Consider the following 114,407-nt stretch of genomic DNA (forward strand, 5'->3'; position numbering starts at 1 on the left):
GACAGCAAATATTCTGGTAACATAAATATCCTGAAAGCACAAGCCAAGCATGATTTCAATCCATTTTGATTTAGGAACATCACTATAGTTTCATAGAAACAGGTCACAATTAATGGAATTTAATTTGTCATTTTAAAACCTTTGTGATGCAACTTTCTTGGCTGGATATCAAAAGCTCTTTTTACTACTTCCCTGCTACAGAGAAATTAGAAAGATATTACTAATTGGGCAATTCCAAGCATATCTGGATACTTTTTCCCCTTAGACCAGCATCATAACTGCTTTATTGGTAAGTTCACAAGGAGAAACAGGTTTTATCATTAATACGAAATTATTTGGGAGATGAATAATAAAAAAGTGTAGAAGCAGTTAATTTATATTTGAATTATGATGCCAGAAATTATTGCAAGTGTAAACACCTTCAGTACGGTAAACTGAATACATCCCCCTGAATGAAAACCATATTTGCAATTAGTTGGCTTAAAGCAGGGCACAGATTAAAAAATTAAATTAACAGTGCAAACATTTAACAAAAGTATTAAAAGAGAATGTGCTTCTCACTCTATCTCTGCACAGAAAAAAGACATAGATACCGTATGTTGGGGCTGAATGAAAATGCACCATGCTTTTCAATCAGTGGGTGAGCATTTAGTCAAAATTACCTCTACTGGCACTCTAAAAATGTCCTGATGATCCATTTCCATTAAAATAGAATGATACTAATATGTGTGTGTCCTTCAGATAAAACAAACAGTATGTTTAAAAGTTCACACTGGTGTGCTAAAATGAATACTGCAGTTTTCTGTATCACTAGAATACTCATTAATCTGCCATGCCATTAGATATTTCAGACAGCTAAACAGGTTTCTGGTTACTCTTAAAAAGCACTTGATATCAGGTTTTCTAGTTTGTAAGAGCTTAGGTATTGCTCTAACACATTCTCTTCTCATTCCCAGACAAAACACAATGCTCAGAACTTCCAGTAAGGCCCAAACACACTTTTTCACAATACTTAATTTTTTCAAAATATTCACTACAGCCGCCTTTGGCATTTAAACTTCCTGAATAGGAGTGGCTCCAAAAATTGATGTCTGCAACATCATCTTTTGTATTAATAATTTCAAAACAGTAGAGCTTACAGATATCACATATTTTATTACAGAAATTTCTCAAGTATTTTATTATGTGGCACTCTCTTAGCCACTGGAAGAGTCTTACAAGCATACTATGTACTAGTAAAGTCTCGTGACAGTGAAAGCAAATTACCATAACCAATTTAGCTTTCTTGACCAGGCTCTGCTAAAAAAATTAGTTTGCAGTAAAGTGCTAACTTTAACATCCATCACAACCTTGAAAACAGAAGGCATTACTCTATGTTTAGTACTTGCTAACTGAAAGTATATCAGACTACATCTTGAAAATACAATTATCATCCCAGTTCCTTCTGAACCAGTAATGAAACTGGGGGAAAAAAGCACCTAATTTTATTGATGGTCATACTTATTAAGGAAATAGAACAAAGTCCTATAACATAAACACTGGAAGAGATTAAATCATTGATAAAAATATTATTAGTACAGACAATTTCTACTATTTATATCTTTATATATTTTTATAAAATACTGGATGAACCATTAATCTCTCAAAAGGTGATTACCAATGACTATCCAGTAAAATATCCATCTAGGATAGTAAATCAGATAAAATAAATGAATTAGTTCCTGTAAGAAAAAAAGTGAGCAGAAAGAGCATCAATTCCATCATTGCCATACAAAAACAACCTGCAGGAACCACTGGTAAGAAAATCAGCTTTGATACATGGCACAGTGTATTTGAAGAAGCAATTGTAGACATGGAATCTAGCAAAAAGGAACTGAGGGATTCTTGATGGAATGAAAGGATATGGAAAGCTGTGAAAGCAAGAGACACAAGGAAGAGGTTTGAGAGATACATACAACACAAAAAGGAGCAAAGCAGTGATAGCAGCACAAGAGGCTGCATAGGATTGCAAAAATACCTTACATTTTCAGCATGCATTGACATTTATGGTTAGATCTGTATAAGTCCACTAGAGGTAGGATGTAGATGCTTAATTTGGTGCTTAAATTCCAAATTAGATACTCAGCATCATCCCTCTTAGTTAATCCTGCATATCAGCACACTCAGCTGCTATTGCCCAAGAGAGCTGACATCTTTAGTACTATTTTAATTTTAATCAGTTTCACTTCTGTTCACATCTATGTATAGTTCCACATTCTGCTTCTTCCCTTAACTGTAGTATTCTAATCAAAAACATCCTCAGAAAACCAGGCTGAAGGGGCCTGGATGGCACTAAAACCAGGCAGGACTAACAACAAGCACTCTCTGGAGCTAAGGCTTAAAACTCATGTCTCTCTGCTCCCTGAGTGAGCTAATCTACAAACTGATCATCTTTTGCACTCCCAATTAATATTTAATTATTCCACACACAGCAAAACACCTTCAAGAGGAGACACTGCAACCATTGCACCTCAGTATTTTATAGCCAGGATACTTTCCTGGAAGATAGGAGATGCTGATTAGATCTCCCTCAGGCAGAGGAAGGAACTGAATGCAAGCCTGCTGCCTTTTAACTGCTGAGGTAGTACATAGCACATGTTGGGAGTGGCAGGCCAGCAACAGAACAGTAAGATTTTTTGAACAAAAAAGACCATATGGTTAATTTCAGGAAAGGGAGACTGTCTTGAAGGACACTGGTCCCAGGCAATGACACTGCTTAAGGTATTCCCTGTTTTCAAGATCCCTCCCAAGCAGCTCTCCATTCAGCTTGTTGGGATTTGCCATTTGATTAACTTTTCAGAGAGGCTTCCTAATCTAACATTAATGATGCAAAATCAGAACACCAAGCACCTAGGTACAGCAAAATGTGAAGCTGCAGCAACTTTTCATGCTTTTCTTTGTAAGTGTAGTGCCCAGCAGCTTAGAGAAGAGATCAAGAAGCACAGTGTCACTGCCAGAGTAGGAAAATACCTTGATCACTTGGGGTCAGCACAATTCTGGGTGCACACAAGACAACAGAGTGCACAGCCCAGACTGAGAGTATTCACTGTAATCCAACAGAAAGTTATGAGGAAATAGACTGATGACAACTTTTAGGATACACAAATAATAAAGTTCCAAGAAAAATAATTACAAAATTAATCCTACAAAACAAGTCTTCCCCACCTCCACTCCTCCATGTGCTCCCATTATGTTCCTCTCTTCCAACATTTACAGTCTTATCACCAAGCTTCCTACAATTTGTGTGCCACACCATTTCTCTTGAAAGCTACCATCTTTCCACAGCCTTTACAGATAATATTCCTTCTCTCATCACACTAATAAAATTAACGTGATTGACCATTAATCACTGAAATAAAACATTCTCTCTCCCTGAACGTACCAAAAAATAGTTTAGATTATTTGTAAAACAGATTGTTATTTCTGACATACTGGGCATACTGGGTTAGATTCTGACTTGAGATATGAATCAGTACATCACCAAGAAAGGATATGATTTACATCACATGAGTATCTTGCTTGTCTAATTAATATGCATCAGGACATTATGCAGGAATGATCTCCACATGGCATACATGTCCATGAACCGAGTGATACATCACACACATTCCTTCCAGATCTGCCATGTCAGAGAGGGTGTCCCACAGCATTGGTATATTTACACCTGCTCAGGTGGGTGAGGCTGCAGCACTACTGCAGTAAGCATATCACACACGCAGGAAGAAATTACAAAAGAGATGGCATAAGCCTTTGAGATCTCCAGAGACCTATATCATCCAACAAGAAATAGTCTTCCTTTGCATTTTTTTCCTTTTTCTTTCTTGTCAGCATGTCTCAAGGGGTCTCTCAGAAATACTTAAGATATCCTGAGTTATCATTTTTCTGAGATCACTCCCAGGATTTGACAACACATGTCATGCATGTGAAATTCAGTTTATCTATGAAAGGATGGGAAGCACACAGACACTTCATTTGCCATCCTAAAGCAAACAGTCCTAAAGTTCAATCCTTCACTACACGTTTGCAGCCTTAATCTTCTTTCTTTCTTCCTCCTCAGATCAGATGAAAGCTGCAGCCACTCTGCTTCCTGAAACCATAGTCATGTTCTTAAATAATTTCTTCAGCTGAAATTAAAAAATAATACCACCACATTAAAAATAACCCACCTGTGAAGCACTGTGGAGACACTGTAAAGCACTGAAGTTTTTGTGCTACATAACTAGGAAAGAATCAAGTAGAGCTCCTTGAAAATGTTCAGACTTCAGCAACCAGCAGCATTTCTAGAATTAATACCAGGCTCAGCAGCACTGCACAAGATATCACAAGCCTGTAAGATCACAGGTAATTACTCACACGCTGTATGATTTCAGCTTTCATCGCAATACCAAAACTGTTACAGCTGCACACAGTAGCTGGAGCAAACCAAGGTTTAGTCAAGAGTACTTACGGTATCTAAATGTCTCATGTGCACACATGTAAAATTCAGCTACAATTTGGCAGTATATGTATTGAAATTATATAGAAAAGAGAAAGGTGCCAAGGTACATAAGCTAAGGATTATCTTGTGAAGTTAAAATTCCTGTTGACATGTGGAAGTTCAGGCTGTTGCAATCAAAAGGCGTATTTGCAAGTCTAACATTTATAATTACACAAACATTCCCCCACCCTTAATGTCAAACATACTGAATGCCTTTCCGACAGTCAGAAGCTTTCCAGCTGGTGAAGAAAACAGCATCAGGAATTCAATGTGTGTATTACTTAAAACTATTATCTATCTATATTTCTAAAGAGAATGGAGTTCATTTTTGTTCCAGTCTGTAACTCTGCCATAGCCAAATGTCAGAATAAAGAAAAAGATATATAAATTTAAGAAGTACATATGAATATTCACTTACAAACATCTCAAAAATATTACTAAACTAATACATATCTTTAATAAATGGTGAACTGTTGTTATGTAGTGCAGTGGTTCAAAGTTTACTTATATTTAAAATATATTAATTTCTAGCACAGACATTCCTCATCTGTGTGACAAGCTTACAGTCTCAATTAACCAGGCATTAGTGCTTTGCAAACTTCTTACCAGTGAAACAACAAAAAGTACAAACTAAATACTTTAAATCAACTATAAATGGGTCTGTCTCCTCTAAAGTTATTTCTACTCTGAAAGGCAACAAAGTCCACGAGATTGCAAGGGACTTGCAAGTAGCAAACCTGGCACTAACACTATGTATGACTTTGGAAAAGCTGTCCTGGGTTCCTCCTCCTTCTTTTGTATGTCTAATATTTAGATAAAAGTGATCTTGGATTGGTATTCAGGTCTGGAATCATCCCATATTAGTAAAATAGCTTACCAAAGTGCCTGCACCAAGAGATTAATTGCCTAGGCTTCTTGTATAATTGGTAGACAGCACGACATATGTCTTCTCCAGATCCAAGCAAAGGTTTCTCTATACTCTTTTGATCATGTATAATATTAGTGTAAAAAATAGAAGCAAGTTAACTGGTTATACCAGTATTGCTCCAAAATAAAGAATTGAGACACATTATTCATCCCTGATATAGTTGTGGCATTTTTACCCTAGAAATAGAAAATTGTAAGTAGAAACCAAAAATGTGTCATTTCTGAAATTCAAAACTAGAAAAGGAGGGGAAGGTCTGTAACACAGAGGGATACAGCTAGATGTGAATTACAGACCTATCAGAAAGCAAGAAAGCAAGCAAGAAAGCAAGAAAGAAATATAGAAGTCCTGTGAAGCTCCCTGTGCTTCCCTGGAGCACCACAGGGAAAGCTCCAAGTGATAGTAATGTGAAGATCAAGCTAGCCATGGAAGCATGATTGTCACTGACCATATTCACAGGTTTCTTACAGGAATGCTCCTTGTATGATTTTTTTGAGAGCAAATTATACAGAAATTTAAGATTAAAATATGAGGCATAGTTTTAATCATATTACACCTCTTACTAAGATAAATGAAAAGATAAATATTAGTATATTATTTTTAGAAATCAGGCAAAAAAGGCCAATATTCATGAGGAGCTGAAACACTGCTTTGAATGGAAACAGATTCTGAGTAATAGTGTTTCATTAAAACATGTCAACTGAACAACTGCGGATCCTCACATCTCTGCTGCCTTTTCAAATATTCAGCTCTCACTCATGCTCTCATGTCAGAAGAGTTTCTGCTGCACCTCAGGACTGTGAGCCACAAAAGCTTACTTCAGGACTGCTTCCGGATGACTGATTTAAAATAAAATATCACAGAAGAGAAGACCATAGAAAGACCATCCCCCAGTCCATGCCCACTGCCAGTGAGCGGAGCAGGGAGCTGCTGCAGGTGGATACTACCACGACAAACCGCAAACATACATTCTCCTCAACAATAGCTGCTGCAGAAGTGAGTACAGTGGCAGAAAGAAAGGCTTTTAAGCAACTGTAAACAAGCCAAACACTCTTCAACTAGAGTGATTTTATGTATTTGAAATTTTAAAAATGCTTCATGTTGTATCTACTTCACTAGCTGACAAATGAAAGTGAAATAGCTCTTAAGCTGATAATGCAACTGCTCTCAGCACAAGCAAACTGCAGTAATTCTTGAAGGGCAAATGAAGCACTTGGTAGCAGGACAGAAATGGGACTACTGTTGAATTTGGCTGCCTTTTCCAGTACCAGGCTAAGAACATACCATAGCCTAACAATATGTTTTAGTATTTGTTAATCTGATGAGGTCAGTCTATTGAAGTTAATTTTTATTGCCCTATCTAAAACAAGAGGAAATGGGAATCATTAAGTTACCTTTCCCAATCATTCCTTCAACACACCTAGCTTCCTAGAGGATAAACTACCCTCTGCTGGAATAACAGAGAATTTACAGGCATGAAAACATTTCCTTGAAAACTTTTTTTGGACCTTCTTAAAAACATTCTGCTGCAAATACAGTTTGTCACTTGCTGCAGACTTACTAAAGCTGGAGCTTATTCCAGTGATTTTGCAGCCAGTGTCCTCTTAGTGAAAGATAACTGACTCACCTAATATATGAATCATTCCCACAAAATTAGCCTTTTTTTCAGGGAGCTTTAGTAGATTTTTCTAAGAAGCAAGCTGCTGAGTAACAGATAATATCCAGTAACTTGCTGATTTCTATTATTTTTCTTGGTTCTGGAATCTTTCAGAATTCAATACTTAATGTAACATAATTCACCCCACGCAAGAATCGATCACATACAGTAGTTACACAGTGTACAAACCCTTTCTGAATAATTGCAATAGCAAGTATTAAGAAAAAAATCTTTCCCAAGGAGCCCAGCCTTAGCATTTATTCAGATAATTCTTCCACCAGGTAACAGAAGAACCATTGCACTTCACTGCTAGTTGCTAGTCCATCCTGACAGCTGGATACACTTTCAAGTTCAGCCACACAATGGGCAGGATGGTTCAAGGGGAAACTTCTATTAAACTTTCAGCTGACTGTAACTCACATCTATCCTCAAATCACATGCCCAAGCCAGCCCTCACACTGCAAAGGTAGCAGAGACTCAGCCACAATCTATGAAGGATTTTGCCCTCTTTCCAAAGTGGTCCCAGTAGTTTCATGGAAGGAAATAAATTTCACCTCGAAATTACTGACTATCTTCTTGGACCACTTCACCAGGATAGACACAGAATACAATTTGTACACAGGCAATATATTTTCCAGATAAACTATAGTTTATTTTCAATGGAGGTGTTGAACAAAAAATTAAGCCAAGTATGACAACAGGGAAAGGAATGCTACAAAACCATATCATGAGTTAAGCCACTTCCATGACTGTTAAACCAGCTGCAAAAATCACAGGTCCACTGATTTAATCACAGGTGCTTTTAGTATATAGTTTTTAACACCTGATAAAAGACTTTATCAACTTTCAAGCAGAAATGCAAAGCTCTGATTCTTTCTTCAAATCCACAGAATATGGGTGTGCATCACACCCTGACATAATGCTATCACAGCACCCAAAAAACCTCCAAAAATAACCAAGAGAAAGCCTGATACTTTGTTTAAATTTCTGGCACACAGATACTGTCATACAATTACAGCCAGAATCTTTGGAAAGGGTCGTCAGTCCTATGATCTCTCATGGAAAATCTGCAGAACAGCTAGACTGCAACAGGACCTGCCACACAACTGCTTCCTGTGCAGTTCTGGGCTGTTTCTGCTTCCACCACAGCTGCCAGTTACAGTACCTCCTCACAACAAAATGAAACAGCACGCAGCATCAGCCACTGAAAGTTTAAAAAATACAAAACAATTCCAATTACTAATATTAACAAAGTATATTCTAAGACACCTGTACAACTCATCCAGCATATATCCTAAAATACTAGTTTACTTCAGCAATGGTAGCAGTTTGTGCCAAAGAGGAATTTAATTTGAAACATATTTTTCTGCATAGGATCTGGCTTAGCTGGCTTAACACATCAGGTAATGCCTGAAATAGTCAAAAGTACTTTAAGAGCTCTAAAAAAAGAAAATATGTTGGCAGCTATTTATCAGTGCTCTTCTATGAACTTCCCATTTCTGCTGTTGGCCTCTGAAAGGCAAGTAAAAACTGCCAACTTAAAAATAAATAAATAAATAAATAAGACAGTATAAGCAACAATTGAAGGATAATCTATTTTAACATACACTGTTTCAAAGAAACAGATTGAAATGCTAAATTTAAGTATTTTAAGTATTTTAACAACTAATGCAGACTTCATAACTGCTAAAATAGAATTGTGAACTAGCACAGCGACAGGCGTTATTACAGAGGAAAAACCCAGTGTACTACAAAGATTAACAGCATCGTTTACACAGTCAAAAACCCCCAGACTTCAGTAGCATGATTGACTAATATGGAACACATGACTGTGGAGTAAATTATAGAGCTGTGTTACAGTGCCCCATGGGAGTGCACCACTGGGTCCCCCAGCAGTGGCATTCTGCAGCTCTCTCCTAGACAGGCATGCAGCAAGAGGAGCGGGAATGGGACAGTACTGCTTTCACTTCACAAAAAACTACCCCACCCTGGAAAAGCCCCCACTCATCACAATGTTTAAACAAGAAGAAAGGAAAAGTGCCAGAAGTGCTAGTAATAATTCTAGTAATATTTGTAATAACTAGAACTCCTCAAAAAAACCCCAAAAAAAACAAAAAGACAAACCAAACAGTTACCATCTGTGATGATTTTATAAAAAAAGTATGAGGACAGAAAAATATTCTATGTTTTAAAGTATAAAATTTTTATCTACTTACAATGCTACATCTGTTCAAGTGACATTACAGAATTCCTTAATTCCTCTGAAATAGTTTTTCAGCATACTCCTTGCTTAATTTTTCTCTTCTAATTATTAATTAAAGACTGTTATGCAACATTTGGTTCAGTCTATCTCCATTGTCTATTAATAATGATTTTATTTTGGCATACAGACAGAGTTTACTCTAACAGTTTTTTTTTTCCTGAAAAAAACTTTGTGTCAAAAGCATGACAACAAAAATTAAGCAAAAAAAGCAGAAACACAGTTTCCCACAAACAAATTTTCCACGAAAGGAGAAAGGCTGACAAATTCTTGAGTAAGTCCAGAATGTTACTGAACTCCAAATATGCAATGGGAGTTTAACATGCAAAATGTTTTTCAGACCTGCAGCATGCTAAGAGCAGTCCAATGTTTCCAAAATTGGCTGTATATGCACTTCCACTGCCTGCTGAAGACATCACTCCTTGGAAGTGGAGCTCATAGAAGAACTGTCAGAAAATACCCATCACTTCAAATGTCTACATGGGGATTTCAGTATTAAAACCACAGTTACAAACAGCAGAAAGGCCTTTGCATAGTTTTTTTGGCTATGTTCCAGCTGCCCCTGAGCAATGCAGGTAAGGTTTGGAACCCTCAGTCAGCTAAAGGAGATACAAGGGATACCACGTGGCAGCTGAGACATGGTGAATAAATAGGTCATAGAAAAAAAGAAAATAAGCCAAATATTTTAATTAAAATCTTTCATCAAGCTAGAAATATGACCACAGTTAGTTATTCATCTCAACTCATCAAGCTACAGTAGTTGACTCACATGTGTCACAACTAACCTTCTAAAAACTGTAGCATTATAATCAGAAAAAGTTTATTCTGAGGCAATTAATAGTAAATCCTAAATATTTTGATTGTCCTAATATTTTCTAATCTAGGATTTCTGAAATTCATTGAAGGTTTTTTCCATATATGATTACCCTTTGAAGCTGTTATTTTTAGTTTGTGATACTTTGACTTTTCACGTAAGTGGTTTACGCACAAACAGAAGTTCTTTGGTGGTTACTCAATGCTACAACGCGTGACATTTCTGCTATGAGAGTAGGACAACTCGTTACAAGTGGAATTTCTTAATTTTTTCAGTTCCACTTCAGTTCCACAGTGTCTGTTTTGCTCTGAAGACTAAGGATTTCACGTGATTATGCTTTTCATCTTGACTAGGAGCTCAATATATCAAAACCATTAATACAGTGGGAAACTCAAAAGTTTAGTATTCCCAAAAGTTACCGTATTTTTCTAGTAACTCTGAAAGCTAGACAATGGGTAGACACAGTAAGCCCACATCCCCAGAAACCCATCCCACAATTGTGTGACTGGTTTCTATCCTATTCTCTAATTAAAGAACTAACACTATTTCACAAAACTGATCATACTATCCTTGCACTCAAAGCTAAACTTTTTTGTATAGTTCTCTGGGGTTTTTTTGGGTTTTGTTGATGTTGTTGTTGTTGTTTTGGTTTGTTTTTTTTTAAATGTTGTTTCCTCATTGATTTTCCTGACTTTCCTCCACTTTTTAATTAGTTCTTCAGGTGTATCCATTATAAGACAGACCTCATAGAAGAAAAGATAGCATTCACTCTTTCACACCCACACTCGTGTACCTGCACACACACAGAAGGGCCCGGGCACCCTCTGCTATAGACTGAGCCTTGTTAAGACACACTATCTGTTACGAGGTGGGCAAAATACCTCCTAAGATGGGATGTGAAGAAGAGAAAATAAGTGGAAAAAAAGGCAGCAACGAAGAAACAAAAATAATTTCCTCTGCCTATAGTCATTAAAAAATTTTGCACTGCTTCAGGGAAGCAAGGAAGTTATTTTTCCATACTGGTAAATACTGCTGCACATGTGTTAAATTAATCCCAGATAATGGTCTCTAATGCCAGAGCTCCAATGTCCTGGTGTAGGAAAAAAGGACTGTTGAGAAAGCACGTGCAATGACACCTCCTGAATCCAGAGCTTGCTCTGCACCTGGCTCAGTTTCCCTGCAACAGTTAGAAAATTGCTTAAACGCAAAAACAACCTTTGTGCTGAATTTACTTTGGAAATTCTTTTGAAGTGCTTCTAATTTGCTTCTGATAGGCAAACTGGTCGACCTCTACTCCCACGTGTACCCCTGTGCTTGTGACAGAATGACTTCCTAGTTTTGTAAAAAATAAAGAGCCACCAATAGCAGCAAAATGTAAGGAAAAAATGTTGTATGTTTTCCCTGAGCAGACCAGATCACCACTACTGCTACAGTTTTTTTAATCCTATATGACTTAAGTAAAAATCAAGTTTTTTTTCTAAAACTGCATTTTAGTTTTCAAAGCACTTAGATAACACTAAATAAAACCTGATGAAATAAAAAACAGCTTTTTTTCTTCATGTCTGCCCATATAACACTGAAAAGTGAAACTCTTAGTTGTCTTTCCCATAGTACAAACTTGTCTTCATATATTTTGTTCTGTCAGTACTTTTGTCATCAGCATATTATGATGTTATCATGACTTTACTGATAGCAAGTCCACAGGCATCATTTTCATAGACTTAAAGAAAATAAAAGAGATGGAAGATGATAAGACTGACAAATAATAGAGTTTTATAATACATTTTGCCTCTACACCAGAGGAAAGATTATTCTAAGGATACAAATGTCATGTTTTGGGACAGAGGTTTTGTGTTCTTTGTAGCAATTAATGTCACCAAGTGTACAAGGGCAATAGATCAGCAGATGTGAAATCCGGCATGACAATGTGAAGATTCATCCCTGAGCTAGAAGTGATAGCTCAGGTCACGAGCACAGAAACTCCTATGGACATATTTGTGGTTATAGGTCCTGTATGGACTTTTCTGGACTAGGGACTACATCACCACCATCACCGCTTAGGTGAAAGCTGCACACAGGCACTGCATAGTGACTGCTGTGCTTCCATCAGCCCAGAAAAGACTGACTATAATCGTAGGGCTTAGCCAGCAAGTGTAACCCCATTTCCAATTAACACACGATCGTCTCTCACAGTCAAGACCGAAAAGATTCTCGGTACAGACACATATATACATGCCTTGAACGTACACACACACTTCCTGTGCTCGGTACCCACACTAACAGAGGCCAGAAACAGGCAGTGTAGCAGATCTTCCCTCTGACAGCGGGACATGCCGCCCTGATGCCGGAGCATCGACTGCCGGCCGTCCTGTGCGGCGTCACCCCGCCGCACCCGCGCCCCTCTCTGTGATGCACGGCCCGGCAGGCGCGGGGGTGACACGGGCTCGGCCCGGCACTCGGACAGCGGGACCCCTCCCCGGGTCCTACGCTGGAGCACGGCGGGCCGGGCAAGCGACAGCCCAGCTCCGCGGCAAACGCCGTCCAGCGCCGCGGCGCTTTCGGTGCGAGCAGCCCGCGCTGCCGCTGGCCGCACCCGAGGGGCACACGGCCGCGCCGCACAGGTGCCCCCACCGCCCCCGGCCCCCGCCCGGCCCCCGCCCCGCGCAACCTGCCCTGCCCGGCGCGGCCAATGGGGCGAGAGGGCGGGGAGCGGCGGCGGAGCGGCCCGGGCCGCCCCCGCCTTCCGCGGCGAAACTCGGCGGGAGCGCCGCGGGGGCTGAGACGGTGCCTGCGCCCCGCACGGCCCGCACCGCTCCGCTCCGCACAGCGCGCAGCGCAGCGCACCGCACCGCACCGCACCGCTGGCCGGCGGCGGGGGATGAGCTGCGGCCACCGCGCTCCGGCACCTTCTCACGCCGCCCCGAGGGCACCTGGAGCCGCCGCCCCAGCGCCGCGCTGAGCCCTCCCCGGAGTCGGTGCGAGAGGCGGTGAGGCGGCTCCGCTCGGGCCGCCCCGATCCCCCTCCGGGCTGGGCGCGGAGCGCTGCGGCAGGAAGAGGCAGCCCCGGCTCTCTCGGCTGCGGTCGGTGGTTGACGGACGGCACCCCGGTTCGGCCTCATTTTAGGACTTTTTTTTTTCTTTCTTTCTTTAACTGAAACACGCCACTTTTTTCTTCTTCTTCTTCTTCTTTTTTTTTTTTTTTAATAACTTCTCGCGCATTTGAATTTTTACTTTCGCACTATACAACCCTCTCCTCTCCCGTTCTCGGCTTTTCCTTTTCGGACCCGATCTTGCCGTCTCCCAGCTGGCCAGCTGCAGCGTGTGTATCATGTCATTCGACCCCACCACCATGCCACCTGCGAACGGCTCCGCCAACGGGACTGCCAGCGGGGCCGAAGGCGGGAAGCCCCCCACTATCCCCACTGTCATGTTCATCTTCGGCGTGGTGGGCAATCTCATAGCCATCGTGGTGCTCTGCAAGTCCAGGAAGGAGCAGAAGGAGACCACTTTCTACACACTGGTCTGTGGACTGGCAGTCACAGATCTCTTGGGGACCTGCCTGGTGAGTCCGGTCACAATTGCCACTTACCTGCAGAACCAATGGCCGGGAGGAGCTGCACTGTGTGAGTACAGCTCCTTCATCCTCCTCTTCTTTGGGCTTTCTGGCCTCAGCATTATCTGTGCCATGTCTATAGAGAGGTACCTGGCCATCAACCATGCCTATTTCTACAACCATTACGTAGACAAGAAGCTGGCAGGGCTCACACTCTTTGCCATCTACGCTTCCAACGTATTGTTCTGTGCCCTCCCCAGCATGGGGCTTGGCAAATCTACTTTGCAGTACCCTTACACTTGGTGTTTCATAGACTGGCGAACAAACGTGTCCACCCATGCAGCGTATTCCTACATGTATGCGGGCTTCAGCTCCTTCCTGATCCTGGTGACTGTGATCTGCAACATCCTGGTGTGCGTGGCCCTCATTCGCATGCACCGCCAGTTCATGCGACGCACGTCCTTGGGGACAGACACCACCTCCAGCCGTTTATCTGACTTTCGCAGACGCCGGAGCTTCCGTCGGATGGCTGGAGCAGAAATCCAGATGGTTATTCTGCTCATTGCCACTTCCCTGGTAGTGGTCATCTGCTCCATTCCTCTGCTGGTGAGTAACATCATGCAACCCTTCTTCTGCTCCATCACCCTTACTGCAGATTCTTTTCTTCTCCTAGTCTGTTTGTCAAACAGGTTCCTGTTGGAATAAATGCTTATTTGTGGCACCTATAGTTAGTGTCACAAATTGTTACAACGACTCAATAGCTGTTAGCATACATGCATGATAAGAGAAAGTTGGGTAAATTTACATTTACACAAAAAGAAAGCTGCTTATCTTAAGTCCTAGAGTCCTTTATTAAAATAGAGTGCCAAAAATCTCAATAATTGTTTCACTGTTCAACTGGAATCTACATAGTAAAATCCTAAGTGCTAAAGGCACTTTAAAGTCCACCTGCAAAATTAATTTGTGTTAAGTGAGACTTGGGGCTGGCCTGCATTTCTGGCTGTTCAGTGTGTTTTTAAAATGTGCATGCTGTTGCTGTTGGGTGCAAGATTTCCTGATGTGCAAAAGGAGGACAGAGTTGTGTTCACTTGGCACTAGCAACATACAGAGTTCTTCACAACCAAAACCTGAGTTAAGCTTCCACTCCTCAGGGATTCATGCACCATCTCTGGGGTAGATCCCACATAGGCATCCTTTCAGGAGCTCCCCACATAGTGGGAGGAGTGAACTCAGTGGAACCACCTGTCGGTGTATTGCTCAGTGAAATGAGCGTTGGAGGAATCTGGCCCACATAAACCTTGAGATCACGCTGAAATGTCAAACAACATTACAACTAACTGTTTGCTCTTTTTCTGAAAAGGCTGGTACAATTAGTGTTATTAAATTGAACACACACTTTTTCTATTCCTTCACCTTATCTTCAGGAAAGACAAAAAAACCTAAATCCACCAGCTAGAGGCAGAGTTCTTGCTTGCCAACTGCCATAATAAAGCTTGTCAAAAATCTTGTACTAGTCTGGCTCAGAGACATTAAACAAATAGTTGGCTTGCCCTATTTGCTATCTTACAAAACACAGTGTAGGGACTAAATCAGTGGCTGTCAGACAGGTGTTTTTAGAAGGACTTTTTAAAGGAGGTTTCTTGTCTGTAGGGTGATCCCTGTCATAGAGAGGGGTGCCATGTATGTCAAATAAGCTGGCCAGCTGGAGATGCAAAACAATGTATATGACTGTGAGGAAGTTTGGAGAAGTGCATGTGAACAGGACTCGGGTGTCAGCGAGTCTGTCCCCCGGCTCAAGAAGCTATAATGGCAGGGTTGTTCAGAGCTGCCACATTACTGACAAACAGGAGCTAGTGAAGTGTGGCTGTGCTGCAGCACCAGGGTCCCAGCCATTACCAAAGGCCATCTCCTCTCGTTCGGCGTTGTCACTTGGTGTGGTGGCAAGGCGTGACCGAGCATAGTGCCATGTGTTCATTGCCTGACATCCAAAGGAGGTTGAGAGGTGCTGCCTGAGCTGCACACAGGGTGTCCCCGGGAGGAGCACATGCCTTAGACAGAGGAACTGTGCCAGCCTGCCCTGCAGTCCAGCTCCAGAAACGGCACGGGTAGGCTGACTCGCTGCACTGGGATGCATCAGGTGGCCAAAACCCTGATAGTACTGAGGGGCAACAGTACTTAATTTGATTAATCTAGCATCAAAACAGCTACTTCACAAGAGAAAAATACTGCATTTTCAAAAGAGGTTCTTGGTAAATGCAGAGAACGAGTTCTCTGAATTAAATACAGTGTCATGAGGTGATGGACTTAAGCAGCTTCAGAAAACAATCCAAGCCTTATCCTGTAGCAAAGCAGCTAGAGAAGTGCTGAGAAGTCTGAATGTGACATGCAAAGCGAAATAGTTTATATCCATTTGCACCTAGGCAGTCTTTTAAATAATATTTTAGAAAAAAAGGTGGGGGGGTGAGGGGCAAGAATCAAGAAGGGAGGGTTTACCAGAAAGTGAACTGGATTGTTGAGAGTTAAAATTAATGAACCTGGGTGAGGCAAAAGGTTTATTATTTAAACAGTAGCTAGTGAAAATCTAGCATGTAGCAGAAGTATGTGAAGGTGCAGGTGATAAAAGCTGTAGAGCTCTCCTAGACCTTGATTTCACTTCATACAAAGGCAGAGTGTTACCTTGGCAATGTTCACATAAGTTAGCTTTTACCTGCTAAAGCAATATGTATTTTCGCTATCTAAAATGACGTAAGAAGTTCTCATTTCATTTAGATAGATGACTAAAAATAAAAGGAAGCTTTTTCTAAAAAAACAAACCCAAATAACCACATATATACACATCATCACAGTGTCCAGCGTGGTTAAATTTCCTCATTGTTAAGTAGCTTTTTAAAGTCTCTTGCCTCCCTCTGCGGGAATAAGCCACAGCCACTTGTGCTGCTTTGTGCCATGATGAACTGCCAGGTATGCTGCTGTGTTAAGCCCTCTGGATGCACGGACACTGAGGTTAAGAATGGGGAAACTCAGAGAAGAGACACCTTTGTAGTATAAATCCCTAGAAAGGGCCACTAGGTGAAGTAGGTAGATTACTAATATAGACTAATAGACTAATATATACTGATAGACTTACATTTTCATGACTCGGAGGAGTTTTAAGGAGTCCTCAGGTCAGCCTGGCAGTCATCAAGAAGCATAAAAGTGGTGCCAGCGTGATTCAGATACACAAAGCAGGCTGAAATGGTGCTTTGTGACTTAAGTTTTCTTTTGATGAGCTGACTTCCCGCTGACGATTTCAGCTCAATAAACCATCAAGTAAGTCAAAGAAAAGCAACTTCTGAAAGAGACACATAAACCTCTAACATTTTAGACACTTTCATAAGATAGTAAGATAGCAGATGGGGTCAATCCAACAGGAGCCACTTACTGTGGTTTGATAGAAAAAAAATTAAAGACCTGAAATATTAAACAGCCCTGAAGTAACTTAGTCACAGATAACAGCAGGTTTTAATAATGAAATGCTTCAGCATATGATTTACACATAGGGTAGTTTAGAGTTTTAGTGACTATTCATAAAATCTGCAAAAGTTTAAGGTAACAAGTGCTGTAACAAAATTATGGGGGGGTTATGCAAAATGCTAAATGAACTTGAGAAGTCTGATCAAATGTATCAAGGAAAAAAGAGGAATGAAAAATGAATTTGTGAAGGAAACTTTATATAAACTGGTGTGTTCTCAATGTGCAGAAGAGGGTGTGAAAGAAATGAATCTGACAATCATTTAAATATTAAGTAAGAAAAGCACATAACTTATGTGCTGACTTCTGTCTTGACTCCACACAGCTCATGTCATCTCTTAAAATATTTTGAGCTTTTTAGAAATGAGAATTGCATAGTGTAAAATGTACGGAATAAGTTATATTAGAAGAGATTTTGTCAAGAAGAGAGCAGAAAGTTTTATCTGGCCTTTCTAAAAACACCAAACTGTTTCAAGAGTAAATAGGCACACACTACTCAAAGTCTGGAATTCACTCCAGCAGTCTGTCAGATACTCTTAAAAACTTTAAGTGTGTGATCTTTTTCTCATTCTGACCACTGAACATTGTTGTTAAATTATGGTGATATGAAAAATAAAATGTAATGTTTCAGGGTGTACATCTTGTTGATTGCATGAAATGATTAGGATTTTCTAACTTGATGTTTAATTGATCTAATTGACTTGGCTTGGCTTGTTGCAACTTTTCAGCATCAGGGACTTTCCATGACCAACTGCAAGGTGTCAGGCATGATTTTTTGGCAGTAGAGTAGTCACCAAGCAGACTTGAAGGGCAAAGGTTATGGCTTGTGGAGCTGCAAAACTCGTTTCTGCTTACTATCATATGTTTTTTTAATTTATCATATCAGCATGTGGGGAGATTTTGAGGGCAGGTGGAAGCTGTGGAAACAATTACAAGTGTGACTGTAACTATAAAATTCACTTTATAATGCCTCATAGGATTAGAAATCATTACTTTCATCTGTAGTTAGTAAAAAGGAAAAGCGCAAACAGCGCAAGGAATCTGATCTTAAAAGTGCCTGTCTGAAGCATAAACTTGACGTACCTTAGAGCTGTGTAGTTCTTAATTGCAAATAAACTGCTAGTATTCTTAAGATATGTTGTCTGAATTCTACAGCTGCAAACCTAATATACAAACCTATTTTTTAGAGATCTGAATTGTTCTAGTTTGCTTCCTTTTTTAATTAGGATTTCAAATTGCACAAATCCAAGCATCAGATTAGATAATTTATTTAGCAGCGCATTACACTTACTTGGCACTTGCTCAGAAGATGACAGGCAATAACTTTTATCATGTTACCTCCTGCTGCAGGGGACTTGTAGCCAAAAGAGGGTACATGTCTTGCTGTAATTTTAAGTGATCCTTTACTAAAGGTTGTTTCACCAGTAAGTAAAGAAGGATAGAATTTACGTTCTACCTAAATTTTTACTCTGTTGTGATTAATGTAAGACAACAATAGGTCTGAACTGATAAATGCATATGACATTCTGGGGAATTAATTTTCTATGTGTCTCTTTTGGGAAGTAGAAACAGTTTTGTACAATCAGAGTTTTCACTGACTAGGTTCACTCTGTGAATCGTTAACCTCCACATGCTGCGTAGCTGTCAAAAGGAAATACAGCATGCAGAGAACATAAAACAAACTGTCCTTTACCATTAGCAATAATCTTTTTCAGACATCCTTTTCAGCCACAAAGTGAACCCTGGTAGACATTTTTGTCTTTCCAGAAAGTCTGCCAGGTAGCAGAAAGAGGTGGAATAGGTACCTCAATTTCACGTGCTGCTTATCAAAAGAACAATCCGACTATTAAATCACTGACGTGTAACTATAGCTCTAAGTTTAAAAAAAAAAATGTAAGCTAGGTCTCCAAGTTGAATTGAACTGTGTGTTTCTTCAGCTGTCTTCAAAGTATGCCTTCTGTTTTTCATGCAGTCTGGGTGGATTTGTTATACACACTACACATATAAACACATACACATCATACATATCTACACATTATACATGTGTATATACATGTGTATTATACACACATACCTATGGACATATATATATACTCATACATATCTGCACTTCATAGACATACACACGAACATATTACACAAATACACACACCTGTGGTACGTATGCACACATGATGCACATAAACACATACGTGTTGCACATACGTACACATACACCTCGTACATGTATGTTCACATTATACTCACACACACGGCGTGCAAAGATCCACACCCGCCGCGGGGCGGCCGCGCCATCTAGCGGTGTTGCCTGGGAGCAACAGCTTATTTATTTACGAATAATTTATTTACGGATAATAATTAATACGAATTAATTACTAATAATTTATTTACAAATTCTTTATTTACAGCATAAATAGGGAAAGCTGCTTACAGAACAAATAGTCAGAATAATAAAAAAATAATAAAATTACGATCTTATAAATAAAATTATAATGGAGTTATTTATAAATAAAATTATTAATGAAAAATAAAATTATGTCTAAAATAGTTTAAAAAAAAGCCAAATATTTTAAAAATGAGGAAATATTATTAAAATTTTTTTCAAAAACCATAAAAATAAGTTCATCATGCATAGGAATACTCTTTGAAGCACCTGAATGAAGCAGATCAATAAGGCCAAGAAATTAGTAGTCAGGAAGACATCTGCAGTGTTATAAATCATTAGAAAAGTAACTGTGGATAAAACTGGCATCACTATATTGCTTTATAAATTCAACATTTTCCCATATCTGGAGTTCACTAGGTTACCCATAAATCAAGAGAAAAGTACTGAGAAAGGAAGTATACTTAGTCTTCAATTTGACAGTCCGTTTGAGAGAGACTGTAGGCACAGGGCTTTCACAGCGGGACTCTGTGTTATTCTAAACATACCACTGATAGCTTTGGACAATATTCCATCTCTGAATACTGACAAGGCTAAATGCCACCACATTGCCCTCCTGCAAGAAAATTTCTCAAGAATTGTGAAATTTTCCACCCGACTCGGATGGCTTCACACGGAGGGCATGTAAAAAAATTACTTATGAGGGCTATCCTAATTTGGCTTATTTATTTAAATGCTTGCTTGCCTCCATGACTGTAACCTCATAGCTAGGCAGGCCTTGATGCCTGCCAAGGAGCCAAGGATGAGATTCTAAAAATCTTGTAATTTTGCTACTAGATTTTTACTGTATCAGATAAAAATATAATTAAGGGATTTATTTTTACTTACCTTAAGGAATCTGAAGAAAATAGAATCTTCCATTGTTCACTTCTCAGTGGCTTTCCTAAGCCTTTCTCTAACTGGACGCTGCTTAGGTCTTGCTAAAATGGAGAAGAGCTATTTGAGACTAATCAACAAAACAGCTGATGCCATTGTGGACTGTGCCTAACAGCAATATTTACAAAAGTGGCTTCTAAACAAGGAAAGATACCAGCTGAAGAAGAAACTAGCAGAGTAAGCTGAAGAATAGATTTCTGTGTTGAAGACAGTGCCCTTCAGTTTTAAAATTTGTGCATGATAAACTAGAATCACTAATTAAATAGTCACTTCACACATCAATTTCAACATCTTAAACTCTTGACCACTTCATCAGTATTTTTGTAAGTAAAGCCAAAATGGTGGCTTGTATAGGAGAACAGAGTAGTCCAGTGCTGAAATAATCTCAGTATCTTGGTCTGTTAAAAATCTCCTAGCCGGGTGACCTGTCTTTTTGGGGTTTTTTTCCTCCTTTTCTTTTTTTTATGTTTCTGTTTTTCTAAACCATGCTGCAGCAAGCAAACACTTGCAGTTATATAAACAGTTCCAGTAAGGACAGGTGCCAGGAAAACACATTTCTAAAGTTGGGAATTGACAACTCAGGACTTGTTTACAGAGTCTCGTGTACTTGGATTATCGTGTGTGTTTCAGTTCATTTCTAAGTGATTATTGCTAGAGGAACTGGTCAGGTCTCCCCAGTCAGTTACCTCTTTGCAGGCTGCATGAGACTTGATGTGTACCAAGGAAGCAGGATACAGGTCTACATCTTTGTTCCTGGGAAATTTTAAAGACACCAGCCAAAATTTGGAGGTTCAGGGATTAAATAGGAGGTGAAAGAGAGAGAAAAAGCTAGTCTTTTTCTACATGTAACAAAGGTGTTAAAATTTTCATCTGGTTTTATTTTGCTATTTCCATAAATGAATTCATGGCTGCCAATCTGAGATACCTAACTGTGCCAGCCTGCTCTTCTGTCATAGCTTACATCTGCAAATCTAGATCTCTGCTTTGAAGTGTAAGCTTTTCTATCCTGATGCAATTATATAATTGTGTCTTCCTTTTTCCCCTTCTCCTTTGGTAGGTCCGTGTCTTTGTGAACCAGCTGTACCGGCCTGAATCAGTGGAAGATGTCAGGCAAAACCCTGACCTGCAAGCCATCCGCATTGCCTCGGTGAACCCCATTTTGGACCCGTGGATCTACATCCTCCTTCGTAAGACTGTGCTCAGCAAAGCCATTGAAAAGATCAAATGCCTCTTCTGCCGCATTGGAGGGGCTCGGAGGCAGCACTCGGGGGGCAACTTCAACTGCGGGGATGGGCGCAGGACCTCCTCTGCCGTGTCCAGCCAGTCACCCTCCTTCATCTCGCGCGAGCTGAGGGAGATCAGCAGCACCTCCCAGACGCTGCTGTACCCTCTGGAGCTGAGTGAGAGCAGCGTCGCGGGCCGCGTGCTGCTCCCGGGCCCCAGCGCTGGCTCTGCTCAGTCCGACACCACGTCCCTAAGGACACTGCGGAGCTCCGACACCTCGGACTCCTCACAGGGACATGACTCCGAGAGCGTCTTCCTGGTGAGCGAAATCAGCTCTGGTGGCGGGGCCAGCTCTGCACCCAAGAGTGGCCCTCTCCAGGTCACCTTTCCCACAGAGACATTGAATTTGTCAGAAAAGTGCATATAGATAGCCATGAAAGGCATCAACCCTGGGGATACTTCCTGGTACATTGGAAAAACTGGTGCAATAGATAGGTGTTCTGCCTATTCGTGGGAAGAGGGGTTCAGCTGTGCTTCAAAGGGCTATTTTTCTCTTGCTATGTGATGGGTACATTTCCTTTAGACTACTGAGGACTGTGTGGAACAGACATTGCACTTGGGCCCTGCATCAGAAATGGTACAAAGCAGGTCTGATGGGACTGGAAACATGAACTGCCTTGTCTTGTTGTAGGACACAGGAGAGCTACTGTGCCTCTGGAAATAGAAGGACCCCATCACTTGCTTTTTTTCTTTTTTTCTTTCCCTTTCCAAGTCTGGTAGAATTGCTCTTGCTCCTTCCCCAGAGCTGCTCAGCTATCAAGAGTTTAAGCTTCAGGTACTAGAGCTGAATATGAGGCAGCTGCTAGGAACTGGACACAGCTACTCTGAGAGCTGCCTGCAGTAGGATTTTAAAGTGTCTCACTAAAGCATGAAAATGTGAATTTTTATCATTGTATATATATCAGGATTGAAAATATTTAAAAGTGTATTCTTCTCTATGAGAAGGTTTGTTATGAATACAAGGTATATAGAAATGATTGCCAGCCTTCTCTTCCCTCAGTATTTCCTGCTGATGAGGCATTCTTAGCTTAGATTTGTTGTTCATGCTAGATTCACAGCTGATGAGATAATTCTCCAGCTGAGAATACATAAGCACTTTCTGAGTGAAATGGGAATATATGCCTTCCTAACAGAAAAAAAACCACATCCTTCCAGTTAAGAATATTAGTTCTCAGTATATGTATATACTAAAAAAATCAGATTTTATTTATGTTCTGAGAACGTTTTTCTGCATAACACACATGCGCCTCTCTGAGTACTTTGGCCCACAGTCTGCACACCTTAGGCACACACTTAACATTGCCCATCAGAGTGGTCCCTCTGCTGCCAGGGAGACTCCTTACATGTAAAGTTAAGGACATATAGAAGTGCTTTCAATATCAGGGCCTGAAACTTTCAACTCCTGGTTAATAGTCTTAATATTCACTTTAGTTAAAGCATCACTGATGTAATAAAGGTATTTTTTTCATAACATTTATCATTTTACTTTAAATAGTAAATAGAATTTTATGACTCTGTAATCTGATACTCCATCAAATAAATGTATGAAACCACGGAAGCAGAATCTTCATTTAAAGTATAGATTATATAAAACTATATCGCAGTCTTAAACACCTTGAAAAGCATTTGTTGCTAGAGTTTTGATGACAAATACATCACCAAAACCAGCTGTTAACCACTGACAAAAAGGAGTTTTGTGTTTTATGTTGTAAGGTTTAGATCTTGTTCCAGAAATACTGTGTATCAGAATAATTCTGTAGATATTTGGGGGATGTTTTGTCAAATACAAAGCATGTTATGCTGCTTAAAGTGTTGTCATGTGAATGCTACATTGTAATGAAAATCTTGAGCCTTATGTTGATATGTTTAAGCAGTTGTACCAACCAAAGCAACTTTGGGGATCACAATTAAATGGAAATGTTCTGCTTGATCTCAGATGTCTACATGAGTCTGCCATTCAGTGCCAACTCCTTGCCTTAACAAGCCTCCCATCTTGGAGTGCTTTGCACTCAGCTACTGCCGAAACATACTTTGTCCTGCAGGTTTCCAAAACACCACAGCATGATCATCATCAGCAAGAAGCCACTGTCTTCAAAACTATCCCCAAGAGCACTGACACAGAGCCACAGAAATTCTTTATTTGAACAAAGACATTTTCCTTTAACAGGGGAGTTGAGCTTGTTTGCCTTCATACATACAGATAGCGAACTTAAATCTGTACACAAATATTTGCAGCAGCAACAGCCACTTTTCACCAGTTAAGCTGGAGAATAGTATTACCCAAGCTCCTACCACAGCTACAGATAAAGATCTGCCTGAATTCCTAGGAATTAAACCACCTCACTATGGTCTGTTGCTAGTGACCAACAAATAGAACAGACTCAACATACTTCCCAAGGCAGGAAATAGCACCTGGCAGAGCAGGAAGGTGGGACTGCCACAGGCAGATAACACCACATGTACCAATATTGGACCACACCTTTGCAGCTGGCCCACAGCAGCACACCAATATTATTGGTACTTTATGCAATGACAGAATTAAGTATCTATAGTGTCTTAGTATTTAAATGAGCAGGGGTTCACTATTTTTTAAATTATTTAATTAACATGCTTTTATTACTCCTTGTTATCATTACTGATGAGAACTACACATGGTCTGAAAGAGCTTTAAGCAAGAATAGACCATCTTAAGTAGCTTCCCTAGCAAACACAATAGGCCTGAGGTCCTCCTGCCCCCAGTATTTACAACGTGTCAGTAGTGGACTAGGCTCATTATCAACATCAACTCCCTCAGAAATGAACGCCATGATTCCCAAGCAACCCATGAAGTCCTCTGAGCAATACTGGAATTGCCTGCCGCAGCTCCACGGCAGTGCACAAAAGCAAAACCGGAGCACTCCTGTTGTCTCATTGCAAACACAGATGAGTGTTCAGGAGCAGTTGTGCAGAAGGACTGGGCAAGTGTGCCTTTTTTAGGGTGACAGTAGGGACATCTCACTCACCTGCCTCACAGTCCCACTCAGGTTTAGCTCCTTCCTACAGTCCTGACCACAGACACATTCCTGAACTACATTCCTTGGCCTCTCTGAGCTTGACAAGTCTAAAATAAGGTTACAAGTTTGAAGAGTCTAATTTGCCATATGGAGGTTAAAAGGTTATTTTCTTGCTAGGTATTATGAGTAGTTTCCATATATACAAAAGGGTTTCCTTTCTCGCACATCAATATCTCCCCTATATTCCCAAACCCCAAAGGTCCATATTCCCTCAGAACGGCCTTTCACACCACCATCCACATTCCCCAGTCCTCCGTGTTTACAGAAAATGTACTGATTCAAAAATTTCTCATACCAAACTTGTATCTCTCAAACTCCATCCACCCTGCTAGTCCTGTGACCGGCAGTCCCACTTCCTCACTTCCAGCAGTGTGTCCTGCCCACACATCCCAGATCACGGCTTTGCTGAACCCTTTACAGAGACACTGCTAGCCCTCCAGCCCCTCAACCACACCCCAAACCCCAGCCCAAACTCAATTTAAGCCCCTGTCCTGTGGCAGGGCTTGGAGGATCCACCCACCACAGGCAGGATGAGAGCCAGTATCTGTACCAGACAGTGGTTTCTGTGAAGATCTGTAGATTAGTTTGAATCTCTGATCCATGGTAAGTTAGCCTTATGAATGGTTAAGGGTGTAGGGTGTACTGTCAGAGGGCTTGGGCTGTTTTAAATCAGGCTCACACATTCCTGCTGTCGGGAACACCCGTGCTGCCTGACCCGAACTGGTGCTACAGGCCCAGTGCCAATGCACAGGCTCAGTGTAATCTGCTATCTTCAAATGGCACAGCCAACATCCTAAGTCAGGAAGCTTTTGACATTTCATTTTTGCTGGCTGACACAACAGCAAACCTGGCCCACTTAAGGCAGATTTACTATTAAAGCTACCAAATACCACCAGGCCTTTGCACTCCAGGCCCTCTTGTAGGCCTGCCAGCTTTCACTGAGCTAGAAACTCAGTGAATCTCCTGCTTTGTGAAACCAAAGCTGGATTCCCTCATCTAATCTTTGCCTTTGATCATTTATCCTTTACAATCCTTACAGCTCCTAGCCTTATGGCACTTAGGAAATCAGCCCTGAAAGCCAGGCAGCACACCTGGCAGGATTCAGCTGTCACCCATGCCCATCAGCCCCTCGGCTCCAGAACCAGCCCCTCTGGACATACCACAGCCCAGGGACTCCAGCACATCTGGGAACACCATGTTAACATGACAGTGACCTACAGTAAACACACACGTCCTGCAACCTGTCAACAAACCAAGCCCACATGCCTCTGCTTACCTGTGCCCCAGTCCTAACTACAGTCATTATAGTTTTATAGCAATTCTGTGAACTCAAAATAAATTAAAGATAGCATCTCAATGCTAGTATTTTACCTCCTTTCCCTTGGTTTTAGGAGTGGGAGGGAACTTATCTTGTGTGGGCAAGCAAATTTCCAGTGCTACCTCTCTGATCTTGTTCTCTAAACCCAGAGTAAACTTCTCCATTTGCTTTTTATCTCTCTCCATGACTACTTTTAAAATCCAGTATCTTATGGTATTATCAAGAGTCACTGTTGTGTTATGCAATCCTTATTCCTTTTTTACCCTCCAGTATTGTCAGAAAGGATTTATTTCTCTCTCAGTACCATAAGGTTTTAAAAGATATTTATCTCCATCTATCAGAGTGGAAGTCACATGCCCAGTTTCAGCATTTGATATTAACTGCCAGTCAGTCAGCTTGAGCTTCCTTTGTAGTCAAGGGAAATAATTAGACTCCTTGGGAGGCTGATTCAACTCATTCTGATACTTACCTGACAAGGCATATGAGTGGCCCTGTGAGGCTGTATATTTCTTTCCACTGCATCCGAAGGGACTCAAAGGGAAAAATATATCTGAATGTTTAACTGTATTTTTTTTTTTAATCAAGCAAAATGCATCCTCTTGAGCTTTCCTCTTGAATGCAACAGTTGAGCATTTTAGTATGTGATTCATATGGAAGGCAAACACATGAGAGCTGCTGCAGTCACTGCCACTAATGATAATGACAGACAAAAATAATTTTCTAATGTGAAAGAGGGAGTGTATTTCACTAATATCCTGTTTTGGATAATATCTCCTTTTGCTCCATTTCATGTGGATATCCCTGAAAGGTTTAAAAGCTCTGAGCATCATCTTTTGTTAAATATTTTTCCCCAAGATGTCTTCTTTTCTTTTTTACTAAAACAAATTAACATGTTCACCAGAGACAAAAGTCAATTATTAAATGAGGAACATTCTGGAATGGGAAATAATACTTATTTTTGTTGTAATCCAAAGAATAAACAGGCATCACTAAGCAGCAGAAGTCAATATTTTATTCAAAGCACAAACCGATCCAGAAAATTACATACATGCAAAACATGGCAGGCTGTACAAAAATAATGTTGAAATCATCGTTATTTGAACTTCTCCCCATTTTGAAATGAGTGTCCCAGGAACTTAACTGCTCTACAAAACACTACAGTTCCAACAATACATAGAATTCATAACCTAATCTAATCAGAAGGAAAACACATTTAGTACATGAGATGGAAACCACCACCCCTCAAGCCCGGCACAGCCTGATGGTGCAGATGTACACCCCTCCAGCAGTCTGGCCCTGCAGTGCTGAAGTCAATAGGAACTTTGTGAATCATTTCAGTGGAAAAAGATTCTGTGATAACACAGGCCTCTGAGAGAAGGGCAGCAGCCCTTCCTGTATGAGTAAAGACAGAACACTGATGCAATTACAAAGTGTAAAGAAAGAAAAGAAGAGGTGGATACAACCAAGCTCCTTCAAAACGAAAACGTACCCTAGAGCATCTCACACATCTCCTATTCCAGCCAGAAAAGATCTCTTTTTGAAGAAATCTGCCCAAACCCCTCTCATGCTAACTCTTCTATGGCTGACTAGATTAAGTTGATAGGAGAAAGATTAAGAAATCCTTCAACTCTAATAATTTGAAATATCAAACCATATCTTAATCAAGTGCCTATCCAGTAAGCATTTAAAATCATTCTGAACTTAATGAAGAAATAAAAATGTAGCATAATGATGTTTTACATTTCTTAATATATTTATGCCATTGTAGTTCTAATTATTTTGAATACTCAGAAGATAGTAAAGGATGTGATTTTGTGTGAATGTGTGCTCATGCAAGCAGATATCTAAAAATTCACAAATATATAAAACATTCAGGGAGAACCTTGCAAAAATTAATTAAAACTTAGTACAACAGGGCAATTAAGTATTTTTTAAAAACAGTATGTATCTTCTTAAATATATTCTGATATCAGATAAACAGAAAGTATTATTTGAGATAGCTTTTCTGCAATGCATTTTCCACTGTAAAAACATTATACTTCTCAAGCAACATTATTTTCTTTTAAAATGCGTTATTTTGAAATTAGAAATCAGACTTGGAAAGTGCAAAGATTACTGATTTCAGAAGTTTCACTTGTATACAAAACAATATATCTATTATCATACAAAATTTTATCAAAATCAAGTACAAATTTTATGTTCCCAAACTGAATTCTTCAGGAATTCCTCAGTGGACAATTTTTTCCCAGTACTTTTAGGATGTGATCATCTCTACCATGTCTCCAAGACAATAAAATAAGAACAGTCTCAGCACAGAGCACATCAAAGAAACAGCCTGATTTCATTTCTCTGAACTGCCTGTGTGAGGAACCAATTGCCACCTTCCCCTGAAAAGAATTTCCCAGGGTACATGCCTTATTGCCCACCTCTGCATCCAAAATCCAAAAAGGATAAGAAGGAAGACTCCAGCAGTGCTGTCCTGGAAAACTGTTTTTTTCCCTAAGAGCATACTTTCAATGGCAGGTCATAAGAATTAGGAAAAGCAAATTGACTCCCTTTATCAGATTAGCCTCACTAGGAAAGAAAAGCCCCAAATATGATACAATTCAGCCATATCTCCTACTCCCACCATTCTACTTTTGGTGATGTCTCTAGCACAGCACACAAGATAAGGAAAGGCCAGTTTCAATCACAGTGTTCTTTCTTCTGGTGAATCATTTAGTTGTAACTAAGCATTCAAGGCCTTGGTTGGAAAAGTATTTCCTTTCATCTGATCAGAAAGTGTTTAACCCACTCACCAAGGAAAGCAACATAAAGGTTTCTACTTGATTTGGCTACAAATCAGATCTGTCACACACAGACATACAAAATAATAATCTATCCCTGCTTCATAGGAAACCTTCTCATAGAACAAGTAATCTTAATGAAAACAAAGACTGTCAATAACAGAAAACAGTTCATAATTTTACTGGAAGAAAAATAATGTTAATTAATAGTGATTTAAATAATTTTTAAACATTCTTTCTTTTTGTGCTGGTTTTGGCTGGGATAGATTTTATTTTCTTCAGAGTTGCAAGTAGGTGGCTACACTTTGATTTTGTGCTGGCAAGTGTTGATAACACACAGTTGTTTTTATTATTACTGAGCATTGCTTGCACCAGGTCAAGACTTTTTCCTGCTCCTCATCCCACCCCACCAGCAAGAAGACTGGGGGTGTACAAGAAGCTAGGAGGAGACAAGCCAGAACAGTTGACTCCAACTGATGACAGGGATATTAAATGTCACAGCACAATACACAGAACTGGGAAAAGAAGGAGGTAGGGGAAGGGAGGACATTCTGAGTGTCTTCCCAAGTCACACATCATGTAGCCCTGCTTTCCTGGGGATGGCTGAACACCTGCCTGCCCATGGGAACTGGTGGGTGAATCCCTTGTTTTCCCTTGCTTGCATGTGCAGCTTTTGCTTTCCCTATTAGGCTGTCTCCATCTCAGCCCACAAGCTCTTTTACTTTTACTCTTCCAATTCTCCCCCCCATTCCACCAGGAGGCAGTCAGCTGTTTGGACCTGAGTTGCCAGCTGGGGATAAACCACAGAACTTTTACAGTTTAAATAAAACTTTCCTAATTACTGGGAAAATGTACACATTAACTTGTAAAATTATGAAATACACAAAGATGAAAGCAGCTGTTAGAATGCAGTTAAGCATTTCAACATTACATTTGTTTGTAAGAATTTAGAATTTTTAGAATCAACTCTTGGCTTTCTTTTTGACAAGTACAGCTGGAACAACAACTCAGTCATTGATTTTTTAATCAAGGAAAGAAAAATAACTTCAATTTTTTAACTTTTGTAGGCTATCTTACCATTTAATAAAAATAGAACAAGCACAGAGTAAGCAAAATACAGTAAGTAACAGCAGTTCTTAGAACTATGGGTATGACAGCCCACGAGACTGCCCTACCGGGCCCTGATGAAAAGGGTTTCATCAGGAGTTGCAGGACAATTGTCCTGCCCGGTAACAGTCTCTACTGTGCCTGAAGCAGACACAATCACCATCGTTTTAGCTGCTGAAAGAGCTTTCTCCTTCTCTGCAGTGGCAGCACAGACTGCCATAATTTCATCACTTTCAAAGTCATAGTCTGGGACTGACTCTTGTACAAGCTTTTTTCCTTTTGCCAGTGCTTGCACTGACTCAGTCTTTGTGGCCTTCTGCTGTTCCTGTAGTTTTCTTGCCCAGGAAAGGTCTTCTTTCCATACTTCAGGGTTCATTGGAAAGATGTGTAAGGATACCTGGAAGCTTCGGATTGCCTATAAGCAGAACAAGGAAGAAACAAAAATGGGACACTTTAAAGCCTGCCTTTTTCATAAAAATTAACAACAACAATACAATTATATACATCATTTGAGCAAAGCCAAAAGCCATTTTATTCCCATCTTTATTTGAACAATCTTCAATCATCTTGCTTCAATAGCAGCCTCACCCCCAAACAATTGTGTCTGAAAGGACAAAAATGCGTGAATAAACTAGGTACCTGGCAACAAGGGCACAAATAAAGGGTTCAAATATGAAAAGCAATGTTGTTATTAAAAAGGTAATGGAAAAACAATTTTTTGGATGGTTTCCTGTTCCACTTTTCTCTCATAATCAGATATAAGTAAAGGCAAAAGCAGAGATATGGTTTAAAGAAATACAGAGAATTGATGACTAGAATTTGAATTATCACTGGTATTGCTGCCTTTAAATTAGAATGCAGTCATTTCACATGCAGATCTAACACTACACTATAACTAGCCACATGGTAAAGAGTTTCTGTAATAGGCATGTGGTTATAAAAACACCTAAATAAATGCACAGAAGAAGCCAAATGAACTCCAAACCTTGAGAGTTGCTCTAAGAAAGAACTTCTATAATCTTATAAACAACATAATATTAGTAGAAGTAAGTGTAGTTAGTGATGCTTCTCCTTTCTTTCAGTTCAACTGGGAAAATACTCACAAATACAAATCCTCAACAGAGAAGCTGTGAAATTAAAAACAAAGAAATGTGACCATCTAAAATAAGAGGTTGCTACAATACTAGAAAAAAGCTACACCAAGAATTAACAACTGTATTGTCTTGCAGTTATCTTAACAGTGGTCAAGGCTGAACCTACCTCCTCAAACTTAGGTACATGTAAACAAAAGCATGAGTGTATTTCACATTTGTGACTGTACAGTCAGTTACGAAAATGGGTCACCTTAGTGACCAAACTCTTTTATGACATTTACAGAAGCTTTCCTGTAAGATGGGAAAACTGTGATGATATGGATTGGTATGATATTTGGGAAGATTTCTGGCAACTTGAATATTAAAACTTTAAAGACATGGTAAACCACAGTTTACATATTCTGTTGTAGTTTATAATATATTATATATAGTTTATAATATATTATAAGTAGTTTATAATATATAATGTATTTATATTGGTTTATGCCAATTAATTTGGAAAATCACAACTTTTCTTCTGCATTGACAGAAACTGATAGTTCATCCTTCTGATGGCACAGATGAATATATGGACTCCATATGATGGGAACTCAAAAGAAATAGATACAAAATCAGATTTAAGAAATGCTGCCTATGCTGTCAGTATTACTGATGTTGTAAAAAGCAGCCTTTCGATTCCAGATAAAAAAACAAGCTTGATTATTGGTCCACAGCCAGTTCTGAAGTGCAGGAGCATGCTGAACTTTAATCAGAAGAAGAACTGAAGTTTAGTTCTTGTTAAGCAGTGTCACTTTATTCAACTTTGCTAGCTTTTAATTTTCAGGGACACATGAACAAGTAAACACTAAATGCTCATTTTTGTATTTCTGTTGAAAAAAAATATAAACAAACACCATCTGCTTTTAAGCTTTCCATGAAAGAGGTGCCCTAATTAAAACATGTCTATATAGTTATATTCATGCACAATAAATAACATTTGGTAAGCGTCAAAGCTGTTTTGATGATTCATACAATACAGCATAAAAAGATCATCTTAGTAAATCTATTAGAAAAGAGTTTTTGTGCTTGACATTTTTATAAAGAAATAACAAAATAATGAAGTAAATTTTTAAGTGCTGCAAAAGATCAGAGGGATTAATTTTAAACCAGTGAAGTAAAACTGAAAAATATACACTTGTCATCCATTTAAAATTTTATGCTGCCACTGGAACAGTGCCCAAAGCCATTAATTTATATTAGGACAAAAGAAAAGAACAGTGGTACTTTTAATTTTTCCCTTAATGGAGATGTAAATATCCTTCTCCAATTTCCTGTCACACTTAAGGAAACACAGTGACACTACATAAAATCAGTATTTCTAGCCTCATTTTAAAGAGGAGCTGTGATTTTAGAGACCCTGCATATAAGAACTACAGGACTTTTTATCAGTACAGTCATGTATCTGCTTTTGCTTCTGTAAGGAAGTGCAATGTAAAACCTTCTGTGAGACATTCTTCCTTGTGGAATTACAGTATTTGAAATATCTGTATTTTTGACGTATTTTACGTTTTGTCTCACTAAATAGTATTCTGTAGCAAACAATCTTCCATTTGTCCCATAAGTAGAGTCTCCTCTGCTGGTCTGCATAGCCTTCAAGTGTGAAGGGCAATTCTGATCAGACTACACTTTTTTTTAGAAATTTCTGTAACACATGGACTTAGTAACTATACAGAACCCCCCAAAATAGCCAGTATTTTAAGAGGTTGTATATGTTACCAAAGTATGTGGTAGACCTTTATATTACACCAGGCAGACACTTTCTGACCTGTTTTAAAGGATTTCTACTGGTAAAGTAAGTAATCATTTTCTGTGTTAAATGATCTTTAATATGGAAATTTTTTTGTTTGTGTGTTTTCACAGCACTCAGCATAGTCCTTGGGGCTGTTGATGAATGAAAAGCTGTACATGCCCTGGCTATGGCACTCACAGCCCAGAGAGCCAAATGTGTCCTGGGCTGCATCCAGAGCCCCGTGGGCAGCAGGAGAGGGAGGAGATTCTGCCCCTCTGTTCTGCTCTGCTCTGCTGAGACCCACCTGGAGCACTGCATCCAGCTCTGGCTCCCAGCACAGAGGGACAGGGACCTGCTGGAGTGAGCCCAGAGGAGGCAGTAAATAGGATCAAGAGCCTGGAGCACAACTCCTATGAGGACACTGGGAGCATTGGGGCTATTGGGCCTGGAGAGAGAAGGGTTCAGTGACACCTTACAACAGCCTCCCAGTACCTGTAAGGACCCACAAAAGAGCTGGAGAAAGACTTTTAAAAGGACATGCAGTGATAGAAAAAGGGGTAATGACTTTAAACTGAAAAAGGGTAGATTCAGGCTAGATATAAGGAAGATGCTGTTTACAGTGATTTACTGAGATGCTGTAACAGGTTGCCCAGAGAGATGGTTAATGCCTGGAAACTTTTAAGGCCAGGCTGGACAGGGCTCTGAGCAAGAGCAAGAGCAAGAACCTCTGGTCTAGCTGAAGATGTCCTGGCTGTTTGCAGGGGGTTGGACTAGGGGACTTTTACAGGTCCCTTCGAAACCAAAACTTTCTATTCCATGACAATATATTATTGGAATTTGAGTCTTATTTTTGTACTACTCACCATGAACATAAATAACTAATTTTTACAGAAGCATTTATCACAGTAATGTAGAAAATAGAGAAATAAGACATTTTAGTATATTTAAAGACTCTTCATGACATTTCTGTCCTTCAAACAAGAAAAAAAGTCCCATCCTTTCAGGTATTTTCACTCTAGTTTAATAGTTTATATGGTTAATCTGAATGGCAGATTTTTTTTTTTAATTTTTTTTTATTACTTTAAACTGTCATCTTGAACTTTTCTGTGTAATTTTCTGTTCAGATTATTTCTGCTTTTCAGTAAAAAAAAATCTCTCTGGAAATTTCATCAAAAGTAATTCTAGTGTCTTACAAAATTAGATGAACATATTATTTTGCACTTCTTACATTTCCAAAACCATTTTATTCAAAGGTTCTGGAGATCTCATGGTCTGGAGAAAGTACTTGAAATATAGTAATTTTCCAGATGTGAAAGACTATTTTTGCCTTATGCTTATTGGGATTTGGTTAAATTACAAATGCATAAAAGTCTTTATTTCCATCTGGTAGATGTGAGATATCTCCACTTCCACACCTTCCTTTTTCTCTTTTTGAAGAAGTTTGTACCCTCCTTATCCCCCTCCTGTACTTTCTTTTGCTTCGGTGACAGATTTCACAGATGTCATTTTGCAACAACTAATTTCCTCACAGTCCTCTTTCCTCACATTTACTGCCCTTCTGCCCTTCTACCTAGGTGCACACCCCTGCAAGGCTGCTGCATGTTCTGCTGAATCACTGCTTCAGGCTGCCTCTACCAGACAGACCTCTTACACTCTGCTCTACCAGACACAAGGCTATGATCCAGGAAGACCAAGGAAACAACAACCACAAAAATCAATCCCATTCTAAAAACTGACATAGTTAGCCTATGAAAATAAAGCTTAAGCATTATCAGTACTTTCACCTTGCAAATCTGGAAAACGCAAGAACACATTTACTTCTTTATTAACAATGGCCAAATAAACCTTGTTCAACATTCCTGTTTGTCTTGTCCTGTGCATCTGATTTAGCTAAAGCTTTCAATTAAAAGGTCTCACTCCTCAAAAGTCCTGAGCATCTGACAAAGGTAGGCACCAGCTAAATCAGCCACAATCACTTACAAAAACCGAGTATCCCGGCAGAAATGTAGCTGAAAAGGGCATTTAAACTTTTGGAGACTTGTCCGCCCTTCAGCTTTCTTGATGGAAAATAAAAATCACCTCTGACTATAAGATCTTTTTGTGCATTAACAATCACTATCACAAAATATATTTATGATTTCTAACAGTGGCTAAAAAAGAAAAAATATTTACTCTATAGTAGATGGAGAGGATTCACACAAAACCTTCCTGGGGAAGCTGATATTACTGACTATTATTTCAATAAATCAGTAGGACTATTTAAAGCTGTTGAAAATAATTTAACAGAACTCCACTTTAAATGAAAAAGCATAGTATTTTCTCTATTAACTTAGCATTTTCTAAATACTTTGACTTCTCAGTGGAAGGCCAACTACCAATTTCCTTTTTATTACCAAAATACTCTATGCTGCTAAATGCTAACATTTGTAACATGTTGAAAAATTATCTCAAATTCAGATTAGTTACGTTAATTAGCTTCATTCCAATAAAACACAGTCATTTCTCTCTTCCGGAGTATAAAACTCCCGCCATTTATCTAAAAGACCCAAAACTATTTCTTTCAAGAGAGATGAAAGGAAAGGGCTGGTCTGAAGATACATACCGTCAAGGCATGATTCTTTTGACGAAATGTTGTGTCACACTTACAAGACTGCTAAAGCACTAACTGCTTAGCAGGAATACAGGAAACCACATCCTTCAAAACATCTAACAAAACCCACGCACAACTGGTGCATATTTACAGATCTACCCTCTCAACTTTGTGATCCTCAGTACTCCACATTTGCCAGGGACCCAGAACGAGGTAAAGCTGAAGTCACAGAACCACAGGATGGCTGAGGGTGGCCAGGACCTTCTAAGGTCACCTGGGCCTAAGAAGCCCCTGCTCAAGCAGGGTCACCTGAGCTGGCTGCCCATGACCATGTCACAGGGCTGATGAATTTCTCCATGGTGGGAAATTCAATGCTTTCATTCAGTCCTTGATTTTTTTTTTTGCGATTAGTTTTGCTTTTTCTTTTAAATATTGCTTTTGTTTGGGTTTCCTTCCTTTTTTTCTCCTTGATTAATCAAAGCATGGGGCTCACCCTGTCTCACGGGAGGAACTGTTGTAATGAAGCTATTAGTGTGAAATTGTTCACTACTTAAGATGTTATCAGCAGTATAGGAAATTTAATTTGTAAAACCAAGTATTTGAAATGAAATAAGAGAAATACTCCAAGCCTGGCTATATTTCTACAGTTACTACATTCACATTGCAGGTTTACTCAGGTGTGCTCTGCACATTGATTTGTAGAATTTAAGGAATTTCTGCCTTTACAGAAATAAAGTTTTCCTTGCTCACATTTAAGTATTACTGTTGAATTATCCTATTTATTAAATTCAGGGGGAAAAACAGCAAACAACTTTCATAAAAGCTAAATAAAAAGGGCCTAATTTAGCTCATTCTTTTTGTCACAAGTTTGACAAAAACTAAATCCAAGCAAATCTTTATTTCTTTTATTTTTACACAGCTCACAATATACATTAGAGTTGTTTGGAAGCAGCATTTTAGATCTGGGAAACTTCAAATTAAAATACAGCAAATTGGTTTTTTCGCTAAGAAAATATCCATCATTCATTGTGAAGTAATAAAAGTATTCACAACAGACCATTTGGCAGGATGTGGGTAATGAAGACAGATGTTGGTGGGGGAGAAATGAAACAAAGAAGCAGAGGAAGCAGTTCTTGAGAAGGACAGTAATTCCTAAATCTCAAAAAAAAAAAAAAAACCTAAAAATGCCTTGATATTTGTGCTTTATTTACTTTTCTTTGTAAAAAATATGATACAGGGAAAAAATACAAAATTGTGGCAATGAGAGACTAGTGGAAAAACCATTTGGTCTAGAAGACTCCACAAGTTCAGTAACTATGAACTAATTTTTTATTTTAAAACTCCTTCAGTTTTAGCCTCTTAATATTCCTTAAAAATCACTTGGTTCAAAAACAAATAGTGAACATTATTTGCATTTTAGAAGACTTTCCCAACTTCTCTGTATGTGAAAACATATTTATCAGAAGGCAGTTCAACCTACAGACAGAAAGGCAATGAATTATGAACACGCAGTACCGCAGCACTGGGGACACCACCAGGAGCTTCCACACCTCAGGCTCCCTACTCAGAGACAATCAAAAACTAAGAGGGCAAACTAGCTGTAATAACCCCTCCTCTCTCCCTCACTCTTCACCACTGTAAGGTCAATTTAACAATTACAGGAGCACCTCGAGCAGTGTTTCAGATGAATGAAGTGCTTTGATGCAAATCTCTGATTGTTCCCACTTAAAATGCTTTGCTTTGCATCACTGAATAGTTTCAGATACATAAATTAGATCCCTTTCTGATTAAGCTCAACAATGCATTCTAAGAGGGCACCTGAAGTGCTACTCTAAAATAAGACAAAATTAATATAATGTGAACACTAAGTCCACAGCACTCAAGATATCCAGTCCCACTGGCACTTCATGACTTGTCTATGTAGAAAAATCTTACAGGATTTGATGAATCAACCTGCTGGGTGTTAACTAGTACAGGTATATTACTATTTATAACTGATATTACAGCAACTATAGCATTTTTTACAGAATAGGCAGTATCAGTTACTTAGGATGCTTGTAGGAAATAAAACTCTAATTTTCCTGAGACTAGTGCATTTAAAATTCTCAGGCATAATTTACAGTGACAGTTTCATACACTTAAAAGGAAAAGATCCAGACAGACCAGACCATCAACCCTAACCTTCTACACCACAAAAGCCATGGAATGTCACACTACTGAAATGCAGATATGCATGGATTTATATGAGATATTTCATATTACAGTAATGCACCAACAAAGGATGCACACTGCACATCAGTAACACACAGCCTTTGTCTTAGGTTTTGTCTAACAGGACTGGAGCACCTCCCCAGTGAGGATGGGGTGAGAAAGTTGGGGCTGTTCAGCCTGGAGAAGACAAGGTTGTGTGAAGACCTCATGGCAACCTGCCAGTATGTGAAGGGGGAATACAGGGAAGCTGGAGAGGGACTCTTCGTCAGGGACTGTAGAAACAAGGAGCTGTGGGAATAAACTGAAATGGGAGAAATTTAGGTGTCAGGAAGATATTCTTTACTGTGAAAGTGCTGAGAACCTCGAACAGGTTGTCCAGAGAAGCTGTGGATGCCCCATCTCCGGGAATGTTCAAGGCCAGGCTGGATGGGGTTGGAATTAGATGATCTTTAAGGTTCCCTCCAAGTCAAACCATTTTGTGACTCTAGGTGATTCACGGTTTGCATTTGTTTTGGTTGGTTTGGGGTTTTTAACACTGCCTCTTAACATTTTAAAAATTAGTTTTGTATGAATTGTTAAACTCCATAAAAAAACCCTACCATTTTTTCAATTCTTGAAAATTTTCAGACCAAACATTGTAACTTTGCAAAACCACTCTAAATTACCAACAAAATTATTTGTATCAAAACAGCACACAGCTACTTCTCTTCAAAATACAACCAGTATCTTTTTTCATTTAAGAGGTCATGATGCAATGTTTTTCTAATGGACCTCTGGGAATGTGTCTGAATTTGAAAGTTCACCTGTTGAGTTTTCACAGAAACTAGCAAAAAACTGTTATACCCCAGAAGAAAAGGATACTACTTCAGCTACTGCAGAGCATCCCTGGCTTTTTGCTCTCTTATCAAACAAAGAAGCAACCTCAGCCACCATTTGAGGTCAGGGAGCCAGAGGAAAGCAGGAATGAGCACACGTTATTTGCTGCATAAGCGGGACACAAGGAAAGCATGACACTAGAATTTTATAAGCAGGCGTGTGCAAAAACTGAGCCTGAATTATCAGCTGATCCGTGGACTTCACATTATTCTCATCTTTAAACTATGGTGAGCTGCACTGTAGCAGTACAACACACAGAATGTGCAGTTATGTCAGAATAATTGTTCTATTGCATAAAGCCACGACATAAATGTAGTATATGACACAAAAGTCTCTGAGCTACACTGGTCTTCCACAAGTCCAGCAACAAAACCACAGAGGAAGCATTTGTAAAACACAATAAAGCAGAGGGAACACTGGAAATAAATAATAACAATCTTTTTCCTTGTCTATGTTCAAGTTAGCATAAGGATATACTTATATGTAGTATATACCAGTGCTATGTCTCCTAATCCAAGCTGGGCCCGTCCCAAAGTCTGCCAGGCATCCCAGGAACGTGGGTTTTTCTGGACAGCCATTTCTGCTGCATGCACTGCTGGGAACATTTCATGTAAAGACATCAGGACCTGTATCAGAAATAGAAAAAGAAGAGGAAGAAAAATAAGCAAAACTGAAAATAAATTTAACTCTTCTGGGATTACCCATACAACTACCACTGTTTAAATAACTAAGATTCATCTTACCCAGCTTTTTTTAGTTAAAAGTTACTTGTCTGACCTCAGATAGTCACCCAGACTCATTTCAATCCCCACAGAGAGAAACAGGCATGCTAGAGGACAATTCATCCAAACTATTTAAGCAATGCTATTAGCAGTAGATTAACTGCTTCTGAAGGTGTCTCTCCTGGTCAACAAACCCCACAGCCTACAGATGCATAACAGAATAGTCAGAAGGACAAATACATGGAGAGCTAAACATAATAAATGTGTAAGTACTGTTGAAAAACTCCTGGACTGTATTTATTCTTTTTAATAGAGAGCTGTAATCTACTAGAAACAGTGCAGTGCACATGATACAACTATAGAAACAATCCCTGTAACTCAGCATGGAAACAGACCTTAACGATGACTGTTGTATTTAGAGAACAAGCATTCTGCAGAGCCTAACTTAGACATGAAGTCATCTACATTAAGTAAGGACAAAGGTGGTTTCTGAATGTGAAAATCTCTGTTACTCAGCAGTTACCACAGGATTATTCTCCTTGCATTGAGTCTCCATAACTAAGGCAATAAATCACAGTTAGCAATTCACAATGTGGCTCAAAGCTTGCCTTATGTTTCCAATACCACCATGAAACTGGCACATCACCTGAAGACCTGCATCACTCTGAGATCATGATTTCAGACACCCACATGCTATGGTGATAGATACCAGTGTAAGAAATAAATGACAACTGCATTCCTGCAGTATGATGAGAATGTCAACCACAAGGGTTAGACTCATGTGTGGGCTAACACTTTCATCCCAACTGACCACAACTATGATGAATAATATTAGAACATGTTAGGACTATTGCTGAAGCTCAAAACAGATTTATTTAACCTTACTGTTCTATGATATATTAGATAAATACGAGTGTGGAGTACAGGAGGATTCAAATGTGATGATCTTGAGTATTTACTCTAACAAATAGTATATGCACAGCATAGAGGTGAGCAGTACACTAAAAAAAAGAGGAAGAGGGAAAGGGGAAGGCAAAGATTTACTACACAAAGCAACCCTGGACTTCAAAAAACCAAGAAACATCATAAGCATAGCTTCTGAATAACCCTTTGGATTGATACTTCTGCTGTTCTAGTATGACTAAATTTTTCTAAAGACTAGTCCTATGGCTTCATTTTAATTCCATTCAATGGACTGTACCTTAGAATTCAGAAGTAGCTAAAAAATCTTTAGAAAAACAATCTACAACACTATATCATCTTCCCCCTTTTTCCTGCTCAACAGTTCTCAATGACTGCATTTTGTATCAAAGTCTATGATGAATGTTATGTGTTTTTCCAAAACTTTAAGATTAATTACATTTGTATGGGCATTTTCCCTTTTCTGCAGCAGATGTGTGAAGTGAATCAAACTGTTACTAGTGGATAGGTGTACATCCTACCAAGATGAAGGGATTCTGCATCTATCAGCTATCTTCTACATCAGTGTCTTAATGTATTTATTCTCTCTTATGAAAGAAAGCAAATCCAAGTATACATTCACAGGAACATTTTTATGCATCCCAAGTACTCTGTATTTCCTACCAGTACTTTCTACTGCAAACTAATTACAAAACATCTGTGTAAGTGCTTAAGAAATCTTTTGTAGTGTTTAATGAATTTTACTGCTTTGTTTACTGAATTATTACTTTACTAATAAAGGCAGTTATTCCACTTTCATCTATTTATGACTACTGTGTGCACCAGCATAAACAGCTGCTTTAAAAATGCTCTTCCAGATCATGTAGTAATTACTTTGCTCCTAATAATTTTGGCACTAGATTCTCAAAGTACATTCAAACAAACACACATTTGAATGTATATGCATTTTTATTCCACACAGGTAGTTTTTTTAGTTATTAATAAAATGACTCAGCTACACTTGTCAGTCAGTCAGTATAATGAATATACTTATTTGTCCACACTATTTTACTACACTTTTTTTCTCAGGTGAAGAGGTCATCAAAATGAACCTACAATGGCAGACATGAATGTGTGCAGCCTTGTCTTGGGTTACTCTACCTGTATATCATTATCACTTTAATAAAACACTCCTGTATGCCACTTGGAAACTATTCTACACCCAAAAAACCACACTGAAGAAGGAATAAAAAACATTGCTAGCACAAAGATTTCCTATGCACAGATTTGAAAAGTGGTGCTCAGTCCTGCTGGGGTACAGACACATGGGCAAGACAAAGCCAAACAGGAACCACATGTGCTGTAGGCCCCCTTGTCACACAGCGTGCCTGTCACATGCTCAACATGCAGCCACGTCAAGTATGTGTGTATACACATACATATATACACAAACACACACTCATAATATATGTATATAGTGTACATATAAAGTGATGTGTGTATATATAGTGAGATATACATATATAGAGTGATAATACTCTATTAGAAAACATTCTTAAAACTAGGAAAAGAATTTATGAAGCAGAAAAAAACATCTCAAGACTCTCACGGCGCACACACACACACACACATATGTATGTGTCAAAAGTGACTGGAGGGAAATGTCTTATAAAGATGTTCAGTAAATGTATTTTCAAGACTTGCTTTACCCAAAGAAATTTATCCTTATTACATGCTTTAAAGCAAAAACCTCCATGACCTAGAATAACTTAGTTTAACAGATCTTTAGAAAAAGTCATACAAGAGAGATTAAAAAATTAGAAGAACTCAGTGGCAAAAAAACAATTGAACATAGCAACTCTCATCAGGAGACTGACCAAGTATTAGAAATCCAGGCAGCAAAGTTCTCCCATCATGTTCTGCCCACAATATTTTGGAAGTGTTATGAATCTGAATAAGCTCTGGGTTTAAATGAGGCTGAATCACTATATATAGATACATTCCATGTCCAGTGAAACTGACCCAATTCCTTTTTCCATCCAGTAACCCATTCCAAAACACAGATGAATAAAATTCATTCTACCCATAAGTAGTTTACATTTGTCCACCCCCTAAAGCAATTACCATTGCACCACACTGAAATGCTTTATTGTAATTTAGATTTCTGGAGTTCACACTAATGTTTCGACAGTTCACTATTCTCTGTACACATCCCAATTTGAGAAAAACAAAGTTAAAATAATCAGCACTTACTAGCTGATTTGTTATAATCTAAACTTGGGATTCTAAGTCTGGTCATGTCTTAGAAACCTTGTAATTTCTTAAGCAGGAAGAGAGATGGGTAGAAGTTGATATAATTTCTTCACCAAGTTCAGCATTAAGAAAGCCTTTAGCAGAGGGGAAGTGGAATAATTTTAAGATTATGGGTTTCATATATAAAAACAAAGAAGTGACACATATCTGAAATCCTAGTCCTGTTCAATGAATGCAAATTGAGGATGCAGCATTGAAGGAAATTAGATTCTCATACAGCTCAAGAAAAAACATCCAAAAAATTACTAAAAGGAACTCCACCTGCTGGTTTACATTTTAATTTATTTGTTTCTAAAAATATATGTTAAAAAACTGTATCATCTACTTTAAAAAATCTGTCATAGTTGCACAGTTATCTGAGATCTGAGGTGCAAGTGTCACGAGATAAGCAACACGAACCAGGTGAATTCTCAGGAGTAGTACTGAATAGCAGCAAGTCTGGCTCCCAAGCCGGTTTGTTGTATAACATCACAATGTACCAAGTCCTTTGATATCCCTCTTCATCCAAAAATGTCCCACATGATCCGGTCACCAAACATTAAGATAAAAAAATCAAAGAGTACGTCAAAGTCTGCTCCTCCACCTTTGTAATTCAAAGCAGCAACAAAATAATCCAGTCAATATTTAAGAAATTCAGCCTACAAATCATTTCAAGGAGTCTTAGTGGCTGCATTAATATAGGCAATCTTTATATATTCCTTTGAATATACTTACAATCCTACTTATATTAGGCTGCTGTTGTTGGGTCTTTTTTAAAGATTTTTGCTTTTCAACAAAAATGCAGAAATAAATGGGCATAAACAATTACTTTCCAGTCATTGTTCTTGCAATGGGGAAGCAGCTTAGGCTGGTGATGAAGTATCAAGTATGTATACTGACAGATCTTGCATGCAAAGAAAAGTGCACCCCTAAACTCTCAAAAACCATAAAAATCTGGTTTTAAATGAATCAAAGAGTAGCTGAAAGCAATGGAAAAAACTCTCATCAAATTCTTGACGGTTTCTTGAAGCAATTGAGCAATTCCACAGTTCCCATGTGATTTTCTGGAAATATACTTATTTCAAGTATCTTTGACAACTAGGAACTTTAAACACTATTTCTGCTCTTCAGATGTACTGAAAGACATTTGTTTTACATCTGTTAAAATACAGATCTTTGAGAACTTACCACAAACATTAACAGATTCCTACAGTGCCATTATCACATTTATCTGAGCTGCATGTTAAACAATGCAGTATTGAAAATGTTGTTTGCTGTTGAGAAAGGAAATACTAAAGAATGGAGAAGCTGCTGTGTAACCCAACATAAGGTTATCCTAATAAATGTAAAGATATAAGACATACTCAAGCCTGTGCAAAAAACCCCCACTTCATTCTCCAATGTTAATTGTCCAACAGATTTACTTCACAAAGAGACATTTGCTCACTGATAGAAAATTAATACAGACCATAAAGAAACTCTACATATTGCACAAAGGCACTCCTTACACGAACCTCCTCCTTAGGATATGATACATATACCAAGACAGGGGGATTTTTATAGACCCATTAGTGGTCAAGGCCTTTCTGAAGCTGGTGTACAGCTCTTCCAAAACATTTTCACTGGGCTACACTGTAATAGCTGCATTATTTGTGTTGGTATGCTGGACTGGAATAACATAGTCAGCTCTAAGACAGTATCTTTTAAATACTGGCCACAATATTTTTTGAATGAATTACGTATTTCTGTTTTGGCAAAAGTGGATTTCTACAGCTCACATCAGTGCTTTTAGAAGTACAAAGGTATCAAATTACACATTCTACTAAACAGCTTCCAGTAAGCATAAGTCATACTGCAAAAAAACCATCTGCAATAATTATTTGCATGTATGAAAGAGACACTACCAATTAAAACATGACATGTTTTATTAAAAAGATTCAAGAAATAGTTTTATAAATGTGTATTTTCTACACAAGCTTTCCTTGTGTTCTTATTCACAGTGTAACAAGTGTTATGCAATACAAGAAAGTGAAATCAAAAAGAAATGGTGCAACTGCTGAGAACTGCTCTCTTTTTCCTGAAGGAAAGCAAAGGCACAGTAGAAGAGAGGCCTGGGCTCCTTCAGCTTTTTTTTTTTCAGTTTTTTCAGCTTTCATTATTCTCCACTTCTATCACTAGACAACAACAGATAATTCACAAGATTTCCCAGAGTAACACAGCTGTTTCTCAGTTCCTCTTGACCAGCAGAAAAGCTGTGTGCCCCTAACTCACATTTGCCATTTTGCTGAAATACAGGTATTGGGGAGCCAAGTACAACAACCTCAGTATTATTATCTGGAGCACAGATAGAAAAACATTGTAGTAAGCACCTCTTTGGATAATTCACTGCATCATAGCTCTGATCCAGGTAAGCTTACACACTTCACAGTTCTCCTGCTATTTTCAGTGTGAAAATACTTACTTCTGGTGCCATTTCAATTAAACAGAATGCTTTTGGGGACCTATCTTAAATTCTTGCATTCACGTAAGACTATAATAAAAAACAGTTACAAGGGAGCTGTTCACTAAATTGTCCCACTTCAAAACAGAGTTAAATCTTTAAACTGTGATAATAAAATTTACCAATACTATCTTCACATCTTAGCAGACGTAAAGACCTTCTTTATTAGTGAAGTTAAAAATTAAACTTATAAAGGAACTGCTATGTAAGTTAACACCCTTTATAGCAATCTGGATTGCTGCTAATTAAAGCAGAATAGTATTACCCTATGTCTTCCAAAATGCATAATTAGGATTTGAAATTCCTTAATACATAGCTCTGCAGATATTAGAAATTTACACGGGAACAGAAAGCATTGAAACAAATTTGTTGAATAAAAATCTTTCACACATTTCTAAACACAGAGAAGACCCAAGCCTAAGCTTGCTGAAGCCTAGGAAAAGGATTAGAAGAGTAATATTGCTACATGCCCGTGCCATTTGTGCAACTCTTTTCCAGCCATTCCACTAGGCTTGACAGATCTTTCTCTTACACTAACACTTATGGAAAGAAAACAACACACTTCTCCCAAAACAATTTAAAGAAAAACTTTTAAGCCATAAGATATCTCTCAAACCAAATGCATAACCTAGTAAGATCTAAACCTTCTGCAGCTACATAAAAGCATCCTTCAGTATTCATTGTCTTGAAATGAACTCATGATTACTGTATTGATTCTTTTGCAGAATCAGACTTTCTTCACTTCACCAGACAAGATGACTGTGGGGAGCAAATGTGGTAATATCCATTAGAAAAAGCAGCCACCACATGTTGGGAAAAAAACAGCATTAGTTCTTGGGATTTGCTGGGGTTTAGGTTTTTTTGGCTTCTTTTTTGGGGAAGTAGGGGTGTTAGAGTCTTGATTGGGGTTTTTACACAATAAAAGAATTAGAGTAACAACAAAGATTTTAAAACTAAACAGTATAGCAAACTTTTAAAAGTTACATAATAAATTAACTAAATTTGTTGAGATGCTTCCTAGGATCCGGAGGGTTCCTATGTGAGTCACAAGAAAGATGGAGTGGGACTTTTTACAAGTGATAGGATAAGGGGAAACAGCTTCCAACTGAAAGAGGGCAGGTTTAGATTGGATATTACGAAGTCTTTTACATGACTGATTTATCTATGTAACACTTAATACAAAACCAGATTGAAGGAAACTATTTGCACACAGTACCCATTTTTAGTATTAACAGTAGATACTATTAAGCCCAACCTTTAGAAAGAGCAGGCAGATTTTTAATGGTCAGATTCACTAATCTATCACACTAAGGCTCTCCTTCAGCCCTCCAATATAATTTTTTCCCAGCAATGTAGCATCCCAATTCATAACCCAACAAAGATGTTTATTGTGATTCGCTGGGATAACAGCATTATTCCAATTTCTGTTAAAAGATGCCCTGTTAGTTGGTAAAAACAAAATACCTAAATTGTGTTGTAGTTCCTGCACACAACAACTGAACAATGCACAGTATCTGTTCAGAAACACAGTGGGTTTTTTTTCTAATTTCTAAACTGGCAAAGAATTGTCATGCTTTACCTGTGATTTCATGTCATAAAGTGTAGCATCCTCTGGAGTTAGCCGAAGTGCTTCATCCCACTTGACAAGAGCCTCTCTATACCTGTAGTTAAAATAATATTAAAATGTCAACATATTTAAAGGGACTGGATATTTCTTTTTATATCCTGATATTGTCCTAAAGAAAGTGCTATGGCATATGATTAGTATTAATTATTTTTCTAATTACTTCTCCATAAAACATTTTGAACTGTTTTCAGGAACTGGGTATTTTTTGTTCTGTTGAAATGGATGATAAGTACTACTACAGAACTGACCTCAAGTGAATTTAAAAGGCAACACTGGAAACCTGAGGCAAAGCTTAATGACTTAAAACTAGAAATCTTGAACTGAGTCCAATTTCCCTAACTGTCAAAATTATCCTTAGCCAGGCATAAAAAATATATTCTGAACTCAACATGCCATGATACATTCATAGCAATTAAAAATTCCTTTTCATTCTAAAAAGCCTACATTTCTGTACTGTAAGATAATGTAATACTCTAAAGGCATATAAACAACTTTGGTATACAAATATAAGAAGGAAGTTGAAAGTAAACTATTTTCAGCTGTACTGAAAGCACTCTTTGGGAAAGCATACATCATGTTGCTCTTTCCTAGGAAAAAGAAAAAAACAGAAGAGTTGACGAAAACCAATAAAATGTAGCTTTTTTTCTTGAACAAAGAGGTAAAACTTAAACTACAATGAAGAACAATGAGATGGAACTACAGAGGTACAGTCTTTCAGCAATAAAGGTGGTCTTTCATCAACATTAATGAGTCTGTGGGGTTATCACATGTTCTCTGAAACTTCAAAATCCACATTTGTTATGGAACTGTTTGGAAATGCCTGTATTTATATTAATTACACAGCAGAGGTATGAAAACAGTTACTCTTGGGAGATACACATGCTTCATTTTTAATATAGTATAAGTAAAACTACAGCAGTTTTCACATGCCCTTCATACTAAACAGTTTTTATCTTCCCCTACTCCCCATTGTTCCTTCTCTTTCCTTTACCCAGTTTTCAGTCCTCTGGGCTGTATTACAGCTGCAGGTTTGCCAGAGCAGTCACATAAAGACTTCAGAAACTTCTGAATCAATTCAGAATAGAAAAACACACTGGAAAAGCAATGCAACTGAAGTCAAACTCTCACTATGATTCAGGTATTATTAGTTTGCAAATTATACTAACAAGTGTGATGTTTGAGTGCTAAGCAAAGGATGTTTCAATAACTTTTCTCATTTCCTCAAAGTTTAGCTGCACATTTTTCATCTCAGTTCATGCCCCATGGGCAGGTGTTCACCCTAAAGAAAACATCATGACATTTTCTACATGCCTCAGTAGAAGCTTTATGCTGCTGTTTACTTAGTGGGGACTATTTTTGCACAAGAAGATTATAGTTTAGTTCAAGACCTAGCACAGGTTTGCAAATAAAGCCTACATGAATAAGGGTCCTCAGCTCAGTTAGGTGGTGTCCTGGCCATGCAGAAGGTGCAATATTGTGAGTACAGCAAAAAAGTTTAGTTTAAAAAAAGTTTTGGAAAACAGAGAAATTACAGTAATAACATCAGTAACCAGAGAGGAAGGACCAGTACTGGCATTCAGCAAGTAAAAAGATGTAAGAAAAGAAGCTGCATTTCAGGAACCTTGATTTTTACTTTTATGAAGGGAACAAAATTGTTCAAAGCACCAATCTGAATGTGATAAAACTCAAAGCAAGAACCCGCTAACTCAGAACGAAGGATCAAATATAAGCTAATATCCCCCAAATCCTGCTGGGTTTTGCTGCTGATTTGCCAACAGTCTGCCAAGAGAGTAAAGATGGACAAGGAAGAAAAAGAAGTAAAATCACAGAAACACTATGCTACACGTGTTCTGTGTGTGAATAGTAAATTATGTAACTCTGCCTGTAAGCCTCAGAAAGTGTGATCCAAAAGAAGGAACAACAGAATGCCCAAATCACTTCCCAGAATAAGAACACAACAGCAGAGGGCTGGTGAAGGAAAGGTTCCACTTACACAGGACTGCTGACTATCACTTTACAGTCTGCAGATACCCACAGGCCTGTGAAATTGTCTTCTTTTCAGTGCGCTTATTTCCTTTAGAAGAAGGTCTGATAAAACATGTCTGTTCTATTATTTTAAATACTCAGAGAAAAAGACATTTCTATTGCTGCTCCAGGAAAAACTAAGGATATTGTCCTTACTAAGAAAAAGTGAGCCATTGTTGCTTGCTCTAGAAATGCAAATTTAGGAAAAATTCTTTATAAAAAGGTAGTCCATTAATCAAAGAATGTTCTACCTCATTCTTCTGAAGGAAAAGATTATATAAAAGATTATATTAAATATCAAACACCACAGTGAATAAGATTCCTAGGCATATAAAATAAGATTATAAACTCAGTGTTCCAGTAAATGTTTTATGAAAACTATAAACCTTGGCTGAAATAAGAAGAGTTAACACACGGATAGTGTTGCAAAATTAAAAAAAAACTTTAAAAATAGATCATTCTACTGTTTCTCAGTATCTCTTTTTGAGCTTAACTGTACAGCTTTACCACTGCACTTTACCACAGTGAGGAGATGTAGTTTTGAAAAGGAAAGCTTTGATATAAATATGACATCTGCTTAGGGCTTGGATCATCTGTCATATAAGGGGAGGCTAAGAGAAACAGGACTATGTAGCTTGGAGAAGGGGAGGCTCAAAGGAATCTTACCATGGTGCAAAACTACCCAATTTGGAAGTGGAGCAGAAAGTTCAGAAGGTGGAATCAGACTCTTCTCAGTCATGCCCAGTGACAGGACAATAAACAACAGGCACAAGCTGAAGCACAGAAAATTCTGTTTAAGCATACCTCCATCACTGGATATATCTAAAACTCAACTTGACAATGTCCTGAGCAACTTGCTGTAGTTGACCCTGCTTCAAGTAGGAGCCGGAGAAGAAAAATCTCGAGTTCACTAGGATTGTATGATACTAAGATATCAGCAAAACCAGTGATACATGATTTATGATATTATTATCTCTTGGCTAAATCAAAACCAATTTTAAGCAAAATATAAATTGACAAAAATTAGACCCATTAATTTTTAGATCTCTGGGATGGCTATAAAAAAATAACTATTGTAGTAGTAACGTCACAGAACACTAATAATGGACATAACCCATTTTTAATAGGTTATGAAAACAGTATTTCCAGAAAAATTAAAACCTTTATGCATATGTTCATTGCAACTAAGCATCTAAACATTAATACAAAGTATTAAGTTATAAGTATAATTTATAACAAAGTGTAAGTATTTTGAAATATAGAATTCTAGTTATGTGAGTACACAGATACAGTATACTCACATACCCACAGTGATTTCAGCCAATTAGTGTACTTCACTATGAAAAAATTATACAGTTACAATCAGAATTTAATTAGCATTTTCTCTTCTTTATTGCAAAGCTGTAAAAAGAAAGAAATTATTGACAACTGGATACATCTGGAATGGCTTCAGGAAAAAAGACCTGATAGATTTAGACATTTTTTATTTAACAGCTCATGAAATCCCACAGCTTCCCTAAAGTACTGCAACTGCTCTCTTCAGATTTGCTCCGGACCATCTGGGAGCTGCAGAAACTCGGCACGTTTTTCTACAGCTTGCCAAACTTTTGAAACAAACATCTCGTGCTTACACTTCACATTTTCAACACTACTCCTGGGAAAAGAGGATCTCTTTAACTCTTAAATACGATTACTAAAACAAATTTTAAAAATGTTTGAGGCTTCTTGGTAAAAAAACCTAACATTCAGATTACACAGAGATCAATTTTTGAATTGCATACACAAAATGCTAAAAGGCAGCACCACAGCTCATGCAAGATTTAGAGTTTTATATTTTTACTTTCAGGCTTGCTACAGGCTGATGATTCAGGAACAGAGTGAGACATAATCAGAATGACATTGAAAATATCTGCATATATAGTAAAAGAGAAGATGGTATCACATTCAGATAAAATGAGACATATGTGGAGGAGAGAGGCAGAGTATAGGAGTACAGTGTGGGATTTCTTTTAGACTCAGACGGATACTCCAATAACCAAATGTTACAAGATAATGAGGAAAAACACAGACAAAGCTAAAAAAGGGACAGCAAATTTTAAAAAGTATATACCTAATTGTCAAAGATTCCTATCACAGTGGAGGAACATTAATGGTCTATGGCCATCAGCAACACCATCTAGAACAATTTTAACCCAGTGCAGGGTCAAATTCTGAATTTGCTGGAAACCAGAGGAAAAGAACACTAGTCAGTAATTATACAGACTACATAAAAAGAGATGAAAATTAAAGCAGAAGTTGATTACAGGAATAAACTTCCCTTTTTAAGTTGGGAGATGATGCAGGCCTAAACTCAGGGAGAAAAGATATAAACAACAGGTGAATGAGGAAACTAAGAAGGAAAAAGGAGAATGAACATAACAAGACATTTTTGTGTTTAACAACTTCAGATTTCTCTAACACAGCTAGGTTTTCAGAGCAAAGTACTTCCTCCGCTGGGGGTGAGGAGGGAGATGTACAGCAATTAGTAGAAGCATTTCAGAAGAACAGTTCATAAATAAGCAACAAGAAGTTGTTTGCTTAAACACTCACAGAAAATTCATGCCCACAGTGCACATAGCCTGATAATAGTTGTAGAACTGGTATACCTCACTATCTTGCTTCCTGTGCTTAAAATGTTCTTTTGAAGTTTTAGCAACTTCCCAATTTTTTGTCAGATAATTCTGACAACTATTGGTGAAACATGATCACTGCAGCACAAAAAAATGGCTATTTTGTGGTAAAGGGTCAAAGGTCACTTCTGATTCTATACAAAAAAACCCAGCTGCTTTACCATCCACTAGACTTTTCAACAAAAGGTTTTAATTTAACAGTCTTAATTAGGTGTGGCTACCCAAGAGGTGCATGGCAATTCCTCAGTGGCACCTGACCATACACATGGGTCTTACCCCACAGTAAAGGAGACATAAACGAACTCACTGCAGCTACCCTTTGAGAAGACAAACTCTTCTGAATTGACAGTGGGGCAAAACAGCATGCACATACCTGAAGTACATAATTTCAAACCCTACATATTCAGAGTTACCATTCTTGCACATATTAGACTATTCAAAATCAGGACATTGACAACTGGACACTTGTAGTGCACAAAGTGAAAATAAGTCTGGTTTATAAAGTGAACACACAGCTCTGTTACAAGTGAATCAGCTGGATATACCAGAAAATTAAATATCTACACAACTATTTCAAAGACACCTCTCTCTCACAACAACTTCCACAGAAGAACAGATGGGAATTACCATTTCATCATGTGCCAAAAGTAATTACCATCTATCATCACAATGAACTACAAGACCAAATTTTTCATGTAAGCACCACTCACCAGTTTCCAAACTTTTACTCCAGCCACAAATGTAAATAGAGCTAATTTCTATTACTGTATCTATTAGGCAAATGCAGTTTTGAAACTACCTATGTCAAAGAAAAACTATGAAATACAATACTGGAGAAAGATGAACGAGTTCATATAAAAAATCAAGTACACTAAAGCAAAAGCCACAGAATCAGGATTCTGGTACCATCTCTGAAAGACACTCCCTCACACAGGAATAAAATTTAATTTCCACACATATGACATGAAAACATAATCCCAAAAAAATTACTCACTACTTTTTCACAATCACTTTTTTGAGACACGGGAATGGAGTATATTGCAGTAAATAATTAAAGCAACAAATGACAGAGGAAGCAAAACTGTCTTTCACAAATACATTTTATATTGAATTGTGAGGTGAGGGCTCTGCTGCCTTTGACTTACTTTACCCCATTCTTTACAACCTAGTGAATCACTGTTTCATGGTCCACCTCACTCAGATACTGCAGTTACCTGTAAGCAGACAAGAAAATTTGCAACACAAATGCAAAACAGCTCAGTGCTAATCAAATCTCTTGAACTTCCACAACATTTGCTTTTCCTGGGTCAAAACAAAATAAAACCACTTTCATTCCCAGGCCATCAGTGTGTGCAATTTCAGGGCTTTGTCCCCAACAGAGGCTTTGGGAAGCATGTAGATCATGTGCCTACAATTGTCTTTAGTCTTCAAAAATGACATCATCACTTAAGCTGGAAGAGAATTCTAAAGCTGGTTAACAAACAAGTTCAAAGCACATATTTTTCTTTTAAAAAGCTCTTTTTATTCAGGGAAACAGAACAAGTAAGTTGCATATTACTGAACAAAATCGTAGTTAAAAGACACCAAGCACATGCAATATTCTAGATACTGGATATTCTACAGCTTTGTTTCTGGCCCTGCTGCAAATCCTCTCATATTTTTCTCTCTAAGTATGGATTTAGTAGAAAACTTGTATAACATAGAGGAATTTACTCACCTGCAATAGATTACATCATACTGACTGTCAGAAGGGCTAAAAATACACTGCTAACCATTTGCAGTAGTCCTAAGAACTTGGTACTGTATTTTTAAAGTGGGAATGTCTAATATTTCAAGTTATTGCTACAAGCTGTTAACTCAGACACCAGAGCGTTATTCGGAGAGGAGGAAAGGAACTCCAAGAAATTACACTTCTTTCAGTAAGTAGTGGTTTTACTGGTTTAGTTTTGTCTTGAAAACCACAAGTTTTCAATCACAAGTGACTACTGTCACTGACTGCATACCTGATTAACTACAGAAATATTAACAGGCAGACTGCAGTGAGAGGTATTTAGGTTTTTACCATGTAAAAAGTTGAAGGTTTAGTATGGATAAATGTTTGACCCTCAAGAAGAGACAAAAGAAATAATCTATTTCTACCTATATTCTACTAACACTAAACTGTCAATTACAAAATAGAACACAAAGATGTGTAAAAATGCACAATGAAATATCTTAATCCACCAGATAGCATGCAACATTTGAGAACTTCTCTACTGACAGGCAAACCTTTCCCCTGTATTTCTCTGATATCTATAGCTGCAAGTTAGGTAACATACCTGTCTTCTTTTTAGAAAGGCAGTGCTAACAATAGACTTGTTGATACAGAGGAAACAACAGCTATATTCATATACTGGAAGTCATATTAGAGTGCTTAAGAACAGCAGTTGTCAAGACATTCCACACCTCTGAGAAATATTCTCACACAGAAAAACATTTAGTACATTGTATAACTAGTGTTCATTTAAAACATTAAAAAGGATAAATATGAATTACATTCATGTAGTTAAAATTCAGTTTCAAATGCTTTTATGTTCAACATTAGTATCAGATTAGACCACAACTGGTAAAAAAGACAGAACCTAAGCATCCCTCTAGAGGGTCTAAAAGGTGCTTTCCAACCATCTATGAATATGTGGGGTGCTTTGTTAAAGACCAGACTTGTAATTTAACGTAATTAATACTGGGTATTGATAATAATTTTACAAGTGAGAGCTCTGTACTAAGCTCAAATAAACAGGAAGAAACAGGAGCAGCAGAAAATTCAAGAAGGAAATAAATTTTTATTACACCACAGCCTGCTATTTTCATTATTTAAGCAGTAAGAACTGACTTTCCTAAGCTTCAAACGAGAATTAATTGTATTGTTTCAGTAAAATCAGTTCACCATTTTAGTATTCTAAACAGAAGCTGCAAATTAATATATATCAAGTACCAGACATTGCAATAGCTGTAGCATTTTAGGTATTCATAGAGAAGTAACACATTTTTATTGCTGGAATGAAATTCTAAATAGAAAGCTTTAGTTCCTCAAAATATTTTCAACAGCATTTACTCTGAAAGCAGCAGGAAGGAAAAAACTGTTATGCTGCATTTGAAGCAATATTCTGGTCTTGAGAATCACTTGTTCAGATACCCTTTAGACACACAGTAGTAGAGGCCAAAATGATAGGTGTCATCTCTTTTGCTCTTAGCTGTGAAGACATTTATTCCTTTTAACCTTTTAATTACTTGTCCACAGATAGCAGACAGCTCTCTCTTACTTAACATTATGATCCTAACAGTTCTCAGAAATCTGACACAGAAATTAAGGCTTTAAGTCAATAGACCAAAAAAAATCATTAAATGCTGAGCTTTAAATACCAGCATTCCTCTATCTTAAAATTATTTACTGCCAAATTATGATGGTCAACAGTAGGGTATTAACACGATAAAACACTTTGGGAGAGATGATTCAAGAAAAGAACAGTCTGCTCACATTATATTCGGATCAGTTCCATCTCATCTAGTTGACATGCTTTTGTTATCTATGTTAAATAATGTAATTTCAAATTATTTTTATTACTTACAGCCTCTTTACAATGTTTGCTGATGAATAATAATGACAAAATTTATAGACAAAAACAGACAGAAAGACAAAGTCAGGGGAAATGTATACTTTAATGTATTTTCATACTTGAAAAGCAACTTTATTTTTTCATTAAAGTTCCACTAAGTTAAGTTGGCAGGTACTCTATAAACTGCCCACAGCTGAAACTACTAGAAAGTAATGATTTCAAATTACTATAAAGTACTAATGCCAATACTAGTCAGCAAAAGCCATGAAGTCTCCTGAAATAAGTAAAATATAGATGTGTAATAAAGAGAACAATCTTTCTGCAAGGACATAAAATACATAGATATACAGACTGCATGGAGACTGGGTATCACTACCTAGGATTAAGGAAACTATCACAGTTCTAAATCTCCCAATAATTAAGAACTCATCCACATGAAAGTGGCAAGAAGAGCAGCAAATTTTTACCACAGCACTACAGCAGCAAGGAGTGGTAGCCTTCAGTGTCACTAGACAAAAACGTTCTGCAGAGTCAGATGAGTCACGTTTGTGATTCAAGACCCATGACAGACCTGGCTAATCACTTATAATGCTGTTTCTACTGAAATGCAACCTTATAGGAACCATTCAGGCTGATGGGTTTGTCTGGCACTGTCATTTTTCACAATAAAGCAATACCTGCCAAAAGAGGAATAGCAAGAACTGTTGGAACTATCTATTTCAGTGTTTTTTCCATAGTACAACATGCAGTGCAAAATAAAACGTTAAAGATTCAACAGAAGATTAACATATCAGATGTTTTTATCTGCGCTGACTACTGGATAGGAATACTTCAGTGACTTGCTCCAATTATCCCGTGCTTCTGAATTCTAACTTGTAAGATTCATTCTCCTTCTTGGTCTTAATTTATGACTCAAATCCTATGCTCCACCTAGCAGGAAACATCTACAAAGAATATTTTGAGTTCTGAAAGATAGTACCACTAATAGATTCACAACACACTTTCAAGAAAGCAAAGCTTGATAGCTTCCTGCATTCTGGAGAACAGGCCTGTGTCTCAATTATAAAAATATGCCCTTTAACATATACTCTTTACTACCTTCTCTCTTTACATATGAGGCTGATTACACTAATGAAATGAACATACTAAAGTCTGACTTTAAAAAGTCTATCTCTACAATTCCTTTTCCTGAATTTATGGCTCTACAAATTGTAACAGCATCAACGAATGTTCTTTAGACTTAGACATATACTACCTCACCTTGGTGTTTTTTTCCCAGTTTTTTTCCCAGTTTTTTCAATACTTATGATTTTTCTCTCTCAATCTCAATTTATTATCAGACTATAAAGTAGTCTAAGTCACTAAGTAACTGCACACTAAGTAACTGCAAAACTAAGTAACCTGCACACCCTCACAATCAGTTAAACAAGTAAAAAACAATAAATTACGTAGAAAAAAAGGGCCAGGTTAAAGATTTTTTCATACTTACATAATTCTCAATGTAATAATACCAGCAATTTGCATAAAACTTCCTTAGGTTTTATTACAGCAATTCTGTAAATTAATTAGGACATTTCAATTTTAGTATGAATTTCTTTCATTCTTTATACCAACAGCACTTCTAAATTTTTTCCAGTATTGCTTGCAATTCCTTCCTCACTTTTTAAAAGTGGTCAACAGTATATATTTTTAAAAGTGAGAAAAATTGTCTCTTTTCTCACAAAATAAATCAGTTACTAAAATAAGTAATTTCTGAAAACTCATTCATTAAATTCCATCCACAATATTGAGAAGTATCAGAATTCTGCCATATTTCTGAAAGGCAAATGTCTTCCAATGACTCTTCAACCTTCTGGTAACTCCTTAAAAAGTTGTTCTGCACTCTCCTCACCTACCTCAGTTTACTTTCCTGTCCCTGTTTTGCACCAGTATAAAAGCTTTTGCTCCTTGAAGCAAATCAACATTCTAATCAAGGTTATGACCTGTCCAACAGTTTGTTTTAAAATACCAGGCAGCTCCCTGGTGTAATTCTCCATTTGGAGAACTACACTGGAGAGTTTTACACGGGAATTACACAGGAGAATTACTTCACCAAACAAAACAGATGCCGTGATAGTAATGAAACTCAATGCATTATAAAAAAATGCATTTTAGCAAACAGCATCCTATCACCTTCATACTCAGAGCTCTGCAAAAAGAATTTCTAATCTGACAGTGACAGAAAGATGGTCTAGCAGAGGCTGACTAAAACAAAGTTTATTTTCTGGACTGGAAAATTTTCATTTCAATCTCAGCATGTGATCCTACCCCTAGAATGCTTTATGTACACCTTTTCTATATCAAGCCCCTATTTAAGTCCTTTTTGAGGTCTCAGTAAATATATATATCCAGGAAAATAAATTATGTGAGCAACACCAGGAAAGGTTATCCTTCTGACAAACAGATGACTTTCATTCATAGCCTAGAATTATAAAAACATCTATGTCAACATCCAAATTCACTGAAGGTGAATTTATCATCACGAGAGCCAATTCCCAGGAAAAGAAAAGTTTGTATTAAATCTTCCAGACAAATATAGCTTGCAGAGAAGGAATGGCTGCAGATTCCTTTCAGTAAGTTTATGCTATTCAATATATTTAACCGGTGTCTCCTATTTTTAACAGTAAAAATAGGACTGTGGAGCCAGCTGAATACAATCCATTATTCACTGCCAAGATCTCTTACCCAAAGACTGTAGCTGAAAAAAAACCCACAACAATGAACTGCATTTTGTTTAAATGTAATGTCCTAATTTTTGCAGAAGACAAAAAGCTTAAGCCATGCATGGTCTATTACATTGGATTTCTATTCCCAGCTGACAGGTCAAAGACAAAATATTGCTTTAATACTTGTCATTTAGTTGCTAGAGCCCATAAAATTCCAGAGACTAGCATGAAAATGTATCCAATTCGTGCTAAGAACGGCAGCCTGTAAAAATTATTCATTAGTTTGAACTGAGTGCAAAATAGAAAACTTCAGTTTTTCATAAAAACAAACTTTCTGTGACTCTTTTTCAGAAGGCACAAAAAGAAAGAGAGGAGGCTTGCATTACTTCTTTGACTACATGTTACGAGTGTACTGGACAGCATTCAGAGGTGGAAAGGTATGGCTCCTGTTTAAAACATCTGAATTTCAGTATTTAAACACCATAGTATAAAATTGAGGATGATACTGTAAATACTGAGTCTTCTCTTTTAGACCAGGACAAATGTACTGGTCACCCAAATGCCTTCTAAGAAAAATACACAATATCTATCACCAATTTCATATGGGTCAGATGATTTACCAAAAGTAACTGACAATATATTTTAACATTTTTGTCATGTTAGGACTCTCTCTGCACCCGCCCCCCCATCAAAAAAGTGTACTTTAGTTTGTACTGCTAAAATCTGAGAAAAAAACTGCTAGTTAAGTCCCTATGAACTAATTAGAAGTAGTTTGTTCACAGTCTAACAACATAAGTGAGACAAAAAGACTCATTTGAAAACAGATGAGTATTTAAAAAGTGTGACAACTGCAAGTGCAAACAAATTCACAGATAACCATTTCAAATTTTATGTGCAATACAGTAACATAACACAGGCAACAACTACACAACAACACAGCATAAATGAAATAACTTCTCTTCCCCTGCTGTTTGGCCACTCACTCCCATTTTTCTGGCTATTTTGTCAAAAGCATTTATGAACCAGATCAGAAGCAGCAACCAGAAAGAGACTATTTTCCAGCCAGGCTTCCTTTGCAGTCCTGTGACTTACTGGTACGTTGAGTTGGCTTCCCCCAGGGTAAAAAAAAAAAAAAAAAAAAAAAAAAAAAAGGACCATGGAAAAATAGTGGAAATGAAAGGGAAGCAGAACTGGGTCACACTGCCCCCCAACTCAAATCAGTTTACCCAGTGATAGAACTGCAATCTTTGACCGGGTACTTCCAAACAACCAAAGCTAGGGGGAATGCAGCCAGCTCAAGCTTTCAGTTAAGTCTGCCCTGGCACAATTTAACAACTGTCTACAAAATTACTGCATTGTTAACGGCCACAGAAATAAATCAATGGGACAAAAACCAATAGAGGAAATCAAGATACACAATAAATTAAGTTCCTATAAATTTGATGACCACATGTTACTTTACAGGACCCTTCCAAGCAGTCATTCTTGTGGTAGTAGCTAATGTTATGAGGTCAACTCATTAACAACCATCAGTCCTACAATATCAAATATTTCTACAGTGTAAACTTAGAATGCACCACTCTCAATTTTCCCCATTTGCTGTTTGAGTTTACCACTCAAAAACTTGGCTGAACAAGATGTTGATAGAGAGTTTTTTTTCTATGTCTTTACTGCCAAGCATCCTTTTCAGTTTAAGAATACTTTCAAAATATGCCATGGGATATGGAGGACGCCATTTAGGGCACTAGAAGACAAGCTGAAATATACACAGGAACCAAGACCTTATAATAAAGTACACTGCCATATCCTACTTCTGCAGAAAAAAAATTGAACCAAATGGGCAAATACAATCCCTTAAAATCAGTATATTTTCATTTTGGAAGATACGGACAACAGGTACACATCATGTTCAGTAAAGATTTGGCATGGGATACTAAATTACTATTTCAAAATTAAATTCCATGAATGACAGAGACAGTTAAAACAACAGCAGTGGAGGGGGATATTATCTTTGTCAGCAACAATAACTAGACTTAAAGAGCAACTGGCCAAAGTTATTAAATTAGGAAACCACTTAATTTTTTCCCCTATGTTTCCCCTATGAAGAGAAATGATATTATGAAAAAATATTTCCAAATTCAAAGGTTTCATTATTCAAGTAAAAGAAATTAGATGTATTTAACACTAGATCTGGACAAAAAACAAAACAACAAAACTGTCACTTTAAAAAAATGAGATATGATCACATTTTACAGTATCCATGTTGTAATACATGGTATCATTAATACAGGTGATTCTGTGAAGGATGTGGAAAACCCCCAATTTGTATTTCTCTATAAAAACTGCTTACATTATTAATGTAAATTACTAGGTTTTGCTAAATGGTATTATGCTAGCCATACAAAGATTAGAATTGCCTACATTTAAAAGCTGCATCATTAGAATTCCTAACTGAAGTTACAGGCAAAATCTCTAAGTTCAAGCATGTTCTTTAACCTGATAGGTAGACTTTTGCATCCAAGAATTCACATGAACCTCTAATTGCCATCTGCCAATACAGACTTGCTAGCAGAAACTGATTGCTGCAGGATGGCAATAGTGCTGGCTATACTGCCACCATATCACCTATTTAAAAAGACAATCCTTGTCTCAGACAGTTTATCACAGCAAATATGCAGGCAGAGAACAGGAATGAAGACAGTTTAAGAATTCAAGCCAACTGTGAGAGAAACTCACACTGAAGCCCTTCACCTCAACACAGCACTTGGGAGGAGAAAAAAAATGCACCAGTAGCACTCTGCTAGGTACACTCATTGTCCCTCATGTGCAGCAGAAGGTTGTGAATGTTCATGCAGGAAAACATCTCAAAGACTGGCAGGTGGCATATAAACATCAGATTCAAGGAAAATCAGACTGCCAGAAAAATTAAGTAAAAAATGGCAGAGTTAATCACTCCACCTTTGTATACTTTACAAGGCTAGAAATATGCCAGCCCATGTGCTTTCACAGATTTTAATTTTTCAAGCACAGCTATGACAGTGAGTGATAAAATTTAAATTCAAAATATTACTCTAATGAGTAACGAAAATAAAAGTAATGAGACATCAATATCTATATTTTTATGTTATTTATTTACAGTCTAGTATGTTATATAGTTAAGTAGTACCACAGAGGCATTCTGGGATTAGATTTAACTGTCCTACTGGTCATAAACAGAAGTTGTCTGGAAAACATGCTACAAATGGAACAAAACAATAGAACCAGCAAGTAATGTAAAAATCTAGAAACTATTGCTTACTGCCTATAAAAATCTGAGACAAGCATTCATTCATATATAGAGAAAGGACAGAAAAAAGGGAACTGTAAAGCATGAATACTCTACAAAGATACATTAACGTATACTTTAAAAATTAATATATACTGATGAAACACTTAAGAGCCCTTTTTTTATGCTTCTTTGGTTCCAGTAACATTCTCTACATATTTAAATATGGGGGAAATGTTAAGTAAACAGACATATTTTTGAAGAGTTTACTTAAAAAAACCACTACACGGGACATCTCCAGTGAAAAACGTAGCTTTTCCTTCATAAAATTCTGTAAATTATATTTCATATAAATGAAATATATTTCATATATTTCAGAAGGAATAGACCCTCTAGATATAAATACAAAGGCGGGTAACACAAATTGCCCTTCCTTCACCTCCAAAATAGTGCTGATAGGCCCAATTCCTCTTACGCCCTCACCTACAATTAGATACTTCACCTGAGGTGTTTACAGGAGGACTGCAGTCACCCCACAGGCTGTACCTCTTTGTCCTCACACTGTTAAGAGACCTTGAATGATTACTGATTCTTATCTTGGCTGACAACAACAACTGCCTAAATTATACAGGATGATACATAGGCACCAATTAAATTATGATTTCTCTGAAGAAAAATATATCTATAAATACATATATAAATGATTCCACAGTCTACAGCTGGCAGATGAGTATTCCTTCTGCTTCTATTTACAAATACATACATACATACAGAAACATGCACACATTCAAATACAGATGGCTCATATGGTGTCACATTTCAATATCCTCAAGGAACAACAATTCTAACAAAAAATACTCTCAAAACTATTCAAACTCTGGGTACAGCTTAAATAATCTACAATTCTTGCACTCACTCTCAGAAAAATCTGTACTAAATTAGTAACAATTTCATAACTGAACTCCTGCTTTGACAAATAATAACCAGCTGTTGGAAAATAATGTTTCCCAGAATGAAAAGAAAATAGCTAATTTAAAGATAAGTAACAGCTTAAACAAGAGTAACTACTTAAGCAGTCTGCAAAGAACTTACTTCTCAATGAAAGTGGCCAGCTAGGTGCATGACCAGGAAGCAGCAACTCTATCAGTAAGTGATGAACAAAATAAAGCTATCAATAAAAATTAACTTAGACAAAATAATGAATGTTTTACTTTACACAACAGCTTACAGGAGGGCACTGCAAAACACTCTCTGCACTTTTTTAATTGTGTAGAAAGGTTATGAGGCCTGAAAAAAATCCCCATACTCTGACTAATAAGAGAGAAGCTGTAACATGCTTTCTCCAAAAAACAAAGGTACAAAGTCCATACTTGTTCAGTCTTTTCTATCTAAGCTCATGTGTTCTGTACCCAGGACTTCCAGCTTACAAACCCTTTGTCTCTTTAGTGAGCATATGATGAGTACAGCATTCCCAAGGAAGCGTAACAGTTAGGAAGTTTTATACAGACATAAACTAGACAGCAATGCTAAGCACTGAAAAACTTTAAAAAGTGATCATGTACTTTGACTAGAAATCATGACAGTTTTAATCAGGCCCCTATTTGCATTGTATAATTTTATTTACAGTGTGAAATCTACTTATGTTCTCTGCATTTTGCATGACTGACCCAAGAAAGCTCTCAACCTAATCAAATCATTACTGATACTAAAACTTTTCATTTTGTTTGCAGAACACTGGTATTGGTAATTCACTCTGAAGGATGTAAGCATTATATATAATAGCTAATTATGCCTGCAAATTGCCTCCAAACTCATACTTATTTTCAAACTTATTTTCAGCCTACAAGGAACAGTAGGCATGAGTACTTATGACATACTTCAGATTTCATTATAAGCATTTTCCAGCAATTTCTCCTACACTGAATCATAAAAATCCAAACTGTGTAGGGCTTTCAGAATACTCTTACGAAAGAGTCAACACTGCCAATATGCTATAACAGCAGTCTAACAGAAATTTAGACTTTATTCTTGAAGCCAGACACTAAAGTTCATAGACTCTTAGATTATCTACTGAATCAATCCTTTTAATTTTTTTTAATTTAAAGCATCTTTGCTTTAAATAAGATCAGTTAGCAGAGATGGTAAGAAGGCAGTGCAGTTTTTTAAATCTGTCTCCTTACTAGAAGTATTCCACCAAACATACTTGTACTAGTGAATCAAGATTTTAAAAGTCACAGGAACTACCTTCTGTATTCTAAATTCTGAAGTTTTAATGGGATATATTTTCAAAAAGGCTAAGATTGGAATGCAAATCTAGAGATCATCTAATCCAATCAGCTGCTCAGAGCAGGGTCAGCTAAAGGACGTTGCTCAGGCTCCTGTCCACAGTATCAACATAGATGGACAATCCACACCACTCCCCATCAGTCTGTCAGCTCCCAGGAACCATGCCCTGTTGTCAAAACCTTTCAAGTGCAGTTGCACATTCTTTGTGATGACATCAACCAGCTCCTGCAGCACTCCAAGATGGACCCCATTAGGTACCATGAACTTGTATACATCAGGTTTATCTAAACACTTTAGTCTGACTCACAAAGGGTAAGTCTTCCTTGAGCCAGACTTTCCCTGTGGTCAGTGGGACCTGGGGTTCCTGAAGTAAAGACCAAGGCAAAGCAGACAGCGAGTGCCTGTTCTGCATCCTTTGTCACTAGATTCTCCACCTCATTCAGTAGAAGACCCAGATTTTTCCTTGTTTTCCTTTTGTTGCTGTCCAAGCCTTTCTTCTTGCTGCCCTTCACATCCCTCGCCAGATTCAATTCCACATGGGCTTTGGCTTTGCTAACTTCATCCCTGCCCCTGCATACTCAGACAGAGTCTCTGTGGTCTGACTGGGTTACACAACTCTGCTCTCACCTCTTGTAAATATCCATTTTAGGTCTGGATTTTGTCAGGAGCTTCCTATATATCCACATAGCATTCTTATTCACCTTTTCATGATTTCATCGGGAAGAACAACTCTTGAGTTTAGGAGAGAAAACTTGAATCAAATGCTACCTGCTCTCCCTGGATCCCTCTTCTCTCTAACACAACCTGTTTTTTTCTAGGCTACTCTACAATGTAAATCAGCTGATTAAACTGAAGAAAGGTTTTTGCCAAAGACAGCTGCTGGGATCTTCTGGGAAACCTCTTTATTAACACTGTGTTATGTAAGTAACATCAGTTTTATTGACTGAAACTTGAAAAGCAATTTCAACACAATGATGTCTATCCTTTGCCATCTTAGTTCCATCAAAATTAATTAGTAATATAATCTGAAAACAATTTTATTACTTTCATAACTAATTTTACTCAAGTACTTACCATAATCTAAATCTAAAACATATGGGTAAATGGAATAAATGCAACTGTTAAAATCTGCTCCACCTGATAGACATATTTTTTCAGTAAACACTTCACTTACCACTACACTAAGCATACTTTTTAAAGGTGTGTGCCTCACCATCTGACAACCTATATTGTCTAGTGAGAAAAACAAACTCAATTACAGTGTATATAGCTAAAGAATCACTAACTGGGAGAATCACATCTGGGAGTCATGCTGGCATTCACATCAGAGAAAAAAGACTCAGCTGCTAAAATGTGGAAAAATGACCCTTAAGAAAAGTTCAGCTCTTTTGAATAGATTAGAAAATGAAGCAATTCTAAAAATTAATCCCTCTAGAAAAGCAAACAGTTTCATGGAAATTGGCCTGCTATCTGGTCTAGTCACTGCACTTTGACATGTCCTTGTTTAATTTGCTATTGCAAAAGCTAAGGGAAATAAGAAGTAAAATATTATTAATCAGTCTAATCTAGACACCAAGAGTCAAAGTGAAAGATTTTTTTTTAATATAGGGGAACCTCTAATGTAGGAGTATTCCAGCTGAAAACATTACCTTCCCAATCAAGATGGAATGTTTTACTCTTTTTTAGTGCATAAACATAATCAGAAGCAAAAGCAATATTAACTTGTACTTGGCAAAACTGAAAAAATTGCAAATAATTGAGAATTTAAACCCGACAGCATCTACTTCCAACAGAAATCCTGCACTCCTTCAGGGCACACTGAGAAGAGCTCTATCGCCACTTACTGGGCAGCTACAGAAGTCTGAGGTTTGAAAACAGCACAGGGATGGCTGCAGAGCCACTGCACGGACAGGCAGCTCATTTACGCTGAGGACACAAGTCTGACAGAAGTTTTTCTTCCTGCTTTTAGCTCTCACATGCCATATATTTAAGGGCATCATACTTCACTGTTTACCTGCACCTCAACCATTACTAAACCCTGCAGCCAGAGCCAAAGGCTTACCTCCTTCCCAGTCAAATAACACTGTAATAATGAATTGCTACATTCAAAATATTAAGGTAGAACATGTGAACTTAGGCTGGATTTAAAACAGTGTAGGACTGTCAACACAAATAACTGGATTGGGGTTGCTGGGTTTTGGAATTGCTTTCAGTTTTCTTTTTTTTTTTTTTTTAACTCCAGCGTATGTGGGCACATCCACACTTGGTGTCTTAAGATGGATAATTCACCAGTATTTTAAGTTTCCTATAAGCAAAAAAAATCTGCTTTAGAATATTAATATTCTCCATACTTTCCACCAACAGACAATATTCTGTTCATAGAAATCACAGAATAACCTGAGTTGGAAAGAATCCACAGGAATAATCAAAGGCCACCTCCTTGCTCTGCGTATGATAAGAATAGCACCATGTGCCTGTTCCCAAAAGACTGTATGTTTGTATATATTTGTTTCCCTGCTCCTTCTCACCCATCAAACAAGCATACAAATGAGATACTTCTTCCACACATCTGCCTTTTCTTGCTGTTCTGACGGGATCACTCATTTACAAGCCATCTTCAACACTGCCTACTTATCAAATTTCTAGAACAAAGTCTCCTTAACAGTGTTTTTCACAGTAACACCCCCACTGTGCCGATCAACTTAGTCAAACACGTTTTTCTGGTAGACTCTTAATCTTTCTTCCCATCCCAAAAAAAAATGCAAAATATGGATCAGACACTGTCGTCTTCATCACTGTTTTTCTTCTGTTTGTCTGTCTCGGCTTATCAGGTGCATGTACACACACATTACAGCAGGTATAAATACTCCTCAAAGAGTTCCAGGAAAGCTGAAAACGCACAGAGGGTTTCCACCACCTCCCAAACAATCCCCCCATACCACTTCCCAACTTTGACAGCAAGCAAATAACACAGGCTGCATACATTCTGGTGCCTGAGAAGCTCATTCATTATTCCCTCCCCCAGAGAAGCACTGAGAGCCGACCTTACAAATACCGAACAGTGAGATCTCACTTATCCACACAAACAGGCTTATGGTGTACACAGAGACTAAGAAAACCATGGTGGGGTTTGTAACACCACCACTGCCTTCCCTTACCCTAAATATAAGCTGAGCAGACTAATAAAGGATAAACGTGGTAATGACCATTTTAGCTAAGTAATAGTGAGTCTGCTTATAAAATTCACCATATTAATTTCTGCCATGCATGCTAACTCAGAGTCTCTCTACCATAAGAAATTAATTTCTTACTTCCATTCTTTCTTTTTTTTCACCCCCTGCTTCTTCACAAGTTTTTCTTTTAGGATCCTCTTCACTCCACAAATAACACCAAACAAGAACCAACCTTCGTTATTTTCTAGTGCTAGGTCTTTGCTTTTCTTCTAGAATGCTGCACATTCCAACTGAGATCTTTTTTTAACTGCTACCACACTTTGATATTTCAGGACACAGTCCACCTTAAGTATATAATTATTTACATGAGTCTGCTTATGCTGCACAAATACGTATTTCAAGAAATAGACCTATGTGGTCTAGGCCTGAACACAATCACAGCAACCACTTTCTGTTAGAAAGAGTGAAACCTATGTGAATATTTTTTTAAGAGAAAATCTGTATGAAAGTTATGTACCCCAACAGCACCATATCACCATCATTGCCTGAACTGCAGAGTGTGCTGGAGTAACTGATAGAAAATGTTAAGTTCATGTGAGAACTTCTGTTGAGCCTCAGATATAACAGATATGTTAACAACTTCAGCATGCCTGTTGTAAGCCATTCAGAGTTTCTCAGTAGTTCTTATAAGTGCTTCTGATGAGAGATAGCTCTCCCTAAATTCACAAAAAATGCTTACACTGCTACTTATGCATGAGTGAAGCTTTTGGATTGTTTTCTAACCTACAGGTAACAGAGAACTCAGTTTCTAAGACAAGTGAAGATATTAAAAGCATCAAAAATTAGCTGCTGTTCAGTATGTCCCTGCCCTAAACCACATCGACAACAGAATATCTGCCACTCTCTCTGTCAAGAGACTTACTGCACTTTAAAAAATACTCCCCAAAAAAAATCAATAAATAACACAAAGATATACAACATCCAAAGCAAAACACAAGGAAGGCATATGTATAACAGAGGACAGAAATAAAAAAAAATCTGTTTAATATAGGTAAGTGCAAGACGTATTAGTGATACAAGATTAGATAAAAATATTTAGCAATCTCTATATTCCTAAAAGGACAGAATGGATCTACCTTTCTGTAGACCAATCTATGATTTATTTCTGGTGTTAAAAACAGAGATGTTAATTGACTATTAATTTGTACATTCTGTGTTTTTAACTATTAATATTAATGTAACCGATTTATGCAACTATTGCATTAAATCTATTGATTAATACAATGATGGGATGCTTAAACTTACTAAGTTTATTTTGGTTTTAATTTAAACTCAACTTTAAAAAGCTTTAAAATTTTTTTCAGAAATTATAGGCCTCATGAACACAAAAGAATCAACTGAAGTCACTCACTGATCAGTGTCATTATTTAAATGACCAGTTAAAAGAGGAAACTGTACTTAAATATTTGAAAATAAGCATTTTCTCAAAGAGATTTTGTATTTATTCATTACTTTTTTTTTTAAATCAGACCCAACCATACTCACAGTATGTTTATTATGATATATAAACTTGCCTGCATTAAACTTCCAAGTTGTTCTCTTTTCCACATTGCTCAGGGAACCCTTTTTTAGCATGATACTTCTTAAGACAAAAAGCCTTTGGAGCTGTGCAAACAGCACAGGAGCACCTGCTGACATTTTGGTAATATTTCTACCAGGAAAATAGTATCTCTGATCTGGGACAATAAAGATGGTCTTAAAAGAAAGGATAAAAATTTGTATGTCAAAGAATTCTGAAGATTTTAAAGGGACTACTCTCAGAACTGTTTCTTCCCCCTCCAGTGAAGATCTGGCCAAATTATGTAGTTAAGATATAATTCATAGTCCACCTCTCCCTCTCCTAACACACTTCGACTCCAAAAGGACTTCCTGCTTGAAGCACAACAAGACAATGGAACCACTCTTGCAATACCCTTCCAGAACTAGCAAACTCCCAATACTAAGAGGGCTCTTCCAGAAGCTCCTTGTACCAGACTTAACAAAGCACTGGGCAGATTAACAGCGTATTAGCTGCTTGGCAGTATTTGCCTGGGCACTGTGCACAGGCAAATAGGCTTACTCCCAGTAAGGGAAAAAGACACACTTTCAAGAGTGGCTAAAGTGTTACTTGTTGCATGGCTTATCACCCTACATCTTATTTACCTTTTCAGCTTTCAGATCCAGTCAGTTTTTCATCTCTTGACTTCTGTCATCACAGAATCACTAGGTTGGAAGAGACCTTCAAGATCATCAAGTCCAACCTATGCCCCAACACCTCAACTAAACCACCTCAACCAAGACAGCCATATCCTGTCTTTTTTTAAATACATCCAGGGATGGTGACTCCGCCACCTCCCTGGGCAGACCATTCCAGTGTTTTATCACACCTTCCACAAAAAGCTTATTCCTAATATCCAACCTACATTTCCCTTGGCACAGCTTAAGACTGAGTCCTCTGGTTCTGTCAGTGGCTGCCTGGAGAAAGAGACCAACCCCACCTGGCTCCAGATACCCTTCAGGAAGTTGTAGAGAGTGATAAGGTCACCTCTGAGTCTCCTTTTCTCCAGGCTAAACACCCCCAGCTCCCTCAGCTGTTCCTCTCAGGGCTTGTGTTCCAAGCCCCTCACCAGACCTGCTGCCCTCCTCTGGACATGCTCAAGCGTCTCAACGTCCTTCCCAAACTGAGGGGCCAGAACTGGACACAGCACTCGAGGTGTGGCCTCACCAGTGCTGAGTACAGGGGAAGGGTGACCTCCCTGCTCCTGCTGGCCACACTGCTCCTGATACAGGCCAGGATGCCGTTGGCCCCCTTGGCCACCAGGGCACACTGACTGCTGGCCCATGTTCAGCCAGCTGCTGACCAGTGCCCCCAGGTCCCTTTCTGCCTGGGCACTGTCCAGCCACACCATCCCCAGCCTATAGCATAGCAGGGGATTATTGTGGCCAAAATGCAGTACCCAGCACTTGGACTTCTACCTTCCAAGAGACTGACACACATTCCCAGCTTAGTGTCATCTCCAAATTTACTGATGAAAGACTCAGTACCCTCATCCATGTTGTCAATAAAAATATTGAACGGGACTGGCCCCAGCACAGACCCCTAAGGGACACCACTGGTGCCTGGCCCCAGCTGGATGCAGCACCGTTCACCACCACTCTCTGAGCCCAGCCATGCAGCCAGTTCTGAACCCAGCACAGAGTGCTCCCGTCCAAGCCGTGGGCTGCCAGCTTTTCCAGGAGTGTGCTGTGGGAAACAGCGTCAAAGGCCTTGCTGGAGTCCAGGTACACAACATCCACAGCCTTTCCTGCATCCACCAGGGGGGTCACCTGGTCATAAAAGGAGAGCAGGTTGGTGAAACAGGACCTGCCCCTCCTAAACCCATGCTGGCTGGGTCTGATACCCTGGCCATCCTATAGATGCTGCATGATGACACTCAGTATAAATTGCTCCATTACCTTACCAGGTACTGAGGTCAGGCTGACTGGCCTATAGCTACCAGGGTAGCTTCTCACCCTTCTTGTGAATGGGTGTCACATTGGCCAGCTTCCAGTCCTCTGGAACCTCACCAGTGAGCCAGGACTATTGGTAAATGATGGAGAGTGGCTTCAGAAGCTCATCTGCCAGCTCCCTCATCATCCTGGGATGGATCCTGTCTGGTCTCATAGATTTATGAACATCCAAGCAGCTCAGCAGCTCTGACTGCCTCCTCCTGCATAACAGGGGGCCCACCTTGCTCCCCAACACCAGAGGACAGTTGTCCTGAGGAGAAGCTGTCTTCCCACTAAAGACTGAAGCAGAGGAGGCATTAAGCACCTCTGCCTTCTCTTCATCTGCAGTTCCAAAGTTCCCTCCCACACCCAGTAGAGAACAAAGGATGGTCTTATCCTTCCTTTTTGCCATTAATATATTTGTAAAAACATTTTTTGTTATCCTTTACAAAAGTTGCCAAATTAACTTCGAACTGAGCTTTGGCCCCCTAATTTTTTTCTACATGCCCTAGCAACCCCCTTGAATACTTCCTGAGAGGCCTGACCCTCCTTCCAAAGACGATAGATCCTCTTTTTATTCCTAAATTCCTTCAAAACCTCGTTGCCCATCCAGGGTGAACGTCTGCCTCATCTACTCATCTTTTGGCACACAGGCACAGTCTGTTCCTGTGCCCTCAAAATCTCTGTTCTGAATCCCGCCCACCTTTCCTGGACTCTTTTGTTTCGAAGGGCAGCTTCCCAAGGAACTCTCTGAATAAGTCTCCTAAATAGGTCAAAGTCTGCCCTCTGGAAGTCCAGCGTAAAAGCCTTATTGATATTCCTCCTGATTTCACCAAATATTGAGAACTCTAATTTCATGATCACTATGCCCCAAGCGGCAACCTTTGTTGTTGTTATTATGAGAACATGCAAAGATAAGGTGGAATATATACTTTGTTTCCCAGCTGACCAGAGACAAAAACTTACTTAGTACCCAAAAGTAAAGGCAGAATGAAAGAAATTATCACTTTCAAATTATGGAAATTTTCAGTGCAGATACTAGCAAATTATTAGTGTTTAGAGAAGAGATTAAAGTATCATGCAACAGCTTTTCAGTCAATGAAAAAAAGAGTGAGACAACATGAGTACCTCCTATTTTCAGCCAAATTTGCTCCTTCATCCTTGAGCTCCTTACTTTTCCTTATACAATCTTCTGAAAGAACTTCCTTTCTTCTCTTAGCTGCGAGCACCCAGTTACCATCATCATCGTCACCCAGATCCTTGTCATCTGCAGCTTCTGCTTCGAACTGCTGAGACGTAGCTTTTGAGACTTTCTCACCAATCTTTCTCTTCCACCCAAAAGAAGCCATCTGTACAACAAGGAAGAATGCATTTTAAGCAGTTAGGTAATTTTACTTTTAAGTACACAGCAGGAAAATCACCCCTCGCTCATCTCGCAGCTAAAACATTAACACAGAGCGGCACTGCCCCACACAAAATTTAGCCGATCGGCTGCACCTGAGCTGCCACCGAGGCACGCACAGCCCTGGCGCCCGCGGCGGTACCCGGCGCTGCCGCCGGCCGCCTCTCCCGGCAGGAAGCGGAAAGGCGGGGCGGCCCGGCAGGAACCGGGCGGGAGCAGGAAGGAGTGAGGGCGGTGGCGGCGCCCGTGGCCCCGTCGGCGGCAGGGACAGCCGGGAGCCGTAGTTCGCCCGGGCGCGGGGCGGCAGGGCCGCTTGGATGCCGTGAGGCGCCCGGCGGCCCCCCGCTCCTGTGCGTGTGAGGCAGCGGTGGAGAGCGGGGCGAAGGGGACAAAACAGCCGGGCCTGGGAGTGCCACCGCCCGCGGTGCTCGAGTGTCACACGGGGACAGGTGCGGGACGGCGGGAATGTCCCCCGCGCGTCCCGACTGCGCCCTGGGACAGCAGCCACCCACCACGGACAGGCGGCTCCGGCCGGGAAGTCCCGTAAGGAGAATGCTCACAAGCACGGGTTTTTCCTCTAAAGGGGAAAATACACCACCACAACTAGAACACGAAAAAAAATTACAAAAAAAAAAAAAAAAAAAAAAAGAGGAAAAGAAAAAAAAAAAAAAACAACAAAGAGAAAACACCCCCCGCAAAAAAACTAAAGGGAAAAAAACAGCAAAACAAACAAAAAAACCCCCACCATCCTCCCCAAAAAACTCAAACCATAAAAAAAACCCCCACACAAAAAAAAAAAAAAACCAAACCAAACACTCAACTCCTCTCCCTCCCAAAAATACAAAAAAAAAAAAATAGAAAAAAACAACAACAAAAAAAAAAAAACTCAACAAAAAGAGAAGACAGGGTTTAAAACTGCAGGGCAGCAGTGTTTAAAACTGGTCCCTACTTGCAGGGACCAACACCGAGAGAAAAGCCCCATTTCCCCCATTTCGTGGGAAAGGATCAGTGAAGATGCGAGAGGAGGTGCATCACAATAGGGACGCAAAAGATGTGGTCAGAGTTTGTTCCTCCGTCTCAAATTCCTTTTCTGCAGCAAAAGTTTACAAGATCGAGGGGGAAAGCGTCAGTCAGATCAGGCGAGTATAGCTGGTGCACCAGCCTGGCCAGCTGGAAAATCTGCTGTAATCTTTGTCATGTTGCTGCTTCTTCTATAATTTTAACAGCTGCTGTTTTTAAAATGAGTGTAACAGTTCTTGTCCACTTACATGTAACACTAGAAAACAGCAAGTACACAGTTTCAAACAAGATGGTTCAGTATTTCATGTTTAATTAGTTTTTAGTTTTGAAAGTTAAAAAGTTATACAGTTAGAAACAAGCATTTTTGCCATTCAGCTTTGTCAAAAGAAATTAACAGGAAGTAGGCACATCTTTGTTAAAGAACAGGACTTCGTATCTCACAATGGTAATCAACTGGTAAAATAAAATTTAGCTCAAAGTTTGTATTAAACACTCATATCAAGACAAACATGAAAGGATTTTTTCTTCTTATTGCACCACCAAGATGAATTTTTATCCATTACCTAGTGATTTATATAGCACATGGACAGCCCAGCTTCATCCATGTTACTCAAAAAATTACAATACAAAGGCAAGGTAACTCATTGTACTCCAACAAGATTAAGTTTGGAAATACAGAATAACACACTTTACCAGTTGGTGTATCTGCATAAGCTACCTTACAACTCTGGCAGCTCTCATAGTGAAGTTCCATTTCACAGCCTATTGGCAGCTTCTAGTGCAATCCTAAAGGTCTGCAAGATCAGTAGGAATACGTGAAGAAAGCAATTTCAACAGCAAGATCCACAAAGCATAGGAAAGCCACGCAACAGGCAACTGAGTTCATCTTGGTTGTTAGTGCCCCTTTCTACCCTTCCCCTTCCCTATAAAAATCTCAATTCAATCAGAAAACCTTTGGCCATCAAAATTGATCTACTATAAAAATGTACTTTTATTTACAACTACATATATTGTACACTTCTGCAGAAACTTGCTTTAACTTTCTGATACCAAAACTAAGGACAAACCAGGGTTGTCTTAAAGACAAGAGGGCTGAAAAGGTATATAAAATTAAGAACTATTTTGCATCTTTACACCTTGCATGTGTTGTCAGCATTACAAGGACCAGACAGCATTTATAAAAAGTTTAATATATGCAAGTGATCCCAAACCAATTCCAGATGAGTAATTGCTACAATTTAAAAACCTGTGCGTTTGTAGTGTTTATACAAGTGCAATACTTAATTCCAAAATAAAGGGTAACAAAAATGAACACATTGATTTATTCAGTACATCAGTACCAATTCTTACAAGACTAAAGACAGGACTTCTTTCTAGGATTTGCAACTGGTCCCTCACATTGGCATCTTAAAGTTTTGGGGTTCAACTTCTGATACTACCTTTCACTTTGGAAAATCTTCCACTTTAAGGTACAGTGATACAGCCAATGTCCCTACAGGGACCATCTGTGACACATGAGGATAAAAAAATGAAGTTGTAAACTTGTACCCACCTATTAGACAGACCTCACAATCCCAGTTCAAAACACAGTTACAGCAGTTCAGGGGCTTAAAAGTAGCCTTATGTTTCTTCAGATTCTGTGCATGTGAATTTCTGAACTGCACCCAGCTGGCCAGGATTTAACCTGTTCCTGTATCTGTAGCTAGCGGCTTCCCATGGATAAAATCTCAGCCACTGGTAAGAATTTCCAACCATGTGAAGAGCCCAGTTTTCACTGTTCGTAATAATGCCTGGAGTTCCAGCCTCTTCCTTGGGGAACAACCTTTGAAACTGTGTAGGTTAAGAATATTATTTTGAAGCAAGCATTAAGTCTTGAATGCAAAACTAAGTATTTTATGACTGTTTATGTCTCCTACGTGCCAAATGAAAATGGAACCATGGCTAATTATATCCAATTTAAAGAGACTAAAGATTTTCATGCAAGCACTACCTGTGATTTTAACATACAAAGTTCAGGGCTTTTTCCTGAAATGCTGCAAAACCCATAAATGCAGAAGGACTTTTATAATGGGGAATTGCAATCTACTATTAAAAACTCTAGCACTCAAATTGTCATGATCAGTTTTCAATGCTCAGCTGAAAAGTTAGACTGTTTATTCAGTTACCTTAAATAGCTAAGTTTCCTATAAAGGTCGCCTGGGAAAAATTAGAAACCTGTTATGTGGTTTTCACTTCATACTAAATACTATATAGTATAACATAAGTTAACAGGATAACCAGCTGTATCAAAGTATGAACATACATATTAAGTCTGTAAATTTCAGATTCTGGAATAGCATGAAACAGCCCTCAGGCTCTGCTCTTACCTACAGGGACATGTTTCTAAGGAAAAGGATTCTCAGCCTGCTGTAGCAGTGGGGAGCTGCTCTGCTGCTACCACACCAAGATAACATGTACAGACAAGGAGGAGCTTCCTCACAGTTTCTCCACAAAGCAACATTTTGGTTTAGCCCATGGGATGCCACGTCTTCTCAGCATTAAGTCTCCTGCCACTGTTATGAACTCAATCATTCTACTCACTGTCCACAGAATTTTCACCCTCAATTCATTACAGACCACCTACACAGTTCCAACTGGCCAGATCTGCATGCCTTTAATAACACTTTTTGTTAAAAGTAGTACATTGTAACACATCATAGCATTCTTTATTATTTTTTGTCAAATAAGGGGAAAGAAACATAGCAGTTTTAACACATTAACATCTGTTAGGAGATGCTGATAGTTCTGAGTCACAACTGCAGAGGGTGACCAACAAGTCATACTGAGATCACTGAACTAGTACGTGTATGTTAACTTACAGTGCATCAGATATATGTATAACTAGATAAAAAAACAAGGAGGTCCATCTAGCTTAAATGTTATAGGCAGCCTATTTTGCACTCAAGGTAAAATGTTACAAACACTTCCCAAAGGGCATGTTATTTCCTGTACCTGTGCACCATGCTATTGGACAGCAGGCAATCAGAATTCACTCCAGCTTCAAAATAATACATGTTAACTGCCCATAATAATTTTAATCCCCATGCAAATTGCATTTTGTGGCTAGCTTTTTCAGCGCCTTAGTTAATTTCACTTGATTATAATTGGAAGCATCTGACTATGATTTAGGCATGCTTATTGCTCTAAAAGAAATAAGCCCATCTTGAAAATTACTGTGCAAGTATTTTAATAAGATTTGCACACATCTCAAAAAACTCAATCGTATGACTCCCTGGTCTTGGAGTTATGTCAGCTGTGGAAGAGTCAAGCGAAGAGTTCACTGATGAGGTAAGGGATGTATCCGCAGATTTTCCTTGAGCATCAGCATCTGAATCTTTTTGACAAGATTTATAGTTGCTCACAGAACCTGATCTCTGTGGAGTTGCAGTCCCAGACTTCACTTCAGCAATTTCATCTGGGAACAAGGGAAGAGAAGAGGAACATTTGGTAGCAGTATCAAATCATTTCTAGGAAGAGCAAATATCTTCCCCTTCTCACACTTCAAAATCTTGTCTTTTAAAATCTTGATTAATAAATGAACAGCTTTTGCAAACAGTATTTGATACAAAATAAAAGGCTGTATACATAGTAGCACAACAGCAAATGTTATTATGCTAATTCTTTCTGTGCTCTGAGCTGTACATCAGAACTATTTACATCTAGTTCAGACTAATACTAATTGTACTTTTTATGAACTGATTTCAGCAGCCAATAGTTCAATTTAGGTTACTCAAAACAAATACAGGCCAGCATCATAAGATTAAGTTCAATAGCAGTTTGTAGATTATTTTTCTATAATCTACTTTATTTTTATTCTGTCTTTGGTCTCTTTTGGACATTTATATATTGCTATTAATTGTATTTTATGATAATTCATGACAACATTATACTTGTTAGCATCTACATTCATTTATTCTTCTCTTTTGTAAGTTTTTTACCATAGAATGTATATTTAGGCTGCAGCAACTTATCTTTACCTTCAGTATGAAGAAAAAAGAGTTTTGTCTTAATAGTAGTGTTCTCCTGAAGCATCTCTATTCTTATTTTAAACACTGAACATTAACTTGGCTCTAAGCTGGCTCCTGAAAAATTATTTCAGGAGAAATTGGTGAAAAGGCAATCTCTCTTGTTTACACAAGGCTACTTAAATTTTCAAATTGTTAAGAGGAAAAAATAACCGTTAACCATGGCAGAGAGAAGGAATGTCAAATCAGTTTAACTATTGGAGAGATACAACAAATCTGTGCCCTTGGGTTGTATTTCCTCAAAAGTAGAAACCAGGACTGTAGCAGGCTGCCCTCCCACAGCTGTATGGCTCTAAGCAGTCAAAAAAAAAATCCTTTTTGCCATGCAATGTTTTCCTAGGTATGTCATCTACACCAGTGGCCTTAGATGATTATGTCTACAGCCCACTACTGCAGTCTACTATGCCCACAAACAAGTGTTCAGCCTCTATTAGCTCCTATGCTCTCTTCATCTAACCAGGCTTTGTATACTGTGTTAATGTTGCTCCATAAAATATATTTTTGTACAGGTTAAATTATATGCTTTCGAGATTTTAGTTTCTGCAAGCATAAAATTCCTACCTCAAATTTTAGCCACTAGTAGAACTGGTGGGTTAATTTTGCCTTGCAGCTGATATCTCAGAGCAAAGGGGAAGAAAAATGGAAGGGTAAAAGTGAGAAAACTCATGGGTAGAAATAAACAGTTTTAAGTAAAGTGTGGTGGGGGGAAAGTGATGCAAAGGCAACCACTCATTATCTACAAAGCAGTCTGATGCCCAACCAGTTTCAAGGTTACCTTCCCCAAAAGTCCCTTCTTTGCTAGGCATAACATAATACAGCATTGAATGTCCCTTTGGTCAATATGGCTCAGCTCTGCAGAGCTGTTGCTCCCCTCCCAACACAGCAGTGTGGAAAAAGAAAGGCTGGATACTATGCCAGTGCTGCTGAGCAACACTCATCAGCAGTGTGTTATCAATACTTTTTTAGTCACAGATCCAAAACAGCACCATGTAGGCTGCAAGAAGAAAACTAACTCCATCTCAGTCAGACCCGATACAGCGAGGTGAAGTCCAAGTAAAATTTAAATGCCTAGATGTCATGCTTATCTTCACTAGAAAACACTGTTCACATGCTTACTTCAGATCTAAATTAATGTTTAAATTTGGGGTGAGGCTCCCAAGGCAGCTTAAGTTGGTCCCAATCTCAGCTCCAACAATCCCGTCCCCTTTTGCACTACTGGTACTAGTTCTGATGCAGACAAAAAATGGAATTCCTCAGGAGCTGATATAGCAAAAAAAAAAAAAAAAAAGGGGATGCACTAACACAGGTTAGATTTGTTTAAAATAAAAGAAGTGTAACACTTACTTCACTTCTAAATAAGTAAATAAAGACATACAGACATGTTTGCAAGTAGAATGATTTCCCCTACAACTCATTTAACTTAAGTAACTCTTCACATACCATCAATACTACGGAAGTCCAGTAAGTATGTTCTGCTGTCCACCTGATACAACTGGAGACTCATTTTGGAATATGCACTTGTTACTGGATTCTTCCTCCGAACACGCAGATAATATGGATTTACAACCTAGTATGAAAGAGATTTGAGTCAGTTAACCAGAACTGCTTGAAAATCACTGCGTATTGTTTTTGTCCTATCAACTCACTAGTATATATCAAGTGATTTCAGATTTCATTACCTGTTGGATTTGAGCGTTGTTGGTTTTTTTTTTTTTAGCCAAGAGAAATACATTCCAACAGCCCCAAGAGAAAACTTTAGCATGATTTTTTTTTCCTGTCAGCATGTACATTCTCCCCGCAAAACCCTTCTGGCACAGCAAACACAGACAGGACAGGCACATGAGATTAATGCCAGAATATGAAAACAATTTCAGATGTCTGGGCTGTGTAACTACACAGCTCAAACCAAAATGCATTGTTGTTTATGGTAAAGTTCCTCTATTTTTTTACCTTCCATTCATAATCCAGTTGTTTAATTGCTCTACAAACTTCAGCCATGATATCATTTGGTCGACTCTGACTCCGTATTCCCAAGTGCCATTTAGCCCGTCTTACACCTTGGTGTTTTGACTTCTGTGGATTCAGCTCATCAAGGGTGTGGCGAGGACGTGGTGATTCAGCTACTAAAAATGGTACTCGTTCAGGGTGAGGGCGAGACAGGTGGTGATCATCCAGAAAAGAATCTGGTGGACTTGTGGCCAAGTAGAAGTCTTTGGCCTCGTTCATTATTCTTCTGTTATCTATAATAAGGTGGTAAGCAACAGCTAGAGGGTCCTGATGATTCCGGCTGTACAGACAACTTAGCACTTCCTCTTCAGTGCATTCGAACTTCTCACACACTTCTTTTAAGGCTTCATCATCAATCATTGTAGAGCTATAGGATGGGTCTTCAGGAAACAAGTATTTTGGAAGATCCTGCTTAAACCATTCATGTTCCCTAGATTTAAAAATAAAAAAATTCTGAGTATATGTAAGTAAAGAAAATGCTTTTAACAGGAAATTCCTTTAAAATATAAAATGAATGTTAGTCTGTGCTGGAAGAAAGAATAATGGTTGCCAGTCCAAGACCCCTTGTAGCACAGACAATAAAACAGTACATAAGTAATCACTGCCTGGACAAGATTTTACTAGACATTTTGCAGGGAACTGAAAAAAATATTTTTGCTATCTCATAAATTGCCTAGGGATAGGAATCAGGTGGTTACTTTCTCATTTATAATTTCAGTACCTTCCTCCTCCTATTCTTGTGACTGTTTTGCTGCAGAAAGGGCTGATCCTTCTGATTCCTGTTCCTGTTCCCTCCTAGAAGTTTTTTCATTCCCGACCAAATGAGGTTATTTTTAATTTGGTTGTTTATTTTTAATTATAGGAGCAAGTGATATAGTTGAAAGCTGGATTTCTGTCTTAGCCAAAGTGTCTGTTGATATGTTTTCAGACCCAGAAATCCCCTCTTCTCCTTGAGGGTGTTGATTAGTATTGAGAAGTGTTCAATAGGAGCAGGCCAGGTCCCAGCACGGTGTTATAAGCCAGGCCTCCTTGCAACAGCATCTTTCTTTCAAACATTCTATCACTTCATGATGAAATGCAATTTCTGTCATGTCCTACCTGCACATTTTCTCCCACATGCCTTACCACCCATAACCACACTGCTGTGAGGCCTGGGAGATGTTCCAAAATAGCTTGTTAATCTTCCAAAAAGCCTACACTATGCTCCTAAGAAATACCAGTAGAAATATTTTGACTGCCCAAGGATATTCAAGATACTAAAGTTATGGCAATGATGGAGAAAACATCACAGAAGAATTTAGTGAAGGTGCCATTCTGTATTTGCTCCACAGGAAAAAAAAATAAGATATATAATATAAAAAAAGATATATAATTGTTAATTGTCTCCCTGACATGGTACTCCAAGGACAGTCACAGCTACAGTACAGAGCCTAAATACCAGATTAAGCTCAAGACCAATGTTCTAATTAAAAAAAAAAACAAACCACCAAAAACAACAAAAACCCCCACCAAAAAACCCCCAAAAAACAAAAAATCACCCAACCAAAAAAAAAAATCACTAAGCAGTACATAGTACAGCAAATTGCAAAAAAAAAAAAAAAAAAAAAACCCAAATCTTCAATATGTACAGCAAAAAAAAGGAACATGGAAGAGATTAGATAAATCAATATTGAGAACAGAAAAATCAATATTCTGACAAACAACCATTATACAAACAGAATTTATAATTATTTTACCTAATATGCTCTGTTCAAATCTGTTTTTATCTCAACACCTTCAAGCCCCACACTGAGTACCAAACAGGACTGCTACCCCAGCCAAAAACTAAGCAACACACAGCCACTTGCTTGGTCCTCTCCAGTGAGATAAGGGGCAGAATCAGAAGAGTAGAAGTGTAAAAAACTTGAGGGTTGAGACAAAAACAGTTTAATAATTAGCAATTTTTTTTTTATTCTAAGCAAAAAAAAAAATCCAAAAACGCAAGAGAGGTGACAAGGAAACCGAAGAAAGACAAGTAATGCAGATAAAAACAATTGCTCATCACAAATGTTTGATGACCAGCAGATCAGCCTTCCTCTTATTTTTACTGCAGAGTATGACCCCATACTGTATGGAATATGCCTGTGGTCAGCTGGGGTCAGCTGCTCCAGCAGTGTCCCTTCTCAATTCCTTGTGCACCTCCAGCCTGCTCTGTCAGACAATGTACTAAGCAGAAAAGACTTTGGCTCTGTGCAAGCCCTGCTTAGCAGTAACTACAACATCCACCTGTCAGCAAGACTATTTTCAGTCCAAATTCAAAACACAGTTACTGTGAAAAAATTCAACTCTATTCCAGCCCAAATGAGCACAGTGCACTAAGCTCTACTCAGTGTAATCCTGAGAACACTGTGCCTCAGCACAAATGTGCTGAGCAAAATATAGTTTAATCAGAAAAAGTTAATTTGGAAGCAGAAAAATGTGTTCCCATACCAAAACAAAGGCAGCTGGGATGACTGAACCCAGACGAATATTGTTACTACTCATGGCACCAAGCCTTTCCCCTTGCATGCACATACATACAACCCCTAGAAGAATTAATGTATTCAATTGAGTTTGTCCCTTAAACTGTGAGCTGACATGTCATATGGGTAATAGGACAGAGCTGTTTTGGATTCAAATTCCATACATGTTCTGTAATCAACATTTTTCAACATCTGTTTCACACCACTTCTTTTCCACACACTATTTAACACAACTGAGGTAAGTTAAGTTCCCAACCAGACAAGTTTTACAATGCTTAGTTCTCACAGTGCTTTCATCTCTGCAATTACTTCCCACTGTAATGAAGTAGTAAGGGATAAGTGTGCCACATTTTTTGTTCCGCTGAGAAAACAAACAATGCTGATTTCCTAACTTCCAACCCTAAAAGGAGCAGCATTTTCACTATGGTAATATATCAACATTCTTTCCTTAGAGCTTCTTCCAAAGAAAATTAAGCTGCTGCATAAAGTACATTTGTCTCATCTATCTTTTTTTTATGTTGATCCAGTGCACATTTGTCAACACAATCAACTTCTCCAGAATCATCTCTTGGAATCTGGGGCCCATGATGACTCTCTCTACCTCCAAACTTTAACTTATCAGTACTTGGTGAAGTAATTACCATTCATACACAAATTCATGCCAGTGCTTTGAAGCTAGAAATTGGTGCCTTACATGTGGAATATTCACATCAGATTAAAGAGACATTTACAGTAGAGCACTAGTTCCTAACAGCAAAGACAATTTTCTTGCCCTAGAGAAGTCAATATAGCGCAATCTTTGCAAATCATTATGCGAGTAAACAGCTTTGCTATGGCAGTCTTAAACCTAAAGTGCCTCAGAATTTCCATATAATATAAATAATTTGTTTTAGTATGATCTCCAATAGATTCTTCATTGTCTACTGCAGATCAGCACTATCAGAGCTAAAACCAAGCCATCAGCTGATTTTTTCATCTCAGTCTAGAAAACATAGACAAGCTGTATGACAAACTTCTTTGTTCTGCATATTTGCGCTATTGTAATTGCGGGATCTTGTGATCAGACATCAGCAAGTGTTTTACCTAATGTCTCTGATTGTTGCTCTTTTCATTGGATCCACTTGCAGCATGTGCTTCAAAAGACTAATTACAGATGGATTCAGGTACTGAGGGGTATAAAAGATACCATCACATATCTTCTTAAAAAGGGTTGGCACATGATCATCATCAAATGGAAGTGTTCCGCATAACAAAGCATAGAGAATAACCCCACTGCTCCAAATATCTACTTCTGGACCTGCATATAACCTGTGAAAAAAATAATTATTAGTGATTTGTGTTTAATAAATTTAAATATGTTTTCTGTCATTTTTCCATTGTCTCACAGTAATGAAAAGCACATGAACTCGGGACAACTGATTTTGGAAGCACTGTATCATTTCAGTTCTATTCTGTGCTTCCCTTGAACTTCAGTACTCTTCCCTTTCTAATATATAACAGGGCACAGTACAGTTTTTCCTCTCTAATTTGTAACAATAATCCACAGTGCAATTTCACACAATGGCAAACTGAAAGAAACATGCATCTACTACTAAGAAAGCCCACATTATATATTGTTATCGATGTTTTAGAGGAATCTGTGCGGAGTCAGTTATCCCCCAAATTGTGGCTGAAAAGTTTAAAACAAGTCCATATCGCAGAATGTGTCACGTATTCTGTGCCCCTGCCAGAGTAAAACAGACACCTGGCCTCCATTCAGCAGGAGGCAATATTAGGGTAGGTAGCTGAAAGCAGATTTGACAATCACGGCTTACAAAAAGGGAAGTTACCTCCAAAATGACTATCTACTCTGCAGCAGGTAATTCACTGCTACTCAACCTGTAACTCTGAACCTCAGCTTCAAAGATCTGAGCTGTACATGAGATTTTTTAAAGCAATTCAGGCAGAATGTACACAATGCATTTAGGGCATTAGACATCACCTCTACCTTACAGGAACTATTCAAAGCCAGCTCACAGAAGCTTTAAACATTTTAAAAATCATCAATACCACTAACAGCCCTCAGTTTCTCAGCATCAAGCTTGTCAACAGAATTAGTTTTGTACCCTTTAAAATCAAGCAGCAATATGACTGAAGTACATGCATACATGTATCCAATATAAAAGAAACTACCTTCCAGAAATTACTTCTGGTGCAGCATAGTTAGGGGAACCACAGCTTGTTCTTAAAAATTCTCCATCTGACATCATATTTGATAGACCTGAAAGTGTATAAGAGTAACCACTAAAAATTAAGGGAGAAAAATTATTTCACACTGCATATACCACCTAGAACAAACCACTAGTGATTCAAATTAGAAAATTAACAAATTTATTCCAGTTAAGAAACAGTATTATTTGGAATTATGGAATTTTATATGAGCATGCCACATAATCCTCCATATATTTTACCAGAAATCTGAGTAACATCAATATATTACTGCCCACAGCCTAGAGATATTTGAGAACATATTCATTCCTAGACTAGAACAGTTAGATTTCGATGACACAGGCATGACAGAGAACAAAGTTGCTCTAAGGGAGATGAAGCAGTATAGCAAGATAGGATTTTGATCATTAACAAGAAAGTACTAGAATTCTCATTTGCTTCTAAAATGCCAAAGTGGGAAGTGCTACCACAGAATTCCCTAAAATTCTGTTAGAGATTACACAGAAGAAGGGAACAGAGGAATAAACATGATTTTACTACAATATACAACCCTACACTATGCATCTGTTTCCTGCATCACTGTAGTTTAGTAGTTTGCTTTTCAGATACTCTGTAAGCAACAGAAGTGTGCTTTAGAACCAGGCCACCTGCATTCACCAGCACTCAGTTTAACAGCTGTAGAAAATTTCTTCTAGTTTCCTCAGTGAGACTGCATGATCAAGAGTACTGTAAGCCAAAGAACTCAGTCTCCAAGAAGGAATTATGCCCTTTTATGGGTCAGCAGGGAATGTGGAGAGGAAAGAGTACAGCTTGGCTGGCTTTCATATTCAAACATAAAAAAGCTTTTATTAAGCTCATGAATAAATGAGTGCTGACGCTAAGTTACAGGAAGATATTTTTGTAAGTCACTGTACTTCATTTCTTTACCATGTGAGCCATTTCACCCAAAAAAATTTTCTTCACATGAGAAACCAATATGATTCCCAGGGCCACCAAGTTGAACACCATACTTTTAAAACACACTTCAAATACTCAGCACTACCTAACACCTTTCACTGGACACTTATATAAGCAGGTATTATCCACTATGTCTACAAGACATCTGTCATGACACAGCAGTATGGATACCTTACTATGCTTATGTGGTGAGGTTTCCTGACTCAGATGGTTCCAAGACCTAGCTTCAAGGCTTCTCTGCAGCTGTGACATGAACAGCTGACATAAACAAATCAGGAAGACTAGTGTATTTTTCTATAGCACTGTAGCTTCTTAAAGATGATGAACTGTCCCTGCACTGTTCTTCCAGAAGAGCTAAGCATCTACATTTTACAGATGGTGAAACAGACAAGGAATGAGTTTTGAAGAAGAAAGGTCAGAAACTAAGTCTACTTAGCATTTTAGAGAAAATATTGTTAAGTGAAACCAAACTAATCAGTTGACAATTCCAGCCAGTCTCAGAAAATACCTCAAGAGAAAGCAAGAAAGCTTGAGAGGAAAACAAGTTCAATAAATGTGCAAGAATATTATTTTGCTTTACATCTATTTTCTTCATGTTCTTCTGTTGTATCCCACGACCAGGATATTAAAGTATACATACTTTGCTTAATATTTCCTATTGTTATTAACAGAATCTAACACCAGAAATGCAATCAGATAGAAAAATAAAGCAATACTTACCGAAGTCAGCTATCTTGGCATTCATGTGTGCATCAAGAAGCACATTTTCAGGCTTCAGATCTCTATGTACTACCATGTGCCTGTGACAGTAATCCACACCAGAAAGGATTTGCTGAAACAGACGTCTACTTTCCTTCTCATCAAGCTAAAACAGACAAAGATTTTAAATAATTAAGAGACAGTGGAAGTTAATTTGTTTTTTATTTTTGCCAGCCAGAGGAAACTTTCCCATGACCTAAACTTATCAATTATACTTATCATTTGATACTTTATATAGCAGATTATCAGAACTTGTAGCAAGAAGCTTCATATATTACATCATTTTGTTTGTACCACAGCTCTAAAGTGACTCTAACAAAACATACCCACTTACTCAGAAAGTCACTGAAAGTTCTTAATGACACTTTTGAAATTGGGTTTGGCACATGTTACCTACTCACTTACTAGAAACATTAGCACTCAAGCATTTAGCTTTGTATAACTGGAATTATCAGTTTGATGTTTAAGCACAGCACAAGATTTAAACTGGCAGAAGCTTCTGAAATGAAGGACAGAAGCTATAATTTTCAGATGCTATTTATGCTATCAGCAGCTAGTCCCAAACAACAGACTTAGGCAGGCATTTCCTACAAAGACCCATAATCCACATCAGTTTGTCCCAGCAACTGAAGTATCCTATGTATCTAGTTTGTAAAAAGGAATTTCTGATCTTTCACACAAGCTGTTCTAATAGCAGAAGACAGTAATAAGGGGACAATGGTAGCTTTCTAATAGTGGGATGTACTAAAGAAACAGTTTTCAGCGCTACTCCAACTGGGTACGTATTCATCTGGTTTATTCTCAGCCACTGTAAACTAACAGATTAGTAGAAAGGAAGAATGCCATGACAAAGTCACGCACAAAGATGTGGAAAGTGTTAACATATAACCATTTGTACTTGCAAAAAAACAAAAAAAACCCACAGTCATAAAATGTATTTTAATTAATTGATAGCAGAAAAATTGAAACTGAATACAAGAAAACACACCCACATTTAACAAGGTGTAACCAGTACCCCTTGTCCCAACCCATGATAATGTGGTTAGCTTAATTAACACCACTTAGTGAGGCAAGCAGCCATTCTGTTATCATGCAAGTCATGTGTTCATGCCCTGTGCCTCTATATCAGGCCCTGCAGGTCCTGTGAAACAAATAAACAAACCAGTTTTCTTCTTCCCCTCCCTACCACCCTCAAGATTCCTGGGTGCCAGGCTGATTATCTGCTGCCTTACCAGCCTTTAGTTCTCAGGCACAGAGTGATGGATGACTCTGTCATGGCATATGGAACTGCAACAGCTGCCAGAGCACTGTCTTTAACATCACTTACGAGTCCTAAGTGGGAATGAAACCCAGGACTTCTCAATGGCCACACACACCTCCAGCATCCTCTGCATCCTCTGAGGACTGAGTGACTTGTGTTCATCCCTATGACTTTCAAGGCTAGACTGTGACTGTTACATGGATACAGCAAAATATGTATTAAGATTTGACCAAATCTACAGAGGCTATAAGTGAATAGACATCCCAAGTTAGGTTGTGTAAAAATTCTGTACTACACTACTTACAAATTATAGTATATTCATTCTGCTCATAGGAATCTGTGCCACTCTAATCATAAATCCTGTGCTATACTAATCATAATATTCTTTTGAGAAAAGAAAACTTTTTATTGTATCATTCTGACAAAGATACCCAAAAAGATACCCAAAAGTCCGTCCCCTCAGTGTAGAGTGACACAGAAATATTGCAAATGCAATAACAGAATGTAAGTCACTGATCTGCAGAGCTCGACTACTTCTTACCCTTCCATTTTTACAGATATAATCAAACAGTTCTCCTCCCGAAACATATTCCATCACCATGAAAATGTCAGTGGGTGTACTGATGACCTGGTACCTGATAAGAGAACGTATCTATTAGTCTACAAAGTCAGTAAAACACTAGTTACACTTAGTTAAAACCGAAATCATACAAATAATCAGATAAAAATATACTTTAAAATAGTTATCAATCAATCTACAGCTACTGGAATGACAACACTTTTCAGAAGCTTTTTACTGTCCTTTCACTGTGTGATGCCACTGTTGCAAAGACTAACAGAAAATTTGTAATCTCTATCAGGAATATCAGTCCTTGCTCTTTCAGAGGAACAAGTGATTTCTCTAAAACTGTTTAAGACTACAAGACTGTATAAGACAGTGCTGCCTCTTCAACAGCTTGATCCAGTGGAAAAGGACTTCAAAAGGACTTAGCTAGTGTTGGAAAAATACACACTTTTCAACATTAACATGCAAAAAAATTCATTTGCCATTAATGAAAAAGCGTACTTTGAGACTACGAAAAAATTCCTCTTAATGATGAATATTAATATTTAAGAGGATTGATCTCTGGTTGTTATATTTTTACCTTTCTACTTCAATCAAATTTTAAATACATAGTTTTGAAGCTTTGAAATAAGTTTAAGGACAAAATCAAAATTTCAGAGATTTTGATTTTTTCTAATATCCTTACCTAAAAATTGTTTCATTTGTTCTCTTTACAGCATTCCACATGCAAAAGGAAAAAATTTTCCCTGTGATTCCGTGGGAAAGAAACTATCATCTCAAATCTGCTAAACTGTTTTCAGTTTAGCAACACCACAAGCACACATTCCGCTTTTACCCTGGAATGTCTCTTGGTGCACTGACACTTCCTATTCAGTTCCTGCTATAGGTATGCCCTTTGGACCCATTCACAGATTAACTGAAAGCACTAGCAATTTTGCTGACAAATCAACTCAACAGCCTTCTGAAAACCAGCCCTCTGAAGAAGTGGGTAAGTTGACCTTACACAATGTAATTTAGCTTCAGTGTAACAGCTGTTGCTGAATTAAAGGGAGTGCAGAGACATGGCATCTGGCAGTGGGGTCTTCAGACAAAATTCTACCAATAAAACAACCACCCACATCAGGACTAAGTCATGAAGTCACCCACACTCTGGAAGTGCGGATTATTTTAACAGGAAATTAGAGTCAAAGAAAATCACCCCTACTTATAATTTATAGCCACTAAACTGAGAGATAACTGCTACCAGAAATATCTGTCATGACATTACCTTTCATACACCTGTCTAAAGAATATCTAAGCAAAGATTTAATGGAAACTCTCCAGCGTGCAGTAAAGATCAGCATTGTGAAAACACATTACAGAGGGCACAGTTGCATACTTCGAAGCTGGTTACTTTTCTGACAAGATACTGTTTGTAGTATTGCCCTTTAAATGTATTTCAGATCCAAACTTACAGCTTAATTATATGAGGATGCCTGAAGAGTTTGAGGTTCTGAATCTCCCTGCGGATTTTGCCTACAACATCAAGGCTGCGAATCTTCTGTCGATTCAGGATCTTCACAGCAACTTTATGCCCAGTTAACTCATGTTTTCCAACTGCAAGAAACAAGGAAGTATTTAGTCAAGGTTTTCAATTGCTCAGTTAAGATATTATTTCTCCTTTTAGAATGTAGCCAAGTTAAGACACTAGCATTCCACATATCCCCATTATCTTTGGGGAGGTTGAAAAACAGATGGTATGGAATTTCTTCAGCCCTACTCCAATTTCTCCCACAATTCTATCATTAGAAGATGTATACATGTAAGAAATTCCTTAAAACTAACCAGCAGAAGTCTTGCAGCATAACATTTTTTGCAAAACTGGTTTAAAAAAAAAAAAAAAAAAGCTTATCTCCAAACCCTGCCATCCTTGCTAATTAGAGAGAGCATTTTCTCTCCCTAAGTCACTCCAAGCTTTTGGCTTACTTGGCAACCCACTCAAACATGTTTTCCTGTACCTCTTCTACTTCATCTGTAAGGATCACTCCTATTGCTCCCTCAAGAAGCCTGCTTCAGCAATTGCTCTGAATACCAGTGTAAGTACCTGATCAGTTTACTTATAAAAATGTATCTGTCCTTGGAACAGTCTGACAGCTCCACATTCTGTGCAGTTAACACCAGAGCTTTATTCTCTTTAAATAAGTGGCAAATGTGATAAGAAATGCACAAAAAAATAGAATAGAAACAAGGAAAAACAATGCTAACATGCAACCAAATGCATTCCTAGAAGCGGAAAAGAAACTAAGGACTGTTTCACTGTTCTTTAAACAGAGGAACTAAAAAGTGTGAACAATTTCACAGTTAGTTACCTCTCTTAAAGTCCCTAACTTTGCAAGTGCTATTGGGAGTAGTCACAACAAAGTCCATCAGAATACTTTTCTTAAACCCAAAACACGATCACAGATGGAACACTGAGAATTTAAGTATCTCTTTTACTAGAAGGCTTCCCTACCTGCATTGCTTCCACGTGCAGTGATTATAATAATACAATTCATTTGCCACCCTGATTTCTACCTTCCAAAGATAAGCCAGATTCTCCAGACACACACATGGCTCACCCTTGTCCACATGAATAGACATTCGTAACAGAACTGTGCTGATCACAATACTCACTCATTTGGGTGCCTACCCCCGCTTGAGAATTTAAATAAGCCCTGGCCTTCAAGTTTTATTTAAATATATCCATGGGAAGCTATGATTAAACAGCAGTGATCCACAAAAATCTTCCTGTGTTCAACAGATGATATGGACAGAACAAACACCCATCAATCTGTAAATCTCATTCCAGCACAAAAGACCTTCCTGCTGCCGTCTGCTTCCATATCAAGCTAAAAATTAATGCAAGTGAGAAGTTCTTAGCAGAGAGCCAGAAGATAATAATAAGCATCTGCATACTTATTCTTACAAGAAGACAGCCACCTATAAAATTAAGTAGTCTGAATTCCTGTAGGGAACGAAACAGTGGATTACCCAAGACACAGAACCATCACAATGCTGCACGGAGAAATGTCTAGTACATGAAAAAACAGAAGAGCTCTGACTAGGATGAAAAGACATTCCCTCATTCAGTGGGGCCATTACCTGACAATGGCCACAGTAAACAAAGTGCTGGGCAGGCATGTTTGCACTACTGAGGAATGCAGGACAAAGCTCAATCCATAGCAAGTTCTAGAGACACTACAAGGCAGTGACAGGTGAGTGCTTAGAAATGTATGAGAATTATTTGCTTTGAACCAGGCCTACAATCAAATCAAACACATTCCCTTTATTTTCTTCAAATGTGACTGAAGTATAAAGGAACCAAACAAATTATACCACCTATGTTCAAACCCTCAGGAGTAAAGAATCATCATAAAAAATGATAAAAATTAGAAAAGCAACTATTCTAATTGTAAAATCTTTACCCATCCATAATGGGAACTGAAATACACCAGGAGTACTTAAAAAAAAGAAAAACAAAAAACAAACAAACTAACAAAAAAAACCCACAAAAAACAAAACAAAAAAAAAAAAGAAAAAAAAACAAACCAATCCTAAAAATCAAAAAAATACCCCCACAACTTTAATCAGTAAGTCAAAATGTAACATATGTTTTTGTTAGTAAGAAATAACGTAGAAACCAAGCAAAAATATTTTGGTCAAACACATGAATCTGCATCTTCTTTTGCTGTACAAAGTACATTAAGAAGGCGTTTATTACAGTAAATAACATACATATTTGACCAAGTCTACAGTTTAGAATATAAATACACAGTTCTGATCTATAAAATCTCATTTTTAAGCCACTTTGGTTCATTTCTGATTTGTCAGTCTACCTTAGACTGGAATTCCATTAGCACTCAGAAAAACATTAGAAAGTAATTCATTAGCTACAATTTATGTTCAATATTCAAGGCACATAAGAAAAGAGTTTTTCAAAACAATTTTTTCTTTCAAGGTAATTAAACAGTAACATTTGCAGTTGACTGAAACCAATTCTAGCTGTCACAGCCTTCAAGGCTGTGAGCCTTATGCCTTAGTTTTATTCAGTGACTGGGAGAAAACAAGATTTTCTGCTTCTTCAACTCCATCAGCTCTGAATAAATTATTGTAATGAAAACATACTGTGGTTTGGTGCTGGTGCAGAAAGATCCCAAAAAGTCTATTCTCTTGCTTAAGACATTTCAAATTCAATCTCTGTTATTCTTTCAGAAATGTTGGGCTTTTTTTCAATTTGAAATTATAACAAATCTAGCCTTTTAAGATACAAGTAGTCTTTCCTGGATACAGTTCAAGGTATCTGTTACCAGTAAAACTGCAGATACCAGCTGGTAACAGACTGCTGACACTTTTGAATTCAACATTAGGAGAGAAGTGAAAGCATCACCCCAGATGGTAACATCATGTAGAAACGTAAGCAGCCAGTGTTACCTTCCTGAAATCTACTTTGCATTACCACTTGATGAAAGTTCTACCTATAAAAGGGAATGCACCCTAGTCCTCAACTAGCTATCACTCCTTCAAAATAATCTCTGCAAAAAAAAAAAAAAAAAAAAAAAGAAATTCATTTAACAGACCTAGTATATTCCTATATTTTTTTTCTGATAATACTAATTGCCTTCAAACTTCACTGCGGCTTTGCATAGCATCAAGATTTTCATGACAACAGAGTCTCAAAGCAGCAGCGACTTATTATTAACTGTAGAAGTGCAGGAGGACAAGTCTCTATCTTGTTCAACAGTTCTTCAACTGGAAAAAACTGATTTTGAAGCCATGCAGACCAACTACAACATACTCATGAAATACAGGTATCAGTCATTAAGTTTTTAGAGAAAAAAAAAATAAATCTGAAGGCTATGTCGTATTTAATGAAACACTTCTGAGCAGGCCAAAAAGCCAATCCAAAGCTCAGAGGGAAGCTGAGTATAAGCTTATACTTAAGTATAAGCTTAAGAGCATAAGCTAAACAAATATTTTCACTAACATGGGAAAAAACCCTAAACAACAATAGTTCATGCTATGCAAAGCCACCTTGCTGCACAACATTAGATACCATAGGGACCTACAGTGTTCATTTGTTCATAAGTGTCTCATTGTTGCCTTGACCCAGACCACTTGGTTTGCACTCTATACAGAACAGTGTTGATACTCTAGATACAGAGAGCTGGAACAATTAATGTATATTTAGAGCCTTAAGTAATATCCCTCATAGTCTCAGTATGGACCACTGGAAGCCCAAGTACTCTTCCTTTTATGAAAGATAACTTAAAAAAAAAAGTATCTGTAAATAATTTTGCATCTAGTTTCAGGAGAAAACATCAGCAGTGCTTAAAAAAGTTTTACACTGAATTCTAGTAAAGTCAGAACATGAATGTGTCTCATACAATTGGTTTAGAATCAGTATTCTTCCACGTCAGCTTTTCAGTTTAGTGGCATTTTAGCTTTGCCTAGATGATGGCTAGGAACAGCCATTTCTTTGACTGCCCATCTGAGGCAGAGTCAGGTAAAACAAGTCACTCAGAATTAATTCAGAGTGCCACAGACAGGTGAAAATTATAAACTGGACAGAATCACACCAGTGACAGCTATCAGCAGTGTGAATTCATCAGAGAGCAACAGCAGACGACCTTTCACAATTACCAAATAGAGCACTGATTTTCCAGTTCGATTTTTTCAGGCTGCCACCACTGTTAGAATAAAATATTCACTTAGCCATATGTCTGACCCCCTACATTACGTGAGCTCAAGGTATATCCTAATTGAATTTTAAGGAGTGAATACATGTTTTTCACCTTATACCAATAGATAAAACCATATAACCAGAGAAAAAAAATATGAAAACAGGAAAAACAATTGCAGATCTGATATTAAATGAAGAAAATGTGTGCTCAAGAGGAAAACCAGTGCATCATAGATAAAATGTTATTTATTAAGCACAGCTGAAGCAAGACAAAAGTAACATAGTACATCATATAGGGACAAGAAAAGCAGTAGCGTAACAGTGCTCTCCTAAACTTAGGATCATACTAGAATATTGATGGTACTTCAGTCTTCTGCAGTGTGTTGGACACAGCTTTGACCCCTCCCCTCAAGCAGACAGCCCTTCCGTGAGGAAAGAGAACCCAATGCTTGTCTGCTGCAGTACTTCTTTTTCTCTCTACTCAAGGAAGTACTAAGCTCCCACAGAAAAGAATGGGACCTGCCAGATTGGGGGTGGGGGAGGGTTACAGCTCCCGAATGGCTGGGGCTGTCCCTCTATAAACTTCCCTTGAAAAAGAGACGTGAAGGGCTGTGCTTTCCAAATATTTTTAGTGCTTTCCTAGAGCAAATTATCATCCTATTTACTATACCTTCTTAATTTTTTTCAGAACTCATCAATAGCTAAAAGAGCTTGTGCAGAGCACATACAATGGATTATCTACATGGGGGAAAAAAAGCTGGGGGTTTTATGCACCTATTAAGAACCACAACCCTTTTGAAGAATTCAGCATGAGACTAGCTCTACTCATTTGAGAAAGGATGCTTTTGATTTGATTGCCCCAATATTTGAAGGTCTCACAAGCAACACGGCAGGAAAACTAATGCTTAGTCCTGCAGTGAATGGCACTATGGGGAAGTTTAAATCCTACCTTATTTCTACTAACCTCCAAATAAGCAATATGGCATCCATAGCCCTACACTGGAAAATTTTTTAAATCTGAGCTGAAAAACAAAAAATACTTTGTTAACCACAGGTCAAGCGGATTAAACACGAAGTTTTCCATATCTGCACATCAGCTGTGTTACCAAATAATCCAACAATCCCAGACCCATCTTTTTACGCTTATTTCTCTGTTGAGAGAGAAATCTTGCCTTCCTTACAAGGGCATCGAGAGTCCGTACTTGAACACCAAAATGCAATATAAGAAGCTCGAGGATTTAGACTCCCTACTTTCGTTACAAGCCCGGTGTTCTCCCGCACAGAGGCAGCATTTAGCTCCCAGCGGTTATTTCCGCAAGCACAGATGAGGAAGCTGTTTCTGCCCCAGCCGCTGCTTCCCGCAGCGGGACCGCAAGTCCCACCCCGGCAACTCAGCCCGGGCAAGCCCCGCTCCGAGCGGCGCTCCCGGCGCCGGGGCCCCGCTGACGGGCCGCCGATCACCCCGCAGCCCCGCTCACCCTTGACTTTCCCGAAGGTGCCGACGCCCAGCGTGTCCCCCAGGATGTAGTGCCCGATCTTCACCCGCCCGTGCTCGTGCTTCTGTTTATCCGCCACCGCCGCCATCTTGAGGCAAGGGCCGAGCCTGCGCATAGCGCCCGCCCGCGCCACGCCACAGCGCCGGCGGGGAGGAGCAACCACAGAGCGCCCGCCCGCGCCCGATCCCGGAAGCGAGCGGCGCACCCGCCGCCCTCCCGGCCTGCCCCCGGCGCAACCATTGCGGCTCTCGGGGGAGGCCGGGCCGGCCCACGGGCGGCCCGCGGGGAACGGGCCCTGCTGGGCGGCAGAGCGGCGACGTGGCGGCGCGGACGGGGCTGCTCATCCGGAGTGGCGCCCTTGCAGCGAGGCCGCCCTCATTAAACGGACCTCCGAAGTCTGTATTTCCAACAACCTTGTAAATTAAATCCGTTTGTTCTCCTCAGTTCCTCTTCACACATCCAGACCCTGTTATAGGAATACGAAGAAAAGTAGGAGTCTCTTAACTCTAACTACCTTGACCATGTATCCTGCCTTCTGGCTTGCCTTGCCAGCCACTCTCACTGCTCATTCCCATTCCATTTAAGCCACTAACTTGCCTTCCATTCCATGCATTGGGTATTTTCTATACACTGAAGACCACAGTTCTTTTTTTGTTGACTATAACTGGATTATTTTTTTTACTCACATTCCAATCCCGCATTGAAAGAAACACATAAACCTGGAGAAGGAGTGACTATTGGATGGGTATTTTCAAATGGAGAGATCATCAGCTGAAGAGGAAGGTTATGGGAAACTTCCATGCCTTCACTCCCTTTCCCTAGTACTCCAGACTAAGTGAACGAATAAATTTAAAATGGTTTCTCTTGCCTACCCTACACACAGCCCCTGAATGTGTTTGCAAATAGATAAATACATCAGACAGCAAGAAAGTTTGGACAATTTTATTCTAGTAATGGTCCTAAATTCAATTCAGAGAGCCTTCAATATCAATTATGTTATAGTCATTAATTTAACAGTTGGAGACCAGAAATTCTGGTCTATGCAAAAATTGTATATTTTTACAAATTCCTCAATGCTAATGGCATAGGGAAGTAACCTTGAGGGGTGTTCCCATTCAAGGGAGAAATCTTCATACCCTCACTCTGGAAAGGGAAGGGAGGTGTCAGAACTGAGTCCATTAAAAAGTAGGATTGAGCTCTTATAGTATATAAACTACATATACAAAGTGAGTGTCAGCCCAATGTTTCTAGGTCACCTGTGTCAGCTCATCAGCCTTTAGCTCAGCAGCTTTACTTCAGTTATCTGCATTGTCATTTGTGGGTTCATTTCTCAGGAACTTGGCCACATCCTCATCAGTGCCAATTTCTGGCAGGAAATATTGTTTCTCACATCCTCAGGATGTTTAACTTTGAATAGTTGAGTCAGGCTGGTCTCAGCATTCTTCAACACCAAAAGCAGTGTGACACCCCTCCTTCATCCACCTCTGATAACTTTTGCTAACACTACAAAGTTTGATTGCTTTTACCCAACTTAGAGCATCCTGTTATACTACAATAGTAACATTACACTATACATATAATTATATGTATAATATAATATAATATAATATAATAATATATAATATAATATAATAATATATAATATAATAATATATAATATAATTATATATTATATAATATAATAGTATAGGCCTGCTGTACTACAGTAGAATTGTACAAGCTTTGAAGCATAATTACAAAAATTATTTGGCCTGATGTTAGATCTTTGGCTCTAAAAATCTTGTACATCACAAGTAGCAAACACACACACAAATCAGAATATACAAACCAGCATAGTATATGATCTGAGATTTTGGGGAAAAATATTTATTGTCAGGCTACCAGATTTCAGGGTGGGATTGGATAGCAATCTAACATCAGGAAAAGAAAAATTGGCAAGTTTTCTTTTGTGATGCAAAAAGCATTAGTTTAACCTTTTGGAAACATTCATTGTAGCATGAGGAGAAAATTATGTGTTGAATATCACACTGGGAAAAAAAATGGATTAAGCCATAGCTAGCTGAAGAGGGAGAAATTATTTGGGATATCTGCAGAGCTTGTTAGTGTCTTGATACCAAATGATTACAAGCCATTTTTAGCTTTAACTCAAGCTATTGTCCTGATCATGACAACACAATGAGACTTCAAAAAGCTCTACGGGTCTATACTAGAAAATGATATCATTTCATGAATTATTAAGTAATCTCTTAATCACTTAGATACCAGAACATTTTAGAAAATGAAAATAAATGAGCTGTTAAAGACAGACGGGAACTAGACTGTAGAAGCCTTTCATGACTTTTATATTTGCAGCCAAAAATGAGTATTACCAAAATATTTTGTCCATTTGTACTCCGTCTGTCCCCATCTTTCTTCCAGGTCTCTTATAAATATTGAATGGCATCCTGGAGACTTCTATTCTCCAGGCTGGACAATCCCAACTCTCTGGGTACATAGGAGAGGTGCTGCAGCCCCCTGAATCTTCTTTGTGGCCCTTCTCAGGGCATGGTCCAACAGAACCGTGTCTTTCCTGTCCTGGAGATCCCAGAGCTGAATGAAGTCTCTCTGTAACAGAATGACCGAGGGGCAGAATCACCTCACTTGACCTGCTGGCCACACTGCTCTGGATACAGCCCTGGATGTGGTTGGCTTTCTGGTTTCTGGGCTGCAAGTGCACATTGCTGGCTCATGTCCAGCTTTTCAAGCACCATTACCCTCAATCCTTCTTCATAGAGCATCTCTCTCAATCCCTTCCATCTCTTGGCTGGGATTTGCCTTGAGTGCAGGACCTTACACTTGGCCTTGCTGAGCACCTTTAAATTCACATGAGCTGGCTTGATCTTGTCCATGTCCTTCTGCATGGCATCCTGTCCCTTGGACATGTCCCAACCACACACTCAGATAGTGCAAATTCTCAGAGGGTGCACTCAATCCTACTATGTCACTGACGCCATGTTCACTATGGGGCAAGTTACACTTTGGCCTTCCCTTATGGCTCACATGCCTACAGAAGCCCTTCCTCTTCTGTCACCAGAGGACACAAGGAAAAATGATGCACCACAGCTTTGGTTATGATGAAGAGACTAATTTTTTTTTTTTTACTCTAATCATTTATAGTTCTACAAAAGGTGTTAGTGGATTGGAAGGCGAACGTTTTACTTCTTTAACGACACTGGACAAACTACCAGTTTATTAAATTTCTCCGCCTCTATGAAAGAATGCAAAACAATGTCTGTTTACAGAAAGATGTGTGAGAAAGTTCTCTACAAGAATGTAAATTTAGAAGGCTTTAGAAAATCCTAAGAAATCAGGGCAACACTCTTCCTCTTGCATCCCTTGCCAGGTTTGCTTTAGCCACACCTTGCCTTCCCAGCTCTATCCTGCCACAACTGAGCAATGTCCCTTTGCTCTTTCCAGTATACCTCCTCCTGCTTCCCTGCCTTTTTATTTCCTTTTTGCCCTTCAGTTTGGCAAGCAGGTCTTGAGTCAGCCATGCTGTTGGCCTTCCTTTCCTGGTTTCATACAGATGGGAATTGAGAGCTCTTGCTCCCTGTGGAACGCACACTTCAAGATCTGCCGGTCCGTTCCACTCCTACTCTGAGGGCAGTGGGTCCCATGGACTACCTCCTAGAACCTAAGAATTGCTGAACTCTCCTGCAGGGAGATGCTCATGCGGCCTGCTGTTGTGCCAGGGAGATCTAAGGGCCTCACTTAGGACCGTTGTTTATAGGGTTCCAAGATGACTGACTTTAGTCCTCAGGCAGCTTCCATATTGGCCGCCATCCAAGGCAGTAATTACTGGAAATTTTATGAAGTCTCTAAGCATAATATTGTTCCTCTCAGGCTATGTTCCAGGCAAGTACCATTCCCAGACTACCAGGGGATGACTTACTGTCTCTTGTCGCCCTCCTTGGTTAGGCAACAAAGGCCCTGCTATGGACAGTGTTTCTGATAAGTTCAAGGGCAGTTTTGGTGGGGTGGGGGTGAGGGGGTGGAGGAGGTTTTTGAAGATATAATACATCACCACACAAGGTTCTTTTACCAAAGGCAATCCATCTTTCACCACTGTAGTCACTTGGAACACCTCTCTGCCTTTAAGAAAGTTTAATCCAATACACTTCTAAAAAGTGAGACTTGTACACTGAACAATAGGAAGTGTAATTTCTGATGTAATTTGGACTACACCATCAGTCTGCAGGATGTAAAACACACATGACAGACTGGGTATGTCAATACTTCTGTATCCATAAAGTATATAGTAAGCATTATGCATAGGTTCAATTAGCAACCCTCAAGTTAAAATGCTTAAAAATATTTCAACAAAAGATTATACACTGAGCAACCAGCAAAGCAGCCTTTCAATATTTAACAACACACTACAAAGAACAGAAGGGCATCAAAATCTATTTCCTGTACAGTACAAATATAGCTGACACAGGAAGTACACAATCCTTTCTGAACAGGACAGAAAACCCACAAAAAACTGATTTCCTGCCCCTCACAATGAATTTTAAAACAACTGAAAATGGCTGTCAAAATTCTTGTCCATAAAGTTCATTCCTGCTGCAAGTAAAATTCTCCCTGAAATAAAGGGTTTCAGTTATTCCAAGTCATTGGAAGTTTCAATTACTGTTGCCATGGTGTATTGCTTACTATACTAATGTTCATTTTTCAGGAGCAGAATTCATGAGAAGCTAATAGGTAACAGCAGCAAGTAGCTAAGCACTTGCCCTCACAGTGTTTTATCATGTCTGCAGGTCAAACAGGCTGTTCAGAGCAAAACCCGCTGCTATAGAAAGATCATCTGCCTTGTCATGCAAAGGCTTTCACTCCCACCCAGTCAGAATACCCATCATACCACCATCCAACATCGCTCAAAAAGCCCTTCCTTAGAATCCTGCTGATCTGCTTTTATAATGGTCTTGGGATTATTCTCAGAGAATAAGGACACATTTATGATTACTTCTTCCCTGTGTGTATGTATTTGCCAAGTATCACCAAAAACGACATTTCAGGGGCACTCCTTAGCCCTGGGAATACACGGCCAGTACTGTGCACAGTGTATTTTAAGAGTATCACTACCACTTACATTCCAACTTTCTCAAACGGACCAGTTGAATCTGGAGCAAGCAGAGTCTATTTGTTACATGCTACAGAACAGCAGCAAGCAAATGACTTCTTTTGGTTTAGAAACAGCCCAAGCTGATAAACTGGATTATCCAAAAGTTCTAACTCCATTTAAACACCTAAGAAAGTGCAGTCAGGCACTCCCAATTTCACACCTGGCTCAAAATTTCTGTGATTTTACAAGTGATACATTAACTGCTGATCATACAGTAGCGACAAAGCAATATTCTGCTTCTATGACAAAACTAAGAGCAGTGGGAACCACCTCAGCAGCTTAAAGCCTCACAAGTTTTTCAGTTTCTAGTATTGTCTCTGCAAGCTAATCTGAAAGTCCTGTAAAACCTCGCAGTAACTACTGCAACTCCCCAAACTTTCATAGCAGCACCTTATAATCATCTTAGTGTGAGTTTGAATGCCAGTAACACACAATGTAGGGTACAAATGCATTTATCTGTAATTTTTATGTAACTCCAACTGACTACTGTCAGGTGTTAAATTATTTACACACAACACAGTTAACTCAGATGTGTGTGTCAGCTTTCCACACCAAGGCCATCAGGCCATTCAGGCAACTTTGTCCCACCCACAGCAGATCTCCAAACCCCCTGTATCTGCAGTACACATGCTCCAGGCTTGGGAGTTTCTTTTTGCACAAGAAGCAATGATCCACACAGTAAGTAGTTATCTTTGCAAGCTTCCCAATACCCCAGAGCAGTAAAAAAAAGAACAGTACTGGAAATCCCTCTTTCACTAACACCTCCCAAGACAGCACATAGAGCCATTATTATAGCTACTATCTTCAAAACACAGTTCTGGCTCTCCATGCTACAGCATACTGAGATCAGAGGCACACAGGGCAAATCCACGGTACCAATATTCCACTTCTCTAGCAGGAGACCTCCTCTGAGTAATACAGACCAGTCTCTTTTTCAGTTCAGTGCAAGTATTACGGCCCTACCAAATGAAGAGTAAATTGTTTTAAATTAATCAGTTCAGAATTTGTGGTTTTAAGTATTTCTGTATTTTCATGAATACTACATTTCAGTGAAGTAAGTAAAAAAAGGTGACAAATTTTCTGGTTAAGACCATTTATTTTAACAAATAGATGAGTCTTTAAGATGAACTGGAGGCTGCAACAGCTGCTCTCTTGGGCTTCGGTGTGGTTCCCTCACGGAATCCATTCCTGCAAGTAGAAATATTGTTACCACTTTTTGAGAAGTTGATTCCTGCTCTACATTATTTTCTAACAGTAATGTTTTGGATGAAGCTCACTAGCTTTTTTCAATTTATCTCATTAATGCACTGAAATCACAATAGAGTTCACCCGTTCAGACCTTTTTAAAAAGAAACACATTATTAAAAATTGTCTTGAATAAGTAGTATGGTTTTTACTCTCTTTTGCTGAAGTAAATTTGACTTCTCGGAACAGGAAGATTTCATTATCTGAGCGAACACTGCAAATACAGCTCACCTGCTGAAAGCACATCCCACTTCACACTCCTCCTGACTAAAGGGGTCCTGTTTCTGAAGTCTGTCTCTTACAAAAATCCACTATGACTCCAACCACACTCTTCAGCCCTGAGCTTGATTTTGGATGACATTTCTACTTGAGCAACATTCAGTGGAAAGCGAGCTACAGCTGCACACTGGACTGGATGGTATTTTATGGCTGCTGCTGGAAAAGAATGAGCTAACCAAAACAAATAAATTGATCCCTCAATCACACCCACGACTGAGATGTAGTCTCTTAACTTTTGCAAATAAAGCAAATCTACATTTTTATGACAACACTTCTGATTACGTGGTATTTTTCATATACCTTTCTTATGTAGACCAGAAGCTAAAGAATTCCATGGGACTCACAGAAAATGGGAATAATGCAACACCTCCACTACCTTCCAAGTACAACTCAAAGGCTTTGTAGCAAGTCTTAGAAACTTGCAACTCAGGATCTGATGTAATACCTAATTAATGCTGACTGAACTCTAAATAAAGAGAAGGACCAGAAATTATCCCCGTTTTAACTTTAAACCTTCATTTAGTATGAACACTGCAACTTCTTACATACCCTTGTCTTACCAGTAAGGCTTTTTTCAATCCTCAAAGAAGGATAAAATGCAGACAACTATACGAAGCACATTATTTTATGACATATTTAAGACTGAACTCCATTAAGTGGTACTAAAACAAAATTAAAATGTTAACTTTGAATGGTAAATTTTGTCATTAAGTTGTGTCTATGCAGGACTTCAAGCATGCTAGTCTGTAATAAAAGGTTGTACCTGAATCGACGGTAGACCTTTTTCAGGTGCCTCATGCGACCAGTACCAGTGGTGTTGCGTCTTTTAGCCTTTGCACTCCAGTTATCTAAAATATGTAAGTTACTGTTATTTACCTGCACCAAGTAATTTTGGTCCCATGTTATATTTGTATGGTACAATTATTCAAAATGATAAAAGAAAAAAAAAACTGACTAAAATTAAAATCAGAATTTTAAAAACTTTAATTTAAAATTAAATTTTAAAATTTAAAACTTTAATTTACAATTAAATTTAAAAATTAAAATTTTATGCACTAGTACTGCATATTACTAGCATATAGTTAAATCATCATTAATTTGAGTAAAGCTCCAAAATGAAAAGTGCTAAAACTGCAGAATGACAGTTTTCTTCCCTGACTGGAAAACAAGTCAAAATACTGAAGAAAAAGAAACACGTTTTTTTAAACTAGAGCCAGTTAAAAGTTTTTTACTTACACTTTCTCTTACGCTTAGCAGGGTAACCACATTTCCCACAGGTCGATTTTTGCAGATGGTATGCCTTGGACCCACATCGACGACACAAGGTGTGTGTCTTATTTCGTCGTTTACCAAATGACGATGTACCCTTCGTCTGAAAAGCATTTCAAGACACAGAAATATCATTAACATGTCCAAGTCACAAAACTAAAAGAACAAGCCTCAAAAAACCGAGCGCAAATGAAGTCGTGTAATCACGTCAGAGGCACTTTCAACTCTGAACCACAACTCAATTTTAACTACGAGCAGCCTCCATTTTCAGGACCCGCTGCCGCCATTCGTTATGTGCCCCCGCCCTTGTGCTGAAGAAAAACGGAGCCACTGCACGCTTACATCGGCTACCCTCTCCCCACACCCATCACCCTAAAGCAGCAAACCGCTCTCTCCCGACGAAAAGTGGCTCGCTTCACACGCAGCAGCCACACACTCACCCCTGGCGACCGAAACTTCTCCTGCTACGTTACCGCCCGGCTGCTCGGCCACGGCGGCAGCAGGAACAAAGCAGGAATCCTCGGAGCGCCCGCGGCCCCATTCCGCACCACGGCCTCCCGGCCCGGCCCTGCCCTGCCCGGCCCGGCCCGGCCCGGCCCGGCCCGGCGCAGCAGCCGCGCCCGCCGCCAGCCCCCGGCCCCAGCCCCGCCGCCCAGCCCGGCCGCGGCACAGCGCGGGGCCTCCCCTCGCAGCCCGGCCTGCCCCCGCGGCGCCCCGGCCCGGCGCGGCGGCGGATGGTGGAGGATGGCGGCGGATGTCCCGCGAGCGAGCCCAGCACTCACCATCTTCGCCGGCCGCCAGCACCAAAGAGGCCGCGCCCCGCCCCGCTTCCGCCACGGCCCCGCGAGCGCTTCCGGGGGCGGCCGCTTGGGCGGGCCCGGGCCGGGCCCGGCGTGACGGGGCGCCCGGCGGGCCCGGGCCGGGCCCGGTGTGAGGGGGTGCCCGGCGAGCGCGGAGCCTGGCTGGGTACCGCCGGTTCGGCGGGCATAGCGCGGGGCACCCCGGAGGTGCAGCTCTACAGCAGCTCCCGCGGTGCCAGGCGGGTGCCTCAGTGCCAAGTCCTCCCCCTGCTCACACCGACAGTCGAATTTGCTTTTACAGAATCACCAATTTTTGAAGAGTTCTACAAGACCATACAGTCCATCGGTCCGCCCAGCACTACCCCTGCAAACCCCTACGTCACATCGCTCAATGCCAGACCCAGACGCCTATTGAACACCTCCAGGGAGAGCGATTCCACCACCTTCCCGGTAACCAACTTCTGGCCACCCGAGCAGTGAGGAAATTTTTAACGTGATAAATCTCCCATCTCTCAGTTCCACACCGTTTTCTGTTGTCCTCTCTGTAAGCACAGTAGAAGAGACTGGCGCCCACCTCACTACGACTTCCTTTCAGGTGGTTGTAGAGAGCAGTAAGCTCTAATGGGTGAGTTTTAATGAGTGAAATTCAGGCACAGGGTACTCCTGCCTGTAATACACGACTTTCAAAATAAGCTGCCTTGAACAACAGGCCCTCCTGCACTCTGTATTTGTCCATGTCTTCCTCCAGACCCCTCCACAGTGCTACACAGTCTGCCTGAGATCAAAAGCATTGCAATGGACATCATGGGCACAAAGAAGGGAAATGGTCACAGCACCGAGCCTGAGTCCAAGAAACATTTAGACATACGGCATTAGGACAATGCTCTAGACACATGGTGTGATTCTTGAGGCTGTCTTGTGCAAGGCCAAGAATTGGTTGGTGATCCCTGTGGGTCCCTTCCAAATCAGCATATTCTGTGATTCTCTGAAAATTTACTATTTAAATTCTCACATACCTGCCTACTATGCATTTTCAGTAGACTTAAAATCTATATACAATTTTATCTTGAGAGAGTTCATTTCAGGGAAAATTGGAGAAATTTATGTATACCTTATTACCAGATCATTATCCTGTCATCCCAAACAGAGCCCGAAATTGATGCTATAGCCAGTTTATTTATCTTTGTAGAATTATGTAATTTGTCTTACAGTACTTAGTGAAAGTATGTCTTTTTCTGGTAATCCAGATCTTAATCCTTGTTTATTGACTAAAAATCTAGCTTTTCCCAAGTACAGCTGTCTGGGCCCACCAGAAGCCAAAAAACTGTGAGCAGCCCTCCCACTATGAATGAGTTGAGCCCCTGTGACATGGAGCTCATTGATCAGAAAAAGGGGTAGTCCCATGGCACAGTCCCCAAATTAGTGAAGCTGTGTCTGACCTGCTGCATTTTCAATCCTGGACAAATCACGTTCATATGGTTGTCTAAATTTAATTTATCCTCACTTCTTTTGGAGTGTAGCCTCTTGTTGAATTCTTTTGGTGCTAATTTATGTAATCAGAGGCCTTTGACTTCTTGCTAAGGTTGAGGGATGGGGAAAAAAGCCATTTTGACTTCAGCAACACAGCTTCCAGACTCAAAAAGGTAGAGCTTAGGCTATTCACTCAGTTCTCTCATTTTTGGGTGGCAATTTCTCTTTCTGAAATAACAGAAATCTTTGCCTTTATTCATTTTACTTCACATGAAATCCAGACATTTACTCCATCCACCGTCCTGCAGTAGTTAAAAAGGAGAGATTGGTTCCAAATGGTAAATCATCCCATTTTAAATTAGCTGTCTGAAGTAGGGTGATCCCTGGGAGGAAACCTTCTTCCATGAAGGGTTCCTTCCTTCTTCTGCCTAGAGAAGACTAGGAAGACCCATTAGGCTGGGCACATAGGTAGCTGAATATAGGTAAAATTAATTTTACCCTGACTTGACTCAATGAAGACATTTTATAGCAATTTTATCTTCCTTAACAGAAATCAAAAGAGAAGTCACAGTGTTCTATGGATGAAATACCATTCAGAAAAAAAACCCAAGACAAACCACTTAAATGGTATGAATACATCCTACAGGCTGAACTGGAGTCATATTTGTCCCAGCAACCTTGCTGTGTGCCTTTTATCTAGTGCCTCCTTTGCTCGCTCTTTCTCACAAAATCTCAGAAATCTGGAAGATGGCATGGACATTGGACAGGTGCCATGGTAACAGCCTCCAAAGGAAGTCTGTTGGTTTGGCTGCCTGCAAGAATATGCAGGAATTATTCCTATCCTTTGTGGGATAAAAATAATCTTCTTCATTTACATGTCTTCAAACATGTTCAGAAAGAAAGATTTTGCTATCATCATGCATTTGTCTTTAGTATTCAGGAATATTTTTAGGGTAGAGAATGGGCAGAGCTGTGGCTGACCCAGTACCATTCCAGGTCTTAGCCTGTGTGAAGCTCACAGGGGAGAACAGAGTTCATTGCCCATTGCTCAGAACCCACAGGCTGCTGCTGAATGGCACCAGTCTAAATTCAGCACTGACTAATTCACGCTGCTTCTTTGTTGCATATAAAGTAATCCAAAATTTAGAAGGTGACGTCTGAATTTCAGAACTGTCTTTTTGATGTAGGAAACAGGAGTCTGTCACTGCAGCTGATATCCCATCACAGCTTCCATAGAGCAATTTTGGTCCAGACAGGTTTGCTGATGGAAAAAATCCTTTGTGCCAGCAAACAGTGATCCTATTAGTCTTCTAGATTAGGGTTTATTGAGTACAATGTTCTGCACCATGTTCCACATGCTGGCTGATCTTGTTGGAGTTAAAACACTACAGTAAAAAAATATATATGCCTTTAGAAATAATCCTTAGTGTTAAGTCTAGTTCAAAGACAGGGAGACCAGAACCAGGACTGGCTAGGCATTAGAGAGGAAAGGGTATGTGAGCAGCAAATAACCCCAGTGGCATTTGTTTTGCTCGGGTTTGATGTCATGCTACCACATCACACCACCACTGGGGTGCAGTACAGCCAGACACAACCTGTGGTGTGACAAAAAACAGAGAAGTTGAACTGCTTTTACTGAACTTGAACTGCTGAAAGGACTAGTGTGTGACAAATAAGCAACTGATATCCAAGCAAGTTCTGTCTATTATCATCATGTGACATCACTTGTTTGTGCACATGTAGCACCCTTTACTCAAGCAGGGATGAGTTAAAGGGATGGGAATAGTGAAAATTCAACCTTTATATATAGATGTTTGAATCTAGTCAGCACTAAATATTATCTTCAGTTATCTCCAGTGGTGCAGACAAACTGAAGTCTTTATTTCTTAGTGTGCTCTCATAGATCAAAGGCATGCCTTTCGATATCCTCCTGAATATCAAACACTTTAACAAAGGTAACAGCATCTCAGGAATGCTACAGGAAAACTGAGGAATTCAAGGGCAACATTGTCATGAAGACTGGTTTGGTTGCCTTTGCGTCTTGTTATCATCCTGATTTGCAGAGGTAAATATCTCAGTTGGAATTAGTGGGGAAGACACTGATTATTTGTTACCTAGCAGGCAGAAGCAGCATAACTTCATCTGTATAATATCCAGATTCTTCACTTTTGAAACTTCTGTATGTGAGTTTAAATCAGAAGCATTGGTCACCACAAGATGACAGTAGAGTTCAAGTAAAACCTTTCTGCTAAACAACTCAGTAAAAACTCTCAAACAGTAACAGTATATTGGGTTAATAAATTTAAATATTAATGAATATTATCTGTACAGTTCTTACATCTTTATGACAATAACAGAAAATTTTAGTAAACAGCAGTGCTTATGAATAAGCCTGTTGTATCCTGCTAAGAAACTAATAAGCATAATAGAAAAGTCTTTCTATTTGTTTGAGATGAAAATGAATACAAGAAAATTAAACAGCTGTCATTAACTTCTGAAATTGCTTGTTAAAATACAGTAGAAGTGATAAAAAAAACTCGATATTTTTTAATTACACTTCTATGGCAGCCTTCCAGTACCTAAAGGATGCTTACCAAGTAGGATGAAGGGAGACATTTTACAAGGGCATGCAGTGGTAGGACAAGGGGGAGTGGCCTTAAGCTGAAGAAAGGCAGGTTAAGATTAGGTATTAGCAAGAAATTATTTACTATCAGGGCAGAGATACACTGGGACTGGTTGCCCAGAGAAGCTGTGTGTGCCCCATCCATGTAAGTGTTCAATACTAGGCTGGATGGGGCTGGTCTAATAGAGCAAGTCCCTGCCCATGGTAGGGAGGGGTGGAACAAGATGATCTTTAAGGTCCCTTCCTGTTGCTGTTGAGCAGGATGGGAACAGAAATGACTCCAAGTCAAAGGCAAGAGAATGAACTGGTTTATTTCAAATGTACCACTCTATTTATAGGGAACATCGTGCAGACTAATTTCATTGGTCTTAGAGTAAAAACATCTCACACCATTGGTGTGCAGTGAATGACGCACAGTGGCAGAACATATCTATGAACAATGTGAACAACAAGAGAGATTAGAGAATTATTTACATTCTCTACCAACTGTTTCCCAGACTCTCGCCTGGTTAGAAAACCCTCTCTTTTTCTCTCTGACTGAACTGAGAATATCCACACCTTCCAACCCAAATCATTCTGTTATTCTATTGCCAGTCTTCAGCATCAGAGAGAGACTAGATAATGGCCTTCAGTTCACCTTAGGAATAGCAGTAATACTTGTAGTGTCTACATGCAGAAGCATGACTACCATCACAAACATGGCAGGAGGAGCTCCCCACCCATTTCCTCAGCTGCCTTTAACCTTTATCTTAGAGTAATTGCAGGGGGGATCCTGATTTCTTCCCCACTAGAAACCACACTAGAATCTCTTCTGTTCCATCTGCCTAGGGGAACAGGGAGAGCATATCTCTTCTCAGCAGAGGTAGGGACAAGCCTGGGACATACTTGCTACACAATGACCTTATTTTCTTTCTGTTTGTTTGGTTGGTTTTTTTTTCTTTGGTTCTGTTTTTGTTTAGTTTTGACTATTTTTTGCTTTCTGTTTGGTGCTTATGCTTAGATACAGTACAGAGTTGTAGGGCTTTGTTGCACCAAATTCTCAGGGGGCATTTCACTGTTTGCAGAGGTGGTTGCATGAAAGTTTAGGCTGAGCACCAAACAGGGTGCATAGGAGAAAGCCACAAGTTCCTTTACAAGGTGACAGCTATTTACTTCTCAGTTCTATAACAACAAAATATTATTGTTAATATTATTTTGATAAAAAAACAACCTTTCTTGATCTTATCTTGTTTAACACTGTTGTCTTAAAACTTTGTTGCATTATTCATGCAAAATGTATGCGCACACAAGCCTGGAGCAAAATTTTCATTGGAGAGGTACAAAAAGCATTTGAGCTACCACCATCTGGTATTGTAGTCTGAATCACTTTCCAGGTGGAAATGCCTAGCTTCCAAACAGAAGCCTCTTACATTGCAGCAGAAAATATTTTAGTGAGTTGTGAGGAAAATGTTTGTATCAGTACAGACTGCAAAGTACTGGACTTAATTTTCCTTCAGATGGTTCTGGAATTTTTGAGAAAAGGCTGGTTAAATGGTTGTCTGAAATGGCATAGACTTGATGGATCTTGTAGTGGGAAGGCAAATAAGTTGAATGACCTTCTGAGGTTTCTTCCAGCTGTACTTTTGTCATGCTGTGATTTCATAAAAGGCCTCTAACTATAGAGACATAACTGTATCTCTCATCTCTAAGGCTGTCATTTTCTCAGAAAAAATGCATTTGACCAATTTTATACTTGGGAAAAAAAAGGTCAGATCTTCATTAATTCTACTTTCAAATTTTGTCTGCTTTTCTCATAGTGGTGGCTTTTTTCTTGTGGTGGCTGGCGAAATAAGTGTTATGTCCCCTTTCTTATATGCCCACTGACAGGCTTTCATTTTAAACATCCATCCTTTCCCCATGTTATGTAAGTCTCTGACTTGCATTTTTGGAGTTATTCTGAAGCACATTAAACCCAAAAGATTTATTATTTAAAATAATCGTATAACTGAAAAGCAATTGTTACCTAGCCATGATCCTGAAATTAGCTCAGTAGGTCAGAGCATGGTGCTAATAACACCAAGGTTGTTGTTTTGATCCCTGTATGGGCCTGTATGGGATAAGAGCTGGGCTCGATCATCCTTGTGGGTCCTTTCCAACTCAGAATATTCTGTGATACTTGTGTGTATCTTTCTGTGCAGACACATACACAGATGGTACATGCTTAGCTGCTCTAAAAATGTTTTCTTTCCTTTCTTTTGTACTAAAAAAATATCAAAACTTGCCTCACTTATAGCTAGACACAGCCTATACCTAAGCCCAGACATTATGGTTGAAATTTGCTAACTTGGAAGCTGAATGTCTAAACATAACTTACAATGTCAATTCTTTTTTACTTCCAAATGTTCTGTATGAATGATACATGTGCATAATCTTTGGAAAAATACGGTATCAACTGGTTGGGAAAACAACATCTCTTTCCTGCAGAAGTGTTGGGAGTAAAAGTCTTTGGCTATTTTACCCTCTCAATTTTCCCACTTTGTACATGGAATTAAGTGCTTGGCTAGGTATATCTCCAGTATTACATTCCCTCCTTATGTTTCTCAGCTACGCTATAAGTGCATATGTGAATGACTATCTTTCATAATAGTCTGATTTTACTAAACGTGAATGATTTTACTTTTCACCACCCATTCCTTGGAACATGGCTTGATATTCTCTTCCTGGAAATGCTGGAGAAATACAAAGACATGCCTTTTTGCACTGCTTTCTGTCTCCCAAGGTAAGCAGGTAATTCAGTTTTACAGGACTCATCCAAGTTTGGCACCTGTTAGTGTTAAAAGAACTGGTACAGCATATACATGGTAAATTTTCAAATTTTCCATGTATATTGCAATTAGAAGTATCCACCTATGTGAGTAAATGCAAACTTGTGCACAAAATGTAAGTTATCTGATTTTCTTTTGGAAAAATCCATTTCTCACAGATATGTATTGTTCATTAGTTTCAAGTTTTACTTTCGTTCTAATACTCAGGAAGAAGGATAAGTGTCTGCAGTAAAGTGGAAGGTCAAAGACTAGGGTACTGAAGAAAATTGGGGCACTCATGTTTGATCTGAAAACCAGCAAAACGAGCCTAACATATTAGTTGTTTGTATATGTAGTTACTTTATCTTACATCTGACTTCAGGAGTCCTAAAGAATTTACGTTTTTCTTGCTCTAGGACTACTACAAATAATTGCTTTCCCTCGTCATCCTGTCCCTTCTCTAGAAATAAAATATAAGCTCACTTTAAAGTATAAAAAAACTGTCTCTTGCTTAACACTCTTTACCTTGTATGAATTTGTGGGGGTTGCTTTTCATTTTTGGATGTGAGACACAAGCTGTAAAAAATAAAAAGGCTTTGCAGTGGAACATACAAATTTAAGTTTTATGTTTACTGAAGATAAAGGCTTATTCCTAAGTTCACTTTCCTTTTTCAAAATCACTGTTGCATTTTATTATTTTTGCTGGCTGAGAACCTTCCCTAAGTACAAATGAATTGCTAACAAAGGTCAGCTCAACTTTGCAGTTACAAATGCTATCTTCTGTTTATTCTGGAATGTTTTCCCTGTACCAGTCATTTTCAGCTTTGCATTTACTGGAACTGAGGGATACTGGCTCCATCAGGGAATTCCCCTAACACCCATGTACAATTTCCCTCTTACACTAATTCACTTTACCAGAAATAGAGGACAAAATAGTGTCTAACCTTATTAGTGTGTGTAAAGAGAACACAGAAAGGAAAAGGAGCTTTTTGAACTTTTTCTTTTTTTGATCACAAAATGGAACTTACAATCCTGTGGCCACAAGACCTAGATTAGACTAACACACCTAGCATGGACAGACTTTCAGATGATGCAAGGCAAACTCATCTTCTCTGGCAGATAGTGGAGAATATGCCAATATGTAGTTTCAGATTTGTCTTATCCCTTTAGTTAGTCCCTGTTAACTAATTGCACAGTTTTGAGCAGAGCTTGAATATACATTAGGAAGATATGTAGCCAAAAAAGTACCTACTCAAAAAGGGAAAAACATCTGAGAAAATGTTGCACTATGTAAAGGTCGCAAAACTGTGACAAGTCTAAGCCTACTTATTATATTTTAACAGCAGAATAAATATGGTAGCCTTCCCAGTAACAATATCAGTAATTTACTTTTTCTGCTCCATGTCTCCACCATTTTACAAGTTTGTAATTGACCTCAGTGCAAAACCGACCACCAACCTTTCTCAGGGTACCTTTCTCATGGATGACACATGCTTTTACATGGAAGTATTTCCCTGTCCTGGTGTCCCAGCTTAAAGCCCAGCTGGCAACTAAGCCCCATGCAGCTGTGCTAGCTCACCCCAGAGCAGTGGGATTGAGGAGAGAATTTGAAGGGTGAAAGCCTGCAATCTCATGGGATGAGATAAAGAGGGTTTAACAGGGGAAATGCTGTGCAAACAAGCAAAGCTAAATAAGAAATTCTTTCACTGCTGCACATGATCAGGTAGGTGTTCAGCCATCTCCAGGAGAGCAGAGCCCCATCACACATAACAGCTGTGTCTTGTGAAGACAAACACCATCACTCCAAATGTCCCCCAGTACCACCTTCTTCTCCCCTCTTTATGTACTGAGCATGATGTCATATGGTCTAGAATATCCCTTGGGTCAGCTCTCCCATCTCTGCCTCTTCCCAACTTCCCACAAGCCCCAGCTTCCTTGCCAGCATGGCAGTAGGAAAAGCAGAAAAGGCCTTGGCTGTATGCAATCCCTGTTCAGCAATAATAAAAACATCTCTGTATTGTCAACATTCTGTCCAGCACAAATCCAAAACAGCCCTGTACTAGCCACTGTGAAAAAATTAGCTCTACCCCAGCAAAAAAAGCACACCTGCTTTCATTACTGTCTCAGAAGACCAAATATGTATTCACCAATAAATGAGCAGAATTGTGTACCTCTCTTGCCATGAGGCCCTACAAAGGATGAATCAGGAGGCTTCCTTGTCTGTTGCTATCACAAACCTTATACTTTACATTCTCTCTTTGGAATTTTCAGTATTTATCTCTTTTTTTTTTTTTTTTTTTTTTTTTGATAATTTATAAAAATCTCGAAGTTATTTGCTAGTTCTGAAAAGTTTGGAGATTGTTGTTTGCTGAATACCTTTTTCTAGCTTTTAGAAGTTTTGCAGAACCTCCACCTATATTAGAAGCGCTGAATGGGATGTCTTCTCAGGCTAAGTGGGGACAAGTCAATCTCCAGAAATGAAGTTTCTTTCAGAGATGTTTAGTGATATGGTCTCCATTCTCAGATAAAGCATTTCCTGTTTGTATAACTCCAACTAATCAAAACTGTTACATAAAAGTAATTGGATGGCTGGATAGGAGGAAGTTTTCTGAGAATTTTATATCTGGAAATAAAAAAGTACACCATTAGTATGGTTACAGTGACCCTGTGCTTCAGTCCTGCTCCTTTTAACTGAACTGCGAGTACAGACAGAAATCAGAATAATTCACTACACTTATAAGCTCGTTGTTGAAAAAATAGCAAATGTTGAGCACATCTAAACTTCTCTGGGCTCAGGTGAATCTCTACAACTGCACTATCCCTTTCTTATTACTAGTACGTGTTTTCAATTATCGCAGTCTGATGGTGGTTGTATGCATGGCCAGTCCAGAATGAGGGAGAGCTGGAGTCAAGGCTATGTCATTTCTGTTTCTACACAGAAATGCATCTCTGTTGCCTCTGTGAAAGTTTGCAAAACCTTACTTTATCTGTTGAACTTTGTTTCCAGATGGAAGATATCCATAAAAGCTTATTCCAGGGAGTTTCACAGTAGCAATTAGGGTTAATTACTGACTTCTCAAGTAAGCTGAGAAAATGAAAATGAATTTCAGATGATCCTAAAAATGCTGCAGTTCAAAAAGATATCCTAATAAGATCTGTTTCTTTGAAGTCCTGCCTTTGTTTTGTTCCCCAACTCTTCTTTACAGGAAAGGAGACTTTGTTCTGCTTATTGGAAAACATTTTTAAGGTTTTAATTTCAAGATACTTGGAAATTTTCAGAGGGAGACTAATGGACTTTGATGAAAGATTTTGTTCAAGGTTTGGTGCTTGAGGGATTTTAGCTTTTCAGCTAGTTACAATAATATGTCTAGAATATATTCACTGATTCGGGGAGAACCAGAAATAGAAAAGCATGGGCAAGCTTGCTAATGGTTGATATTTGACATTCTATTCACTCTACAGAGAAATCAGAAAGAGATGATATTTTTAAAAAGCACAAAGACCACAGGCCAGAAGAGAGCTGGATTATCAGTGTGAGATACTGCTCTCTCAGGCAGTCATATAAAGCACCTCATTAATTTATTAAACTGTAGGAATTAAACTTAGAGTAAACAATGTAGAAAAATAAAAGGAAAAAATCAACAAAAACTGAAATCATTGGATTCTTTTGAAAAATTGGTTTTGTTTGGGCCTGAGGAGTAATTGCTTAGAACAGGGTCTGTAGTCCTCCCTGTAGTTTAACCTCTAATCCATACCTTTATACACTGTGTGTGGTTCTGTGTCACTATTAACACAAATGGAATAATACTTTCATTCTAGCCTGTTTCATGTGACTCTTCCTCTGTTAGCATATTTAAAATGCTAAAATCATGATACCATCCCTCTGGTTCATTAAATTCACCTGCTTTTTGGAGGTGTGCTGTTGCTGTACACATGAGAGCGTATGGATCTTCTGTAAACTGTGTCTACAGTGTACTACTGTGTACTTCTGCACACAGCTGGCAGGTGAGCTTTCAGAAGAGCTTGCTAGAAGTCCTTCACCCTGTGAGCTCTGTGGACAAGACTTTCAGGCTGAGAAGGACTCAGAGTGGATCCAAGTTTGCTCCCAACCCTGGTGATGAAGACCACTGAAAAACCCCCTCATGTTTACTAGCCATACTTTCTTTGCTGTTGTCTCCCCGGACAGGTCTGAATCTGAGCAGTTTTTGTCAGCCTGAAGGTAGAATGTCTCAGAGAGGCAAGTATCAGTAACAGTAGCAATGAAAGATAAATATTCACCTTCAATGAACAGCTAAATCGGGCCTGTCTAGGCAACTGATGGCTAGATAGTGTGGTGCATTTGGATGCCACAGTCCTGTCCGGGGGAGTCCTTTGAAGCAGTGAACACTATCTGCCAGTCTAGGATGAGCACAAACCAGAAGAGTTTGTGCAAGGGTGTGGTTCACTGGCACTAGAGCAGATGCAGTGGCTAGCTACATCAACAAACAGAAGGTTCTTCTCTTTCCCTCCTTATTTTCCCACTTTCCACCTCTTTTGTCCCATCTCTCTTTTCTGTGACAGTGTATGTTTTTACCCTCTCCATGGGTCTGTTGCTCACTGGATCTTTCTGGGAGAAGACCTAACTCATAAAAACAGCTCAAACACACCCAGATTTTTTCCCCTCTGGATTTATCTTCTGCTATTATGATAAATTAAACTGGCTCAGAGAGGACTGAAGTGTGCCAAAGCCAGCACCAGACATGCAGAAGAAGCAAGCACATGGTAGTGATTGGGAATAAAAGCAGGCAAAATGTGGAAAAAACAGAACAGTAACTCAACTTTAGGCAGATTCAAGCTGCAGAGTTTATTCACCATATCTTTTGTTTTAAGATCAGAACATAACTCTAAAGAATAGTAATTATTTGTTTGCC

General features: G+C 38.8%; 4 protein-coding genes and 1 long non-coding RNA gene across 5 annotated transcripts; 2 read left to right on the top strand and 3 right to left on the bottom strand.

Moving 5' to 3' along the window:
* The first annotated feature begins 13,002 nt into the window (after window positions 1-13,002).
* On the top strand, window positions 13,003-23,768 carry PTGER4 (prostaglandin E receptor 4). The gene is made up of 2 exons (XM_068175626.1): window positions 13,003-14,331; window positions 21,612-23,768. Exons 1-2 carry the CDS (start codon window positions 13,501-13,503, stop codon window positions 22,203-22,205), a joined length of 1,425 nt encoding a protein of 474 aa, XP_068031727.1. The 5' UTR covers window positions 13,003-13,500; the 3' UTR covers window positions 22,206-23,768.
* Window positions 23,769-25,176: 1,408 nt separating this feature from the next.
* Window positions 25,177-26,248, top strand: LOC137464867 (uncharacterized). Its single transcript, XR_010994455.1, has 2 exons — window positions 25,177-25,494; window positions 25,938-26,248. It is a non-coding gene; the product is annotated as an uncharacterized lncRNA (long non-coding RNA).
* A 3,401-nt stretch (window positions 26,249-29,649) lies between these two features.
* On the bottom strand, window positions 29,650-71,456 carry TTC33 (tetratricopeptide repeat domain 33). The gene is made up of 4 exons (XM_068176925.1): window positions 71,058-71,456; window positions 46,635-46,716; window positions 39,136-39,267; window positions 29,650-30,517 (listed from the first exon to the last, which is right to left on the bottom strand). Exons 1-4 carry the CDS (start codon window positions 71,276-71,278, stop codon window positions 30,167-30,169), a joined length of 786 nt encoding a protein of 261 aa, XP_068033026.1. The 5' UTR covers window positions 71,279-71,456; the 3' UTR covers window positions 29,650-30,166.
* A 3,522-nt stretch (window positions 71,457-74,978) lies between these two features.
* On the bottom strand, window positions 74,979-94,008 carry PRKAA1 (protein kinase AMP-activated catalytic subunit alpha 1). Its single transcript, XM_068176762.1, has 9 exons — window positions 93,850-94,008; window positions 88,128-88,269; window positions 86,650-86,743; window positions 84,809-84,953; window positions 83,096-83,183; window positions 82,007-82,231; window positions 78,366-78,852; window positions 77,856-77,982; window positions 74,979-75,805 (listed from the first exon to the last, which is right to left on the bottom strand). Exons 1-9 carry the CDS (start codon window positions 93,980-93,982, stop codon window positions 75,561-75,563), a joined length of 1,686 nt encoding a protein of 561 aa, XP_068032863.1. The 5' UTR covers window positions 93,983-94,008; the 3' UTR covers window positions 74,979-75,560.
* Window positions 94,009-100,031: 6,023 nt separating this feature from the next.
* On the bottom strand, window positions 100,032-102,721 carry RPL37 (ribosomal protein L37). Its single transcript, XM_068175886.1, has 4 exons — window positions 102,604-102,721; window positions 101,789-101,924; window positions 101,316-101,400; window positions 100,032-100,216 (listed from the first exon to the last, which is right to left on the bottom strand). The coding sequence occupies exons 1-4, from the start codon at window positions 102,604-102,606 to the stop codon at window positions 100,147-100,149; spliced, it is 294 nt and encodes a 97-aa protein (XP_068031987.1). The 5' UTR covers window positions 102,607-102,721; the 3' UTR covers window positions 100,032-100,146.
* Window positions 102,722-114,407: the final 11,686 nt, after the last annotated feature.

The sequence above is a fragment of the Anomalospiza imberbis genome, chromosome Z, assembly GCF_031753505.1.
Source record: "Anomalospiza imberbis isolate Cuckoo-Finch-1a 21T00152 chromosome Z, ASM3175350v1, whole genome shotgun sequence".
NCBI classification, from domain to species: domain Eukaryota; kingdom Metazoa; phylum Chordata; class Aves; order Passeriformes; family Viduidae; genus Anomalospiza; species Anomalospiza imberbis.

What these genes read in the sequence shown, in the direction of transcription:
- PTGER4 (XM_068175626.1), top strand. Translation starts at nt 13,501, where the DNA reads ATGTCATTCGACCCCACCACCATGCCACCTGCGAACGGCTCCGCCAAC. An exon ending in TCTGCTCCATTCCTCTGCTG is followed by an intron (nt 14,332 to 21,611) that starts GTGAGTAACATC and finishes CTCCTTTGGTAG; the next exon opens with GTCCGTGTCTTTGTGAACCA.
- RPL37 (XM_068175886.1), bottom strand. An exon ending in TGCTAAGCGTAAGAGAAAGT is followed by an intron (nt 101,401 to 101,788) that starts GTAAGTAAAAAA and finishes TACATATTTTAG; the next exon opens with ATAACTGGAGTGCAAAGGCT. An exon ending in AAGGTCTACCGTCGATTCAG is followed by an intron (nt 100,217 to 101,315) that starts GTACAACCTTTT and finishes TTCTACTTGCAG; the next exon opens with GAATGGATTCCGTGAGGGAA.
- TTC33 (XM_068176925.1), bottom strand. Translation starts at nt 71,278, where the DNA reads ATGGCTTCTTTTGGGTGGAAGAGAAAGATTGGTGAGAAAGTCTCAAAA. An exon ending in TTTATGACATGAAATCACAG is followed by an intron (nt 39,268 to 46,634) that starts GTAAAGCATGAC and finishes TTTCTGATACAG; the next exon opens with GTCCTGATGTCTTTACATGA. An exon ending in GATTAGGAGACATAGCACTG is followed by an intron (nt 30,518 to 39,135) that starts GTATATACTACA and finishes TTCTGCTTATAG; the next exon opens with GCAATCCGAAGCTTCCAGGT.
- PRKAA1 (XM_068176762.1), bottom strand. Translation starts at nt 93,982, where the DNA reads ATGCGCAGGCTCGGCCCTTGCCTCAAGATGGCGGCGGTGGCGGATAAA. An exon ending in TGCCAAGATAGCTGACTTCG is followed by an intron (nt 83,184 to 84,808) that starts GTAAGTATTGCT and finishes ATACACTTTCAG; the next exon opens with GTCTATCAAATATGATGTCA. An exon ending in AACTGGATTATGAATGGAAG is followed by an intron (nt 77,983 to 78,365) that starts GTAAAAAAATAG and finishes CTTTCATACTAG; the next exon opens with GTTGTAAATCCATATTATCT.